We start from the raw sequence: 141,215 nt of genomic DNA on the forward strand, positions 1-141,215 counted from the left end.
ACAGCAACGCCGGATCCTCAACCCACTAAGCAAGGCCAGGGGTTGAACCCACATCCTCATGGATACCAGTCAGATTCATTACTGCTGAGCTACAACAGGAACTCCCCATGTGTCACTTTAAAAATTTCTAAAAAAAAAAAGAAAAAAAAGGGAAAGAAAGTGGGAGTTCCCATTGTGGCTTAGTGGAAACAAACCTAATATCCGTGAAGATGCAGGTTCGATCCCTGGCTTTGCTCAGTGGGTTAAGGATCCAGCATTGTTGTGAGCTGTGGTGTAGGTCACAGATGTGGCTCGGATCTTGTGTTGCTGTGGCTGTGGTGTAGACTGGCAGCTGCATCTCTAATTCAACCCCTAGCCTCCTGGGAACTTCCATATGCTGCACCGGCAACCCTAAAAAGTGAAGGAAAAAAAAAATCTATTAGCCCTAGTACGAAAAGTAAAATGAAACAGGTGAATTGCAAGTTGATAATATATGCAACTGAACCAAGACATAGCATTCTTTTAACATGCCATCCAGATTTCAAAAATTCTCAATGAGATACTTTCCATTCTTCGAAAAAAATTTAGTTCTGGGTGTTCCCTGGTGGCTCAGCAACTTAAGGATCCAGTGTTGTCACTGCCATGGCTCCAGTCGCTGCTGTGGCTCGGGTTTGATCCCTGGTCTGGGAAATTCCTCATGCTGCCATCGTGGTCAAAAATAAAATTTAGTTTGACAACACCTCTCGAGTTGGACTAGCCACATTTCAGGCACTCAAGAGCCAAGTGACAAGTGGCAACCTCATTGGGAAAGCACAGATCTAGACAGGACCTGCTTTTGCCCTCATATGATTCACCTCACTAGTATCTCCATAATCCCAGCCCTATAGAATCCTGTCTGTATTATTCGATTTCCCACACAAAAACTCGTACATGAATTGTTCAGAGCAGCTTTATTCATGTTAGCTGAAGAGTGAAAAACACCCAAGTGTCCATTAACTGATGAATGGATTTGAAAAAATGTGGCATATCCGTACCATGTACGATTTGGCAATAAAAAGGAATGAAGTAGTGAGACGTGCCATAACATGTATGCATCTTGAAAAGTGAATGAAGCCAGTCACAAGTCGCATTGTACCAGTCCCTTCACACATGGAGACAGAAAGTAGTTGAAAGGTACCAGGGACTAGGGGAGGATGGGGGAGTGACCGCTTATGGCTACTGAATTTCTTTCTTTCTTTCTTTCTTTTTTTTTCTTTTGTCTTTTTGCTATTTCTTTGGGCCGCTCCCGCGGCATATGGAGGTTCCCAGGCTAGGGGTCCAATCGGAGCTGTAGCCACTAGCCTACGCCAGAGCCACAGCAACGCGGGATCCGAGCCGTGGCTGCAACCTACACCACAGCTCACGGCAACGCCTGATCGTTAACCCACTGAGCAAGGCCAGGGACCGAACCCGCAACCTCATGGTTCCTAGTCGGATTCGTTAACCACTGCGCCACGACGGGAACTCCTGAATTTTTTTTTTAACTTACTTTTACATTATATTGGAGTCTCTCTCTCTCTCTCTCTTTTTTTTTTTTTTTTCTTTTTTTCTTTTTTTTTTAGGGCCATTCCCACGGCATATGGAGGTTCTCAGGCTAGGGGTCGAATTGGAGCTACAGCCGCCGGCCTATGCCACAGCTCACAGCAATGCTGGATCCTTTAGCCCACTGAGCGAGGCTAGGGATGGAGCCCACATCCTCACGGATCCTACTCAGGTTTGTTAACCGCTGAGCCACAAAGGGAACTCCCATATTGGAGTATCTTAACTTAAATGTTATGTTAGGTTCAGGTGTACAACAAAGTGATTCAGCTGTACATCTAAGTACTCAATTTCTTTCTTTTTCTTCTTTTTTTTTAGACCTATTTTATTTTATTTTATTTTTTGTCTTTTTGCCATTTCTTGGGCCGCTCCCGCGGCATATGGAGGTTCCCAAGCTAGGGGTCTAATTGGAGCTGTAGCTGCCAGCCTACTCCAGAGCCACAGCAACGCAGGATCCGAGCCACGTCTGCGACCTACACCACAGCTCACGGCAACGCCAGATGCTTAACCCACTGAGCAAGGGCAGGGATCGAACCCGCAACCTCATGGTTCCTAGTCGGATTCATTAACCACTGCGCCACGACGGGAACTCCTAAGTGCTCGATTTCTTTAGGGGATAGTGAAAATGTTCTGAAATTGATTGTGGTGATGGCTACACAACTGTGAATATTTTAAAGACATTGAATTTTCTTTCCTTTTTGGCCACACCCATGGCATATGGAAGTTCCCAGGCCAGGGACTGAATCTGAGCTGCAGCTATGATTTACCTTGCAGCTATGGCAATGCTGGATCCTTAACCCACTGCTCCACAGCAGGAACTCTCAAGTATTTAAATAGGTCAATTGTATGGTTCGTGAATTTTATCTCTTTTATAAAGAGATAAAATTTATCTTTTATCTCTTTTTTTATAAAGCTGTTATAAAAAAATATTTAGGAGTTCCCGTTGTGGCTCAGCAGGTTAAGAACCCAACTAGAATCCTTGAGGATTTGGGTTAGATCCCTGGCCTTGCTCAGTGGGTTAAGTAAGGATCTGGCATTGTTGTGAATTGTGGTGTAGGTTGCAGATGCAGCTCAGATCTGGCGTTGCTGTGGTGTAGGCGGGCAGCTACAGCTCCAATTGGACCCCTAGTTTGGGAACTTCCATATGCTGTGGGTGTGGCCCTAAAAAGAAAAAAAAATTTTAACTTGGCTACTGAGTGTTTTAGTGCACCCTTATATTTTGCCTCCCAGTGGAGCGCCTCTCTCTTCTCAGCCTGGTCCAGGCCCTGCTGCCCTCCCACACTAAGGTTAAGAGGGACGGCTATGGGAGTTCCCACTGTGGTGCAATGGGATCGGTGGCTGGGATGCAGGTTCTATCCCTGGCCCACACAGTGGGTTAAGGATCTGGCGTTGCCACAGCTGTGGATTAGGTCGCAACTGTGGCTCCAATCTGATTCCTGGCCTGGGAATGCCATAGGCTGTGGGGCAGCCAAAAAAAGAAAACAACAACCACAACAAAACAGAGGGTCAGCAATGGTGAGGAGAAGCCCTTAGGGTAGGCAAGGAGGGGAGGCCTGGGTGGAGAGGCAGTACAGCCAGGGAAATGTGGCCACATGTGTCCCCAGCTTCCTTGTTTCCTGCCAAAAGTCATGGGCTTCCCTGAGTTGCAGCCTCTCTGGGGTGGGAAGGATGATGGTTCCAAAGCCTGATTCCAAGGCCCCTGCCTACCCTCGCAACCAGACAGCCTGACTCAATTTGCCCGCCCTATGCATGTGACCCTCCACTGTCCCCCAAGTGACTCAGGCAGCCTGGAAGCCCCCTCCCTGGGGACGCCCGACTGCCCACGGTGACTTTTCACAGACATTGCGGAAGCAGCGTGGCGCCTCCCTGGCCGGGGATAGGCTCCTGGGGGCAGCCCACCAAGGCCTTGGTTCCACAGCCCACCTCCCCCAGAGGGCCTAGGGGCTGGGGGAGGAGGGTGGGGAATCCTTCTCAAAGGGCCTTTGTAGGAGACGCTGGGACGGTGGGGGAGGGGGTCTGCCTGGGGACCACGCCCTTTGTGACTCACTCCTCATTGCTGAGCAGTGACTCACGTCCAGGCCCCCCCTCTGCTTGCTTGCAGCAGGTGCCAGCACCAGCTTTGGGATGGGGGCCTCTGCAGCCAGGTTTATGCCACCCTACCCTGGGCCTGTGGCGGGCAATAATTTCTGGGGGTTCTCGCCCTGCCCTGGCCTCCTTGTCCTATAGGGCTTGGACCAGAGAAAACTTCCCACACTCCCTCTCTTCTTTGGAGAGGGGAGCGGGGAGTTCAGACGCCTGTACTGAGATGTGCCAGCTACTGTCTTACTGTTGATTCATGGAATCCCTAAACCACAGGAGAAGCAAGGCATTCTTGCTACCTCCTTTAACAGATGGGGAAACTGAAGATGGGTGAGATTATGAAGTTTGCCCAAAGACACAAGAAGAAGAATAAACCCAGTGCTGGTGCTGGGACATACCAAAGTCATCCCGGTGTAAAGGGGTAAAGATCCCAACTGCCTTGTGCACCAGTAACGGGTTACTGCATCCTGCAATGTCGCTTCCATTTTACTCGTTAGCACTCTGAGGCAACCAGCGTGTGAGTCACACCTGAGTGTGAGAGGCTGGGCCGGGATTCGAACAGAGTCCGGGAGTCCGGGCTTGCTCCCGCCGTTTCCCAAACGGCCTTGGGCGCCCACATGGGGGGGCTGGGGCGCCCCCGCCGCCGGGCCCCTCCAGCCGCCGGGGCCAGCCCGGGCCGGGCCGCCCGCCAGGCTGCCGGGCGCCTCGCCCGTCCGCATCACGCCGCTCTGAGTCACTGCGCTCTCGGGCCCCGCCCCCCCGCGCCAACAAACAGCGCGTTGCCTGGCAACTGCCCCCCCCCCCCGATCCCTCCCCCAACCCCACGCCCCGCCCGCTCCTGAGGGCCCGGGTTCGATCCTCCAGCAGGGTGGCAGCCGAGGTTCCGGGACACGATGGTTTGATTCAGATTGTGGACCCAGATCAGGCCTGCAGGACTGGTTAGCACTGAGACGAGGGCTAAGGAGACAGCAGTGCTTCAATGGGGTGGGGGTGGGGTGGGGTGGTACAGAGGGTCCCCCTGTCATACCCACCCCTGGTTTTCAGGAGGCCAGTGCAAGGGTCAGGGGATGGCACTGGGGACCTGCTGTGGGGTGAAACGTGCCCTGGAGAACTGGGCTAGAGCTGTGATCTGTCGGTCAAAGCCATTTTCCCAGAAGGATTTGGGGAGCTGGCCTGGGGGTGGGGTGGGGTTCAGGAGGGCTATGGTGGGGGATTTTGGCTTTCCCCCTTCCCTGCACTCTCAAAAGAACTAGCACTTAATAAGCACTTTCTGTGTTTTAAGCTCTGATGTACACACACATGTATCAATGGACATGAACTGATGTTCATAAGCGCTGACATTGCACTGGTATTATTCACATGAGGAAACCGAATCACCAAGAGGCAAAATCCTTTGCCAGAGGAGACAGAGTGTCAAGATTGAAACCAGACAGCGTGATTTGGGGCTCCTGTGCCCCTCTCTGTGGGGTGAATCCCCCCTCCTTGCAGTAGTCATATATGTGGGAGTCTGTGAATATGTGTGACAGGTCCACATGGAGGCTTGGGTGGGACATGTCAGGGTGTGATAGGGGCCAGGTGGGCTCCTCGGGAGTCACTGACACAGGTTGTGTTCTCCAGATGCTGGGCCAGGCCCCCTTCCAGGCTGCCAGGCTATTTGAGGGCTGGGAGAGGGTTCCCCAAGAGCCAGCGTTAGTTCACTCTAGAGTCCCCCAGATCCATACTGGCCAAGATCAAGCTGCCCACAGGACCTCTGAGGGGGCTGCATGAGGGGCTTGCCAGGGCCCCAGACCCTGTGGGGTAAGGAAAAGAGCAGGTACTAATGGTGGGCAGAGAGGGCAGGGACATCCTCTCCCCACGCCTGCCTCTGTCAGGAAAGCTACTTGGGGTGTGTGTGACCATCTTATTCAAATGATTGAGTAAATCACTTAAATGGTTGAGGGCAGAGACCAGAGTAGGGTCCCTGGAGAGTCAAAAGTCAGAAGGTCGGGAGTTCCGTTGCAGAACGATGGGTTAAGAACCTGACTAGAATCCATGAGGATGTGGGTTTGATCCCTGGCCTCGCTCAGCGGGTTAAGGGCCTGGCATTGCCTCAAGCTGTGGTGTAGGTCACAAACTCAGCTTGGATCTGGCTTTGCTGTGGCTATGGTGTAGGCCTCAGCTGCAGCTCTAATTAGATCCCTAGCCTGGGAACCTCCATATGCTGCAGGTGCAAGCCTAAAAAGGAAAAAAAAAAAAAGTTGGAGGATCATGGTGGGAGGTGAGAGAAGCTTCTTAGAGGAGGTGATGGCCTATGACCTGAAGGATCTCATCAGAAAGGCTGCTTGGAGAGAAGGTGCGAACTTGAACAGCAGGGCCTTGTGGGTGACAAGGAAGCTCATGGAGGAACTTTACTCCGTGGATGGTGGAAGGGAGATGTGATTGGATTTAATGGATTTCCATCTGGAGAATGGATGGAAAGAGTAAGGCCGGAAGCTAGGCGATCAGGGAGACCAGACTGTTGGAGTGTTTTCAGGCTAGAAATGATGGTGGTTCAGAAATACAGTTAGTTGCCAGATTTAGCAAATAAAAATACAGGAGACCCAGTTAAATTTGATTTTCAGATCTAGAGCAAGTTAAAAAAATTTTCTTTTCCTTTAGTAAAATTATGTCCCAAATATTGCTTGGGACATACTGATACTAAATGATTCATTGTTTATCTGAAAATCAAATTTAACTGAGTGTTCTGTATTTTTTTTTTTTTCTTGCTTTTTAGGGCCGCACCCGCTGTATATGGAGGTTCCCAGGCTAGGAGTCTAATTGGAGCTACAGCTGCCAGCCACAGCCACAGCAACACAGGATCCGAGCTGTGTCTGTGACTCACACCACAGCTCACCACAACGCACGTGGGATCCACGGAGCTGAGTGAGGCCAAGGATCAAACCTTCAACCTCATGGTTCCTAGTCCTATTCATTTCAGCTGGCCATGAGGGCTACTCGGAATGTTCTGTATTTTTAACTGGCAGTACTTGAGGGTCTCCAGGATGTGTGTGTGGGGGGGGGGGCTTGGGATGGGAAAATGATAATAGATAAAATGATGGAGCAAACATACTTTGAAGTGGCTACTACTATTATCTCTATTCTACAGATAGGTAAACTGAGACCCAGAGAGGGTTTTTTTGGTTTTGCTTTGTTTTGGTGTCTTGTTTATAGTTAGTGAGTGACAAACCCCCATTGGAACCTAGGCATGTTGGTTACAGTTCACTAGACATTAGAGCTGGCACCCCACTCCCTCCACGGCGGAACTTGGACGCCAGGGTTCCCTTGGTTTCTGGTGGCCCAGGTAAAGCCCTTCCTAATGCAGTAGATTCCCCAGCATCCCCCCCTTGCAGCCTGGGATCTGTACCACCCCACTTGCGCCCCTCCTCCCAGGACACCGAGGCAGTGGGCGGGACGGGAGTCTGCCTGGGGGGGGGGGGCGGCGGCGGGAGGGGGTGCTCCTCTCCCAGGAGGCGGCTCGACCTCTCCCTCCTCCAAGCCGGGAGGATCCGCCGTCTGCTCCCGCCGGCAGGGGGAGGGGGAGGGTTATTTTTACCTCCCTCCAGGCAGCCGGGGCGACAGGAAGTGAGTGCGCGGCCCGCCAGATGTGGGGAGCCAGGCAGCTGGGAGCAGCCACAGCTGGACTGGCGGCCGGCCGGGGGCGGGGCGGGGGAGGCAGGGTGTGCAGAAGGAGGATCCCAGGCCTCAGGTCCCCCCTTTGTTCTCCGCCAACCCAGCCTCCCTTCTGAGGTCCCCCTCACCCCCATGGCTCCCCCAATCTCGGCGGTGGCCTCGCTGTCCCCCATCTGCGCACCAGGTCCCCTGTTGCTCACGAGCTCTCGGGGCCGGGCGTGGAGGGGACCAAGTTCCTCGCCCTGGGGACCCCCGGGTCCCAGCAGACTGAGGGGTGGGAGGGGGAGACTGCCCCTCGCCGGCCCCGCCTGCCACCGCCATTGTTTACCCGTCGGCTGCCTCCTAGGAAACTTAACCCGCCCGCGGTAATTTTATTTGGGAACTTCGGCCAGTTGCCATAGCAACCCCCAGTGACGTCAGAGGGGCTGGGGCCCGAAATCCCCGAGAAAAGGGGGAGATGGGATTGGGGGGAGACCCCCAGGAGGGCCCCTCCTTAACCCTGCGCCTGCCGGGTCCCGATCAGAGGGGAGAGGGCAGCCAGATGTGACACCTCTTGGGCGCCCCCATTCTGGCCCAGTGCCAAGTGAGGGTGGCCGGCCAGGCTCTGATGTCATCCGGTTCTGGGTGGGTGGTGAGTCAGTCCCCAGGTGGGGGCTGGGCCAGGCCTGGGGGCTATTCCTATCTGACTCACCCCACCAGTGCCCAGGAGCAACACCTGGACAGACCCTGCCCTGGGGATTTCAGGCACCTGACTGGGGGTCCCCACTGATCCCCTAGAACCTCTAGGTCCTTCTGAACGGTAGGTGGGTAGGCAAGGGCTTTCCTGGTGCTCCCAGCCCCAGTTTGGGGCAGTGAAATGAAAGAGTTAGTGGCAGTGAACTGGGGCTACCGCATAATGTCCTTTGCGGGATGTGGGGAGTGGCTGGTGCCCTCCCGAGGAGGCAGGTGGTGGGATCTCTGCTCAGTCCATAACACAGCATGTCACCAGGGTGATGGGAGGCAGGGGCCCTGACTGGCAAGGAAGAGCACAGCGCCAGCCGGGGGCTGGGCTGGGAGGAGCCACCCTAACCACAGTGACGTGGGACTTCCTCGGCAGGGCCTGTTTGATGTCTCTGTGTGCAGTGTTGCCATGGGGCCCGGCGGGCGCCCGGCCTATGAGCCCTGGTGACCTACAGGGCAACTGGGTCTGTCAGGGTCCCTTAACCTAGCTTCCCCACCCCAGGTCTGTGTGGTGATAAACCTGCTGTACCCACATGTACATGCTTATCCAGCCTCTACTCGGCCTCAGGCCCTGGGCCAGGACATTGCACATCTCATCTCAGAATCTCGTAATAGCTACACAAGGCACATTTTCAGGTCCATTTTACAGAGAAAGAAACCGAAGCTCAGAGGGGTGTGACCATTTAGCCAAAGACATCCAGCAAGAAGTTGGGGAGCAAAAATTTGAAACTCGGTTCTTCCATGCTGCTCCTTCCCCCCTCCATCGTATTGGTCTCCTTGATGCTTCTCAGATATTCCAGAAATGTCCTGCCTCAGGGCCTTTGCACTGGCCGTTCCCTCTCCACCTGGAACTCCTTCCTCCAGAAGAAGATGTGGCTTGGTTTCTCCTTCATCTCCTATAAGTCTATGTTCAAATGTCACCCCTTCCTCAGGGTAGCCTTTCTTGACCTGGCCCCTACCCCATTACCCCTCATCTCCTTGGCCTCTTTCTATTCTATTCCCACAACACGTACCACTCAACAAGCTCTATAGGCTATATATCTTTATAGCTGTTTACTGTGTGTATTTCCCCCATTGATGTGGGCCCCATGAGGGCTTTTTTTTTTCTGGCTTGTTCTCTGCTGCATCTCCAGTGTCCAGAACAGCACCTGGCACACAGCAGGCACTCGATGAACATTTGAAGAATGAACAAATGGGTGTGTGTGTGTGTGTGTGTGTGTGTGTGTGTGTATGGCCTGTGCCACTTGACCGCTTGGCCTGGCTTCACCCTGGCCCTGTCTTCTCACCCCTCCCCGCCATTACAAAGAATCAGTTGGCCAGTTTGGAGAGCTCTGATCCCTCTTGGCTGCTGTCCCTGGGTATATTGGCCAGCTCAGGACCAGGGTGTGTGGGGGCAAATTTTGGGGATCCAGATGGAGGGCCAAGAGCACCAGGAGGACCCTCCAGGCTTGGGCTGAGGAATGCTAAGTGAACTGAGGTGGTCCAAGCTACATGCAGGGAAATAGCAGAATGGCTTACAGGGGTGGGCTCAGGGCGCGAGGCACAGGTATCCCTGGAGGTCAGCTTGGAGGAGGCACTTTCCTCTAAACATATGCCTGATTGGACTAATAACAAGAGGAGGGTGATTCCAGATAGGAGACTTTGTCCTGGGATATGAAGGGGGTTTTCTAGAGGGGTGATGCGGAAGGGGTGTCCCATTGTAATTTGGTCACTTTATACTTCTGGAATGATGTGTGTGTGTGTCGACATAGGAAGACCCTGGACTCTGGGAACTTCATTCCCCTGTTTGTAGCTGCTCAGAAGGACTTGTGGCGAGTGCCCCACCCCCTCTGAGCCCCGCCCTGAGTCGGGGAATTCTGTGCCACCCCAAATCTTCCCCTGGGGCCCCACAGGCAGCTCTGCCCCCTCCTGCCCCAACCTGCCAGATCCTGCTGCCTGGGCCAGCCTGCCCCTTGGGCCCCACAGAGAAGAAAGACCCAAGAGCCCCCAGGGCTGGGCCCCATGGGATAGTAGCTAGGTGCGGCTTCCGCCCCCCTCCAATCCCACTAAGATCCAAAGTGGGGGCCTATTGAGCTGAACTGAGGAAACGGGGGACTCTGGAGGAATTCTGGAGTGCCCGGTGACCTGGAGACATCTAAGCAGCCCTCCAGTCTTCTACCTGGGCCTGCTGTGAGTACCCTCTCCCCCCAGCCTTATTCTTACTGCCTGAGAGGTGAATGGTGAAGAAAATGACCCCCTGTCCCAATTATAGGACTTCAGAAATGTTGGGGGTGGGTGGGAAAAAAACTATACCCCCAAGCAATGCCCACACAGGTAGAGAAATTGTCCTTAGGCTGCAGAACCTTGCTGTGGCCTAATGGTGGTGGTGGTAGTGGTCTGGGGGCCACTGGCCCTGGTCCCATCTTGGAGAGGGCAAAGTGGCATCCGGGCATGCCCAAGGAGGCTGGCTTGGCGGCAGAGGGCACCCCGCCCCTCCTTTGCTGAGTTTTGTTCCCGGCCCCCCACCTGGGCACAGGGCCAGGCCCCAAGGCAGGGCCCCGTCCTGGGGAACAATGCAGCCGTGTTCCTCCCGGTGGAGGGGAGGTCGGCAGAGGATGAGGTGGGACAGACACGCATGCAGGGAAGGAGGGAGGGATCCAGGGAGGGCCTCTCTCCCAGGGATACGCCAGGAGCTGGGGAGTTTCCCAGAGGCCCTGGGTGGTTGGGGGATGGGGATGCCGGGAAGCCCGTGGCGGGAGGGGACCTAGACGCAGAGAGCCCCCCTGGACTGGGGTCAGAAAGTCTTCAACGGCAGCAGGAGTGGGCTGGGTGGGATAAAAGGAGGGACTTCCCAAGGCTAAAGAATGCACGGCGGAACTGGAGAGTGGAGATTCGTGTTCGGCCGCATCCCAGAGGACCCAGGCCCATGCCCTCCCAGGGAAGGGAGGGGTCCGCAGTGACAGTGTGGCATCTTTCCCCCTCCCTCTCCCCTCCCCTTGTCCACGGTCTCCTGGGTTTCTCTTACCGCTCAGGGGCAGGACTTAGGCCGGGAGGGGTTTCGTGGATGAGATGGGGATTAGGACCCCTGCTCCCGTCCTATCCCGCCGGGAAGAGCCTTGGCTTAAAAACTGGGTCAGGACCCCGAGTCCAGGACCCACAGAGGGAAGCTGGGCTGAGTCTGGGGCCCAGGAAGAGTTGGGACAAGGGAGGAGAAAGTTGGGGCTGAACTGGGGACGGATCTGAGTTGGGGGACCAGAGTGAAAAAGTGGGGGCGGACCGGCTCCGGGGGCACATGACGGCGGCGCCCGCCCCGCCCCGCGCCCGCCCCCTGCCCGGCCCGGGGGGAGGAGACGGGGGAGGTTTTAAAAGCGATTCGGCCCCGCGGCGGGCCGGTCAGTGAGTGGGATGGAGCGCGGCCGGCGACCGACCCCGGCCCGTCTCGGGCCCGCCGCCCGCCCGCCTGAGTCTCCGCGGGCCTGGCCGGGGCGGCGGCCGGAGCCCCGAGTGCCGGCTCCCCTCCCCCGCGGGTGAGTCGGGGAGGGAACCGGGAGGGAGGCGGCGGCGGCGGCGCCGTGGCGGCGGCGGCGGTGGCGGCAACTTTTCCGCGCCCGACTCGTGAGAGGAGTGGGGGTGCGCCCGGCGGGTCCCCCGGTCCTCGACCAGGGGGAGGGTGCCGCCCGCCCGCGCCCCACCGCTGGGAGTTGAGGGGACAGCAGGGGTCGGTGCATCTGGCGGTGGTGGCGGCTGAGTCCCGGGGCGCCCCCTACGGAGCGGGGGAAGGGCGGCCCACCTCTACCCCGTCCCCAGGGCCCCGCCGCGGTCCCCCCTCAACCACTCCTCCCTGGGAGACTCAAGGGAGCGTGGTGGGGAGGGCGAGTCTCAACGCGATCGCGATCCGGGCAGGTTAAGGTGGGCCGGAATTGGCCGCAGGGTGGGAGGGTGTGTGCCCGCCTTGGGGTTGGGGTGGGGGTAAGGATATGCGATGCCCTGGCTCCTGGAGGTAACTGTCTGGGCTTTGTGGTCGGGGGTCTCCCAGAGTTCTGTGGATGGGGGCCAGGGACAGTGGTTCCAGTTCTTGACAAGTCAGCTAGTGAGTGAGGGAAAGGCCTTTCACAGAGGAGAAGGGTGGGGGCCCAGTGGTACAGTCTGGACTTTGAAAAACTTGGAGGACCCCTCTCCTCCCTTCTCGCTCCTTCTGGCCCAGTTGAGAAGGGTTCAATTCACATAGGAAGGGGGCCAGGTGTGAGAGATTCCTAAAGGGCTGACTCCCCAGCCCTGTCAGTAGTTTGGGGTCCCCGTGCCCTTGGGCTGCAAGAGGAGGGTGAAAGGGCCCAGACTGAACCCGCACCCCAACATCTTAGCTCCAGACTACCCTCTGACCTTAGCATTGGACCTGACTGCTACCAAAAGCCCCCAGCCTTACACTGACTTTCCTAGGCAACCCAGCCAGGCCCGGACCCAGGGGCCTCCTGAATGCCTCGGAGGTGCACTTGATTCCCTGTCACCTGTCCCCTCTGCCCTGGCCTCAACCATCTGTCTGCTCGTGACGGGTCGTGCTTGAGGGAGAGGCTGGGATGTGTGGGACCCTTGGCATTGAGGGGTGTCCTCTGGCAGCCCTGCCCATGCCAGCTCGAGCTGGAGGGCAGTACCCAACAGGTGCCTGGGCTTAGAGGCGAGGTGACGTGGGACACACCCTGTCCGCTCACCCACGCACCCTGCCCGGGCCGGCCCGTGTGCATGTGTTCACACGCCGCCGTCCTGGGAAGGTGTAGGCCCTAGGGCCTGGTGCCAGCTCCGTCCTAGAGCCCAGTGGGCACCCACAGCCCTCCGTCCTTGCGAGATGTCCTCTGGGAGTTCCCTCAAGACCCCAATGAGCAAGCCTCATCTGTGGGCCTGGAGAGGGCTCTAAAATAGCTGCTGGCCTGGCTCAGGGCTGGCACGCGGAACACATGCGTGACAGGGCGTGTCTTGGGGGGGTCGGGCCTGTCTGTGCTAGCCCGGCCCCAAGCTTCTGAGGACCCTTGCTCACTGGAAAGAAAAGGCAGACAGAGGCAGATGCTCCAGGGGTCCTCCCAGGGACCCCTGCCCCAACCGCTGCCCTTTGCAAGTAGAGGCCAGATGTTCTGTATAGGCCACCGCTGGCCCCATGGGTACAATGGGATGACCTGCTTTCCATGGGCCCAGGTGATACCTTGATAAATGTAAGGCATTTTTCAGAGTTTGCCCTTCACCTAGGGAGGCTGGGTGGTGGCGTCTGTTCGAAGTGAAGAACGCAGCCAGGAACCCTGGGCGGTCTGAAGAAAACTTCTTCCGGCTCCTCTCTGAGCTGGCTGGCTGGCCTTTTCCCACTTTGGATGCACTATACGCCAGGATCAGGCCTGACTTTTCCTTAGACTTCCTGCATGACCTTCAGCCTGGCTCTGAATCCTCTGGGCCTCAGTGTCTCCATCTGTGTATGGGAAGCATTGGGCAGGCGAGCCAAGAGGTGTGCACTTCCCCTCCCTGTCCCAGGCCCTGGGCTTCAGATCCTTTTGCAGACACTCTGGCCACCTTTTCTCCCACCATCGAGTGTCCTGGGTGAACGTGGAGGTGTGTCCGGGGCAGGCTGGTCCCCTGGGAAGGACGTACTCAGAGCCCATTGGGTGTGGGTGTGAGAATCCTTGGGCAGAGAAGGACGCCGCCATGCTGGGCACGGATGAGTCATGCTCCAGCGGTGCCTTGCCCCAGGGTGCTGGAGCTGGCGCCACCCTGGGTGTGGTCACTGAGCTGTGGCCCTGGGCAGAGCAGGCCTGGGTGGTCTGGGATGGGGTCCCGGGTGGTGAGGGGCCAGGGAACTGACTTCTGAGACACTCAGCTCTCCAGCCTTCTCCCGGCCTTGGGCATCACCATCCAGAACCAGGGTCACATGCACCCCTGAGAATGCCTTGGGGAGCCCAGCGTGAACTTCAGGCTTGGGAATTGCCAGGGTGCCGAAGAAGGAGGACAAGGCCTTGAAGCCAGCAACTGCCCTTGAGGCTAGTTGCCCCCAGAAGGCAGGCTGGGAGGGCCAGGACATGGACCTATCTGAGGATAAGGCCAAGGTGGACGTGGCGGTAGAGGGTACCCCTCAGGACTCACAGTGGGGATGTCAGGGGGTCCCCTGGGAATTCTGTGACTGGTCTGAAGGGGATCAAAGTTGAAGGCAGGGATTGGAGTGCGCTGTGGTGTGGCTGGGCACAATGGGGGCTGGGATGTGACTTGCATGATTCCCCTATTTATAACAAGTGATTCAGTCCTCACTTACTCACCCCTTCCTGAGCCTGCTCCCCTCCCCCCCAGCCCTGGGTGGGCAGCCGGGCCCATCTATTTGCCAGTGCCCTGTCTTCCTCCACCCTGGTGCCAACCTCTGAGGGCTGCCCATCAGGCTGGTTGTTCCAGTGGCAGTGTTGGGATTGGAGTGAGGGGTGGGAGGCCTGGTGGTCAGGAGGCACTTGGCTGGGCAGTCCAGGTTAGAGGCTGGCTCAGGGCCCGGCCTAAGGGAGCCTCTGTGGAGAGTCTGGGCCCATTAGGCAAAGCGTTAGTGACAGGCTGGGAGGGCGGGCAGCAGCGGCGGGCAGGGCGGGGCCTGCAGCCCTTGGTATTTTCCGATCCCAGCTGCTCTGAGAGGGTGGAAAGTATTTGGGGACCAGGCTTGGGGGCGGTGGTGGTGGTGGCGCCCCCAGCGGAAGCTGCCCCTGATTCATTCTTGGAGCATGGGGTGGGGGGGGTAGCATTACCGACCCGAGTGTGTCTCACGAGTCCACGCCCTGTCTGCAGAACATACTCAGACACACACACATCCATCTATCCGTGCATCCATCGGTGTGGCCTGAGTCCCGCTGTGATCCCTTGGCCCAGGGGCCTGCCCTCCCACCCCACGCCTCTAGCTGCCGGGAGCTTGGCTCTCCCTGGACACCATCTCCCCTGAGCCGAAGAGGCATACCGCATACCGATGCTAACGGGGGCCCCCGCTCCTGGGCACCTGCATAGCCATGCCCCCTCCACTTGAGACCCAAGCCTTTTGCGCCTGCGGGGATGGGGAGTGGCCTTGGCCCTGGCCCGGGGCTCTGTGCAGGGGAAACCCCACAGGAAACGGGCCTGGCCAAATGGCCGCCCTTCCCGTTCTCGTCCCTGGGACATGAATGTGCTGTCTCACTTCCGGAGGCGGCCCAGGGAGGCCGGCCGCCCTGCGGGGCCTTGTCTGCTCCCGGTCGGTGCCCCCAGACCTTGAGGGGACAGGGCTGGGCTGGTTGTGCGATCATAAAGTGGGTGGCCTGTGCGTGTGCGTGTGTGTGGACGGGGGGGGGGGAACAGAGCAGGACACCTCACTCCACCTGTCTCCCAGTGGTGGGCACTGCCCACGAGATTGGGGTCCTGTCCTTGTGCGGAATTCTCAATGCCATCATCCTTCCTGTTTCTGCCCGTCCAACGATGACAGATCAGCCCCGTCCTAAATCCTTACCAGGCATCATCCCTGCTCTGCTGATGGGGAAACGGAGGCCCAGAGAGGTTGAATAACTTGCCCAGGGTCACCCAGCTGGGAAGCTGCAGAGCCAGCGTTCAAATGTGGCTGGACTGGCTCTGGAGTTGGGGTCTTCTAGCCACTAGGCTCTCATCATATGGGTGGTCTCTGGTTACTGAACCCAGGGCCAGCTTCATGGGCTTGTGACCTGTGCCATTCACAGGGTCTCCCCTTCTTCCTCATTCAGAAGGACTGGAGCTTGGTCGATGCTCTGTTGTCACTGTCTCAAAATTCGTAATTTATGAAGAGAGGGCACCGAGTTTTCATTCCACACTGAGCCGCACAATTTCTCTACGTGGTCCGGGTGCCAGGCACGTGCTAGGTGATGCTCTTGGGGAAACCTATACATGGTAGAGACTCTTGGTTCCATTTTGCAGATGGGGAAACTGAGGCTTAAAGGGCATTTGGGAAGCTGCCAAGCTGGGATCTGCACCTTGAGTCTGGGTCTGGGGCTCGGGGGGCGTGCGTGCCTGGGATTGCTCGCTGCCGGCATCCGCTCTGGTGGGTGAGGCGCGTGCTGAGGCCTGGCCTCCGAGGAGACGGGGCCACGGGGGGCGGGGAGGGGGGAGGCCCTGGTGGTTTCCTCCTGCCCTTCAGGCTTCTAGGAAGTGGCGCCAGCTGGGGTGAGATCACTTCCTCACCCGCCTGCCTGCCACCCCCTCAGCTTCCTCTCCCCATGGCCCCATTTAGCCTGCCCAGGGCTCAGTGGTGGTGGGGAAGGGAGGTGAAAAGAGGGAGGGGGGGGTCCCTGGCTTTGGGAGTTGCTGCAGCCTCGCTGACTGAAAGTGGCCCGCTGGGTTTCTCTGCCTCTCTGGGCCTGGGAGGCATGGCTGGGGCTGGAGCTGGGAGCGTCCAGCCTGGTGGTCCAGCTTCTCTCTATAGCAGCCGCTGTGCATGGGCAAAAGAGCTCTCCTGCAAGACCTCAAAGGATGGCAGCAAGTGGGAACCTGGAGGGCAGATGTCTTCAAATCTCATTACCTCCTTTTGTCTCTCCTAGGTGCCAGCTGCTGGCTCTGCTCAGTGCCCCCCGACCCCTGTGCCATGGTCGGCTGGGGTTCCTGGGGATGGGATTTGCTGCCTGTCACAAATCACATTGCCAGGGATTTCCAATCGACCCTGAGCCCTGCCTCTGGGGCCACCGCTGTCACTGTCACTGTCACTGCTGAGGACACTGACCCGGGGGATGAGGATGGGGTGGCAGAGAGGCCCCTCTCGCCTACACCTGGCCTGGGGAGCAGGGCTTAGCTGCTTGTGAGCAGGTCCACAGCAAGTCGTGTTCACAGTGGCTAAGTTCCGCCCCCTGGAGCCCTGCCTCCTCCGGCCCTGCCACCTCTCCCCTCCTGCCTGCCTATCCTACCACTGGGGAGGGGGGCCTCCCTGGGCTCTGCCTCCCGTGCCTACTGAGCTGAAACACAGTTGATTTGTGCAGACTGGCTCAGTTCAGCAGGAACAGGAGTCAAGCCCCCTTGGAGTCTGCTGCCCCCGCCTTCCTTGGGTTGGCCAATCACTGCCTGGGGGAAGAGATGAGGACCTGGCCCCAGACCTGGGCCTAGAGGAGGAACTTGGGGATGGGTGGGGCCTGGGATGGGGTGGGTAGAACCAGCTGTCTGCTGCAGGCTTGGTCCTCCTCCAATTCTGCACTTGCTGACCCCCACACAGTCCCACCTCAGGCTGGACTATGTTCCTAGGGAGGATGGGCAGGTGGGTGGATGGGTGGGTGCTCCTTCCATGAAAAAAGGAAGCTGGCTGTGTCTTGTCTGGCTGATCCTTGGCCCCTCCTCTCCCAAGCCTGGTGGGGGCATTGCTTGCCTGCACTTTCCCAGAAGCCAGTTACCCAAGAGGAAGCTGCCTTGGGCCCCCAGACCGTTAAATGTCATCTCTGGGCTTCCGGAACCAGGCTGGCCTGACCTGAATGTGACTGGCCCCTTCTCCTTGGGCCCTGAAGCTTCCTAACTTGGGGGGAGGAGCCATGACACCCTCTTGGCACTTGGGGCAGGGAGCAAGGTCCTTGTGGGCCTAGAAAGGACTCAAGCAGGCCTTGGTGGTCCCAAGGCATGGAAGAATTGACTGTCATCAGATGGAATGGGGCTCTTTTGGGAGGTGAGACGGGGAGATAAGGGGAAGCCCCCTAGGCTGTCAGTGTTGATTCAGTGTACCCCTTCCCCACCACGGATAGCAATCTGGGGCAGAGTGTATGCTGTGTTGAGCCTGTCGTCCAATTAAATAAAAGCTGCCCCCTGCCTCATTCCTAAAGATCTGGTGGTTTGTGATTTATTCCTGCCTCCATCCCTGGAGTTCTGGCTTTTTGGGTGGGGAGGATTTTTTAGCCTGAATTTATTATCCTGGCATCCTGGTGACCCTGAGAGAAATACTGACCTTTTGGACAAAACTGAGACCAGAGGGTCTTGAGCTAGTGACATTTGGGGATGACCAAGACATAAGGGATATTTCGGGCTGGGGGTAAATTGCCGGTGTCTGGTATCAGAATGCTGGTGGGGAACTTGGACTTGAGGTGTTGTGGGCCCAAGGGTGACATTTGGCTGTGATGGAACCTGGGTGGCACCCCAGGTCTGTGGGAAACATCTGTACTTGACTTTGAGAGGTGAAGGGCACAAAAAGGGGCGCCATAGGTCTGAAGCCCCTTGGAGGCAGCTTGAGACTCCAAAGGCCAAAGCTGCTGTGGAGCGCTCAGGACTGCCACCCTTACCCTCCCAAGTCTCCAGGTGGCGCTAAGGAGCTCGCAGGTAAGCAGTGGTCTTCCCGCACATACCTGAGGAACGCGCGAGGCAGGGCAGTAGGTGGGGCCGCACCCACTGGTTCCCTTCAGGTGGCAGTGCCACGAGCCAATCGCCGAGCCCAGTGCCTCCAAGGCCCCGCCCGCGGCCGCATGCGGGCCCTCGGCGCCCCCTAGCGGCGGGTCCAGTCCAGCCTCGCCCTGAGCCCCGCCCTCCAGGAAGCCACTGTCCTCGCCTGCCCCCGCCCTGACAGTGATCCAGGATGTCCCTATGTCTGTCCCTTAGTCTCTAAAGGCAGGAAGACCCCAGGGGAGGGTCCTGACTTCTTGGGGAGCCAGTAAAGGAAGGCAACCGAGGACCTTCCTGCCGTCCCGCAGATTCCCTCACTATATTTGGAGACTGGAACCTTCACCCGCACTATTGGAGCCCAGACACATCCTAGCCGCTCCCCCATTGACCACGCCCACCTCGGCCGGAACATCACCCACCAAGGCTTAATCTAAGCCCTGTCCCCACCTTGAAGGGTATGTCTTCCCCACCCAGCTGCACCCAGGACCTGACACGCACCCCCACTCTCCCTTCCGGGTGCTCAGAAACTGGCACACAAGTGACCCCAATAACGAGTGTCTGGAGCCGGGGCACCCCCTAGTGGCCATTCCCAGCACTTCATGGGCCATGCAGCCTGGGGTGGGTAATCAGTGCCCCACCAAGGAACTAAAATCTAGCCAAAACAACTGCCCTTTCCTTAAACTTTAGAGTCTCAGTTTCCTCGTCTGCAAAATGGGAATGATAATACTGATTCGTAGGGCTGTTAAGACAGGTGTTGTAAAAGATGACAGGTGTAAAGTACAGGTGTCAACACACAGGGGTTGCGCATCATGAGCTCACCATCCCTGTCTGCTATCATCATCCATACTACTTTTTTTTTTTTTGTCTTTTTAGCGCCACACCTACGGCATATGGAGGTTACAAGGCTAGGGGTCGAATTGGAGCTGTAGTTGCTGGCCTACACCACAGCCACAGCAACACCAGATACAAGATGCATCTGTGACCCACACCACAGCTCATGGCAATGCTGGATCCTTAACCCCCTGAGTGAGGGCAGGGATCGAACCTGCGTCCTCACGGATACTAGTCAGATTCCTTTCCACTGATCCACAACAGGAACTCCTATCATCCATACTATTACCACTGGATGAAATCAGCAGTCACTTCCACTGTACCCCTCGCTTGAAGCTGTGCCCAGAGATTTTCCTCTGGATATTTTTCTGGAGGAGACTCTGGCAGGAGTTTGCAATGGGGGGGGGGGGAAACACACCTTAGTTTCAAAGTAAAATTAAAAAGAACAAGCTGTGTTCAATCTTTAAAAAAAAAAAAAAAAGGAAAAAGGAAATACAATATATGGTTCAATAAATAGAAAAACAGTTACAAAATATGATGATCTTTGTCCTTAATTATAAGAGGAGAAAAGACAGAGGAGGGTCATTGGGGTGGGACCCTTTCCTCCCTGAACCAAGGTGGGGGAAGGGAGGCCAAAGAGACAACCAGCTGCGACTTGGGATGCAAACAAAAAGGCTAGCTGGAGAGAAATAAGAGAAGGGAGAATAAGATGAAGGGCAGAGCAGGGAGGCAGAGGAGGAGAAAGGGAGAGACAGAGAGCCAGAAAATGCTAAGATGTTGGCCTCTTTCTAGATCGGGGGCAGGGGTCCTTGGCTTGCCTGTGCTTGTCTCCCCCGACACACTGGGTTTGGAGGACAGTGTGAGCCTGGCTCAGTTCCTGAGTTGTATGTCCAGTGACTAGCAGGTGTGGGAGGAAGGGGCAGTAACGATCCCCCAGCCTGCCTTGGGACCCCGGCACCCAAGGGAATGGGAGTCCTGACGGGTTGGGGGTGAGGTATGTGGACGAGGCCTGAAGCCTCTTCAAATCCTTCAGTGGGGGTGAGCCATTGGTCCCAGCTGGGCCGCCTGGGGGGAGATGGCGCAGGGCTATGGGTGGGGCCCCTGAAGCTGTGAAGGAAGGGTACAGGGGAGTTTAGATGCCCTAACACAAGCCTTTCGGCCACCCGGAGTTGGGTGCAGGTAGGGTCTGCTACACTGACTTTGAGAGCCAGTTTCTGGAAAGTCCTGCCTCCCAGCCCCTCCACCCCAGCCCAAGTGGGTTTGCGAAGGGAGAGCTTTTGCCTATTGCTTCTGGGGTGCCCAAGGTTGGGGGGGGTCATACCAGCTGCACAAGCACACACCCCGTTCCAGGCCTCTGGGTGGTGGTATGGCTTCCGATCCTCACGTCTCGCACACTCACTCGCACGCTCCCAGGCACGCATGTGGCAGGATGCCACCCCCTGCCTCCCACCTCCTTCCAGGTGTGGGGGGATGGCAGGCAAGACCACCCAGCTCCAGGTGGGCTCCTTCCCTGACTTAATACTGAAATGCCACAAAGGCCTCCAGTGTCAAGGCCCCTGATGGACAGCAGGTGCCACAGAGGCAGGGGTGAAGGGGGAGCCCCCCCCGCACCTGCCTGCTGTCCCTCAGCCGAAACGCTCCCTCACCAGGAGCATGAGCTTCTTCTTTCCCTTGTAGGTCTGTTTGAGGTTCTCCAAGAACTGGGCGAACTGGAGGTGTCCATCGGGTGCCAGCAAGAAGGTCTCACGGGCCTTGCCTAGGAACTCAATAAAGTCGCCATAATGCCGCGGGCTGATGTGCGTCAGGCGGGAGTGGCTGGTGGTGATGTAGGCGGCCACTGCTGCATCCAGCAGCTGGCAGAGCGGTGCCCGGTCGGCGCCCAGTGGCTTGGCAGCCCGGCGGGCCCCAAGGGGACCCAAGCCGGGCGCTGAGAGGGTCCAGCGGCGCAGGATGTCGGAGAGCATGGGGGCGCAGTGGATGCTCCGGATGATGAGAGGGACGATGGCAGAGAGCTCGTGCCGGCCCAGCGAGTGGCTGAGTGAGCAGGCCCAGAGCACATCATTGACGGCAGGGTGGCTGTCCTGGTTGAAGGCGATGCTGAGCTGTGCCAGGGCCAGTGTCGCCAGCTTGTAGGCCCGCAGCGGCAGCCCACGGTGCTCCATGTAGCGGGCCACAGTGAAGAGGTGAGCGTGGCCCAGGCCGCCGGCTGCGGCATCCAGCACAATCTGGTAGGCTGCCTCAAAGGCTGCGTGGTTCTTCTCGCACAGGGTGAGGGCGGGCAAGGCGCAGTTCTGCGGGTCTTTCATGGCGCACTGCAAGGCCAGGGTGCGGGCGCAGGCCCAGAGCTCCTCTCGCCGGGATGCATCCAGCTGCAGCCTCAGCAGCGTGGCATGAGTGGTGCCCGTCACGGCCACGATGGTGGCCGCCTCCACAGGTGTGAATAAAGAGTACCAGTTTTGCATGATGTTCATCAGGGCTTGTGGGCCTAGGGGAGATGACAGGGTGACACTGGTCAGGAAGGGGGCAGAGACATACCCTGACATACCATCTCCACCTGTCAGGGCTAAAGCCACACTCCTTCTGCCTCCACTCTAGGCTTGACAGAAACTTCTTTTTTTTTTTTTTTTCTGTTTTTTTTTTTAGGGCTGCACCCTCATCATATGGAAGTTCCCAGGCTAGGGGTCAAATTGGATCAGTGGCTGCCAGCTTACAGCAATGCCAGATCCAAGCTGCATCTGTGACCTACACCACAGCTCACAGCAACGCCAGATCCTTAAACCACTGAGTGGGGCCAGGGATCGAACCCACATCCTCATGGATACTAGTTGGGTTACTGCTGAGCCATAATAGGAACTCCAGAGCCTTCACCTTATCTTTCCAAAGGTTCAGAGGGCAGCTGGGCTGGGTGGGAACTGAAGGGTGGGCAAAAGGCTAAGCTTTGGAGCCACTCTGAGCCACTTTAGCCTAACCAGCTTCCAATCTCTGTCCAGCTTGGTCTCCCCGCCTGACATTCCTTCCTGGCCTAGCCCTGAGCACAGGCTGGAGTCAGGGAAATGGCTCAGCTTCTTCCTTGGGCCTGCCCAGTTCCACAGGGAGATGGGTGGAGGGTGCCCTTGGAGACTCACCGATTTCGGTGGCACAGCTGACCAGCCAGCGCACCATCTCCCTCCGACGCCAGGTCATGGTGTTCAGGGTCATCCGCATCACCTGCAGAATGGGATGGAGAGAGGAGAGGAAAGGGGTCATCCAACCCAGGCTGGCCCTGGAAAGGGGCTGGGGATCCTGAGGGGCCCTGGGAGACTCGGAAGTTAAGGGTGGAATTGATGAGCCATACAACCTGGACAAAGGTTTCACATCTCTGGAGCTCAGTTTCCTCATCTGTAAAATGGAGATAAAAATAGGAGCTACCTCATAGAGTTGTGAGAAGTAAGTAAAAGCATGGAGGTAAAGCTCTTTGCATAGGGTCTACTGCTTCAAAGTGCTCAACTGATGCTGAGCTTTTTTTTTTTTTTTGCTTTTTAGGGCTGCACCCACAGGATATAGAAGTTCCCAGGCTAGGGGTCAAATCAGAGCTACAGCTGCCAGCCACAGCCACAGCCACACAAGATCTGAGCCGCATCTGTGACCTACACCACAGCTCAAGGCAGCTCCGGCTCCTTAACCCACTGAGCCAGGCCAGGGATCGAAGCTGCATCCTCATGGATCCTAGTCTTTGAGTTCGTTAACTGCTGAGCCACAAAGGGAACTCAATGCTGAGCATTTATTGTTATTGTTATTGTTTGTGTTATTCCGAGGCCCCATGGCTCCTACTTGGGAGGACAAACCAATGTCCCTTCTCTCTGGAAAGTTCCAGGCTTCCCATCAACAGATTTCCCACTGTAGCCCCAAACAAAGCACCTGCCCTACAGGCCCCACCTCCTTCAGGTCCTACCCCTAATAAGCACCTTCCTTGGTAGCCTTTCCCCTGAGGCCCCATACCCAGCTCTTTTCTGGAAGCTTCTAAATACTGGGTCACTTCTCTAAAGCACCACCCTTAGCTCAAGCCCCACCATTCCCCCACAATGGCTCCACCCCCCTTTGGAGGGGTTGTTCAGAGGCCAAGTCCACCTCCTGCCAGCCCTCTGCTTGCCAATTCAACCTAGGAAGGTGTCAAATGAATCTGTTCCTTATTCTGTTATTTTACTTTGGCCACTTTCTGAGGTGCTGCCCCCACGATCCCCATACCTGTCTATCACCCCAGGCCCTGCACCTTCAAGTCCACAGGTGGCACCCATGCCTCTGCCTTGCCCTTACAGCATCATCCCTTGTCTGGCCTGAGGATGGCTGGACACTCACCCGCAGGCCCCGCCTCCATGACTTTCAAACACAGGCTCCACCCCCTTCACTCACAGGACACTCCCCAGGCTCCCTCCTCAGTGGTGACCCTTCTAGGCCGCAGTCCCTAAAAGGAGGCCCTTTCCCCAAGGAAACTCCTTAGAGGGGAAATGCTCTGCCCTCTCAGCTTCAGCTCCGCCCACCACGGTCCTTATCCTCAAGTACAGCAGCCCCAGGCTCCACCCCCAAGGCCACCCTTAGGTTCTTCTGCTCCCTCTTGTGGCCGACCCATTCACTTGCAGGCTCTGTGACCCCCAGAAGTAGATTCTCACCTTGAGTCACTCATTCATGGGCCCCACCCTCACTGGTGACTGCCTTCCCTCACTTCCAAGGCTCTCCATCACAGACTCCCTCCTCTGTAGCCCCACCCTAGAGGAGCCTTTCACATCCAGGTTCCCGCCCCCAGAGGCGAGGCTTACACTCAGGCCCCGCCCCCCAGAGGCAGACCTCACACTTCAGGCCCTCCCCCAAGAGACCCCGCCCAGGACCCAACTAGGCCAGTAGTCCCTGCCCCCACATCCTCCAGGTGGCGCTCACCTGCAGGCCCAGCTCCAGAGCAATGCCCAGCAATGTGGTGTCAGGGGGCGCACTGGCTGGGGTGGCTGTCTTGCAGGCGTCCTGTGCCAGCTTGAAGAGCAGGGCTGGAGAGTGGATGTTCTGCTGGATGGAGCCCAATACTGCGTGCAGCCACTTGGGGTCTCCTGGGGTAGGGAGAGGGACAGAGGGCACTATTGGCATACTGGGCACCAGCCACCGCTGCTTGCTGCCTGACCTGCTTACACAAGTTCCTCCACACAGGCGCAAATGTTTGAGTGTGGATGGTGTGCACCCGGCAATGGTTCTAAAAACACCTAAACCACTCTTGGAACTCCCCCTTTTCTCTTCTCTGCCCCTTCCCTTCCAGGAAGAGGAAGCCATTCAAGGACGCACTGGACCCCTAACTGTCAAAGGTACTGATTTTGGATCCAGATGCTAGGGTTCAAATCTCTGCCACTCACCATCTGTGTGACGCTGAGCAAGTCACCTCACCTCTCTGTGCATGGGCTGCCCCATCTATATATACAATGGGTAATACTAATGCAATGGCACCTGCCTCACAGGGCTGCCATGAGCCCATACTTGTACGGGTCTTAACATGGCAAGTGCTATGCAAATGTGACCTTCTATTATTATTATTAGTAGTAGTAGTAGTAGTCTTTTTGTCCTTTAGGGCCACACCTGGGGCATACGGGGCATACGGAGGTTCCCAGGCTAGGAGTCTAATCAGAGCTGTAGCCACTGGCCTACGCCAGAGCCACAGCAACGCCGGATCTGAGCCGCACCTGCGATGTATACCACAGCTCACGGCAATGCTGGATCCTTAACCCACTGAGTGAGGCCAGGGATCAAACCCACAACCTCATGGTTCCTAGTCGGATTCGTTAACCACTGAACCATGATGGGAACACCTGACCTTTTATTATTATTATCATTAGCCTAGATCCTATAATTCTGTTACTCTACTCCAGCCACATCAGCCTCCTTTCTGTTCCTCAAACATAACAGACATAATCCAACCTCAGGTTCCTTGCCCTGGCTCTTCCCTCTGCCTGGACTGCTCTTCCCAGATGCTACAGACTGAACTGTGTCCTCCCAAAATTCATATACTGAAGCTCTAACCCCACAGCATAATGGTATTTGGAGGTGGGGCCTTTGGGAGGTAATCTGGTTTAGATGAGGTCATGAGGCTACCCCTAAGATGGGATTCACATCCTTAAAAGAAGAGGAGGAGGAGTTCCTGTTGTGTCTCAGTGGTAATGAAACTGACTAGTACCCATAAGGATACAGGGTTCTATCCCTGGCCTCCCTCAGTGGGTGAAGGATCTGGCGTTGCTGTAAGTTGTGGTATAGGTCGCACACCAGAGCTCTCCTTCTGCCATGTGAGGACACAGTGAGAAGGCAGCCCTGTAGAAGCCTGGAAGAGAGCCCTCACCGGAACTGATCATGCCAGCATCCTGATCTTGGACTTCCAGCCTCTAGAACTGTGAGAAAATAAATTTTGGTTGTTTAAAACTCTGAGTCTATGGTATTTTTTTTTTTTTTTTGTCTTTTTTGCTTTTTCTAGGGCCGCTCCCGCGGCATATGGAGGGTCCCAGGCTAGGGGTCGAATCGGAGCTGTAGCCACCAGCCTACACCAGAGCCACAGCAACGCGGGATCCGAGCCGCGTCTGCAACCTACACCACAGCTCACGGCAACGCCTGATCGTTAACCCACTGAGCAAGGCCAGGGACCGAACCCGCAACCTCATGGTTCCTAGTTGGATTCGTTAACCACTGCGCCACGACGGGAACTCCAGTCTATGGTATTTTATTATGGCAGCTGAGCTAAGACACCAAAAATTGGCATGGTTCCACCTTCACCTTTATGTCTAGGCTTAAATGTCAATCTGCTTTAATCCCCTCCATAGCATTTACTACCTCTTCCTCCATAACTCTCTCTCTCTCTCTTTTTTTTTTTTGGTCTTTTTAGGGCTGCACTTGCAGCACATGGAAACTCTCAGGCTAGGGGTTGAATTGGAGTTGCAACTGCCAGCCTACACCACAGCCACAGCAACTGGGGATCCAAGTGGCGACTGTGACCTATGCTGTAGCTTACAACAACACTGGATCCTTAACCCACTGAGCGAGGCCAGGGATGGAACCCACATCCTCATGGATACTAGTCAGGTTCTTAACCCACTGATCCACAGTGGGACCTCCAATAACTATCTTCTTTATCTCGTTTATTGTCTGTCTGCCCTCACTAGATCTACCGCCATAGAGCATGGGGTTTAGGACCGATCACTGCTGGGACAGTTTTGTTCACTCAGCACTTGGGACAGTGCCTGGTACATATAAAAAATGCCCAAGGAAAGCTGTGGGAAGAAGTAAAAGGATAAAAAGTAGGGGAGAAGGAATGAGGGAAAGGAGGGAGGAGAGAAATGGAGAGGAGGGGGACAGGGGGACAGGTGCCATCCTCACCCTTGGCAGCTGTCAGCATGGTGGAGGCCAGCTCACACTGGCGGGTCTCCAGGTGGCCAAGGATGAACCAGCGGGGGAAGCGGTTGCTCATGATGGAGTCCAGTGGGTTGCCGTGAGTTTCTCCAGCTGGAAACGCTGTCTCCAGTACAGGCAGCCTAGGGTGCAAAGAGAAGCAAGCTGATGGTGAGACAAGGCTGGAGCCTCCATCTTCTCTAGGAGAGGTTTCTGTCACAGCCAGACCCCACCCCTTCGGGCCAGCAAAGTCCTGGGGACCCAGGGAGATGGAGGATGTGTGTTCAAGATGCTCACTGCAAGGTCATGTGGGGTTCATGCACCAAGGGATGATAAAGAGGTGAGGGGTTGGAGTTCCCGTCATGGCTCAGTGGTTAATGAATCCGACTAGGAACCATGAGGTTTCGGGTTGGATCCCTGGCCTTGCTCAGTGGATTAAAGATCTGGCGTTGCCATGAGCTGTGGTGTAGGTTGCAGACGTGGCTCGGATTCCGTGTTGCTGTGGCTCTGGTGTAGGCCAGCGGCTAGAGCTCCCATTAGACCCCTAGCCTGGGAACCTCCATATGCCGAGGGAAGTGGCCCTAGAAAAGGCAAAAAGACAAAAAAAAAAAAAAAAAAAAAGAGGTGAGGGGATTATCTGTGTCCTGATGTGTGCCCCACCCCCACCCCCTTGCTCACCCTGCTCTGGATGCTCCTTCCCTTGACACTCCTCATACAACACCAGGCACAGCCCTACCTCAGGACCTTTGCACAAGCTGTTCCCTCTGCCTGGAACACTCCCCTAGACTTCCTCGTATATCCCCATTACCTCTTGCAGGTCTTTGCTCAAATATTTTTCAGTGAACTCTTCCCTGACACTCCCAACACATGGGTGAGTGTAATTTCTCACTCCTTTCACTCCTTCCTTGCATGTCACCATCTGACATACAACAGTCTACCTATAAATCTATTTACTTATTTTCATTTTATGGCTGTACGCTCAGCGTATGGAAATTCCTGAAATCCGAGCAGCAGCTATGACCTATGCCACAGCTTCAGCAAAGTTGGATCCTTAACCCACTGTGCCGGGCTGGGAATTGACAATGCCAGACCTTTAACCCACTGGGCCATAGCGGGAACTTTCCTATAAATTTATTTAGTATTTTCTCCTTTACTACAATGTCAGGTTCACCAGACAGGAATTTTTTACTATTTGGTTCACTGCTGTAAATCCAGCATCAGAATAATGCCTGGCACACAGCAAGTGAACAATAAATGTTTGTTGAATGACTCAGTGTTCCCTCCCCAAGATATTTTGTTAAGCAGCTCACTGTTGTCATGCATTTTGTGCTTAGAAAGTTCTTCAGGAGGAGTTCCCGTTCTGGCTCAGTGGAAACTAATCTGACCAGTATTCATGAGGACACAGGTTTGATCCCTGGCCTTGCTCAGTGGGTTAAGGATCTGGTGTTGCTGTGAGCTGTGGTGTAGGTCTCAGATGCGGCTCAGATCCTGCACTGCTGTGGCTGTGGTGTAGGCTGGCAGCTCCAATTGGACCCCCAGCCTGGGACCCTCCATATACTACAATGCAGCCCTAAAAAGACACACACACACAGAAACAGAAACAAACAAACAAACAAAAAAAGAAAATTCACCAAAGCTATTAGATATAATCAACAGCATGGAATAGGCTATTCTGGTTCCAAACATGTAAATAATTTTGCAAAGCTCCATGGTGGTTCAATGGGCTAAGGATCCAATGTTGTCACTGCTATGGTTCTATTTACTGCAGTGGTTCAGGTTCAATCCCTCACCTGGGAACTTCCCCAAGCACAGCCAAAAAAACCAACAACAGCAACAAAAACCTTTGCTACGTGACTGGGGACACACTGTAAGCCTGTTCATATGTAAAATGGGGATAAATATACTTATTTCACTGGGTTGTTTAGAAGATTATATGCGGTAATGTGAGTCTCGGGCTTAGGTCAGGAGTTGGCACTTTTCTTCTGCATGGAGCTGGACAGCCAATATTTTCAGTTTTGTGGGCCTTTTGATTTCTGTCACAACCATCGCTGTTGTGGAAAAGTGGCCACAGACAATAAGTAAATGAATCAGTGGTGCTGTGTGCCAATAAAACTTTATTTCTGGACACTGAAATTTGAGTTTCACATATTTTTTTTCCTGTGTCACAGAATATTGTTTTGATTTTTTTCCCAACCATCTAAAAATATAAAAACCATTCTTATCTCATGGACTGTATAAAAACAGGCAGCAGGCCAAATTTGGTCCAAGGGCTGTAATTTGCTGGTCCGGGCTTAGACAAAAATCTAACACATAAAAGGGTGTTTTCTAAATCATAGCTCTTAACAGGTTATTCTTTTCAAATATTGTGGGAACTGGCCTAGGAACTTCCGCATGCTGTGGGTACAGCTAAAAATAAATAAATAAACAAACAAAATAAAATTTTGCCTCTCTTCTGCTGGTGCATATAATTACCCAGTTATTCACTGCAACATCTTTTTGGAAACAGGTCTATCAGCTCCAGATTGTTTTTTTCTGTGGTGCATCCCTATACTGGTTCACATACTATGTGATAGGACAAAGCCTTGAAGATGTAAATGTTTAGTGAGAAGAGGGGCAAAAAATAGGTACAGAATGTGTCATAGGTGTAAAAGGAGAAGCAACTTTTTAAATTTTTTTTTTTTTTTTTTTTTTTTTTTTTTTTTTTTTGTCTTTTGTTGTTGTTGCTATTTCTTGGGCCGCTCCCGCGGCATATGGAGATTCCCAGGCTAGGGGTTGAATCGGAGCTGTTGCCACCGGCCTACGCCAGAGCCACAGCAACGCGGGATCCGAGCCGCGTCTGCAACCTACACCACAGCTCACGGCAACGCCAGATCGTTAACCCACTGAGCAAGGGCAGGGACCGAACCCGCAACCTCATGGTTCCTAGTCGGATTCGTTAACCACTGCGCCACGACGGGAACTCCAGGAGAAGCAACTTTTAATTTTCAGATTCCAAGTCTGCAGAAATCTGGACTCTTGCAGTACAGATAAGAAAGTAGTAACACTGCTTGCCTCCAGAGAGATTTGGGTAGGGTGGGACAAACCTGCCTAGAAAAGGACTCTGAATTCTGCATCATGTGGATATTTCTCACATTCAAAATAGTATGGCACACTTTTTTCTTTTTCCTTTTTAGGGCCGCACCTGTGGCATATGGAGGTCCCAGGCTAGGGGTCGAATCAGAGCTGTAAGCTGCCGGCCTACACCACAGCCACAGCAATGCGGGATCCGAGCTACGTCTGCAACCTACACCACAGCTCATGGCCATGCTGAATCCTTAACCCACTGAGCGAGGCCAGGGATAGAACCCGAAACCTCATGGTTCCTAGTAGGATTCGTTTCTGCTGCGCCACAAAGGGACCTCCTACGGCACATTTATATGTAATAATCAAGAGCACAGGAATGCCAGCATGAGGGAAACTGAATGAACCTGGCTGTTAGTTCCGACAGAATGATGGGGATCCCAGCAGCCTCCCATCCCCCAGTCCTGCCCGCCACCTCTCCTCACCTCATGGCTCGCAGCGAGAGTCGGTAGGCCAGGTCAGGATCGTGGGGCAGCAGTGCAGTGAACAAGTAGCGGGCACAGGTGTGCATGGGCACGCTCTCCCGGAAAAGCACTTCTCCAAAGCCGCTGAAGGGGCCCCCTGTAGGGGTAGCCGGAGTTCAGCCTGAGTTCAGCTTGCATCCACCCCTCCCCAGGTCTCTCCACTCCCCATGTTCTGAGTAGGGAAGGGGCAGACCCAGGATAGAGTGACTGGGCTAGAGCGGTCCTGGGGGTGGGGGCGCAGGCCTGAGACTGAGACAGGTACTGGAAAATCCAAAAAAGAAACTCTGGGCACACTTGGACTCGGTGTGCAGGGTGGGGTCAGAGGGTGGAGGTGAGGCCTATACGTGCTCTGGGGGCGGGGCCAAGCCAGCTTTCCTGTCCCATGGGGGGCGGAGCCTCACAAGGCAGGACCAAGGGCAGAGCTAATCAAAGTCCAGCTGGTCATTAGCAACTAGGCTCATTGGCTCCAAGGTGTGCAGAGGGTGGGGCATCATCAGTAGCAGCAGTTATTGGCTGCCAGCACTGATGAGGGCGGGGCCAATAGCCAGTGCTTATTTTTATTTATTTATTTTTGTCTTTTTTTTTTTTTTTCTTTTTTTTTGAGGTCCGCACCCGCGGGCACATGGAGGTTCCCAGGCTAAGGGATGAATTGGAGCTGTAGTTGCTGGCCTGCCACAGCTACAGCAACGTGGGGCCGCGTCTGCGACCTACACCACAGCTCACCACAATGCTGGATCCTTAACCCACTGAGCAACGCCAGGGATTCAACCCTCGTCCCCATGGATACTAGTCGGGTTCCTTAACCATTGAGTCACCATGGGAACTCCCTGTGCTCCTTTTTAAAGAATTGCCAGGGTATGCACAGAGAGTAAGGTCAAAGAGGTGTGGCTATGGGTGGGGTCTCCCGATCCAGCAGCAACCAGGCTACTACAGTACTGAGGCAGGACCCTACATTTCAGGCACAGCCAGGCCTAGGAATGGGGCCTCTCTCACCTTCCAGCAGCTGTCCTGCTTGCTTGCGCAGCACCTGCACCAGCCGCTCATCTAGTTCTACCTCCTCCAGGAGGGCGAGCAGCTGCTCTTCGTTGCGCACCACTTTGTCCTGGGCGTACAGCCCCTCGGGCAGGGCCCGCTGCTGTCCCAAGCCCAGCAGTGCCACCTCTAGCGCCATCGCCAAGTAGGACTCCCCAGGGCTCCCGGGCACCGGGACGTGCTGGTAGGCCACCTTTCGCTTCTCAGGGCCTGAGTCTGTGGGAGAAGAGCATCAGGACTGCTGGAGGGATACCCCCTTTCTGAGACCTCAGTGGTCCTTGACTTCAATCGCAGGCACTTGGGGTGGTGGGGGTTGAGGTTTGGGGAGAGCCCAACAATTTCTGCACGCACACCTATCTTCTAGCAGCAGATAGGCCCACAGTGGACTAACTTTCAGGAGAAGCTAAGCCAGAGGGTCCTGGCACTGACCAGAGGATGTGACCAAGTGTAGGGTGTGTGGCCTTCCTTTCTAGCAATACTGGAGGGGGGGAGGGCACGGCCAAAGGGTGGTGATTCTCCTACCTCCTCCAGGGGTCCCCAGTGCGGGTACCTGGGTAAAGGGCGAGGGTCTCCTCCTCTAGGCGAGAGGCCTCCAGAAGTGCCCTGCAGAGGCAGCCAATAGGGTCCAGGGGGTGGCCTACCCATCCTTCCATGTTGGTGATGCAGGTGGAGCCTTTCTGCAGTAGCTCTGCAGGTAGGAAGGAGGGGGTGTCAATGCCCCCCCAAGCCCAACCTCTCAGTGCCTGCCTACCACCTGCCCACCCAGCACCCTCTTCTTTGCTTCATGAGCTCTGCAGCAGCCCTCACCTCCACTGTCCCACTGTCCTGGCCTCCTGTCCTGCACCCAGACCCAGGCTTGGCAGGACAAAGGGATGACGCTGGGCACTTTCTTTTTCTTTTATTTTTTTTTTTTAGGGCCGCATCTGCGGCATATGGAAGTTTCCAAGCCAGGGGTCAAGTCGGATCTACAGTCGCCAGGCTACACCACAGCCACAATGCCAGATCTGAGCTGCGTCTGAGATCTGCGCAGGAACTTGCAGCAACACCAGATTCTTAACCCTCTGAGTGAGGCCAATGATTGAACCCACATCCTCATGAACACTATGTCAGGCTCCTAACCCACTGAGCCAAAATAGGAACTCCTGGGCACTTTCTAAAGCATCCAACCAGTACCATTTCCCTCCTTGCAATGCTTAATCTTCCTTTTCTCAGGTCCAGCCAGCTTTCAGGACTCCCCAGCACCATATGATACCTTAGTTTCCACATGGTGGTCACCCACTCCCTCTGGAACCCTATTCTCCAATCTTCTCCCCCAAGTTAAGGTCTCCCTTGCTGCTGGGCTCCTGCTAATGCTGTTCCTTCTGCCTGGAACATTGGTTGTTTGGTTTTTTTTCCCCCTTTTCTTTTTAGGGCTGCACCTGAAGCATACGGAGGTTACCTGAAGCAATCGGAGCTGCAGCTGCCAGCCTACACCACAGCCACAGCAATGCCAGATCTGAGCTGCATCTGTGACCTACACCACAGCTTTCGGCAACATTGGATCCTTAACCCACTGAGTGAGGCCAGGGATCGAGCTCGCATCCTCATGGTTCCTAGTCAATTGTCAACCCACTGAGCCAGGACAGGAACTCTTGACCTGGAACATTGTTGCTCCCTCCTCCTCTTCTGGGAGACTCCTATCCATCCTTAAGATCTCAGCTTAGCTCTCACTTGTTTGGGGGCTTTCTCTCTGCCTCCAGGCTGGGTCAAAGCTCTGCTCGGATCCCTGAAGCCTCATTTCTTCCCCATTATCCCCAATGTTCAATTCCTGGTAAATGTCCCACCAACCCAACCCCATCACCCAGAGAGTGCAACTGATGGCCCTCCTATCCCCCATTTCTAGTCCACAAACATGTTCTTTTTTGGGGCTCATAAAGTGTGGATTTTTGTTTTTGCTAATACAATTTTGAATGTGTTGCCCATATTGAAAAAAAAAAAATCAGTAAATTCCACATCAAATAATCCAGATTTCTGGCCTCTCTTGAAAATTCTGACAATCTGGCCATACTGGGTCGTGTTGCTGAAAGGCGGTGGCCCGATGCACATAAACTACATTTCCCAGACTCCTTTGTGTGAAAGTGTGGAAGGTGGGAGAGAATGAGACCATCCCTTTCCTGCAGCAGCTGTGAACAGGTGTGTGGCTGTCTGCGGGGCACAGACCTGAGGTTTGCCAGCAGGTTCTGGGTTGTCCCCTGGAGAACTGTCCCCTGTGAGAGTTATAAGCTGCTGAACTTCCTGTGCTTCTGAAGTTCAAATCTGTGAACCAAGCAGTGGTTTCCCTGACTTTCAGTCCTGCAGCCCTTCCAGTGGTTTTGTGAACCTTCAATTCCCTGTATTAAATTCCTTTCTGCTCAAGACAACTCAAGTGGTCTATTTTTACCCACAGACCCTCCAGGTTGTCATAGCCCCCAGCAGTTGACCTTTGTGTCTGCAGCTGCTGGTCTACGGTAATATTGGGTGCCCACCTTTTTTCTGCTGCTTGTAGCTCTCAAGCTGATGTCGCCGCTGTAACCGGAGTGTGTTCACTATGGCGCCTGCCAACCGCAGGGCCTGGCGGGGGTATCCGTGGGCCCTCAGGGTGTCCACACGAGCACAGGCGGTGGGGAAGGGCTCACCCAGCCAGAGTGGGCGGCCCTGGGGGTCGAAGGCTGGCTTGTCGCTGCCCATGTTGCCTGTGAGGCTGGGGCTGTAGGAGTCACCGGCCAGGATCCTCTGCAGGTGGGCGTCACTCCAGTGCAGGGACCCAGCCTGCAGGGCGCGGCCAAACACAGTGTGGCGGGAACCTGTAGCCACCACCTCCTCTTCCTCCTCTGGGCCTGTTTGGGAGGTGCCCAAATGCAGCCTTGTGAGCAGCAGGTCGAGGTCAGGTCCCCCAACTGCATGCCAGCTTGGGGCTAGATTCTGGGTTCACTGTGCGTCATCTCCTCAAATCCTTCCAACAGCCTTTCAAAGGTGTGTGTGTGTGTGTGTGTGTGTTTGTGTGTGTGTGTGTGTGTGTGTTGGGGAGCTATCATAGCCCCTCATACGAATGGACAACTGAGGTCGAATAACTGTGTCTGTCTGTCCTTCCATCTCCCCCCGACTTCCGCAGGCCATTCCTTTTTCTCTCTCGAGTTCTCTCTCCCTCTCTCCTTCCATCTCTGCCTCTCCTCACTTGTGTCTCTCTTCTCAATACCTGCTTCCTTTTCTCTCTGCTCCGCCCTGACTCCCACCTCCATGGTCAGGAGGAGGTTGGGTCAGGAGACCAGCCCAGAACTACAGGCATCTTAGCTATTTCACATCATGTCCCTCAGGCTACCTGCTACCCCTGCCCTGGGCACTCACACACTGTAGGAGGAGGACAGGTAAGAGCTGGTGCCACCACTCCCACATTCCCCCCCAGAGTGCCATGATGGGGTGGCTAGGCCACAGGCAGAGGTGGATGTTTGCTGGGGGAGTGGCGGAGACCCCTCTCCTACCTGGGCTGAGGGCCGATGTGGGCTGCAGGCTGGGCCCATCGAAAGAGTAGTTGCCTTCTTCCAGCGGGCACACATCCAGCTTGTCCCACTTGCCAAGCAGCTGGAGCCAGCTCGTCCGCTCCTCTGGTTTGCAGTGGGGACTCAGGACGACGCACACCCACAAGGCCCCTGGAGTGGGAGAATGGCGAACATGGGCATGGGGGAGCCTCAACATTCATGCCAACAGGAGCAGCACACGCTTATGGAGTGTCTGTTGTGTGCTCTCTGCTGAACCTTCGCTTTGGGCCTCTGAGGTTGCAACTCATCGTCTCTTCACTTTAACGCACAGAGAGGCTAAATCAAGGTCACAGAGCTGGAAAGTTAGAACTCAGGACTCAAACCCAGGCTGCCAGACCCCTCTTGCATTATTTTTTTTTCTATAGCACTTATCATCACCTATCACAATGGTCAACAAACTACTGCCTGCGGAGAAAACTGAACCGATCATTTGTTTTTTGTTTTTGTTTTTGTCTTTTTAGGGGCATGTCCACAGCATGTGGAAGTTCCCAGGCTAGGGGTCACATTGGAGCTGCAGCTGCTGGTCTACACCACAGCCACAGCAATGCCAGATCTGAGCCGCATCTGCGAACTACACCACAGCTTGAGGCAACGCTGGATCCTTTAACCCACTGATCGAGGCCAGGGATCAAGCCTGCATATGCTGCAGGAGCAGCCTAAGAAACGGCAAAAAGACAAAAAAAAAAAAAAAGAAAATGATGACATTCAAATAATTAGAGTCCGTAAATACAGTTTTATCAGAATTCTGCCATGCCCATTTGGTTATGTGTGGCTTTGGCTGCTTTTCTGCTACGACAGAAAATTGGGTAGTTGCGACAAAAAACAGATGACTGAAAAGCCAAACCTATTAACTATTTGGCCGTATGGAAAACATTTGTTGATCCCTGGCCTAACAGGTTTGTAGGATTTTCTCCTCTGTCTCCCCTAGTAGGTGTCAGCTCTCTGAGGGCAGGTATTTAATCTTGTTTAATCTCTCTTGTTTCTTTTTTTTTTTTTTTTGTCTTTTTGCCATTTCTTGGGCCGCTCCCGCAGCATATGGAGTTTCCCAGGCTAGGGGTCTAATCGGAGCTGTAGCTGCCAGCCTATGCCAGAGCCACAGCAACGCGGGATACGAGCCACGTCTGCAACCTACACCACAGCTCACGGCAACGCCAGATCGTTAACCCACTGAGCAAGGGCAGGGATCGAACCCGCAACCTCATGGTTCCTAGTCTGATTCGTTAACCACTGCACCACGATGGGAACTCCAATCTCTCTTGTTTCTTGCTGTAGTCCCAGTGCTCAGTACATGCTAATGAGTGGAGGAAGCATTCAGGGGCCAGACCCTAATATCAGGGTGGGCAAGCCCAGGTGCCTGGCGTGCTCAAGGGTCTAGACCTTACCCAGCTCGTCCCACAGCTGGCGGCACTTGTCTGTCATGCCAGCACCCTGTTGTCGCCACAGGGCCAGGCGCGGGTCCTGCAGGAACTGCTCAGTCATGAGGATCAGCATGCGTGCCCCGTTGGAATCCCGCATCCGCAGCATCTCCCGCACCTGCACCAGGGACAGGAGTGGTGAGGAGGGGCGGGGCTCCGGCGCCAGGGCTGTCTAGCCCCGCCCACCACGCGTGCACGCAGCACCTTGCAGAACATGGAACGCAGTTGCTGGCTGGCGCCATAGTAGCCGCCGTTGGACAGTAGCTGCTTCACCTGCTCCTGGATCTGCTCCTCGTCCAGGTGCCAGCAGTTGGCGTCCTCGATGCCCGCACCCGCTGTGGGGTCTGGGGCACCTGTGGGGAGGAAGGGACAGTTGAGGCTGGGACTGGGGAGAGGGAACACTTGTCATTGTCCTGCAAATCACTCGACCTATCCCAAAGTTCCATCCATCCCGCTTGAAAAACCATCCATCGACAAAAAAAAAAAAAAAGGTCAAAGGAGTTCCCGTCGTGGCGCAGCGGGAAACGAATCTGCAACCATGAGGTTGCAGGTCCGATCCCTGGCCTCTCCCAGTGGGTTAAGGATTTAGCATTGTCCTGAGCTGTGGTGTAGGTTGCAGACGCGGCTCGGATCTGGTGTGGCTGTGGCTGTGGCTGTGGCGTAGGCCGGCAGCTATAGCTCCGATTAGACCCCTCACCTGGGAACCTCCATATGCCACGGGTGCAGCCCTAAAATGACCAAAAAAAAAAAAAAAAAAAGGGAAAGAAAAACCATCCATCCATCTTACCTGAAACATTACCTATCAATCAATTCAAACCACTCAACCATTTATCCATACCTTCCTCATGCCATGCATCTTTCCACCCACACATCCATAACTCTTAGCATTATCTACCTACCCCATTAGTCTATCATCCACCCTACCCATAACTGCCACCTACTCACCCATCTATATACCCATCCCACCAGTTCACTCATCCAGCCATCTACACACCCTGGATTTGTCTTTCCAACTCATCTGTACCAACCACTCAAAATATCCACTGACCTATTCACCCACTGATGCACACAACCATGCTATCCATCCATCCAACTAACTGCAAATTTCCATCTATTCTTTCCTCATCAACTATCCACTCATATGTATCTCCCAAAACACCCACCAGCCCATTAGTTCATCCAGCCATTCTATCCATCTGTCCTACATAAACATGCACCCACTCCATCCATCCAACATGTGAGTTCACACAGAAGAACATTCATGCACACATCAACTCACTCACACAGTGCACACCTTGGTCCTTCCAATCTTCCACCAACCTCCTCTGCCACTACCTCAAACTCCCCAATCAAAACCCATTTTATCCACCCCACCACCAATTGCCACCATCTCCACATTCACCTACCATCCTAGTAAATCACTCATCCACTCATTCCAATCATTTTTCCACACCATCAGTTCACCCCCAAACCCCATCATGAACACCTTCTGCCTCCAGCCGTCACCACCCTCAATCTATCCATGCCTCCACCCACTAATCCATCTACCCACCCTCCATCCAACTCTATTTTCCCACCGTTATAGTTAAGCAACACAGCCACTTGTAGCTCCAAACCACCCCAGAACTCATAATACCTCCTGGCCTATCTCCCACCTCTAATGCCCACTTACATCCACACACACTCCTCATGCCCTCCACCCACCCACACTCAGGCCTGTTCCTGAGATCTTGGAACACCCCTACTCTGGGGCTGGATTTTCCACTGAAAATGATTTCTGACCATGCATTTGCCCAAGGCCAGATCAAATCCAGGATCTGCCACTAACTAGGTTTGTGACCTTGACCTCAGGCAGTGGTTCTCCCTTCACCCCTGCTCATGAATCAAGGGCACCTGTGGACGCTGTGACAAATGCAAGTCCCACAGCAATAGACATGGCTGTGAGCTGGAGCCTGGCCACCCCCCTGAGACCCTGGGGCATTCTTACCATGCACCAGGTTGATCTCGGAGCCCAGGAGAAGGATCTCGTCTGCCAAGCGCTGGGCAGTGGGCAGCACCTCAGTGTGGTGGGCGCTGATAAGGTACTGTACAAATTTCTGTAGCTGGTCCCGGTTCATCTGGGAGAGCGTCTCGGAGATGGGCAGTCGCAGCTCTACCTGGCGGGCATGCCGAATGCGGTACAGCGACAGGGCCACCACATGGGCACAGTAGAAGAGGTCGCGGTTGTCGCAGCCGCAGCTCACAGATGTGATCTTACAGCGGTCAAAGCTGATGGAGACGTGGTACAGGCGCTCAGGTTCTCCAGGGCCCCCCAGCTCCCGGATGTTTCCGCTCAGGTGGAACCCTAAGACCCAAACCAAACTGTCACTGCTGTGTCACCCCAGAGATGGGTGGTGCTTGTCCACAATGCACAGCAAGACCAGGTGCAAATATCAGCTGAATAACCTACCACGAGTCACTTAACCTTGCTCTGCTTCCGTTTCCACATCTGTGAAATGGGAATAAACAGCAATGTCCTCTGCGCATTTGGGTGTTTTTAAATGATTTTTATTTTTCCCATTATAGTTGATTTACAGTGTTCTGTCAATTTCTACTGTACAGCAAAGTGGCTCAGTCATACATATGTATATGTTCTTTTTCTCACATTACCCTCCATCACGTTCCACCACAAGTAACTAGATATAGTTCCCTGTGCCATACAGCAGGATCTTATTGCTTATCCCTCCATGCATTTTTTTTGGGGGGGGGGTCTTTTTGTCTTTTTAGGGCCACATCTGCAGCATATGGAAGTTCCCAGGCTAGGGGTCTAATCAGAGCTGTAGCTGCCGGCCTACACTGCAGCCACAGCAACACAGGATCCAAGCCACGTCTGCAACTTACACCACAGTTTATGGCAACGCCGGATCCTTAACCCACTGAGGGAGGCCAGGGATTGAAACCGCAACCTATGAGGATTCATTTCCACTGCGCCACAATGGGAACGCGCCCTCCATGCATTTGTAATGAGGATTAAATGAGTTAATATTTGGCAAGTGATTACAGCATGGCTGGCATACAGTAGGTTGTAAATAAATGCATGTTCTTGTTCTAATTCTGAATAACATTATGGCAATGCTGTTGAAGATTTTTTTTTTAGCCCTTGGGTAATCATGGGTACAGCCCAGGCTCCAGGCTCCCTGTCACTTCCTGAGAAGATACCAAAGGGCTGTAACACTTGGGGGCGAAGGGTTGATGTGGCAGGCCAGGGACCAGGTCGCCCCATCACCCCCTGCCCCTCCCTGGCCCCTGGGGAGCTCAGATGCCAGGCTCATCTGACTGGTTGGGCAGCTCAGGCCCCAGCCGGCCCTGTCTGCGTCATGCAGGGAGACGGCGGCTTCCTCATACCAGCTGGAGGTGGCTGAGCCTGTGGCTGGCTGGGTCATGTCCAGGCAAGGGGGCCCCCAGGCTGACAGGGTTCAGAGAGGGTCATCTTGGCTGAGCCCCTGCCTCCAGCTGGGGGACGTGACCTGCCCCCATGTGCGCTGTGGCATTCCAGGGCTCACCTGCCTTCTGGCTCAATCTCTCCTGGTTTCCTTCTCAGCCCTGCTGCCTGAGGTCTAGAACCATCTTTCATGTCTAGCTCTAAAACTCTGCCCTTCCTTTCACGTGGACCTGCTGCCTGGGTCTAGGACCACTCCTCACAGATAAGCCTCAACTTTCACCCTACATCCCACCGGAGCCTTACTGCCTTAGGTGCAAGCTCTTCCTGAAACCTCTGAACCCAACTTCCAACTGAGTATCTCCGCCTGAGGTCCAAAATTCTCTCTCACCACTGGCTCTAAAACTTTGCTGCCAACTCTCACCTAGGACCCTGCTGCCTGAGGTCTAGGATCATTCTTTCTAACCTCTGGCTCTGAACCTTGGCCCCAGAACGTCCCTGGCTCCCTCCATCTGAAGTCTGGAATTTCCTCTCACTTCCAGTTTACTTCCTCCAAACTACTGCCTCCTCCCTGCCCCCCCACCTCTACTCTCACCCCCTAACTCAGCTGTCTGACGTTGAGGCAGATCCCTGATCTCCAGCTCACAGTATCTTCTTTTCTCCCACTTTTTAGGGGCTGCAGGGGCTAAGGGTGGAAGGAGAGCTGCAGCTATTGGCCCACACCATAGCCACAGCCACAGCCACGCCGTATCTGAACCATAACTGCAACCTACACTGCAGCTTGAGGCAACATGGGATCTTTAACCCACTGAGTGAGGCCAGAGATGGAACTGCATCCTCATCCTCATGGATGCTAGTCGGGTTCTTTTTTTTTTTTTTTTTTGCTTTTCAGGGCCACACCCACGGCATGTGGAGGTTCCCAAGCTAGGGGTCCAATTGGAGTTACAGCTGCCAGCCTACACCACAGGCACAGCAACGCCAGATCGGAGCTGCGTCTGCGACCTACACCACAGCTCATGGCAATGCCAGATCCTTAACCTGCTGGGTGAGGCCAGGCATCGAACCCACAAACTCATGGTTCCTAGTCGGATTCATTTCTGCTGTGCCACAAGAACTCCACTAGTCGGGTTCTTAACCTGCTGAGCCACAAGAGGAACTCCAGCTCACAACCCTCCCTAGGCATCCAAGTCTGCCTTTGGACCCTCCCCTCCCTCTGGCCCCTGCCTCCAACTCCCCCCTCCTCCACGCCTGCTCTGGCCCCTCCTGGCCTCCCTGGCAGGGCTATGCGGGCAGGTACTCACCCACTTGCAGCACCCGATCTACCGCCCCGCTCTGCAGTAGGTGTAGCCCACGGGTGAAAGGCACCCGTGCATCGTGCTCGCCTTCTGGGGGCTGGTAGCCTAGTGATGAGTACATACATATCTCCCGTTCACTGCGTGGAAATGACCAGAACACGATGCGCTTCTGGACTGGCTCCGGCACCCGGGAGAACCGCTCCTCGACCTGTGGGAAGGGCGGGTATGTTAGAAACCCCCAGCCCCTGAGTCTGCTTTTGCCACCTATAGTAGTGTGACCTTGGGCAAGTCACTGTGCCTCTCCAAGCTTCAGGTTTTCTCAAGCGTAAGAAGGAGATGTTGCGAGTTCCTGTTGTGGCTCAGCAGTAACAACCTGACTAGTATTCATGAGGACGCAGGTTTGATCCCTGGTCCTGATCAGTGGGTTAAGGATTCAGTGTTGCCATGGGCTGTGGTGTAGGTTGGCTTGGATCCTTACTGCTGTGGCTGTAGCACAGGCCAGCAGCTGCACCTCCGATTCGACTCCTAACCTGGGAACTTCCACAAAACCGCGACTATGGTCCTAAAAACACCAAAACAAAAAACAGAACAAAGACAAACAAACAAAAAGATGTTAAGAGCACCTGCTTCCTGGTATTGTGAGCATTAAACATACATTAATATATGTACAGTGCTTACAATAACACCTGGCCCATAGTTAGTGTTCTAGAACTTTCTGCTACTTCCCTCAGGGATGTCAGGCCCCAGGTCCTAGGAGCCTAATGTAAGGTAGTCTCAATTCTCAGGCTTTGGGGTGGGGGTGGGGTACAGGAGGAAGGAAGACAAAAGTGATAAGAAGACTAGGGATCAGGCCTAGGAATTCTTTCTTTCTTTCTTTTTTTTTTTTGTCTTTTTGCCTCTTCCAGGGCCGCTCCTGCGGCTACAGCCACAGCAACGCCAGATCGGAGCTGTATCTGCGACCGACACCACAGCCCACAGCAATGCCGGATCTTCAACCCACTGAGCAAGGCCAGGGATTGAACCCAAAACCTCATGGCTCCCAGGTGTATTAACCACTGACCCGCGATGGAAACTCCAGGCCTAGGAATCCTTAGCCTACACGTGCGTGCTAAATGTGCGTGCTAAATGCTTTACGTATGCGATTTCCCTTAATCCTCGTAGCAACAACCCAGTGATACTTTTGCAGCCTGGGGAATCTGAGGCTCAGAGGTGGGGTGAATTTACCTGTTCAGGGTCCCACAGCTAGGGAGCTGCAGTTCCCAAGACCAGCTCTCAGTTCCAGCTTCTAAGGGGCCCCAGGAAGGGAGGGGTATCCTGCTCCCCCGGGGGACTCTGAGCAATGAATTGAGCAGGTTGAGCCTGTGTTCCAATCCGGGTTTGCTACTCACTGGCTGAGTGTCCTTGGGCAAGTTTCTCAACCTCTCTGTGCCCCAGTTTCCTCAAATAAGAAGCAGAACTCCCAAAGGGTGGCAAAGGATTCCATGAGCTTCTGTGGGGCAAGAGTTTTCCTAGGGCCAGACCTGCCCTGGGCAGGCCCATGGGAGCCCTGGAGAAGGTTTCAGGATTATTCGGGGTGGGGGGTGGGGTCTCACACACAATGAGGGGCAGGGACCTTTCAGAATCCCCCAGTCCTGGGTTTCAGGGGGAAGTGGGAGGACCAATGACCAGCCCAGGCCTCGGGGACAGTTGGCAGATGACTAAGGAGGGATTTTCCAGGCTGTGAATCAGAGCCTGCCCCATCCACACTTGGCCCAGAACCATCAGTCCCGGCAGACTTCCTAACTCTGGAGGGGCCAGGGAGCAAAGAAGGCCCCCACGAAAGCCAAAGAGAGGACAGAGCTTCTGGGTACCGAGGAAGGCTTGGTCACATCCTGGCCACAACTCCAGATCCTTGGGGCCCACACTGAGGCTTGGAAAGGTGTCTTTAACTGCCTCAGCCCTGGGGCATCCTGGTAAGGGCCCCCAGAAGCTATAGGGGCAGGGTTCCAGGTGCACCTGTCCAGGTACTAGCACCTGCTGCCCAGCCCTGGAAAGACTGAGATGGCTGTGGAGGGAGGGAGGGGAAGGTGAGCATGGGGTAATGGGGAGGGGGGACTCTGACAATGGAGTAATCTCTGCAGGCAGCTAGGAGGGGGCTGGGCAGCCCCAAGTGGGAAGTGATCTCAGAATTACTGAGGGGGTATATTTATCAGGGCCTGAGGGTAGGTTCTGCAAGAGAAGGGGGTCTCCATGGGACAGGGGGGTCATGGAGGTTGAAGGCAGGGATGGGGACAGATAGGAGTATCTTGAGGATGAGATCCATATAAATGAGGGAGTTCTCTACTGGGGGTGTAGGACAGAGATCTGGAGTCTCTAGGGATTGAGATCTGGTCTGTTCACAAATGGGGTTGGTGGTGGAGGTGTAGCAGTTGGAGAGAAGAACGAGGATTGAATGTGGTGCCCTAATTGAATTGAGCTGGGAAAAGAGAGATACTCAGGCTTATGAGACGACCACTAAGCTTGTGAGAGGAGGAGAGAAACTGTCCCCGGATGGGATCAGCGCACTGAGGGCACCACTGGGTCTTGTGGGCTGAAGGGCAGGGCTGTGGGGGAAGGGATGGGAGTGGGTCATAGAGTTTGAAGGAATGAAATGGGAGGATGAGGGGGTGTCTTGGGATCAGGGTTAAGGATCTTGGAGATCTCTGGGGGTGTCTGCGATGGGGGCAGGTCCGGAGTCTGGGGTCTGGAGAGGGAGAGAAGGCACGTCGTAGAAGAGGCTGGGGGTGGGTTTCTGGGTCCCTCCCCACCCCCCTCCTCAGTCACCTGCTCGAAGGCCCAACTCTCGGCTACTCGCTTGGCGCTGAGGTCCAGCAGCGCCTCGGGTCGGCCCCGGCCGCGCACGGTCGCGACCCCGGCGTTGCGCTCCTCCGGTCCTGCGGGGCAGCCCCGGCTCCGCTTGGCCGCTGGGGGGTCCATCCGGCCGGGCCGGGGCCGGGGCGGGGCCTGTTCGAGGGGGTCGGTCTGATGCTTGCTCCTCTTCGCCCGCTCCCGCGACCCCTGCCTCTCTTCTTGTCCTTCGTCCGCGCTCTGCTGACCCCGGACTCCCGCCGCACCCACCCCCGCCCCCGCACCGGGCCGGCGGGGTGCTGCGGCCCCTTTAAGACTCTTCACAACAATGAAGCTGCCTCGGCCGCCGCTTTATGCTCCGCCATCGTCCCGCCTCCGTCGCCAGTCCCCATTGGCACTCCCTTCGGCCTCCGAGGCTCTCATCCACCATTGGCTGCACCTCCATACCCGTCTCCAACTCCTCGCTCATCATTCGTTTCATGAGCTGCCTGTCTTTTCGGAACAACCCATTCAGAGCGCTCAGCGAGCGGCGCTGTCAATCACCGGGCACCGAAGACCAATCACAGTGGGAGGACCCCCTGCAGGGCCGGCCTGAAGCGGAGTTTCGGGGCGGGTCCTGGGTTCATTCACAACATTCTTTCCCCGCCCCCCCGGGGCTGGACAGCGCTCCCCGGGCAGCTGGGGCTGAGCCCACACACGGCTTTGTTTACTGAGGGTCGCTTCCGGGCCCCGCGAGGGGACAATCAACACGGCTCGGCCCGGGAGCGAGACAGAGCGGCGGGATCCCCGGGACAGCGGCTCAGCCCCTCCTCCCTCTGGACTGTGTGAGGTTAAAAACTCAGGCTCTCTGGGCGCCAGGTCAAGTTTTGAGGCTTTGCGAGACTTGAGGGATCACATGCCCTTTGGCGGAGCTCTTGGAGGCCATAGATCCCTTCTCTAGAAATAGAGCCCAATTCAAGCCCGTCCTTGAGCCCCAAGTTAAGAATCCCCAATCCATTCTTTGCCCTAAATATTACGTTGAGTCATATGAAATTACTGATTTTTCAATCATTTTTGATACACTAAATGGCATTTTCATTAGGTTTAACGTAATAAATGTCAAAGCTGACCACTTCTAATTGCTTTTTTCTGATTCACCTTGTCTGGGTCATATCTCTGACCATGACATGGGTGGTGGTCATCATACCTTATCCCCAGCGCACTCCCCCTACAGTTCTCCCTCTCCAGGTCCTTAGAGAACCCAAAGTTTCCTTGCCACTCTTCTCTCCATTACCGTTATTTTTCTTTATTTTAGAAGTTGTTTATTTTCTGTCTCTCCCCTCTCCATGGTGAGCTTCAAGATGCCGTAGTTTGTCTAACTGGTGCACTGCTTTACCGCTATCACCTGATCAGCTCCGGCCATAGAGCAGTCAATCTATATATAAATTATTGACTGAACCAACTCCAGCTTTGCTCCCATTCCACTGAAATGTCTACAGAGCAGGAAAAACTCAAGTGGCCTGATTGCCACCCCCTGCCCCACCCCATATGGAAAATCTGGCTTTTTCCTTCCAGGAATTTCCAGTTTCACAGCTGCACTTTCTGGCCAGTTCCCAACTCCCTCCCACCTGCACTGTCCAGTATGGTCACCACTGGCTACAAGTGGTCTTTGAGTCCTTGAAATGGGGCTGACCTGAATTGGGCTCTGCTATAAATGTAAAACACATTGGATTTTGGAGACATAGTAGGCACAAAAGAAGGCAAAATATCTCATTAAGAATTTTTATTTTTTGGAGTTCCCGTCGTGGCGCAGTGGTTAACGAATCCGACTAGGAACCATGAGGTTGCAGGTTCGGTCCCTGCCCTTGCTCAGTGGGTTAACGATCCGGCGTTGCCGCGAGCTGTGGTATAGGTTGCAGAGGGGCCTCGGATCCCGTGTTGCTGTGGCTCTGGCGTAGGCCAGTGGCTACAGCTCCGATTTGACCCCTAGCCTGGGAACCTCCTTATGCCGTGAGAGCGGCCCAAAGAAATAGCAAAAAGGCAAAAAAAAAAAAAAAAAAAAAGAATTTTTATTTTGGGAGTTCCCATTGTGGCACAGCGGAAACAAATCCAACTAGGAGACATGAGGTTTCTGGTTCGATCCCTGGCCTTGCTCAGTGGGTTAAGGATCCGGTGTTGCTGTGAGCTGTGTGTAGGTCGAAGATGCAGCTGGGATCTGGTGTTGCTGTGACTGTGGCGTCGGCCGGTGGCAACAGCTCTGATTAGACGGAGCTCTTGGAGGCCATAGAGAACCTCCATATGTCGCGGGTGCAGCCCTAGAAAAGACAAAGAGAAAGAAAGAAAAATGGGGATGGTTGTCTCCATTTCTCAGATGAGGAAACTGAGGCTTAGAGAGGTGGAGTCTTTGCCTAAGCTCACCCAGACTGGGAAACTTGAGACCTATTAGAACTTGTCCTTTCTTTACTTTTCTTTCTTTGTTTTTTAGGGCCACATCTGCGGCATGTGGAAGTTCCTGTTAGGGGTTGAATTGGAGCAGCGGCAGCTGAGGACCTACACTACAGCCACAGCAACACGAGCCAGGATCTGAGCTGCATTTGCAAACTACACACCAGCTTGCAGCAACGCAGGATCCTTAACCCACTGAGTGAGGCCAGAGATGGAACCCTCATCCTCATGGATACTAGTCAGGTTCTTAACCAGCTGAGCCACAACAGGAACTCCCTAGAGTGTGCCTTTCTTGCAAGGATTTGAAGCAAAGATAAACTTATGGGGAAGGAGGGATGGGTGGAGGGAGAATTTCAGCAAAACAAGTCTTGCAGGTGTTTCTCTGGCAAACAGGACCCAGGGTCTGGCTTTTCCAGGTGGGCTCCTTGAGCATCTAGTATGTGCCTGGTCCTTATCCCTGAGGATGCTTCAGTGGGTGTCCTGAAATGGTGAAGCAGAGAAGGCACTCCAGGCTGGTGGAACAGAGGGTGTTTAGGAGAAACAGAGAATGGATCATCACATAGTGAGGCTGTTTTCTTTTATTCTCTAACAGTAGATACTAATATTGTCATCATCCTCATATCATGGATGAGAAAACTGAGGCACAGAAAAGTCAGATGACTTTACCAAGGTCCAGGGCAGGAGAGGGTAGGGCCGGCATTCAAGCCCTGGTGGGCAGGCTGGTCTTGTCACCTTGGCTGGGGATCAAATGTGAAGTTTGGGAAATACCAAGATTCTATTCAGAGCCCCAGATTTTACAGAGGAGGGGAATGAGGTCCAGAGAGGGTCAGAGAGTTGCCCAAGGCCACACAGTGATCTCTGGAGAATGTGAGAAGTCAGCCCCCTGGGAAAATGGGGGTGCCTCCAGGATGAAGCCTCCAGGCCTATTTCAAGTCTGCCCTCCTCATAACAGTCCTTTTAAGAAAGAGAGGTTGAGAGGGAGATTCCAGCTACCCCACAAGTCCTCGCTGCTCAGTGCAGCCAGTTTGAGCTTCAGGGAAATGGAACCACATTTATCCGGCCCGCCGCCGTGAGCTCACTGTCTAGGCATCCACAGCTCCTGACCCCAAACCCACGTGTCCTTGAGACCCACGGGAAACGGGGAGACCCTGGAGACTCACATGATGGAGGACACAGCCCTCGGCTCTGTGGCCACCCTCTGCTAGCCCCCTGCAGCACCTCAATGCCCCTGTTGACTCAGGCAGGAAACCAGCCGGGGCAGTTTCGCTTCCTGGTCCCAACACAGCCCCTCTGGCCTGCCCAGCTGGCGAGATTTGTTTCTTATGTTTCTTTTCTTCCCTTCTGGAACACAAGTTCATGGGCAGAGTGTCAGGACCCTGCCAGGAAAAATGGGCATTCCGGGCAGAGGGGGAAGGAGAGGAAAAGGCTTGAGCAGGAATAATTGTGTCTGAAAAGCCACATTTAATGAATGTCCTAGCCCTGGCGGGGCGTGGGGAACAGGCTGGGGGGGAGGCCAGCCAGCCGAGTGGCTGGAACTGGGCTTCCCTCCTCACCCAGAACACAAAGGCAGCTGTCACAGCCTTCGGGCTGCCCAGCTTTCCACACTGAGGGAGGGGCATGAAGGTCCCCATTTAACAGATGGGGAAACTGAGGCTCAGAGAGGGCGTGGCTAAAGAGAACAAGAGATGGAGTGATTTCCCAAAGTCTGCAGCATAAGGGGAGATTTGTGGGCAGGTGGAAGGCCCCAACCTGGGAGGGAAAAGTCACCCAGGGCAGTGACAGGGGTAAAAACGAAGCTGTTTAGGGAGGCTGAAGGAGTGGGGTGAGGAAGGAACAGGTGAGTTGACATTCCAGATCTCATACCTGTCATGCCTGAATGCCGTTCCTCACCCCTGGGGTCCCCCTCAAAGGGACTGGCCTCAGAGGGACAAAGGGAGCCAGTTTACAGTTTACAGGAGTCCTTGGCCCGCCCCGGGGTGCCGACCTCTGCAGTGGGCTTGGCCTGGGTTTGAGGCGCCTCCTGGTGGTGGAGTGAAGCACCAGCTGGCACCCAGAGCCCAGCTGGTCCTAGCCCTCCCCCTGTGGAAATTGCAGATAGAAAGGTTAAAAGATAATTTTCAAAAGCGGGTGCAGTCAGGACTCTCACAGACAAATACAGAAGAACGCGTGTTAAGATGTTTTAATTGAACTCCTGTGGGAACCAGGCAGGTGTTATCCGAGGTTCAAAAGAGAGTCTGGAAAACGAGCACTTTTACAACAGATGAGACTATTCGAGTAAATAAGAGTAAATAAATGTGCGAATGGAGGCAAATTGGTTTTTCCACAGGGGAGGAGGGTTGTCAACGGAACCTTTCTAGATGGGCCGGAAGGATCCGATAAGAGTGGTTTTGTGTTGCTATCAGTTGCTTACAATTCAGGGGGCTGTAAAATAGTTCAAAGACGAAGTTATGAATCAGCTAACCGGAAGGGTGTGTTGTTAGAGATGATGTTTGAGTGGTCAGAACTGATTCACTGAGACGCAGAATGTTCCATGAAGAAAGAAGAAACAATTCCTTCCTTGAACAAACACCTGCTCATGGAGCAACTACTGCTTGCTGTTTCAGGTGCTGGAGAGGCAACAAAGATGCAAAGCAAAAAACGGACCAGAGTGGCACAGAGTGACCACTTCCAGGAGCAGGGGCTAGAGAGGAGTTCTCCGAGGTGACATCTGAGAGGGGGGAGGAACAGGAGGTGCAAAAGGCCAGGAGCAGGACAGGGGGGAGGGGAGGGTCTGGAGCGGGTGTCCTGGGGCTGATGTTTTCTGTTCTCCCCACTAGAATGTCAGTTCTTGGCTCTACCTAGCCCTGAGGTTGGCAGGCAGCAGGCACACAATAAATGCCCACTGTGCGAAGTGACTCCACATCAACGGGCAGAAGTCACTCGCTGCCTGTTTAGGGGAGAAATGGCTGTGAGGTGGGCAGAAAGCAGCAGGGCCCAGGAGGTTCCAGGTCCCAAAGGTGAGGCTCAAGGAAGGGTGTACAGGGGTGGGGGTGTGTGTCACAGAACCAAGGGGCAGCCAAGCTGTGCCGCTCCCCCCAGCCCCCTCCTCCCCCACAGAAACCCTGAGTGCTGGGCCCCAGGCAACTTCAAACTGTGAAGTCTGGCTGTCAAATTAGGGCTCTGCTGCCACAATTCCTGATTTTTTGAGATGTAAATGAGCATTTGTGTGTGTGTGTGTGTGTGTGAAATTACCCTGCCCGCCTTTTTTCCGGTGGTTAAAACTCACAGGGAAAATTCATCATTTAGAAGAAACGTATGATTTAGTGGCATTTAGTACATTCATGTTTGCAACCATCACCTCTATCTAGCTGTGAAACCTTATCACCCCCAAAGACAACCCCATACCCATTAGCTGTCACTCCCCATTCCCCTCCCCCCCAGTCCCTGGCACCCCATAGAGAACCAGTCTCTAAGGATTCGCCTCTTCCAGACATTTCACGTAAATGGAATCACACATTGTGTGGCCTTTTGCGTCTGGCTTCTTTTGGAATGTTTTCGAGGTTTGCCCATGATATAGCCTGTATCAGGGCTTCCTTTTGTTTTATGGCCGAATTATATTCCGCTGTGTAGATAAACTACATTTTGTTTATCTAGTCACATTTTGGATGTGTGGGTTGTTGCTATCAGTGGAAGACTGTGACCAGCACCAGGGGAAACGTGTGGGTGTTGAGTCTGCGTTTGATCCCGGGCCTGTGTGCCTGGGAGGGGATGGTTGGGTCACATGGTAGCTCCAGGCTGAACTCACTGAGTTCCCACAATAGCTGGGCCCTGCTTTTCAGGAAAGTGTTGGTGGTTCAAAAATTTTTGAACACCACTGTGTGGGACCAGGCCAAGGAAGGATGGGCCACCTGGGGATCAGTCACCTGCCTCGGGGGAGCAGCCACCACACACCCACCTCCCCTCAGGCAGAGGCTTAGCATCACTCAGACTCTAGCCTGCTTGGTCCCTTGAGCTGTGACCTGCTCCCCGCCCCCAATCAGAGGCAGGTTCTCAGACCAGAGCTCTCAGCAGACTCCACAGGCACAGCAGATGACTCACGGGAGGTGGAGCCCAGGATGGAACAGGACAGAAGCTTGGTCTGTTAAGACAGGCAGCGGATGGGAGCTTCCACTGAGGCTCGGTAGTAACAAATCCAACCATATCCATGTGGACATGGGTTCCATCCCTAGCCTCGCTCAGTGGGTTAAGGATCCGGCATTGCCATGAGCTGTGATGTGGGTTGCTGATGTGGCTTGGATCCCACGTTGCTGTGGCTGTGGTGTAGGCAGGCAGCTGTAGCTCCAATTAGACCCCTAGTCTGGGAACCTCTATATGCCCATAAAAGCCCTTAAAAAAAAAAAAAAAAAAAAAAGGATGGTGGTGGTGGGGGCAGAGAGGCAGCTGAGAGCACATGCTCAGGACTTGATGGTTCAAGTCCCTGTTCTGGAATTTTTTTCTTTTCTAGGGCCACATTTGCTGCATATGGAGGTTCCTAGGCTAGAGGTCTAATCAGAGCTGTAGCCACGGGCCTACGCCACCGCCACAACTCGAAATCCGAGCTGCACCTGCGACCTACACCACAGCTTACGGCAACGCCGGATCGTTAACCCACCGAGCAAGGGCAGGGACCAAACCCGCAACCTCATGGTTCCTAGTCGGATTCGTTAACCACTGAACAACGACAGGAACTCCTATTCTGGAATGTTAATGATGTGATCTGACCTGGGCGTCCAGAGGAGTGAGGTGATGTGTGGAAAACACCAGAGCAGAGCTGGGGCCATAGGCCGAGCTATGTAAATACTTGCTGTTAAGACTTTTTTCAAGATCAAGACGGCACTGAGAAGTTTATAAGCACATTCCGGTTTAATCAGCGTTCTGACTCTACTAAGTGGTGTCAATACCCATCCTGCGGATGGGACAGTGGCTCCTTAGGCTGCCTGGCTTGTCCTCGGCAGAGGGGGTGACCTGGGCATATCCATGAAGGGTGTGCAGATGAGTCACCCAAGGAGAGAGGGAAGAAAAGACTCTCCCAGCTTCCAGGCTGGAGGTGCAGAAGCCCATTTGTCCTTCCCTGGGGCAAGAGGCTCATCTCCCTTAGAAACTGCTGGGGCTGACCTGGTTGGTTGGTGGGGCACCCCGGCCCCAGTGCAGCCAGCTCACAGGAGCATGTGACCCAGGAGGAATGACAAAGTCAGGTTTATTACTCCAGGTTAAACCAGTGGAGACAGGACATGGGGGGCGGGTACGCAGGAAGTTGGTGGGGGCCCTCTTGCAGCCTTGGCCTTCAGTGAGTTCTCAGCACCCTGGGAGGCGTACTTTGGACCTGATGATCACCTGCTCATGGGCGAGACCCACTGTAAGTTCACGGTGCTACCCAAGGCTCTGGGGAGCATGGCCCCTCTTCCTCATGGTGTCATCTGCCCAGGTCTGAGCCTGGAGTGGGTGGCTGAAGTGATGGCCTCTGTTGAGCTGTGTGCTAGCTAGGAAGGCGTCTTGGTGGAGGAGGCGGCTGCTGCCTTCTTCTTGGTGGGGGCCTTCAACAGCGCCAGCTTCTTGGGCAGACTGGTGCTGGCTTTCATCACCACGTCATGTTCAATCTTCTTCCGGATCCCGACTTCCAGGTTCTGAGGGAGGAACCATAGTGCCATCAGACTGGGACCTGAAGTGGGGGTGGGGGGGGAGGGCCTGGCCTGCCTGCTGCAGGGGGCTGGATCAGCAACTCCCCCGACACAGCACCGGAGAGTCTGGTGGCTTGGGGTTAAGTCCTGCTTCTGCCCTGTACTCCCTGGGAACACTGCACACAGAAAAACTTCTCACTTCTGGACCTCAGCTTCTTAAACCTCTGCCCATGCCCATTTTACAGATGGTGAAACTGAGGCACCTGCAGCGAGGAGGCCCTTGCCTAGGGTTCCCAAACCATGTGAATGATGGCAGATTGGAATCCAGCATGCCTCAGCCTCCAGGTCAGCAGCCCTCTCTTGTCCTGTCATCTCTGCTTTACAAATGGTGAACTGGGGCTCTGAGAGACTGGGGCGTGAGCAGGTAAAAGCGCAGGAATCAGCATCCAAGTCATTGGTTCCAAAACTGGTAGTTTATAATCATATTACCTCAACTGCTCCTTTGCCCTGCCAATGAATTCCAATGACTATGACTGCCTTGACTGTCACCACATGCCTAGGTGCAGGGAACGCAACAGAAAAGACACAGAAACATCTCTGCCCTCATAGAAGTAACATTCAGTGTGTGTGTGGGGAACCACATAAATGTCAGTGACACACTCTGGTAAACTGTTAAATGATGACAGATGGTAGTGCTGTTCTGGAGAAATGAAAGCACAGGATAATGACTGAAGGGTGGAGCTGTGGGGCTGCCATCAGGGGCAGCAGCTCAGATGTGACTTGGAATAAGCCGTATGGATTTCTGGAAGAACCTGGGTAGAGAAAACAGCTGGTGCATAAGTTCTGAGGTGGGACAAGGAGCAGTTACAGGGCTAGTGAGGCTGGAGGGAGGGAGCAAGGGAGAGATAGAGAGGAGGTGAGGGCAAGGAAAAGACAGGAGTAGAGCGTGCCCAGTTCTGTGGGTCTCAGGGAGAAGAACTTGGGCTCTTCCTGCATGAGGTGGGAGCCATGGAGTGTTGTGAGCAGAGGGGAGAGCACTTTCCGGTTTCAGGTTGTCACAGGCGCCCTCTGGCAGCTATGGGGAGTGGCAGGGGCAGGAGATCTGGAAGGATGTAACTGCCCTGGTCTAGGTGGGACTACCTGGGTGGGTGGGTGGGGTCAGGGAGGTGGGAAGTAGGTGGATTCTAGATTAATCCTGGAGGCAAAAAGGATGAGATCCAACCTGGATGTGAGAGAAAGGGAGGAAGCCCAAGTATCTCTAAGGGGAGACTGTAGCAGGATCAGTGTGCGTAGGGAGCAGAGGTGGGGGAGGGGGGGTAGGATCAGGAGCCTGTTTTTTGTTGTTTTTTTCCCCCATGTGATTGCCTTTATTTTTGTGATACTCTTTTAAATTTTTTATATATGCTTTTTATTTTTTCCATTATAGCTGATTTACAGTATTCTGTCAATTTCTACAATACAGCAAAGTGACCCAGTCATACATATGTACACACATTTTTTTTTTCACATTATCTTTGGTCATGTTCCATCACAAGTGACTAGATATAGTTGCCTGTGATATAGAGCAGATCTCATTGCTTATCCATTCCAAATGCAACAGTTTGCATCTATTAACCCCAGACTCCCAGTCCATCCCACTCCCTCCCTCTACCCAGGAGCCTGGTTTTGATATACTGAATTTCGAGATGCCCAAGAGACACCTCCCCCCACTGGCTGCCAGATGGAGGTGAGCAGGGTGCTGGGTACCAGGTCTAAGAAAACTGAGGCTCTGGGGACTATTTCACAAATATAAACAATTTTCTCAAGACTATTGCACTAGTGTGTGGAGTGTGATTCAAATTCAGATCTGATTCCACCAGATCTCTATGTAACTTCTCTTTGTAACTTTACAAGATCAACCCTATCCACCTATAAACAAACAAACAAAAACATTTAAAGACAACCAGGGGGGAGTTCCCTTTGCGGCTCAGAGGTTAATGAACCCACCTAGGATCCGTGAGGATGCAGGTTCGATCCCTGACCTCGCTCAGTGGGTTAGGGTTCCAGTGCTGCCCTGAGCCACGGTGTAGGTTGCAGATGCGGCTCTGATTGTGTATTGCTGTGGCTGAGGCTGGCAGCTGTAGCTCTGATTAGACCTCTAGCCTGGGAACTTCCTAAAAAGAAAAAAAAAAAAAGAGAGAGAGAGAGAGAGAGAAAACAATCACAAAAATGATGTTCATTGGGAGTTCCCATTGTGGCTCAATGGAAATGAACCCAACTAGGATCCATGAAGACTGGGGTTTGATCCCTGGCCTCATTCAGTGGCTTAAGGATCGGGCATTGCCTGCGCTGTGGTATACGTTCAGATGCCGGTGGGATCTTCTGCTGCTGTGGTTGTGGTGTAGGCTGCAGTGGCAGCTCAGATTCTACCCCTAGTCTGGGAACTTCCATATGCTGCAAAAAAACAAAACAAAACAAACAAAAAACACTCCCCAAAACAGCCCTGTGCTCTTCTCAGAGGTTTACTGGTATCCTATGGCAATGAATCCCTACAAGAAAAGTGCTACCACTATGACCATTTCACAGGTAAGAGGCTCAAGGTAAAGAAATAATGGCTGTCAAAGGACCCTCGATGTGCACCCAGCACTGCCTTCCTGCAAAGCTGGGTTTTTTTTTTTCCAACTCGTGTCCCAGGCTGCCTTTCCTCTCGATATCTGTTAAAGAGGACAGTAACAGTGAACGAACGAAAGAAATCAAACTGCGAAAGCAGCTAACCTAAGTTGAACAGTTTTTGCGCGACAGTCCTTACTTTAGAAGGCCCGTTGATTGGTAGATAATTTTTCCGTACGTACTGCACCTAGAAGGAAACTGAGGCTCACAGCACTGGGTATTCTCCACCCTCAGCCCCTCGCAAGCCCGCGCTCACCTTCTTAAGCTTCTGCTGCTGCACGATGCGTGCCTTCTTGGGTGCGATTACGCGACCTGGGGAAGGATGCGCTTTCATAAGGCTGGAGATTCCGGGATCCACCTCCCCCCTCAGCCCCCAGCCCGTTCCTCACCGCCCTTCCTTGGCCCCCGGTTCCGCTCCGAGGCCGCCGCAGCCGTCTTGCTCTTCCCCGGCTTCTGCGCTTGGAATTTGGGCTGCCCCTGCGCCATGATCAGTCACGAACCGGAATAGGCGGGGCCGTGAGCAGTCGCAGCCGGAAGGCGCTGGGCACGATGGGATACAGTGGGATCGGAGGCGCAATAGCTCATGGGACATTATGTGGCAAAGAATTAAAGGGACAGCTACCCAGATTGGTTAAGTAGATGATCATAGCCCGGGCTTTGCAAAAAAGTAAAGGTTATAGTGATAAGCTAACACTTACTGGGTACTTATTTGTTTTGCAAAACTTACACTATTTTATGCTCTTTATACATAAAATTAAATCTAGGTCCTAAGGGGAGACAAGTGAAGCACTCTGGTGCAAAATTTAAGGTTTCCCAAACTTCAGTAATCGAGATTAAAAAAAAAATTATATATATTTTTGCTTTTCTTTTTTTTTTTAGGGCTGCACCCACCGCACACGGAGGTTCCCAGGCTAGGGTCAAATGGGAGCTACAGTTGCTGGCCTATGCCAGAGCCACAGCAACGCAGGATCCGAGCCCCCTCTGTCACCTATACACCACAGCTCACGGCAATGCCGGATCCTTAACCCACTGAGCAAGGCCAGGGATTGAACCTGCAACCTCGTGGTTCCTACTCAGGTTCGTTAACCACTGCGCCATGACAGGAACTCCAAAATATATATATTTTAAAATTTTATAATGATTTTTATTTTTTCCATTATAGTTGGTTTACAGTGTTCTGTCAATTTTCTACTGTACAGCAAAGTGAGCCAGTCACACATATATGTATACATTCTTTTTTCTCGCATCATCATGCTCCATCCTAAGTGACTAAAAACATTTTTAACATTAAAATATATATATTTTTAAAAGATAAAAAAAAATATATTTTCTTCCTAGGGCTGCACCTGCAGCACATGGAAGTTCCCAGGCTAGGTGTCAAATCAGAGCTGCAGCTGCCGGCCTAAGCCATGGCAAAGCAGAAATCAAGCTGCGTCTGTGACCTACACCACAGCCTGAGGCAATGCCAGATCCTTAACCCACTGAGCAAGGCCAGGGATCAAACCCACATCCTCGATACTAGTCGGGTATCCACTGAGCCACAATGGGGACTCCTAAAAATATACATTTTTTTGTCTTTTTGCTATTTCTTGGGCTGCTCCCATGGCATATGGAGGTTCCCAGGCTAGGGGTTGAATCGGAGCTGTAGCTGCCAGCCTACGCCAGAACCACAGCAACGCGGGATCCGAGCCGCATCTGCGACCTACACCACAGCTCACGGCCACTCCGGATCGTTAGCCCACTGAGCAAGGCCAGGGATCGAACCCGCAACCTCATGGTTCCTAGTCGGATTCATTAACCACTGCGCCATGACGGGAACTCCCCCTAAAAATATTTTAATATTAAAAAAAATCAGGGATTCCTGCCATGGGGCAGTGGGTTAATGATGTGGCTTGTCTCTGTGGAGGCCCCGGTTCCATCCCTGGCCTGGACACAGTGAGTTAAGGATCCTGAGTTGCTGCAGCTGTGGGATAGGTCTTAGTTCGAGCTCGGATTGGATCCCTGGCCTGGGAACTTCCATATGCTGCAAGGGTGGCAAAAAAATATACATAGATAAATAGATAAATAAAATAATCCAACTACAACCTGTGGACTGGCTGCCTCATGTTGTAAATAAAGTTTCACTGGAATGAGGACTGGTATAGGGAATGAGGGGATTAAGGTCGGGATATGCAAAGTCACTTTCATTCTGTTCAATATCTTGGTATTTTGTTCATATGCTTTTTTTTTTTTTTTTTTTTTGGCCATACCATGTGGAAGTCCCTGAGCCAGGGATTGAACCCATGTCACAGCAGTGATGAAAGTCTTTGCAGGGACAATGCTGGATCCTTAACCTACTGGGCCAATAGAGAACTCCAGCATCATGGATTTATTTTGCATTAATTTTGATTTTTCAAAAATAATGCATGAAAGCTCTTATTTGTCTTGATTAATGAGCCTCCTTGAGATTTTGCACCTGAGGTATCACCCTGATTCCAGTCCTGAGAGCAACATAGGAGTATTGTCTCCATTTTATAAATGAGGAAAACAAAGCATGGAGTGGTGAAGTGACTTGGCCAACATCACACAGCAGAAAAAGTGAAACTGGTATATGACCTCAGGCAGCCTTGTTCCGGCTGCTAGGCTCTTAAGAGCTATGCAAAGGCCCTGTCTGCTTTCCCTTCTCTGGGAAGAATTGTGGCCGCGGGGAAGAAGGTCAGCTTTTGGGCAAGCCATTCAGTTCAGTTTATTATAAAAATAATGGGGGCAGGATATGGAGAGCTAGGTTGGTTACTTCTGGGGTCCATCTAGGGTCTTTCACTTAGGGGACCGTGGCACTTAGGGCTGCCCGGAGCTCCTTGGGGGCAAAGACGCCTAGTTCTGTGATGATGCCGCCAGTGATGAGGTCATGTGGGGTGACATCGAAGGCAGGGTTCCAAACTCCTATTCCTGCAGGGGAGAGGGGAGGCAAGAAGGCAGGTGTTCGGTTCAGTAAACATTCTCAAAGTATGTCACCTGTTTTTCCCACAGTGGTTCTTGGGATTGGGGAATACTGGAGAATCTGGGGATCCCCACTCAGAACTGCACAAAGGTGAGAGTTTTGGCACCCAGAAATGAGTTGAGCTCCCCGGCCCTGCAACTATTCCTGGATTGGTCCTGTTTAAGAAGGCTTTATTAAATTTTTTTTTTTTTTTTAATTTTTGTGGAGGTTCCCAGGCTAGGGGTCCAATCGGAGCTGTAGCCGCCAACCTACACTACAGCTCATGGCAATGCCGGATCTTGAACCCACTGAGCGAGGCCAGGGATCAAACCTGAGTCCTCATGGATACTAGTTGGGTTTGTTAACCACTGAGCCATGACAGGAACTCCCCAAGAAGGCTTTAAAGGCTTATATACATCCACCCCACTTGTGCCACCCCAGGGCCTTTGGAAGAGCGGTGCCCTCTGCCTGGATGCCTTCCCTCAGATACACGCCACTTGATGTTTCATTTCCTTCAGGTCTTTGCTCAAATGTCACCTTCTCAGTGAGAACTTCTCTGGTCATCCTGTCTGACCCAAGCCCTGCACAGACACTTCCCATACCCTCCCTTGTCTTGTTTATTTCTCCTCACACTTTACCCTCTTCTAACATACACTGTAATTTTGGTGTTTATCGTGTTTGCTGTCTGTCTCCCCATTGAACTGTCAGCTCCCTGAGGGCAGGGACTTTTGTGTCTTTTTTCATTCCTGTATCCCTGGCACCTAGCATGGCATTTGGCATTGGTCAGGTGCTCATTTGCTGAATGAATAACAACACTGCACATAAAAGGCGGCAAACTGGTGGCTTGTAACTGTCCTCTCTGACTCATGATCTTTTTAAATTAATTTCTCTTTTTCTTTTTATCTGCGCACCCGTGGCATATGGAAGTTCCCAGGCTAGGGATCAAATCGAAGCTGCAGCTGCAGCCTACACCACAGCCTGCGTAACACCAAAACTGAGCCACATCTGCAACCTATGCCACAACTTGTGGCAAAGCCAGATTCTTAACCCACTGAGCAAGGCAAGGGATCAAACCCACATCCTCACAGAGACATCAGATCCTTAATCCTCTGAGCCACAGTGGAAACTCCTAGCTCATGGTTTTTAAAGACAACTGAATTACCTGCCAGCTTTCAAAATATGGGAGTTTTCATATATTTTAAAAAAGTAAGGCTTCTTTTGGAAAAATCAGAAGAGGTATTCCTTTAGGGTTTGCATTCCTGTGACCACCGGCCAGAGTATCAGGGTCTCCATGTTAGGTAGCTTTATTTCTGGGGGTGAGGTGGGGAGGGGGGCAGAAGAGCTTATCAACTCTGCTTTCTATGGTCTTATGGATTTCGACTAGTGCTAATTAGGCCTCCAGGAAAGCAGGGGCACCAAGAAAATGATGACAAAAAAAACTCTTTTTTTTTTTTTCTAGCATGAATGAATCTGTTTTTAAAAACCTGGAAGGAGTTCCTGTTGTGGCTCAGTGGCAATAAACCCAACTAGTATCCATAAGTATGTGGGTTTGATCCCTGGCTTCGATCAGTGGGTCAGGGATCCAGCATTGCTGTGAACTTTGGTATAGACTGCAGATGTGGCTCAGATCCCATATTGCTGTGGCTGTGGTGCAGGCCGGCAGCTGCAGCTCCGATTGGACCCTTAGCTTGGGAACTTCCATATGCCCCAGATGCTTCCCTAAAAAAACAATAGAACATTAGGCCTTCCTTCTGCTTAGTTGTAAATTATTATTTTTATTCCATATTTGGACTGTGGGGTAGCAGTTTTGTAGTATTTGCAGTGCTTAGGGGTTTTAACTGGCCCTTTTATAAAAAGCTTTTCCATCATACTTGTTAATATTTAATGAGCACTAACTAAGGGCCAGACACTGTTCTCTTTATCATGTGGGTTAATTCACTGGATGCCCTGGGGAGTGTGAGGTAGGTCATATAACACCAGCTCACTTACAGACAAGAACACTGAGACTCTTAGTGATGAGAGAATTTTAGGCAACCTAGCTGCTTGGGTGGGGAAGCTGAGAAATATCTGTCTATTCATATGCACTTAACTAGGGAATATTATTCTTTTTTTTGGCCAGGCCTGGTGGCATATGGAAAATTCCTAAGTCGGGGATGGAACCCATACCACAGCAGCGATCTGAGCCACTGCAGTGACAATACCAGATCCTTTACCCAATGTACCACAAGGTAACTCCGGCCAGGTGATACTATTTCCTCTTCAAGTTAGAAAACATAGGTGGAGAATAGCAAAACAATTCACTCTAGGTTTTCCAACTTTTTTTTTCTTTATACACTCTCGTTCTTGGGCTAGTGGGTTGAATTGGAGGTGCAGCTGCCAGCCTACACCACAGCCACACGGGATCCTTAACCCACTGAGTGGAGCCAGGGATCGAACCCACATTTTCATGGACACTAGTTGGGTTCTTAACTATCTGAGTCATAACAGGAACACTTATTAGTTGTACCTTCTGACCTTGAATCTGACCTCCAAGATGATTTTGCTCTAAAAATTGGCTTGGAGGATAAGCTTAAGCTCCAAAAGGCTCCAAATGCCATCTGCCACCTGTGAAGGGGTCAGGGTGCCTAAACAGAGGTGCCAAGGCACTGTGGTATCTCCCCTGCGAGTGGATGACTTACCTGGTGCTGCAATCCTGACTCCATTGACATCTGTCAGCTCCTGGCCAGGACGCTCCTCAATGATGATCTCTTGGCCTGACTCCAGACGGAGGTCACAAGAAGAGCTGGGGGCAGCCACATAGAAGGGGATGCCATGGTGCTTGGCGGCGATGGCTAGCTGGTAGGTGCCCACCTTGTTGGCTGTGTCGCCATTGGCAACCACACGGTCTGCTCCCACAACGACGGCTGGGGAATGAGATGTGGGGAATCAGGACCTGGTCCTGGACCCTAGGAGCTCTGCCCCTGCCTCCCCCCCATCCCATGCCCCAACCTGCTGACCTGACACGCCCTTGTGGGCCATGGCAGCTGCCGCCATGCTATCTGTGATGAGGGTGGCAGGGATGTGCTCATAGACCAGTTCGAAGGCCGTCAGCCGGGCTCCCTGGTTGTAGGGCCGGGTCTCTGTGCAGAAGGCATGCTCCAGACGGCCTAGGCTGTGCAGTGAGCGGATAACACCTGGGGGTCCCACCCACCAGGAGGTCAGAATGAGATGCCAAGGGATGGTGGGCAGGGTGGTCATTGTTAGGAGCTTGGTTCTCCAAAGGCTGGCCCATCAGTCCCACCCCTGGGTCCTTGCAGTGGCTGGTACAGTTCACACTGCCTGGTACACGTGTGCTCAGAGAACACCTTCTCCATGAGGTCTTCCCGGATTCCTCCATCTCATGTAGTGACCCCTACACCGCCAACCCCTGCTTTCTCTTTAGCACTTACCACCTCTGAAAACATCATACATACAAATTGAGTTACTGATTGTTTTTTCAATTTTGCATTTTTTCATTGTAAAGTGACCCAGTCATACATATACATATATATATATGCTTTTTCTCATATCTCCCTCATGTTCTATCTCAAGAGATTAGGCACAGTTCCCTGCGCTGTACAGTTGGATATCACTGCCCATCCATACATATTTACTGACCTGCTTGTTGTGCCTGTTCTTCCTACTTTACTGCTCCTGACAGCAGAAATTTTATCTACTTAGATAGACCTGTGTTTGGCACATAGTAGGTGACTGATAAATGTTTGAGTGAATGCAGGAATACATGCATGAGTGAATGATGGTGCACACAGTAAGTGCTTAATAAATGTTGTGTGACTGAAGGAATGGATCTGTGCATGAATGATGGGGTACACAGTAGATGAGCCTTCCTTAAGCAGAAATATTTGTTGAATGAATGAACGAATGTCTTGCCATCAGGGCCTCAGTCCCCAGGCACAAGAGAGGGATGTAGGCAGGTAGGGAAACCTGTAGAATTTAGGATCAAGTGGTATCTGCCGCCTTGAACTCTAGGACCCATTCCCCCCAGTCCTGGTCACAGCTACCCTAATCTTTCTTTAGGGTGCTATGCCCTTCCCCTTAGTCCTCTTGGACATACCACCCACTTTCTAGGCACATGGCTCTGGTTAGGCCTATGGAGTGATTGATCCTGGATGGGCAAATGACTCCATCAGGGCCCTTGAGATACAAGGAGACTTTTCTGATACTGTGAGAATAGAAACCCTTGCCCCTTTTCCTCATGATCTGAATCCTGGCCTGCCAGCGGAGTGAGGATGATGCCACCATGGAGGAGGGCAGACCTTAGGGACAGATGGATCCTGATGCTATTATTTGAGCCCCTGGATCCAGCTATACCTGAAGCCAACCCCCTGACAATTTCTGTACAAGAACTAATAAATTCACATTTCTAGGGGTATATAAAGTGGTTTGGGTTTCTTTCTTTTACACCCCAAAAGTGCCCTCCCCCATCCCTGTGGATGCCCACTCACCTAGGGCTGTGCCATAGCCAGCAGTGGCCAGTGCACCGGTGTTGCAGTGGGTCAGCACGATCACCTTGCCACCCTGAGGCGCAGCCCGCTCTAGGAGGTGGCGGGCTCCCAGGTCCCCAATGCTCCGATTGTCGCTGAGGTCTTTTTCCAACATGTCCTCGGCCCAGCTGATCACTCTGGGACCGACAAGGGGCTCTCAGCATCAGGCTTCAGGGCCCACACCAGTCTTACCTCCCTGCCCAACACTGCTCTAAGGGAGCTCTCCTGCTGAAAGCCTCTCACAGCCGTGGGGCTGAACCCTTTTGTCAGCCACCCAACTGTCACTCCATTTGCTCTCATGACACATGTTTACAAAGTACCTTCTGTGTGTCAGGTGTCGAGGGACACAGTAGTGAACAAGACAAAAATCTCTGCTCCTGTGGAGCTGACACAGGGGTGGGGGAGGCAGACATTGAGCAGACAATAAAGCAAGCACAGGAAAAGGCAGCAGAATCAGGAGACAGAGAGCAGGAGGGTAAGAGCTGTATTATGTGGGGGTGGGGAAGGCAGAAACCTGAAACCTCAAGGAGAGATTAGCTAGGGGGACAGCTGGCTTGCAGGAACAGTGTCTGTGAAAAGGCCCTGAGTTAGGAGCCAGCCTGGAGGGGATTAAGGAACTTGGAGAGTATCTGTGTAGCAGATGCGGAGGGAAAGAGTGGGAAGAGGGCAAGGAGAGGACCAGGGCTGGAAGTAAAATTCCTCAAAAGCAAAAACCAGGAAAACGAAGTGGCGCTTGAAAGGGCCACTAAGAGCAGTTAGGGCTGGGCCAGTTCAGGGAAAGCAGACAAGGACCTTGGAGCCAGGCTGCCAGGTGTTGAGTTCCAGCCCTGCTTGTGTGACTTTGGACTAAGAAATCTGCCGCCTCAACTTCTCCAACTGTAAAACGGGTCGCTGGGGAGGGAAGGAAAAAAAAAAAAAAATAGCCCACAGTCAGTGCAATGCCTGGCACACAGGGCCCCTCTACCTCTCCCGGACCGCCTCCTCGGTGGCACCCTCCCGCTCCGCCTCCTGGGCTGCAACATCGGTCAGGTCACGGGCGGCACGGGCCATGTTGACGGCGGTGGGCCGGGCGGTGACAAGAAAGCTCAGCGCGTCGCGCACGAAGGCTACGAGCGAGGAGAGTCCGGGTCCCCCAGCGCCCGCCTGTAGCTCCACGGCGAGGCTGAGACAGCCCACGAGCGCAATCGCTGGGGCGCCGCGCACCTGGTGGTATGAATGGGGGGTGTCAGGGACCGCAGGCACGCCCCCCCCAATCGGATCCCCGCCGCGCGGCCCCACCTTCATAGCGCGGATGGCCTCCCAGGCCTGGCGAACCGAGCCCACCGCCTCATAGCGGCTCTGCTGGGGCAACAGCAGTTGGTCAAGGATCTGTAGTGAGCCCCGCGAGTAGCGGATCGCCTCCAAAGTCATGGCGAAGCTGCCGCGCTCACAGTAGCTCGGGGGATCTGGAAGCCTGGGCGCACCAGGGGCGGGACCGGAACACGCGGTGGGGGCGAGGCCTCTCCGGAAGAAGGCGCGTGCGCGCATCAATCCCGTAGGTTCCCGGGACCCGCCCTCCACATGGGGGATCCTACTCCACCTTCCCCGCCAAGCCCGGGTAGTTAACTGCCCCCTTGGAATCCCAAAGGTCCCGCTACTTATGGGACAACTATTACATGCCAGGTTCTGTGTTAGTGTTTGGCTATACCAAGACCTCCAAGTCCCAGGTAGGCACCGTTAGGCGCCTGACTCCTCCAGCCAGGCTCAACCTAGAGCAAGATCCTAACTCGGGGTTACAAGATCGAATGGACTCTTACTGCTGCCCTCAGACCTTCCCATACCTGCGGGCTTGGGGCAGCTATCACCTCTGGAAAGACAGGGCGCATTACTAGTTCAACTGGAACTTCAGCCCCAAGAAGGCTGTGTGTCTGGTTTGTTCACCGCTGTAGCTCCGGTAATGCCTGGAGCACTGCAAGTGCTCTATCAATACTTGTGAAACGATCCTCCTCGGGGTGTAGGGGGAGGTGGTGAGCCACGACTCTTCTGGTGGATGCTCAGCTGTTTCCCAGCTGTTTTCTGTTTTTTCGGTCTTTTCTAGGGCCGCACCCACGGCATATGGAGGTTTACAAGCTACGGGTCTAATCGGAGCTGTAGCCGATGGCCTACACCACAGCCACAGCAATGCAGGATCCAAGCTGCATCTGTGACCTACACCACAGCTTACAGCAATACCAGATCCTTAACCCACTGAGCGAGGCCAGGGATCAAACCCTCAACCTCATGATTCCTAGTCAGATTTGTTAACCACTGAGCCACGACGGGATCTCCCCTATTTTCATTCTTGAGACTCAAGCTGTGCCACCTCCTCCAGGAAGTCTGCCTAGATTGCCAGCCGACCTTGGCTACCACCTTGAAACCCTCATCAAGTGGGGGTGGGGACTGTGTCTATGGTCACAGCATCAGCCCTGGCTGATGAGATGTTGGGTGAGCTTGGTTGGGTGGGGAGTGGGGGGCACAGTCCCTGGGCCCATCTAGTAACCTGAGGCAGGGGCAAAGAAGCAGGGTTTTAATGCTGGGAGGTCGGGGGTCCCACAAGGCACAAACACCCTCTCCAGGACCAAATAAATAGACAACAGCATCACTTCGAGGTGAGGTCTGGGGAGGGGGCGGTGACTGAGCTCTCTGTGGGCTGGTGGGCCAGCGGGCCTGCAGCCAGTGAGGCACCTCCTCTGTGTCTTGGCCTCTGGGGCGGGCTGGGTCCAGTCCTGGGAATCACTCACTCTCAGAACCGGAGTAGTCAGCTACGAGGGAGGAGCTGAGGCCACAGGGCTGTGCTTTGTCCTGGGGGTTGGCTGCTTCCTGGGAAGTGCCTGGTGGGGTCTGGGGCCTGTCCCCACAGCTCCCCTCCTGCCCCGGTGGCCCACTGTTTTTGGGGAGCTCAGTCGTCTCCTGAGAGCAGTCTTGGGGGGATGTGGGTCTGTCCTGGGCCATCCCCGCTGGCACCCGTGGCTCCCCAGACTTGAGGGTCTCAGCCATGTGCTGGGGGCTTTCTGGAACCTCCCGGGACCGCCGCCGCACAATGCCCAGGTGCCCCACGGTGATGGGGGAGCTGGCGGCGGGAACAGATCTGCGGTTCTGGGCCAGCTTCTTCAGGACACTGCTGGCTTTGCTGGTGCTGCTGGTGCTGGTGGAAGTGGAGGGGAACCAGGAGCGGCTGATGATCTCGGTCCGTTTGAGTTTCTGCTTGTCCTCATATGCTGGGGGGAGAGGGAGGGGGAGGAAGGAGGTCCAGAGCCGCCCTCTGCCCGGGCACCCACATCTTCCCCTACCTCAAGCCACCCCCTGCTCCCCACGCACAGTCTAGGGTATGGAACTTGAGCAAGGCGGCCAGCTTGCGGTCGTCCTCCGTCTCTGGCACCAGGGGGATGGCCAGGCTGGCCTTGGCCTGCAGTGCCTGGTCCCTCTCTTCCTCCTCCAGCATGGCTTTTTTCTTTTCCTGTGTGGGGGAGAAAGGGGGTGGGGAGGGGTGGTGAGTGTCAAAACTGTGCCTCTTCATGCCCTCTGACCCTGGGGGGAGGACGTCCCTTCAGCTCTCAGGGTCTTGGTTTCTTCCTCTTTAAGCTGGTGTGAGGAAGGGGCCTCACGCTGTGCTTGGTCAATAAACCAGAGACACAATCAATGGTCATTAATATGTGTGCCACTGGGGTCCTTCACTTATTCATTCTTTCCACAAATATTTACAAAACCCCTTCTGGTGCCAGGCCTTGTTCTAGACACTGGGGACACAGGAGTGAGCAGACAAAAACATTTGTCCTAGGAGTTCCCATCGTGGCACAGTGGAAACGAATCCAACTAGGAACCATGAGGTTACGGGTTCGATCCCTGGCCTCGCTCAGTGGGTTAAGGATCCGGTGCTGCCTTGAGCTGTGGTGTAGGTTGCAGATGCAGCTTGGATCTGGTATTGCTGTGGCTGTGGTGTAGGCCGGCAGCTGCAGTTCCAATTAGACCCCTAGCCTGGGAACCTCCACATGCCACTGGTGCAGCCCTAAAAAGACAAAATACAAAAAACCAAAACCAAAACAAAACAAAAAACACTTGTCTTTGTGGAGCTCACATTCTAGTGGGTGAGCGACAAAGTGATAAGGAAAAAAATGGGAAGGAGATAGGGGCTGGGCAGAAGTGGCACGTAGGGCAGAGGGTTCAACTTTAAATGTGGTGCGTGCAGTGGAGGGGAGGGTCAGGGACAGCCCCCTGAGAAGATCATGTTTGGGAGAAGATGTCTGAGTAAGGGAGCCTGTGGGCATCAGGTGGAAAAGTGTTCCAAGGCAGAGGGAACAGCCTGTGCAAAGGCCCTGAGGCAGATGTGTGCTTGACAATGAGGTGGCCAATGTGGCTAGAGAAAAATGAACAAAGGGGAAGGTGGAGATGGGGGCAAGGAGGGAAAGGGGCAGATTATTTGGGCCTGGTGGGCCATGGGGAGGACTTTGACTTCTATTTTATCTTTTTGGCCATGGAGTGCAGCAGTGTGACGTGGGATCTCAGTTCCCAGATCAGGGATTGAACCTGGGCTGCGGCAGTGAAAGCAATGAGTCCTAACCACTAGATCACCAGAGAACTCCCTCTGACTTGTATTTTAGGTAAATGGGAGCCATGGAGGGTTCTGAGCATAAAAGGGGTGAGTTGTTTGACTCAGGTGCTTACAGGTGCCCCCTGGTGGATGTGAGGGGAACAGGCTGTGGTGGGCATGAGCCTGGGGACCAGGGTGGAGGGACTGTGCTGATCCAAGTGGAAACTGATGGATGCTGTGGAATTGGTCAGAGCCTGACAGAATCTGCTGACAGCTGGGGAGGGGAAAGTGGTGGTTATAACAGGAAGAACCAAAGCAGGGTGCTTGGAAGGACAGAGGTGCTTACGTTACTGAGAGGGGGAGGATGTGGGCAGGGCGGGTTAGAGACTAATGGGGAATGTTACGTTTGAGGGGCTTTAGACCCCAGGCAGGGATGCCCAGAAGGCAGGGAACACACAGCTCAGGGCACAGGTCTGGCCAGAGGGATATGCTTTTAGTAACAAAGTATTAGTAAGAAAACCAGCAATTTTACTCCTAATAATAACCACCACAGATGATCAGAAAAGGAGATGAGAAGAGATGGGAACAGCAGGATGAGGAAACTGGAGTTTGTGTCCCGTGGGGTTGCTGGGGATGCTGCTGCCCAGGCTCTCTGCAGGGTCTTGGGGTGCCAGCCTACCTCACGGAGTGAGGGAAGAGGCAAAGGTTCTCATGTCCCAAAGGACTTCCCAGTGCCCCGTCGGATGCTTGGGAGGGTGAAAAACTTGTTTCCATTATGTTCATCTGACCCTGGACCCCCACGCCGTTGTGACTTAGCTCCACCAGGTATTTTTGGCACAGGTGTAGTAGCCACTGCATCAGTGACAGCAATGTCCTGGGTGTCCTGGACATTGGGGTCTGGGAGTCTGACTTTGTACTTGCGGCCTCAGTAGCTCCACAAGGAGGCACAGGTGTCTGGCCCAAGCTTTTTTGTCTTTTAGGGCTGTACCAACAGCATATGAAAGTTCCCAGGCTAGGGGTCAAATCAGAGCTACAGCTGCCAGCCTACACCACAGCCACAGCAACACAGTGGGATCTGAGCTGCATCTGGGACCTGCACCACAGCTCGTATCAATGCCAGATCCTTAACCCACTGAGCAAGGCCATGGATCGAACCCATGTCTTCATGGATACTAGTTGAGTTTGTTACCGCTGAGCCATAATGGGAACTTCTGGCTCAAGGATTTACATACTGAGATTAAAACCAATTTGTGTGTGTGTGTGGGGGGGCTATGCCCATGGCATTCGGAAGTTCCTGGGCCAGTGATCAAACCCAAGCCACAGCAGTTACAACGGAGCCAAAGCAGTGACAACATTGAAACCTTAATCACTAGGCCACTAGGGAAATTTGAGATATGTCTTATACATTTTATCATTGACGACTTTCCCTTTTTTCCTTTACTTTTTTCTTTTAGGAGCTGCAAGTTACGCCACAGCTGCAACAACACCAGATCCTAAACCTGTTGCACTGGATCAGGGATCAAACTCATGCCTCCACAGAGACAAGCTGGATCATAAACTCACTGTGCCAGAGCGGGAGCTCTTTTTTTTTTCTTTCTTTCTTTAAAGACTGACTCTACGAATGACTCTGGAAATTATATAGGGGTGGATTGTCCATCCGCAGATTTTGTTTCAGGACAGCTGAGTGGGGCCATGAAATGTGTTAGTGCCCCGGTGGGCCTCTGCCTGCCCTCTTCGGCAGGGTTGGGTCTCACTTGTGCCTCAGCTTGTGGCTTTCTTTCCCTTTGAGAGTCAGCTAAAAGTCAAGGGCAGACTCCCCAGGGAAAGGGGCCATGTGCTTAATAACTGGTGCTGGGCTAGATGCCTACCATGTGCACTGTGATGTGGGGACACAGTCCCCACGTGGTAGATGGGAAGCTTACGGTGAAATGGCCCGCCTGTAGCTGGGATGTGGTGGGGTGTGGCCTGAACCTGAGTCTCAGCCTGCCTTGCGTTCTCTCAGCTCCACCACTGGCAATGCCAGGCCCCCGCTGCCTGCCCATGGTCCTGACCCAGGCTGGAGCCCTGCTTACCCGGAACCTTTTCCGCAGCATGCTGTTGAGGGCAAAGTCGTCCTTCCAGGCATTCTGGGCCTCCTGGATGTGGCTCAGGGTGGGGAGGGCCTTCTTGAGCGTGCTCCGGTCGGCCTCGCCGTGCTCCAGGCGGTACATGGCATCTGTCTCCAGCTTCTGCTTCTTCTCGTGCTCTGCAAGGCAAGAATGTGGCTAGGCCTTCGGTGCCCTGGCTAAGGGCTGGGGTTGGGGGTCAGAGCCTAGCTGCGGTGCTCACCTGTCGTCAGCACCTGCTCATTGTCTGCCATATCCCAGCGTTCCTCCTTGCGCTGGGCGCCGCTCACAATCACATAGTCACAGTTGGCGGGGTCTGTCTGCATCTCGATGTAGTTGACACAGAGGTGGCATTTCATCCGGAATCTGGGAGGGTGGAGAGTGGTGGGCATGAGTCAGGACACTGTCCGTCCCAGAACGCCCTGTGACCCCTGCCTGCTCCCATCCATGCATGTCATCAACAAGCATTTAAGGAACACCTACTACACACTGGGCACTGCATCTGGGGCTATAGTCATGGGTGAGATAGATATGGTTCTGTCACCCCAGAATTGACTTTTTTTTCCCCTTTTCTGGCCATCCTATGACATATGGAGTTCCCAGGCCAGGAATTAAATCCAAGCTGGAGTCGTGACCTATGCCACAGCTACAGCAATGCTGGATCCTTAACCCACTGGGCCGGGCTGAGGATCGAACCCTGTCCCTGCTGCTGCAGAGGCACCACTGATCCCGTTGAGCCACAGCGGGAACTCTCCAGCACTGACTTTTTGTATGGACCTTGTTCATTTGTTCATTCATGCACTCGTTTGTTCGTTCATTCATTCATTCAATAAATCCTCCCGACCTAGGCTCCTCTATGGTAGGCTTGGTACCAGCTGCTGGGGACACAGCAGTGAGCTAAGCCAACCTGCTCTCAGAGGGGCTGACATTCCTTCTGTGGGGGCCACATGGGCAGCAAGTGCATAAGCAACCACAGTGTTGGGCAGTGAGTGCCACTTTAGCCAAGTCATCTCTGAAGAGTGTTGCTGAAGCAGAAACAAAAGGAGGGAGAGGGGGCCCTGGAGATGTCCGGGGTAGATGTTCCAGGCAGAGGGCTCCAGGATGGGAGCCTTCCTGGGTTGTGTGGGAGGAGGTGAGGAAGGAGGGGATGGAGCAGAGCCTGCGGGGCCTTGTGGATCACAAGGAGGACTGAGACTTTTGTTTTTGCTTTTTATGACCACATCTGTGGCACATGGAAGTTCCCAGGCTAGGGGCTGAATGGGAGCTGCAGCTGCCAGCCTACGCTACAGCCATGGCAACTTGTGATCCTAGCCCCGTCCTACAAACTATACCATAGTTCATGGCAATGCCAGATCCTTAATCCACTGAGTGAGGCCCAGGACTGAACCCACATCTCCATGGATACTAGTCGGGTTCGTTACCGCTGAGCCACAATGGGAACTCCTGGACTTAGGCTTTTACTCTATGGAAGGTGGGAGCCATGGATGGTTCTAGGTAGGATGTGCCCTAATTGACAGACCATGATGGTTTCCAGGAGATACCCAAAGCGAATGACCTGTGGCAGAGGAAACAAGCTTCCCTCCCGCCCAGGCTCCTTTGTAGCCCCCTCACCCTGCTGCCCACCAGGCCGTGTCTACCTGTAGATTGGGGTCGTGTAGTAATTGCCAACCTTCTTTTTTTCTGCGTTGTAACGAACACCTGAGAGGAGAGGGAGAGAGTGAGACCAGAGCTCAGGCCACCTGGCATTTTTTCTGGGGGTGGAAGCCAGACAGGGGTGGTATTCCACTCCCTTGCGGGGGAGACACCTCTGGGGGCCACTGAATGTCGAGTTGGAAAAGAGCCATGTTTTGGCTGCATGACAGGTGCTCAAGACACAGAGGGGGCTGGCTGCATCCCACCAGCTGCATGACCTTAGGCCACCTGCCCCTGCCCTCTCTGGGACAGGGATGGCTGTGATACCTGGTGCACAGGGCTGATATGAGAGAGAACTGCACGAGCTGATAATATACATGGATCACTTCATACAAGGCTGGGTGCTCGGCGGGCATTTGAGAAGGGCTGGCTTTTTATATTTTTCTGGAGAACATGCAGGTTTTGTTTCTTTTTTTTGTGAATTGGTATATATTTATTTATTTATTTATTTATTGGCTGCCTCTGCAGCATATGCAAGTTCCTGGGCCAGGGATTGAATCCAAGTCACAGCTGTGAACTTTGCCGGATCCTTAACACACTGCTGGGCTGGGGATTGAACCAGCACCTCCCCAGAGACAACATCAGAATCTTAATCTGCTGCACCACAGCAGGAACTCCCGTTTATATATTCTCGACTCTCTTTGATCTTGCTTACTGGGTGGCAAAAGCTTCAGTTAGAAAAAAACAGAGCTTGAGATGGCAGTTGGTGGGGCCTGGCTGGGTTTTCCTTTTGTAGGGGGCTGCTTTGGTTCATGGTCCTGAGGTTGACCCACGTGTGGTGTCAGGCTGAGCCCTGCTCTTTTGTCCCGTGAACAACTGGTAGCCTTTGGGACAGACGCCCCCCTGGATGGGTCTGATCAGGAGGTGTGCTCGGGGGTGGTCACTTAGCCTCAGCAGTGGGGTGGCCTGGTGCCTCCTTTTTGCACTGGTTCCTCTCACTGAGAGCCAACGGCTCCTGTTTCCAGCGCAAGCTATTCCCTGGGCTGGCTGCCGTGGGAAGGGCTGAGGATCCCTATACTACAGAGGAGGAAACAGAAGCCAGGAAGGTTGAGTCACTGGCCCAAGGCCTCAAAGCTGCTGAGCAGGGATGCAAACCCATGTCTGTCTGTTTGTCTGTGGGAAGGCCAGGGGTCTGAATGCTAAAGGGAACAGTAAGGGCAGTGGTGGCGGGAGTTCACATTTATCAGCTCTCGCATGTGCCAAGAGCTGTGCGCTTAGTACTTTATAGGTCATGCGGGCCGGCACTCATACCATCTGAATTTCACAGATGGGGTGAACCAAGGCGCACGGAGGCTTAGTCACCTGCTGAGGGTCACTCAGGCTAGGGAGTGGCAGAGAAGGGATTTGAACCCAGAGTCTCCTAACTGCTCTGGTGTGAGGCGGCCACAGCCCACCAGTGACATAAGGGGGTCTGACTCCTCCTTGATTGCTGACTGGGGACCCGGCAGAGATGGTCTCTCAAGGTACCTGGCAGTTAAGGGGCTTGCTGGCTGTGCGGCTAAATAGTGAGGGGTGGGGGGTGGCAGGCAGGAGCTCACCCATGCCGATGTGGTTCTTGCAGCCGTCACACCAGATATTATATGGCATTTCAAACCTGCACAAAGAGAAAACAGCTTGTTTGTCCCTATCCACGTGGGCTCTCCCTGTGGGTCGCCACACCTGTGACTGTGGCGCCAGTCACACTGCAGAGGGCGTGCACACAGGAGGGGAAAGAACGGTGACCACTCCTGCAGCCAGGCCAGGCCCACCACATGGCTCTCTGACCAGCTGACCCAGGCTGGGCAAGCACCTCCACTGGCAGATGCCCTGTCTTCTACACCCCACTGTGTCAGCTATACCAGCTCCACAGCAGAGGGGGAAGTGGGCTGCAGGGAGCACTGGTGTCTGATTCCAGTTTAGCTAAGTTGTACTGTTATTAGTTTTTTTTGGGGGGGGGGGGGCGCACCCATGGCATATGCAAGTTTCCAGGCTAGGGGTTGAATTGGAGCTGCAGCTGCCAGCCTATGCCACAGCCACGGCAACATGGGATCCGAGCCACATCTATGACCTATGATGCAGCTGGTGGTGATGCCAGATCCTTAACCCACTGAGCAAGGCCAGGGATTGAACTGGTATCCTCATGGATACTAGTTGGGTTCTTTACTGGCTGAGTCACAACGGGAACTCCTTTTTTTACAGTTCTATTTGTGACATGCAGTTCCGCTTTTCCATTAACAGTAGTGACGGAGCTTTTAAGCTCCATTAAGGAGTTCCCTGATGGCTCAGTGGGTTAGGGATCTGGCACTGTCACTGATGTGGCTGGGGTTTGATCCCCGGCCCTGGGCCTTCTGCATGCCACAGGTGTGGCGGGGGGGGAGGGGGGAGAAAAGAAAAAAGAAAAAAACCCATTAATTAATGAATAATGAGGTGAATTAAAGACACTGTACAGAGTTCCCATTGTGGCTCAGTGGTAACAAGCCTGATTAGTATCCATGAGGATGCAGGTTCAATTCCTTGCCCTTCTGCAGGGATTGATAGGCCAGCAGCTGCAGCTCTGATTTGACTCCTATCCCAGGAACTTCCAAATGCTGTAGGTGTGGATCTAAAAAAACCCAAAAACCAAACCAAACCAAAACCAAACAAAAAAAGGACACTGTACAGATGAGATGTGGGTTCAGCAAACACAGTGGATGAGGGATGGGTGCAGGCCCAAGGCAAGCAAGCTTGGTCAGCTCTGGAGCATGGAGGCGTGGCAGGAGTTTGGAGGTGCTCTTCGACTCTGTGCCTCCTCCTCCTGGGGCCACTGCTGGGATTTGCATTTTGACTCATTTTCTGCCTCTAATGGTCTTGTCATTGGATGCTCTGCCCAGGCCTAGAAGGTGAGAGACTGAGGGCAGAGTCCCTGCGGCAAAGAAGGAGGCAGGGAGGGGCTCACCCTTCTGGGGCCACACATTTTTAGCTTCTGCTTCCTGTCACAGCTGACTCACAGAGTGCTGGGCAGAAACAAGAGAACCCTGTGGGAAGAGCTATCTGCCTGGCTTGACTGTTTATCCCCTCCATATCCCTGCCCCTTCAAGGTGATTCTGCAGCAATTCCTGTCAAGAGGTGGAGTGCACTGCCCCAGCCCCTGCACCATGACTTCCTTTGGGCAATCGATGACACAGAAGTGACAGGGCACTGGCTCAAGGTCTCCACCTCAAGAAGCCTTGCAGGCCTCTGCTGGTTCTCTTCTGAAATCCTGATGCTGCATGTGCACAAGCCCAGGCCAGCCAGCTGGGGATGAGAGACGCTTAAGCAGAGCCCAGTCACACCAACCAAGATGCCATGCTGGACCAGCCAGTCCCCAAGCAGGCAATCCTCAAACACGTGAGATAGCCCAGCCCAGGTCAGCTAAGCCCAGCCAGGGCCAGAAGAAGCATCCAGCTGAGCTGAAGACTCATGAGCAACACATAATACATGCTTATCGTTTTGTTACACAGCAACAGCTGATTGATAACAGCAATTTTTGCTTTATGGGATTAAGACACTACAGCACTGGACAAAATCAGGGGATGCTGAATTCTCCTTGAGGTTGATGCCAGGTGACATAATTGTCAAGGGTCCTCAGGGCCTTACCTGATGATGAGGATGCCCTGGGACAGTTTCCGAGCCCGCTCCCGCAGTGGGTGGCTGTTGTGGTATCGGTTGAGCGAGCCATGCTGTGTGGGAACAACAAGGGAGCAGGTTAGCTCTGATGAGCTGGAGGAACTCCTGTCTTCTCATAGGCCGAGAGAGGCCTCATTCTCCTGTCCTGCTGAGAGTGTTAACAGCAAAACAGGAGGCACCAAAGCTGTGGTGAAGCAAGTGGGGTTGGAATCTTAAACACGAGCCTGAATCTTTCTGCTCCCACTTAAGAGCTAAAAGAGCTGTGTGATCCTAGGTAGTGACTTCATTTTCTGCTTTTTTTTGGCCTTTTAGGGCCGTACCCACAGAATATGTAAGTTCCCAGGCTAGGGGTCTAATCAGAGCTACAGCTGCCGGCCTATGCCACAGCTACAGCCACAGCAACTCGGGATCTGAGCCGCATCTGCAACCTACACCACAGCTCATGGCAACGCCGGATCCTTAACCCACTGAACAAGGACAGGAATCGAACCTGCAACCTCATGGTTCCTAGTCAGATTCGTTTCTTCTGCACCACAATGGGAACTCCACTTTCTGCCTTTCTGTGCCAGTGTTTCCCCTAGCAGTCAGTTGGGGACAAGGATCATTAACTGCCTCCAGGTGTCATGGGGAGGATCAGGTGAGATGACAAGACTGCCCAGGAGGCCTAATCTCATCTTACTATTTTTTTTCTTTTTTGGCCACCCCATGGCATATGAGGTTACTGCCAGGGATCAGATCTGAGAGGCAGTTGTGACCTACATAGCGGCTGCAGCAATGTCGGACTATTTAACCCACTGTACCAGGTCAGGGATTGAGCCTGCACCCTGGTGCTGCCAAGATGCTGCTGATCCTATGGCCCCACAGTGGAAACTCCCTGTTATAGCATTTTAATCCCTCAATGTTTCTGGGAGGTCAGGTTGTTTTGTTTCCCCTTTTGACCTATGGAAAAATTGTGTATGTAGAGAGCCTGAGTCAGGTGCTGGGGACCACGAAGCTGGGACTCACTGATTCATTCACTGGGGCCTTACTGAGCACCCACAGTGTGGGTGCACAGCAGTGAATGATATAGATGCATGTCTCTGCCCTTAAGGAGTGGATGCTCTAGAGGGGAAGACAGACAACATGCAAACGAATGGACCATGCCTCAGGAGTTATGAGAGCAATGGAGAGAAATAAAACATTAGGTCACTGATAGAGGATGAAATGGTGGTCAGGGAGGGCCCCCACCCCCCACCCCTCACGGGGAGAGGCATAAAGGAGCCTTGTGGTTAAAAGGAGGGAACAACAAAGAGGCCAGAGGAGCTGGAGCTGGGAAGGCAAGGGGAATGTGACCCAGAGCCCGAGTGTGGGACCTTATCCTGGGCTCCGCTGGAAACATGCCACAATGGGTGGGCTGGCGTTTACATGGGTCACTGACGAGAGCCACTCCTGCCACCCAGGAGGGAAGACCACCTCGAGACTCAGGTGACAAACGCAAAGCAGGGAGACCCCGGGGGCTGCCCGGCCCTCGGCAACCGGGTGTCACTAACCCCAGGAAGGGACCCCACCTGCCTGGTGGGGTCACTTTGCTATTGTGGACAAGGAGAGAAGGAAGCCTGCCCCTTACCTTTTCAGGGTTGAAATCCGGAGGGTAGTACTTGTTCACACCTTTCCTTTCACCCTGGAAAGCAGGAGAGAGACATGACTCAGAGAGAAGCAAGACCCGGACAAAGGTGACAAGGACATCCTGGAGGACAGCCCTGGGCTCTGTGTCTGACTGGGGACTGGCAACTTGGGGGAAGAAACCCACTGTTGTCACTGTGGAAAATTCTATGAGGGTCAGGCTCTCCTAGAGCAAAGGCTTTCACAGTTATTTTGGGACCATGACTTACAGTAAGACATATTTAACACTGCAACCTCCCAAATACACAGGGAATGAGGCATGGTTTTTAGGAAAGAACGCTTACCCAGCTGTGAGCATCTTTTATTTTATTTTATTGATTAATCAATTAATTTTTATGGCCACACCTGTGGCATATGGAAGTTCCCAGGCTAGGGGTTGAATCAGAGATACAGCTGCCGGCCTACACCACAGCCACAGCAACTTGGGATCCAAGCCACATCTGTGACCTACACCACAGTTCATGGCAATGCCGGATCCTTAACCCACTGAACAAGGCCAAGGATCAAACCTGAATCCTCACGGAAATTGTGTTGGGTTTGTAACTTGCTGAGCCACAATGGGAACTCCAAGAATCTCTCTTTTAAATGCTGGCAGCCACCTGCTGAACTGACTTAACGATCCACCAAAGCAGTGGGTCTTAAACTTGGCTGTGTGTTACGACCAAGAGTTTCTAAACTACGGATGCCAGGAACCCATCCTCAGGGGTTCTCCTGACAGAGGACCTGCTCTGGGACCTGGTGCCTGGGCACAGGGCTTTTCAAAGGCAACATGGAAGACACGTGTTTAGACGCATCCTTGTCTGAGCATGTTCATTCACAACAGCCAAATGGTGGAAAAAACCTAAGTGTCCATCAATGGGTGACTGGATAAACAAAACATGGTCCATCCATATAGTGGGATATTATTCAGGCATCAAAAGGAATGAATCTCTGACATGTGCTACCATGTGGACATCATGCTAAGTGCGAGAAGCTGGACACAAAAGGACACATGGTACATGACTCCATTGATGTGAAATGCCCAGAACAGGCAAATCCACAGAGACAGAAAGCAGACTGGTGGTTGCCAAGGGCTGAGGGTTGGGGGAGTGACTGCTATTGGTTCTATGGTTTTCTTCCGGGTGACAAAAAAGGTTTTAGAACTAGATAGAGGTAGTTGCACAATGTGGTGAATGTTACTAAATGCCACTGAATTGTACACTTTGTTTTTTTTTTTATTTTTTTAGGGCCGCACCTGTAGCTCATGGAAGTTCCTGGGCTAGGGGGATTGAATTGGAGCTGCAGCTGCCAGCCTGCGCCACGGCCACAGTGGATTTGAGCCTCGTCTGTGACCTGTGCCACAGCTTGTGGCAATGCCAGATCCTTAACCCACTCAGCAGGGGCAGGGATCAAACCTGCATCTTCATGGATACTAGTCATGTTCTTAACTCTCTGAGCCATAATAGGAACTCCCCAATCATACACTTTATTTAAAAAAAATATATATATATTTTTTGTTTTGCTTTTTAGGGCCTCACCTGCAGCACATGGAAGTTCCCAGGCTAGGGGTTGAATCGGAGCTACAGCTGCTGGCCTATGCCACAGCCACAGCAACATGGGATCTGAGCTGTGTCTGTGACCTACACCCCAGCTCATGGCAATGCCAGATCCTTAATCCACTGAGCAAGGCCAGGGATCAAACCCGCATCCTCATGGACACTAGCTGGGTTTGTTACCGTTAAACCACAACGGGAACTCCCCCAATCATATACTTTAATTTGTTAATTTTATGTTAGGTGAATTTCACGTCATTTTTTAAAGAAAGAAAGAAAGGGAAAAGCAACAGCTCCCTGGGTGATTTTCAGCAGAGTTTGAGACCCACTGTACTAAAAGAACAGGATCCGGAGTTGGAAAATACCTTAGAGCTTGGAGTTGGGGGAAGGATGGAGAGTAGACTTTCAGGAGGTAGAAGGAGCTGCTCTGGGGACCTCTGCCCTTCACCTAAAGACCACAAGAGAAACCCGATGGGCACAGCCTGTCTACTCACCATCCTGGGAACTGCCTACTTGCTCCTTGCCTTCGACACGGCCAATGTGAAAAGACGATGTGACACTGATGGTGCAGTGTTGATCCTGGAGGGCCTGGCAGGTGGTCCACAGCTTCCCTGTGAAGATGGGGTGGGCTGTGTGTGGTGGTGGAGGCTTGGCGCACCCTCCCCCCAGGCGTAGGAGGCACCCAAGGAGCAGCGTTTGGAAAGGGAGTGTCCTGTCCACCAACATATATTTCCCAGCTGACACTTCACGCCCCTCCAAGGCCGCCATCATTACTCTCCTGGACTGGTATGGGTCATCTCCTCCCTGGGCTCTTGGCTCTGCCCTTGACTCTCAAGGTCTGGTCTTCTCATAGGGTCCGGAAGGATCTCTTAATATAAATCAGAAATATCAGCTCCTGCTTAAAGCCCTCCAGTGATTCCTATGGTTTTGAGAATCAAACCAAATCCTTCCCATGGTCTGTGGGGCCCCTGCTTGCCTCTCCAAGCCCACCTCTTACCCCTCTCCCTCGTTCACTCTGTTCCAGTCATGCTGACTTACTGGCTACCTTCAAAGGCTCAGCAGGTGCAGGCCCACTACCTCAGAATTGTCTCAGCTCAAACATCACCTTTATGAGAAGCTTCAACTGACCAACTGATCTGAAGTCATATCACCCTGTCTTCTTACTTGTCTGTAGTCTATAGACTGTGACCAGACAGATAAGCCCTCCACCAGGTCACACTGCTTCATCTCCGGCACCCAAGACATCTCCTAATAAATGCTGTCTTCAAGAACCACTGCTAACTGACTGAGGTTCCCTAAGAATCAGTGTGGGTGACACAGTTACCAAGTGCAGGCCTCCTTTAACTGGGGGTGGGGAGACATCCACCCTCCCTGCCCATTTGGAGGGGAGACTTTCAGGTCAAATAAAAAGAAGTTCAATTGACACTAAAGAAAGACACTGAGGGACTCAAGTGTATTCCAGAATAGGGATTGGCACATATTCTCCATCAAGGGCCAGAATATCTGTTCCAACGACTCAACTCTGGTCATAGCTAGAAAATAGCCATGGATGATATGCAAATGAATGGGTGTGGCCACATCCCCACAAAAACTATGGACACTGAAATTTGAATTTTACATGATTGTCACAAAATATTACTCTCTTTTTGATTTTTTTTTTTTTTTTTTTTTTTTGGCTTTCCAGGGCTGCACTTGTGGCACATGGAGGTTCCCAGACTAGGGGTCAAATTAGAGCAGCTGCAGCTGCTGGCCTACACCACAGTCACAGCAACACCAGATCCAGGCCACATCTTCGACATACACTATGACTCATGGTAGTGCTGAATGAGGCCAGATGGAAGCTGCATCCTCCTGGATACTAGTTGGGTTCGTAACCCACTGAGCCATAATGGGAACTCCTTTATTTTTTTCCCCAACCATAACAAGTTAAAACCATTCTTTGGTGGGAGGCTGCACAAAATCAGGCAGTGTCCTGACTTTGGCCTGTGGGTATAGTTTGCTGCCTAATGCACTGGAGTCAGGAAGTATCTACTTGTTTCTGCCAATTCAGCTGTGGGCTCTCTAACAGTTTCTGTGGGACACATGCTGCACTGAGTCTGACATCACTGCCTTGTTTACTCTGTATTATGTTACTATTTTCTCCAGTTGATGAATGAGGATGTGGGAGCTTGCCCAGAGTCAGAAGCTGATGGGAAACCAGCGAGCGCCAGGGTGCAAAGCCCCGGTTATAAAGTGTTCCACCATCCCCTGGAAACTCTCTCCACCTTGGACCCTCTATCTGGAAAGTGTGCCCCTGTACCAGATTTTCCTAAAGTCACTCCCAAACTGAAAATGCATTTTTTTTTTTTTTTTTGTCTTTTTTAGGGCCTCACCCATGGCATATGGGAGTTCCCAGGCTAGGGGTCAAATTGGAGCTGCATCTGGTGGCCAATGCTATAGTTACAGCAACTTGGCATCAGAGCCATGTCTGTGACGTACACCACAGCTCACGGCAATGCCAGGTCCTTTAGCCCACCAAGCAAGGGCAAGGATCAAACCTGTGTCTTCATGGATACTAATCAGGATTGTTACTGCTGAGCCATGATGGCAACTCCACAAACTAAAACTGTTTTTGCCAACAAAAGAGCTAAGTGCCCACCCAGGTTCTGGGGGCACAATTCCCTGGGCTTAAATCCCAGCTCCACTCCTCACTGGCTGGGTAACCTCAGCCCAAGTCTGAGCCTCCCTGAGCTTGTATTTCCTCACCTGCAAAGAGGGATAACAGCAAGAGGACTGACTTTCTGGAGTTGCTGTAAATGAAATAACAACGGGTAGTGATTGCACAGATAAGTTCTCCATTTCAGGAGTTTTCGATGGTTTTATTACCCCAGCGAGTGGTACAAGTGGGACCATTGCCTGGATGTATAGAAATCTCTGGTCCTTGGTGAAAGAATAAGCCCAATAAGCCCATTGGCTCAGGGCATAGTGTTTGGGCTTGGATGCTGACTCTGCTGCTTGCTAGGGGCTTAACTTGGGGCAAATTGCTTCTCTCTCTCTGAGCCTCAGTTTTCTCATTTGCAAAATGGGGTTTATAAAAATATCAACTTGATAAGGCTGCCGTCAAGACTCAGTAAGTTAAATAAAGTACTTAAAAGAGCTCCTCACGCCAAATTAAACGTTGGTAGTTTTGATTATTTCTCACACCAAATCGTTTAACAAGCATCATTTTACAAAATCTTCATCATGGCCCAGGGAGGTAGGGGCTTACTGTCCCATTTTCCCGATGAGGAAAACCTGACTAGGTATAATACGGGCCAGGCTCGGATTTGGGTCTGGGGTCGCGGCCAGGGCCCAGGGTCAGGGGTCGAGTCTGGGACGCGGGCCGGTTTCGAGTACTGGGTCCACGTTCGCAGAGCCCCTCTGCTCCCCGCAGGATGGCCCCAACTCCGCTGCTCCGAGACCGAATGAAAGGACAGACCCCCGGCCCTTACCGGGCCTGCCCGCCCCTCCGTCCTACCGCACTTACCTGCCCTCCTCCTGACGTCACGCCGCGCCCGTCCCGGAAGTCCCTGCTCAGTGCATAAGGGGGAGTGGTGAACTCCTCGCGCGACAGGGACGCCTGCGCGAGGCGGGGCGAGGCGGCAGGTCCTCGCTGATTGGCTAAGTGTTGAACAGCCTCTCCCTTTCAGCCGCCGGAGTGGACCAATCCGGGGCCTGCCCTTCCCAAATTCGCGCCCTACACGAAGCCCCACCTTCGGCCCCGCCCACTTTCCCTGACGCAATCCAAGGCCCGCCTTTCTGACAGCGCTCTCCCGGGCGCGCGGTTCGCAATAGAAGAGGCGGTGGAGTTGGAGTGGGTGAACTCCAGCTTCCCTCTAAATCAATCCAGCCCTTAGTTTTTTTTTTTTTTTTTTTTTTTTTTTTTTTTTTTTTTTTTTTTTGTCTTTTTGCTATTTCTTTGGGGCCGCTCCCACGGCATATGGAAGTTCCCAGGCTAGGGGTCGAATCGGAGCTGTAGCCACCGGCCTGCGCCAGAGCCACAGCAACGCGGGATCCGAGCCGCGTCTGCAACCTACACCACAGCTCACGGCAATGCCAGATCCTTAACCCACCCAGCAAGGGCAGGGACCGAACCCGCAACCTCATGGTTCCTAGTCGGATTCGTTAACCACTGCGCCACGACGGGAACTCCTGGCCCTTAGTTTTTTAGTGACTAGCGAGTTAAGACTTGTTTTCCCATTTTTAAATGGTTTGGGGGAAAACGAAAAGAATAACATGAGTTTGTGAAAATGATAAGTTCAAATTTTAGTGCCTGTATTAAGATTTTATTGAAATACACCTGTGCCAATTGTTTATGTCTATGGCTGCTTTTCCACTCAATGACAGAGTTGAATGGTTGCAACAGAGAGCCTATGTCCCATGGAGCCTAAAAATATACTATCTGTCCTTTTTCAGAAGTGGATCACCTCTTGCCTTAGAGCCTTCAGACCAGCTTGGTTGTGAACAGGGCAGTGGCTTTTGATTCTGTGCTTTGTAGAATCAAACAGAATCTGTTTCATCATTTGTTCTTCAACAGCTGTTTACTAGGTGCCTGCTATATGTTAGGCCACAGAAATTCAAGAGCAAAGGATATACTCTTTTTTTCACTGATGAGGCAGGCGGTGAACTGGCAATTTATCAAGGACAGTGTGAGAAATGATGACAATACTACTACTGTTGTTACTATTACTATATTATTCGGTGCCAGGCCCTAATAAGATTGTCAGTTCTCCTGTAATCATGGTGCTGCATATGGAGTGCTCACTACTCACCAGGCATCATTAACCAGTGCTCACTACTCACATGCATTGTCTCACAGAACGCTGTTCCTAGGAGAAGGATATACTCCAGCATTCCATTTTACTGATGAGATAGGCTCAGAGAGGTCAAGCAAATGATCCAAGGTCACACAGCTATTGAGAGTGGAGGATTTGACCTCCATCCACTGATGCAAAACTTTGTTCCCGTAACATCTGATCTACGCTGCTTTGGGTTGTATGCATTAAACATAAGGGCTGTGGGAACCAGGAAGAATCTTTTTTTTTTTTTGGTCTTTTCTAGGGCCACTCCCACAGCATATGGAGGTTCCCAGGTTAGGGGTCTAATCAGAGCTGTTGCCGCCAGGCTACACCAGAGCCACAGCAACGCGGGATCCGAGCCGCATCTGCAACCTACACCACAGCTCACGGCAACACCAGATCTTTAACCCACTGAGAAAGTCCAGGGATCGAACCCGTAACCACTGTGCCACAATGGGAACTCCTTTTTTTTTTTTTTTTTTTTTTTTTTTGGTAAGAATCTTTAACAAGGGTGGTGTTTTGGGGAGTGGTCAAGGAGTGAGGGTCAGCAAGACCCTTGTGAGGGGTGACTCTTGGGCTGGATGAGGCAGAGCAAGGCAGGGGTGGGAGGCAAGCCAGAGGAATGCCCACAGGTTCTGAGGAACAAGCTGGGATCTGCACTCACCCTCATTCATCTTGCTTGCTTCATCTGGGTTTTGCTCGAGTCCTTATCCTGCAACTGAAAGAAGAGCTAGTGACTGAAGAACTACAAAATACCACCTTGTGAGTAATGTTTTGGGGAGGAGAAGTCTGAGAACCCTTGGCTTTCAAGGGACAAGTAGTAAGAGCCTCACTCTTATTACTCACAGGGCAGGTGATGGGAACAAACATCAGCCTGAGCTATGAAGAGACCATCTATGAAGATGCCAAGAGCAAGCCAGTTCCTGTGGGGAATTAGCCAGGAGGGCAATGAACCAGGCTGGGCAGAGTGGCAGGAAGGGACCTGGACTCTATCTCTGGAGACACTGACCAAATCACCTCACCTCTGTTTGCTCATCTGTAAAGAGGGATATCTTTCTTTTGCCCATGGGAATGAAAACATGCCTACAAATGTATTTGTAAAACAGATGGAATGGGAAGAGAGAAACCTTGGGCCAGGAAGGGCGTTCCAAGATCATGGTGTGGCTTTTGGGGATAGGAGAAGAATGACTGAAGAGGAAGTAAACTCTAAAACTGAAACCCAGATGTCCCCAGGTGGCACAGTGGGTTAAGGATCTGGCATTCCTGCAGTTATGGCTGCAGGTTGCAACTGTGGCGTGGGTTCAGCCTCTGGCCTGGGAACGCTCACATGCTGCGAGTGTGGACTTCGAGAGCCACGGAGAATGGACCCCTCTTCCACATGCCAGCCCTCCAGCTCCCTCCCACCTCTAAGAGTCTGTGGTTTGATCCTACCTCTGTCTTCATTCCCCAATCACCGACCAGCTCAGAAAGCAGGCCCAATAAGTTACACATTTTATATTTAACCTGTGGCTGTGACCAAAACCATTTGGGGTACCTGCCTAGATCCCACCCCTCCCTTTGTGTGAAAATATCCAACCTCCAGGGGGCGCTGAAGCATTTGTATTTATGGCCCAACCTTGTCTGCAACTGATTGGATCTGGCTATAGATTTAACCCAAACCGGCCCAATGAGGTTTGCTCCTGGAAATTTAGAGTTGCGATCAAGACAGGCACGGGAATCTGCTTGAGGACCGATCTGAGGTCTTCGAACTTTGGGAGGCCATCTTTAGCCATGTGCAGAGAGAAGCAGAGATAAGCAACCATATGGTTAGAGAGTAGGGTGGGGGGTGGGGGGGTGAGAAACTTTCTTTATCCCTGAAGAACTTTCAGTACTTAAGTGCCTTGGTATACCCTTGTATCCCTATGATAAACTCTCCTTTTTGCCTAAGCTAATTTGAACAAGTTTCTCTTTCTTGCTAGCAAAAGAATTTTAACTAAGTGCCTAAGAGAAGGAGTTGGTATCTGGAATTTATAAACTTTGCCTCATTCACCTCATTCTGTGAAAACATGGGACTCTGACACCAAGGCTGGGGGCCTCAAACAATTCACTTTCTAGGTAGAACTGCCAAGTATGAAATAGCTATTGAACGGTAATAATTAAAGGCAAACCAGAAAAACCAAGTTAATCATTTTTTGCAAGTGAGCGCCAAGGCTGGCTAATGACACAAGCTCTTTGCTTATGGAAAACAAGGTAAAAGGATTTGAAACTCAGGGGGCTACAAAACCAGAACAGTGGATCATTGTGCAATCCTATTGTCCCTCAACATGAAGTTGTACATGCAGGTTACTTACATTTTCCAGGTATATCAGAGTTCAAGATTTGGGCGTTGATGGGGTCTGAGTCCAGTGAGAAAAAATGAAAGTTGGAATCAAACTCAAGAAAAAGGAGTTCCTGTTGTGGTTCAGTGGGCTAAGGATCTGACACTGTCTCTGTGAGGGTGCAGTTTCAACGCCTGGCCTCACTCAGTGCATTAAGGATCTGGCATTGCTGCAAGCTGCAGTGTATGTTGCAGATGCGGGTGTTAGATCGGGTGTTGCCATGGCTGGGGTGTGGGTCACAGCTGTGGCTGAGATTCAGTCCCTGGCCTGGGAACTTCCATATGCCACAGGAGCAGCTGTTAAAAACCAAACAATCGGAGTTCCTGTCGTGGCTTAGCGATTAACAAACCCGATTAGCATCCATGAGGACTTGGGTTCGATCCCTGGCCTCTCTCAGTGGGTTAAGGATCTGGCATTGTCGTGAGCTGTGATGTAGGTTGCAGATGTGGCTCAGATCCCGTGCTGCTGTGGCTCTGGCGTAGGCTGGCAGCTGCAGCTCCAAATGAACCCCTGGCCCAGGAACCTCCATATCTTGCAAGTGTGGCCCTAAAAGACCAAAAAACAAAAAAACAAACAAACAAAAAAAACCCCAAACCAAAAACAAAACAATACAAACAAACAAACTCAAGAAAAGGAAGCTTGGAGTTCTGGTCGTGGCTCAGTGGTTAACGAATCCGACTAGGAACCATGAGGTTGCGGGTTCGATCCCTGGCCTTGCTTAGTGGGTTAGGGATCTGGCGTTGCCGTGAGCTGTGGTGTAGGTTGCAGACGCGGCTCAGATCCCAACGTTGCTGTGGCTCTGGCGTAGGCTGGCAGCTACAGCTCTGATTAGACCCCTAGCCTGGGAACATTCATATGCCACGAGAGCGGCCCAAGAAATGGCAAGAAGATTAAAAAAAAAAAAGAAGAAAGAAAAGAAAAGGAAGCTTGACATGTTTTCAAATTGACTACAGACAAAATGGAAAGCTCAAGGACAGACCTAGATATTTGCCCCTGATCCTGATGCGATCAGGACAGCACTGGGGGTTCTCAGATATGCATCCAATTCTGGAAAATCCTCTTCCTGGTGCAAGCTAAAAGGTAGAGAGGACAGGGCCAGCTGCCTCCTGAGGCCAGGCTCTGAGCACCTGTGGCACCCAGGGAGACTTTGTGCCCTTGCCATGACCTTGAAACTCCAGAGGAGAGGGGCAAATTCAGTGCCATACCTCCAATCCTTAGGTGCTGCCCTGGCTTATTCTATAGCTAAAGTCTGGGGTGAAACAAAAATCTTGAAAAGGAACATTTGTTTAGAAATATACATTTTGGAGTTCTTGTGTGGCTCAGCGGATTAAGAACCTGACTAGTATCCATGAGAATGTGGGTTTGATCCCTGGCCTTGTTCAGTGGGTTAAGGATTGGGCATTGCTACAAGCTGTGGTGTAGGCCACAGATGTGGCTCGGATCTGGCATTGCTGTGGCTGTGGTGTAGGCCGGCAGCTGCAGCTCCGATTCAATCCCTAGCATGGTAACTTCCATATGCCGTGGATGTGACCCTAAAAAAAAAAGACACATTTTGCAGAATTCCCTGGTGGCCCAGCAGTTAAGGATCTGGCGTTGTCATTGCAGCATCTCCGGTCTCTACTGCGGTGTTTGATTCCTGGTCCTGGAACTTCTGCATGCTAAGGGCGTGGCCAAAAATAAAGAAAAGAATTATATGTTTTGTGTATGGAAAGTGGAGGGTGGTGATACAAAGAGCTTTAAATTCAAGCAGGGTAGCGAGAACTACTTAATTGGGCTGTGTCTCTAAAGAGGAAGAAAGCAGGACTGGATGAAATGAGAGAGGGAGCCTCCCTTCCCAGTGGTGGAAATGGAAGGGCATCTTGAAGCCAAGAGGATCTGTCATGATTTGTGGCTCTGTCACAGCCAAAGAGAACATGGAGGAGGTTTGGACCTTGAAGCGTTCAATGCCATCTTTGAACTATCTCCAAACAGCAAGAATAACACACTTAACTGAGGCATTGCTTTTACTGTACCAAGTTCAGAGGACTTTTATAAGAGACTTGCGTCTTTATGGGTTTAGGAAGACTGGATTCTTGGGAGCAGTGGGTTCTATTCTTGGCCCTGATGCTTGCTATTTTAGTTGACCTGGTGTGCCTTGGGAAGGGTTTGACAATCTCTTGGAGTCTACTGTTCTTGAAATTTGAGGAGCAAGCAAGGAACCAAGACACAGACACAGGCAGGGCATTTCTGGTTTTCTAAAAACCTTTGAAGGAATAACTCAGTGCACATTTATTTGTTTATATTTATATTTATTTATTTGGTTTTTTAGGGCTGCACCCACAGCATATGAAGTTTCCTAGGCTAAGGGTCCAATCAGAGCTACAGCTGCTGGCTCACGCCACAGGCACAGCAACGCAGGATATGAGTCCAGTCTGAGAACTACACCACAGGTCACGGCAATGCCAGATCCTTAACCCATTGCGTGAGGCCAGATATTGAACCCACAACCCCATGGTTCCTAGTCAGATTTGTTTCCACTTTGCCACGATGCGAACTCCTCAGTGCACATTTTTTTGCTTATGGCTGGGAGGAGGAGGCCAGAAATGATCAGTGGTGCCAACACAGAGTGCAGGAGGAAGGCATTTGCTGTTCTTTTTTTTTCTTTTCATGGCTGCACCTGCAGCATATGGAAGTTCCTGTGCTAGGTGTTGAATTGGAGCTGCAGCTGCCAGCCTACGCCACAGCTGCAGGAATGTGGGCTCCAAGCTGCATCTGCAGCCTACACCGAAGCTTGTGGCAATGCTGGATTCTTAACGCACTGAGTGAGGCCAGGGATGGAAACTGCAGCCTCACGGACACTGTGTCGGGTTCTTAAAACCTGCTGAGCCACTCAGAAACTCTGACATTTCCTGTTCTCTTGGTGGCTCTGTTGCAGTGGTACTTTATTCATTCACCATGAAATGCCCACAAATGCAAACCCATTTGCAGGGCGAGGCCAGGGATCAAACCCACAACCTCATGGTTCCTAGTCGTATTGGTTTCTGCTGCACCACGACGGGAACTCCTACTTCATAGTTCTTGCTCTTTGAAGACAGGACATGGAATCTTTGGACCCATGACCCCAATCTGGCAACTGTAGAGTGTGTGGAAAGGAAGGTGGGTGCTGGAGTTCCTTGGCAGTGCAGTGGGTTTATTCTACAGCTAAAGCTTTGGGTGAAACAAAAACATTGAAAAGGAACATCTGTTTAGAAATATGTTTTGTGGAGTTCCCTGGTGGCTTAGCGGTTAGGGATCTGGTGTTGTCACTGCTGTGGTGCAGGTTCGACTCCCGGCTGGGAATTTCTGCATGCTTTGGGTGCAGGGGAAAAAAAAAAAAAAAAAAAAAAGGCAGGTGATTGCTGTAGAGAACTAATTAAAGGGATGATTTATGCCTTTTTGTATGAAGACCAGTCAGGTCAGAATCATTTATGTGGATGCTTGGGACATTCCTATAATTTAAGCACCACATCACAGGGGCATTTTAAAAGGCCAGTTTAAATTTTATTTTTCCTCACGCAAACATCAGGGTGTCTTGTGCTTAAACACCATAATTTCCTACAAACAAGCCCCTGCCACTGCTGTGTTAAACACCACCGTAATTTACTTGTTAGAATCAGGAATAATAATGAGTGCGTCTGAGTGGTAACAACAGCCTGGAAGAACTAACTCTGTGAGATTTGCTTGAGGGACTCAAGCCAGGAGGCTGAGAGAAGTAACAAAAGACATTTGGAGGTGAAGAGGGCATTGGGGGGAGGCTGGGCGGCTTAAATAACTTCAAGGTCGGGGGAGGGATCCTGTTAGAATCTGAGTATCTCCAGGTCCTTAGAAGTCATCTTACTACCCTCATGTGACAGAGGGGAAAATTAATCCAGAGAGGTTAAGTGACAAGGCCACAAAGCTTGTCATGGCAGAACTTGGTACAAAACCCAGGTCTCCTGATACTTGGCCAATACTTGTTCCACGGTTAATTTGTCCATCACAGTCATCCATTGTGTTTCATATAATTCAATTGGGATAACTGGTTTCCTGAAAACTGGGCTATTTTAAGGATCTCCAAAGAAAGAGAATGAATACAATATATACTTTTTTTTTTTTCTTTTTTTGGCTGCCCCGTGGCACATGCTATTTCCAGGCCAGGGATCAGATCTGGACTGTGGCAACGCTCGATCCTCAAGCCACTGTGCTGGTCAGAGATCAGACCTGCATCCCAGGGCTCCAGAGACACCACTGATCCCTTTGTGCCACAGCAGGAGCTTATGGTATATACTTTGGAGCACAGAACATGGTTGAAGAATTCAAAATATTATTAGTGAAAATGAATAGATTTATCTGTCTCTTAATTTTTGGCTCTGGTCAGTGGTTGCCAACTGGGGCTATCTTGTCCCCCAGGGGATATCTGGCGATGTCTGAAGACATTTTTGGTTGTGACACTGGGGAGTTGTTGTCACATAGGTGATCATATTCATGGCATTTGGTGAGGCTGAGTATGCTGCCAGACAGAAATATCTTACTGTGAACAGGGAAGACCCCACCACAAAGAATGATCTGGCCCCAAATGCCAGTAGTTCTGATGTTGAGAAACCCTATGCTAGAGGCATAGGAACCAAAATGGGAGCTCAGGTTGGAATCTGGTGGGCTCTCGGGACCAGGGTGGAGATGCCAAGCAGGCTGAAGAATGTGCCAGCAAAGGTTTTGTTTCAAAGGTAAGGCTCTTTGGACTTCCAAATCCAACACTTTTCTCATCCTGTTTACAGTCTGGATGGCATTCAGGGTATTCTGGACTGCTATATCTTGCCCTCACTCCTTCTCTCCACCCCCAACATTTAAACACAACCCGCTCACTTCTGCCAGCACACAAGGCTCACTGCAACCCCAGACCCTCCAGTAGGTGTTACCCCATGGTGAGCACCTTCCCCTCCTCATCCCACCAGGCACTAGCTTAACCCCTTGAGTGGGTCTCACTTCACTTTCTTTTTTTCATTTTTTAAAATTTTATTTGTTTTGTAATTGTTATTTCCCCAATACAATTTTTTTTCTACTGTACAGCATGGTGACCCAGTTACGCATACATGTACACATTCTATTTTCACATACTATCATGCTCCATCATAAGTGACTAGACAGAGTTCCCAGTGCTATACAGCAGGATCTCATTGCTAACCCATTCTAAAGGCAATAGTTTGCATCTATTAACTTCAAACTCCCAATCCACCCTACTCCCTCCCCCACCCCCTTGGCAACCACAAGTCTGTTCTCCAAGTCCATGACTTTCTTTTCTGTGGAAAGATTCACTTGTGCTGTATGTGAGATTCCAGATATAAGTAATATCATATGGTATTTGTCTTTCTCTTTCTGACTTCACTCAGTATGAGAGTCTCTAGTTCCATCCATGTTTCTGCAAATGGCATTATTTTGTTCTTTTTTATGGCTGAATAGTATTTCATTGTGTATATATACCACATCTTCCTAATCCAATACTCTGTCAATGGACATTTGGGTTGTTTCCATGTCTTGGCTATTGTGAATAGTGCTGCAGTGAACATGCAGGTGCATGTGTGTTTTTTAAGGAAAGTTTTGTCTGGATATATGCCCAAGAGTGGGGTTGCTGGGTCATATGGTAGTAATATGTATAGTTTTCTAAGGTACCTCCATACTGTTCTCCATAGTGGTTGTACTAGCTTACATTCCCACCAACAGTGCAGGAGGGTTTTCTTTTCTCCACACCCCCACCAGCATTTGTTATTTGTGGACTTATTAATGATGGCCATTCTGACTGGTGTGAGGTGGTGTCTCATGGTAGTTTTGATTTGCATTTCTCTAATAATCAGTGATGTTGAGCATTTTTTCATGTGCTTGCTGGCCATCTGTATATCTTCTTTGGAGAAATGTCTATTCACGTCTTTTGCCAATTTTTCAGTTGGGTTGTTGGTTTTTTTGCTGTTGAGTGGTATAAGTTGCTTGTGTATTTAGAGATTAAGCCCTTGTCAGTTGCATCATTTGAGACTATTTTCTCCCATTCTGTACGTTGTCTTTTTGGTTTCCTTTGCTGTGCAAAAGCTTGTCAGTTTGATTAGGTTCACTTCACTTTCCTGACCTCAGTTTCCTTCCCAGTAAAGTGAGAATAATATATCCATCTCCTTGGGCTGCTAAGGAGCCCTTTACCCCATCACTCCTACCCACGACGCCCTCCGGAGCGCTCACCATGGAGCTTGCCCCATTCTCAGGTTTACGAATCTTCTTTGGCCTCTGAAATAGGAGCTGTGAACCCCTACTCTTCAAAAGGGGAAACTGAGGCTAGCCACGGACCTGGAGCTCTGTAGGAAGCTGCCGGTCTGTAACGGGGGTGGGGTGGGGAGGGTGGTCAATCTTCTCTAGAGCACCCTCGGGCCCAGGGCTTTCAGCACTAAGGGGGCACCCAGAGGAGATTCTTAACCTTCCTGGGTCCCTGCGATCCCGTTTCCTTGCCAAAGCGTGTCAGGTCCAGCCCTCGCAGCGCGAAGCGTGTCCCAAGGCGCAAGCGCAAGCGTGCGGGGGCCTGTGGGAGGCTGGCTCTTCTGCAAGCAGTGCAGCCCCCGACGCCCGCTCGGTTGTCAGGGCAACCGGGGCGGGGCGGGGCAAGAACTAGATCACTACGGCTTCATTTATTTGTTCGCTGCAGTTTACCTCAACTTGGTGGCGTTTCTTCAGCTTTTCTTTATTGTCATTTCTTTGTTGTTCACTTTCCGATGGAACAGAAGCTGATTTTCTATCTCCAGGACCATGTATTAATTAAGTGACAGCTATGGGCGGGCGGATCTCGGCCATTATTAGGTCCTGGTGAGGACCACATTAAAGATCTCCCAGTGTCAATACGTTTCACATCCACATGTCATTTCTTCTTTTCAGTACTTTATAATTTATTAACATCTATAATTTATATGACTTCTCCGGCCAGATCCTGCTAAGACCAAATCACGAACCTGAATTTTGCAGAGATGACTCAGTGATGACTAATTCCATTAGGAAAGGATCTGCTGCAAAGGAATTCACAGCAGGATTTCTTTAAATAGAAAAGTTTCTCAGTGCACTGAAAACGATTCACTTTATATAAAGTTCATTTAGATAAAAGATTCCACTCCTTTTTCCTGCATATATATATAAACTGCTGTGTATGGCTGTTCATATTGCATCTGGCTGAGGGGCTGGAAATGGGGTTTGAAATCCAGCCTGGGCTGTGTCCCTGAAGTTGGAGGACAGTACACCTTTTTTTAAATTCTATTAGAGTAGATGCTTTTTTTCTATTTGCCTGAAGATTCTCTATGTGCCACCTACTGTCTTGTATATAATATTAGTAACAAGTTGCATGACTTTAAGCTTTATGAATGTTTATAACAAGCTTTTATAGTGCATCATTCCATTTCTTTCATGCCACAGACTTTGTGTGGACTCAGGTCTTTGATTAAACTTAAACATGGTGCAAAAAAGGTCATGTAGGGTTGGGTATTATTTCTTTTCTCTGCTCCATCAATTCATCCAGGAACCCAGATTCCTTTCACCTTGTTGCTTCTCCATCTCCTAGGGTCTGTCTCAGATACGCAACAGGAGCTGGCTTGCCTCCATATCCTAGCAGAAAGAGGGAGGAGGAAGTTTAGGGCAAGCAGTTTTGTATTTAAGGAAATGACCTCCAAATTGCTTTGATATTTGCTCACATCTGACTGGGATTCAACTGTAGTCACATGGTCACAAGTGGCTGCAAGGGTTCCTGGGAAATATGGCTTCTAGCTGGGGGCTATGTGTCCCTGTGAAATTCAGGAGGTTCTACTGGTAAAAGAAATAAAGATCCTGTAACCTCTCAAGGGTGAGGACAGGCTCATCCAATTTTTTGAGTTAACAAGCAGATATATGGTAAGTGCTTTGGGTTGATGAGGGTCTGGTTATATTTGATAAGCAGCATTGCGCAGCAGAGAAGCAGAGATTCCAATCCTGCCTGTGCCACTTACTGATTGTATGACCTTGACCAAGTTATACAATCATCTGGCCTCAGTTATTCTAAGTATAAAACATATTCTTTATAATATCCTTTATAATAAAACCAGTAATAGCAACTAAAATATTTTCCTGAGTTATGGAGCTTATCTAGCGATTTCTTGAACCCAGGGAGGGGATCATGGGAATCCCTGATTTACAGATGGCTGGTCATAAGTTCAGGAGGCCCAGTATATATATATATATTTTTCTTTTTAGGGCTGCACCCACAGCATATGGAAGTTCCCAGGCTAGGGGTAGAATAGGAGCTACAGCTGCCAGCCACAGCCACAGCCACAGCCACAGCCATGCCAGATCTGAACCGCACCTGCAACCTACACTATAGCTCCTTAACCCACTGAGCAAGGCCAGGTATCAAACCCGCAACCTCATGGTTCCTAGTCAGATTCATTTCTGCTGTGCCACGCCTGGAAGTCCTTTTATTATTTATTTATTTATTTATAGGAGGCCCAATATTTGTGATTGTCCTCTGAAGTGTGGGGCGATTTTGTGGAACTGAGCCCTTAACCTTTGGAAAATGGCATGAACTCTGGGTAGTTAGTATCAGAACTGAATTGAATTGTTGGACACCAATTTGGTGTCTACAGAGTTGGAAAACTGGTTATTTGGTGTCAGAGTGTGAATAAAAACATCTCAGTAGTGACCTTATTCAGAAATAAAGTTTTTACAGATAAAATCACATCAAGATGAGATCATTAAGGGGACTCTAATCCAGTATGACTGGTGTCCTTATAAGAAGAAGACACTGCAGAGATACAGACAGAAGAAAGCCATGTGAAAACGGAGGCAGAGATGGAAGTGATGCTGTCACAGGCCAAGGAAGCATGGCCCTGCCAACACTTTGATTTTGGATTCTTGGCCACCAGAACTATGAGAGAATAAATGGTGCTTTAAGCCACCCAGTTTGTGGTACTTTGTTACATAGCCCTAGCAGAGCAAGGAAATATAAAGTACCTGGGTCCTGAGCTATCAAACAAAGAGCAGCAGCCACACACAACCAGACCACTTACCTAAGGACAGTTGCCTGGGTAAAGTTCATACTTCTCCTTTCTTTAAATTGGTACATTTTTGGATGTCTGTTACAGCAACTTAGTTTTTTAACCATATTAATGATCTTTATAGCATGGAACACTGATGTTTCATTTTCCCAGAAGATGCTCTTTCACTTTCCTCCTTCCTTTTTTTTTTTTTTTTGGTTCGTTCCATCTGTTTTAGAAAGCTTGCTTTCTTCTGTCTTGGGATAGCCCTTGTTTACTACTCTAGTTTTGTGACTGACTGCTTTTGAGTGTTGCTTTTGAGGGAGAATTGTAGAAGTTGTAAGAGAGGCATGTGACAAATTTGGCATTCTGTAACACCAACAAGATTACCAGTTTTTTGGGGGAAGGTTTGGAGAAAACAGCATGAATCAACTTCAATTATTTGTAAGTAAAATTAGAGTAGTTGCAAGCTGTCACTTTTCTCTGTCCTACACACGTTATTCAAACAAGTTGGCAGAAGCACAGTATTTGGGTTTGCATTAGAGAATCATGGGAACACAAACCTGTGTTTAAATTAGTGAAATTTAAAATGGAAAATCCTTGGGAGTTCCCTGGTGGCCTAGCAGTTAAGGATTTGGCATTGTCACTGCTGTGGCTCAGGTTCCATCCCTGGCCTGGGAACTTCTGCATGCTGTAAGTGTGGCTAAAGTAAAATAAAATAAAATAGAAAATTATTTAATTCTTAGAAGCAGTATAGTGTAGTCATCAAGAGGGCAGACTCTGGTGCTAGGCTGTCTGGCTGATATGTTATCTCTACCATTTCCTGGCTGTGTGACCTCAAGAGAATGTCTTAACTTCTCTGTGCCTTGTTTTCCTCATCTGTTGAGATTGTCCTAGTTTGGGTGCCTTTGAGACAAGGACTTGAATTCAGCTTGTGTATTTGGGAGATGTCAAAGAAAAATTGCACTGGACAATGTTAAACAGGCAAGGCATAAGATTTTATTTAAGATTATGGCAAAAGGGGAGAGAGTCTGACCTCAACTCCTAATATAATATAGTCAATGCGCAGGGTGGGGGAAATCAGTGGATGGACAATTACTAAGAAAAACTTGGTTAGGTGTCAAGAGTGGGGAGATTCTTACTCAGCTGGGCTAGCAGGTCAAGGGCAAGGGCTGGCCAGAAAGAGCTCAGAGAAGCCTGCCTAAAGTTTGGTCAAGGAGAGGGGTCCTTGTCAGAGGTGACCCCAGGGGGCAGGAGTGAGAGAGCTTGGAGAATATGTCTGAGAAGGGGGATAAGCCAAGATAGGATGTGTTATTATGGTCACTGCTGTGGGCCACAGGGTAAACATTTCTCCCAACAATATATATTTGAAAGCTGGAGGCAGGGACATTTATCCATTGGATCATGTTTCAACTGGTTGAAGGTTAAAACCTAAAGTCTTTCTTTTTAAACTTTTTATTTTGAAATAATTTTAGGTTTATAGGAAAGTTGCAAGGATTATATAGAGAGTTCTTATATACTTAACCCAGCTTCCCCAAATGTTAATTTCTTATATGATCAGAGATTTATCAAAACTAAGAAATTAACATTAGTGGACACTATTAACTAAATTACAGACCTTCTTAAGAATTCACCAGGTTTTCCACCAGTGAAAACTATACCTGTACCCAGCCAGGACAGCACATTTTATTTAGTGTCAAGCCTCCTTTGTCCCCTTACAGTCTGTGACATTTCCACAGTCTTTCCTTATCTCTCGTGATCTCTTAATATATTTGAGGTGTCCCACACAGGTATTTTGTACAATGTCTCTCCTGATGTTTTCTCAATTAGAATGAGGTTATGCTTTTTTAAAAAAAAATGCTTGTAGAAAAAGAAACATAGTCCTATACTCAGATAATCAGTTAAAAACTTTGTGGTAAAGAATGGCCATCATTAGAAAGTCTACTACAAATAATAAATGCTGGAGAGGGTGTAGGGAAAAGGGAACTTCCTACACTGTTGGTGGGAATGACATTGGTACAACCGCTGTGGAGAACAGTACGGAGTTTCCTTAAAAAACTAAAACTAGAGCTACCATATGATCCAGCAATCCCACTCCTGGGCATATATCCCGAAAAGATGAAAACTCTAATTTGAAAAGATACATGCACCCCAATGTTCATAGCAGCGCTGTTTACAATAGCCATAGAAGCAATCTAAATGTCCATCAACAGAAATAGATAAAGAAGATGTGGATATTACTCAGCCATAAAAAAGAATGAAGTCATCCCATTTGCAGCAACATGGATGGACCTAGAGATTATCATACTAAGTGAGGTAAGTCAGACAGAGAGATAAATATCATATGATCATATTTATACGTGGAATCTAAAAAATGATACATATGAACTTATTTACAACATAGAAATAGACTCACAGACAAAGAAAACAAACTTACAGTTATCAAAGGGGAAGTGGGGTGGGAGGGATAAATTAGGAGTTTAGGATTAACAGATATGCACATATTTATTTTATAAAATAAATAAACAATAAGGACCTACTGTATAGCACAGGGAACAACATTCAGTATCTTGTAATAACATATAATGGAAAAGAATCTAAAAAAGAATACATATACACACACACACACACACACAAACTTTCAGTTTATAACAGTCCTTTTGAATGTGTATTTTTTTCTTTTTAGGCCTGCACCCATGGGATATGGATTTTTTTTTTGTCTTTTCCCCTTAGGGGCGAACGTGTGGCATATGGAGGTTCCCAGGCTAGGAGTCTAATGGGAGCTACAGCTGCAGGCCTACACCACAGCCACAGCAAAGCCGGATCTGAGCTGCCTTCGTGACCTACACCACAGCTCACAGCTATGCTGGATCCTTAACCCACTGAAAAAGGCCAGGGATTGAACCCGAAACCTCTAGGTTCCTAGTCGGATTCATTTCTGCTGCACTGTGATGGGAACTCCCAAGGGTAGGGATTGAATCAGAGCTATAGCTGCCCACCTACACCACAGCCACAGCAACTTTGGGATCTGAGCCGTGTCTGTGACCTACACCACAGCTCATGGCAAGGCCAGATCCCCAACCCACTGAGTTAGGCCAAGGATTGAACCTGCATCCTCATAAATACTAGTCTGATTTGTTTCTGATGCACCACAATGGGAACTCCCTTGAGTATATCCTGTTAGGGAACACATGATATTGCTGTGTTGATATTAAAATGTGACCAATTGCACGCGGGGGTCTTTTACCTCACACTTTCCTCCAACCTGTTGGAGCTGAAGAAAGTGGAAAATTGTATGGTGCAGTCTTCAGATGGGACAGTCAGCAAGAGGTGATTTGGAGCTTGTAGGACCTGTTCCTCCTGCTGTTGAAAGCAGAAGGCGCTGAGGGGAGGGAACATGAGGCACTAGAGGGTGTACTGCAGAAATTACGGTAAAACAGCCCATCAGCTCAGAAGAGTGTGCTCAAGATTAAGTAGATTAATATGGCACTTGGCACATGGCAAGCACTCTGAGGGTGTCAGCGAAACTGAGTAGGACCCTATGGGGCTCCTGGGCACAAAAGCTTTTCTGCGGCCCCCATTTCTTGTTTGTAGGAAATAGGCTTCATTCAGCTTCCACGACCTTCCCTGAGTTTCCAAGATCAGGTTCAAAGTGTCGCTAATCAGGGAAGGGAGGGGATGCAGAGATGAGGGAGGGAAGAAACAGTAGTGGAGTTCTTGCTGTGGCTCAGCAGGTTAAGGACCCAACATTGTCTCTGTGAGGATTTGGGTTCGATCCCTGGCCTTGCTGAGGGGGTTAAAGATCTGGCATTGCCACAAGCTGTGGCTTGGATCTGGTGTTGCTGTGGCTGTGCTGTAGGCCTCAGCCGTAGCTCTGATTCTACCCCTAGCCTGGGAACTTCCCTATGCTGCAGGTGCAGCCATAAAAATAAAAAGCCAAAAAGCCCCAAAAATGATAATAGAGCCTTGGGGCAGGTCCTGGTTCCTTCTCAAGTGATACACAAAACGATATCTTTGAGCTCTTCTGCAGAACTAAAATCACCAGCAAATGGAAGATGTTAACTACTGGATGAAGCATTCTTCATTCTAGAAAGAAGATCGTGGGTATGATAGCCTCTAGGACCACCAGGATGTGTCCTGGGACCTCGTAACACCAGCTCGGAAGGAGAATGCAAGCTTGCATCTACCCTGATCCTTATCTGTGGCCCTATTTTCCATTCCTAAACTGTAAGATGCCTTCCTATTCTCTCTCAAGAGAGGACATAGTCTTTAGCGCATTAGCCTGCTGTGGCCTGCGTTGCCTGGCAAAGCAGTAAAAGCTACTCTTTTTCACTTCACCCAAAACTCTAGTCTCCAAGTTTCTATTTGGCATTGGTGAATGGAGTTTGGGTAACATTAGCTATTGCTACAGAGGCCAGCACTAGAGTGGTATCTGTCTGAGACTGTCGGATTGTGGACCCCACCAGTGTGCCCAATGGCAGCACCTTTATTTCTTGGCATTTCCTAAGACCAAGAAGCGAAACAGTTCTGATAGCATTGAGACCCAAACATTTTGGGTCTCTCAAGAAATATTTCAGGAGTGCCTGCTGTGGCTCAGTGGGTTAAGCTTGTTTGTGGCGTTGCCAGTTCAATCCCCGGCCTGGGGCAGTGGGTGTTGCCACAGCTGTGGTGTAGGTTGAAGATGGGGCTCAGATTCAATCCCTGGCCCATGAACTCCATATGCTGCAGGTGTGGCCAAAAACGGAAAAAAAGAAAAGAAATATTTCAGAAATAATAGAACTAACCAAAGTAAAATGACTGAAGATGGAGGATACAGGCAACTTCAGCTTCTGGTACTGCCAGGAAGTAAGTCTATTCTCCATACAGCAGCCAGAGGGAGCCTTTGCCTTTCCTTTTTAGCAAAGTTTTCACATTTGTGTATCACTTTTTTTTCTTTTTAAAATCAAAGCGAAGTTCCCAGAACATAAAATTAACATTAAAAAAATGAACAACTCAGGGAGTTCCGTTGGTGGTGCAGCGAGTTAAGGATCTGGCATTGTCACTGCTGTGGCTCGGGTTTGACCCCTGGCCCTGGAAATTCTGCATTTCAGTGGTAGTTAGTACATTCACAGAGTTGTGCAACTGTAAGTAGATAGGGTAGGTGGGGTCCTCAGAGAAAGAGAACCAGGCATGGCTTTCTTTCTTTTTTAAAAAAAATTAAAGTTGTTGCACCCACTGCATATGGAAGTTCCCAGGCCAGAGATTGAATCCAAGCCGCAGCTTTGGCCTACGTCATGGCTGCAGCAATAGCCAGATCCTCTAATCTACTGTTCTGGCCTGGAGATCAAACCTGCAACTCTTCAGGGTTCTGAGCTGCTGCAGTTGGATTCTTAACCCACCGAAGCACAGTGGGAACTCCCAAGTATGGCTTTCTTGACATAAGAAATAGCTGGGAGTTCCTATTGTTGCTCAATGGGTTAAGAACCTGAATAGGAGTTCCCATTGTGGATCAGTGGTTAATGAATCCGACTAGGAACCATGAGGTCTCGGGTTTGATCTGTGGCCTCGCTCAGTGGGTTAAGGATCCGGTGTTGCTGTGAGCTGTAGTGTAGGCTAGTGGCTACAGCTCCGATTCTACCCCTAGCCTGGGAACCTCCATATGCCTCAGGTGTGGCCCTAGAAAAGACAAAAAAAAAAAAAAAAAAAAGAACCTGAATGGAATCCATGAGGATGCGGGTTTTGATTCCTGGCCTTGCTCAGTGAGTTAAGGATCTAGCATGGCTGCGAGCTGCCCTGTAGTTCACAGATGAGGCTTCGATTTGGTGTTGCTGTGGCTGTGGCTCTGATTCGACCCCTAGCTTGGGAACTTCCCTATGCTGTGGGTGTGGCCCCAAAAAGACAAAAAAAAAAAAAAAAAAAAAGAAGGAAGAAGAAAAAAGAAATAGCTTAAGCCATTTTGTGATCTAAGCCTGGCCACAATGCTTGTCCTTGAACAGGTCTCAGTAATTCATGATCTTAGGGGAGCAAAGGAATGCAGGGAAAGAAAAGACAGTCAGACAATAGTGAAGTGATGATGCAGAGTCCTAGTTCCTCCTCAAGGAAGACACAGACTAATCTATCTTGAGTTCTGCAGGATGTAAGGCAGAGACCCCCACCCAGGTGGAGGATGGAGTGGTCCTGTTGACCCTCCTGACTTCAATCAACTAAAGTTTGGACTTTGTTACGCTTTGCCCCAGTTCTATGCTGAGTTCTCTTCTGCTCAAGGCCCTCCATGAATATGCATGTACCCTCAGCTTAAAACTTCCCGTGTTTTGCTATCTGGAAAGATACTACTTTCAGAAAGATTTCCTGTGTTCTCCCTACTGGCTGCAAATAATAAATCCTTTCCTCTCCTGACCTTTGGCATAGATGTGTCTTTTGCTAAAGCCCAAGAGGCAAACCCAGTTTCAGGGTAACCAAACGATCACTTCTATCTCATTCCAGAATGTTTTCATCACTCCAAAAGGAATCCCTGAACTCGATAAACACAAAGTGAATGCAATAGCCAGAACCCCCATAGTATGGGGGCTACTTGGAAGGTTTTCTACGCCTCTTGTGGAAGCTGTATCCTTTGCCATGCCCTTATATTACTCAACGTTGCTTTTCTCCCTCTTCCCATTCTAGGTGTGAGCTGAGTAAACAATGATCTCAATTACTCATTCACTGATTTGTTTGTGGACAATCATTTATTTTGTGTCAGGCACTGGACCAGATGGTGAAGCTACAGGGGTGGAAAAACTTGCCTTTGCTCAAGGTAGTTACACTTGATAGAGGAGACAGATGAAGCAATTCAGACACGGTGAAGGTCAGAGGCTGGCAAACTATGGCCCCAGGGTCAAATCCAGCCCTCCACTTGTGTTTGTAAATAATTTTTTTTTTTTGGTCTTTTTGTCTTTTTAGGGCTGTGCCTGTGGCACATGGAGGTTCCCAGGCTAGGGGTCGAATTGGAGCTGTAGCCGCTGGCCTACTCCAGAGCCACTGCCACGCCAGATCTGAGCTGCATCCTCATGGTTCCTAGTCAGATTCGTTTCTGCTGTGCCTCGACGGGAACTCGCCATCCTTTTTTAATTGTTGAGAAATATTCCATTTTACACACACACACACACACACACACAACTCCATATCTTCTTTATCCATTCATCTATTAGCAAGATCTTTCTTGATCAGGACTGTACTGGCTCTTCAACATCATTTCCTGGGGTCACACACCCTTACCCTACAGCCAGCCACACTGTAATTTGTGCTGTGTTCTTCGTGCTTGCGGGCCGTCATGTAAGTTTTTCTTCAGTCTTGACTTTCTCTTAATCATCTAGGTAATTCCTTTTGTACTCAATGCTCAGTTCAAGCATCACTTCTTTCCAGAAATTTTTTTTTACCTTCTGAGTTAGGTGCTCCCACTTCTGTGAATTAACAGCACTTATCACAATGTTGTAATTACTAGCTTGCTTCTCTAGCAGTAGCACCATGGCCAAGAACCTAGACTCTGTAGTTAGTCTGCCTGAATTTCAATCCTGCTTCTGTTTCTTTTTTTCTTTCTTTCTTTTGTTTTGGTATTTTTAGGGCATATGGAAGTTCCCAGGCTAAGGGTCCAATCGAGCTGTAGCCACTGGCCTAAGCCACAGCCACAGCAATGCGGATCCTTAACACACTGAGTGAGGCCAGGGATCGAACCCTCATCCTCATGGAAGTTAGTCGGGTTCATTAACCACTGAGCCATGACTAACCACTGAGCCACGATGGCCTGCTTCTGTTTCTTATTAGCTATTTCACATAACCTCTGTGACTCTGTTTACATAGATCTAAAAATAGGAAAATAATCTTATCTTCTTCCTTTCGTCCTTATAAGATAATGAATTTGTATAAATTTGTAAACATGTTTGTGTATGTAACATAAATATATATGAATATATTATTTATAAGGTTTTTAGAACACAATGTAGAGGCAACAGTCAGCTATTGCTGCATAAGTAATATGCAATACTCAGTGTCTTAAAATAATATTTTATTATTTCTTAATAAATTAAAATTTCAATAATATTTTATTATTATATTTTTATCTTATTATAATATTTTATTATAATAATATTTCCAATACTCAGTGTCTTTTTTTTTTTTTTTTGGTCTTTTTGGTTTTTCTAGGGCCGCTCCTGTGGCATATGGAAGTTCCCAGGCTAGGGGTCTAATCAGAGCTGTAGCTGCTGGCCTACACCACAGCTCACGGCAATGCTGGATCCTTTAACCAACTGAGCAAGGGCAGGGATCGAACCCGCGACCTCATGGTTCCTAGTCGGATTCGTTAACCACTGTGCCACGACGGGAACTCCCAATACTCAGTGTCTTGAAATAATATTTTAAACTTTTTCCTTTTGAAATATAGGTATACAAAGCTATGCATTTCTGGAGTTCTGCTGTGGTGCAATGGGTTAAGGATCTGGCACTGTCATTGCGGCACCATGGGTTAGATCCCCAGCCCAGTGCAGTGGGTTAAGGATCTGGCATTGCCATGGCTGTGGCATAGGTTGTGGCAATGGCTCGGATTCAGTCCCTGGCCTGAGAACTTACACATGCTGTGTGTGTACCTGAAAAAGAAAAACATAAAAGCTATGCATTTCTCTCTAACCACAGCTTTAGCTGCATCCCACAACTTTTTACATGTTGCATTTTCATTATCATTCAGTTAAAACCATTTTCTTTCTTCCTTCCTTCCTTCCTTCCTTCCTTCCTTTCTTTCTTTCCTTCTTTCTTTCTTTCTTTCCTTCCTTCCTTCCTTCCTTCTTTCTTTCTTTCTTTCTTTCCTTCCTTCCTTCCTTCCTACCTTCTTTCCTTCCTTCCTTCCTTCCTTCCTTCCTTCCTTCTTTCTTTCTTTCTTTCTTTCTTTCTTTCTTTCTTTCTTTCTTTCTTTCTTTCTTTCTTTCTTTCTGTCTTTTTTAGGGCCACACCCATGGCATAATGGTAGTTCCCAGGCTAGAGGTCCAATTGGAGCTGTTGCTGCTGGTCTACACCACAGTCACAGCAACGCCAGATCCGAGCCGCATCTGCAACCTATACCACAGGTCACGGCAATGCCAGATCCTTAACCCACTGAGAGAGGTCAGGGATCGAACCTGCAACCTCATGGTTCCTAGTCGGATTCGTTTTTGCTGTGCCACAATGGGAACTCCTAAAACCATTTTCTAGTTTCCACTGTGATTTCTTTTCTCTGACCTATGTTTATTTAAAGGTATGTGGCTAAATTTCCAAACAATTGGGGCTTTTGTAGTTGAGTTTCTGTTGTTGATTTCTAGTTTAGTTTCACTGTAGTCATACTCTGTATGACTTCATTCTTTCAAAATTTATTGAGCCTTGCTTTCCAGCCTCCCATATGGGCTATTTTGGCCAATGTTCCCCAAGTAAAAATCATTTATTCTTGCCTACACTTCTGAGGGTTGATGGGTCTTGGCCTATGCAGGCGGGGATCAGCTGGCCTGCTTTGATTCATGCATGAGCTTCTCTCTACAGACTGGGTCCAGGTCTACTTCTACTGTATGTGTTGATTCTGGGGCCTGATCCAAAGGAATAGCTATTCCCAGGGGGAAGCTCTCCTCTAGGTGCTGATAGAGACAAGGGGGCAAGTGGAAATACATGAGGTCTCCGTGGGTCTTCCACTACATTCCATTGACCAAAGTCAGTCATATGACCCAATATATTAACCATATCTTTTCTGTATTCTGATACTTTGACATCTGGAGTCTTGCTGACTCTATAGGGACTGCCCCACCTTGGGTTAGCCAGTTCCTAGAGATAATTAACAACTTGCCCATTGATAGGTTCCCAGGAGGATGGAAGAAGCCCCCTCCCTTGGAATAGCCATTTGAGCTGGACAGCAAGAGACAATGGTCTATGGGAAACAACTACCTGCAAAGATCAACCACCCGTAATGACTAACTGTCCCCTGTAGTTCAATTCCTATTGCTGCACTTACCCGGTCATGAGACTCTGACCCCAACCATCTTCTCACATTGTGTAATTTTTCTCTTCCCCTGTAATTATCCCTGCCACAATCACTCAGCTGTGGGACTCTACCCCTTCCCCAAATTCTGTAACCTTCCTTTCATTGTTCTTGCCACAAGTTCCCACCATAGACCCTCCCCACAGATTCTCACCATGACCCTTTGTAAGACTAATTTCTCCTTGAAGTCAGGGCTGGTGCCATCTTGAGCTCAGCCCATCTATTTCAGATGCCTTAATAAATCTCTCTTGCCTTACTGACTTGTCCTCCTGCATTCCTCCTTCTAAAAACCTAACACCCATGAATGTACCTTTCCTATGCAAACCAACCAATCCTGAATTCACATTTCAGCCACCTCCTTTTTTTTCTTAAATGGTCACACTCGGAGTTCCCATCATGGCTCAGTGGTTAACAAATCCGACTAGGGACCATGGGGTTGCGGGTTCCATTCCTGGCATTGCTCAGTAGGTTAAGGATCCAGCGTTGCCATGAGCTGTGGTGTAGGTCACAGAAGTGGCTTGGATCTGGCATTGCTGTGGCGTAGGCCGGTGGCTATAGCTTGGATTAGACCCCTAGCCTGGGAACCTCCATATGTCACTGGTGTGGCCCTAGAAAAGACAAAAACAAACAAACAAAAAAAAAACCCCCACAAAAAACAAAAAAACCACAAAGATCACACCCACAGTGTATGGAAGTTCCCAAGCCAGGGATTTAATACCCATGGCTCAGCTGTGGTAATGCTAGATCCCTTAACCCACTGAGCTGGGCTGGGGATTGAACCTGTGACTCCACAGCAATGAGAGCTGCTGCAGTCAGATTCCTAACCCACTGTGCCATTGTGGGAATCCTTCCAACCACCTCTTTTATTGAGCTCTCACACTCAGGGCCACCATCCTCCTGCCCTAATCAACCCAGGGCCAGGTATCAGACAACTAGGGGCAGATCTATGCCCCTGAGACTACAGAAATTACCTGAACTACCCAATCCCATGTGTTCACCCTGCCTCAACTGTTTCTTCCCAAGGAAACCACAATAATGCTTCCTGCCCACACTTCCCCCCTCCCTCTGCCTCTGGTTGAACCTGATACATCCGTGTGTGTTCTTGCATGGCTTAGGGTACCTCCGCTCCTCCTGGGAACTTTGAGTTGGGAATAGGATCAACAGCATCTCTAGACCGCTAGGACACAGGTTCAATCCCCCGCCCAGCACAGTGCATTAAGGATCCGGCATTACCTCAGCTGCAGTGTGGGTCACAACTGTGTTTCAGATCTCTGATCCCTGGCCGGGGAACTCTATATGTCTTGGGGTGGCCAAAAAAGGAAAGGAACGGAAAGGAAAGAAAAGAGAAGAAAAGAAAAAAAACCCACAAGGGTCAGGGACTCTTCCTCTGGTGAGAGTGACAATAAAGTCCCATGGTGCAGAATGTGGGTTGGGGGAAGGGGGAAGTGGGACCAATAATCCAATCTACTACACTTGTCACTACTTTTCTCATCTTCACTGAACTGTAAGTTTCCTAGAGCAGGAACTTGGAGAATCCACTGTGTTTTCTAAAGCTTAGCATAGCACCTGGAACACCAGGGCTCCATGAATGTCTATAAAACAAATCAATTATATCAGGAAGGCTGACTATTTCGGGATGCTGATAGACTCGGAGAAGATGGTGTTGCTTCCCAGCCAGCTGAGGAAGAGTCCTGGTTCCCCAGCTGGGCATTCTGACCCAGATTTGGAAAGAGAGGAAAAGGGTATGTTTTCAGGCATAGCTTCTGCCCTCTTTTTTTCTCAAAATCTCCACTTGACATGCAATCACTCTGGGATGTCGAGGTCCCCACGAGGCAATTGTCTGGCATGCTGTGAAAGGGTGTTTTGAACATCTTTATATCGGGATTTTGACAGCATCGCTTTCCCATCCATCAACTCCCTCCCCTCAATCTGTTCCCACAAGGGTAGAGAAGTTTCTGTGTGTTGACCAGAGGTGTTAAAATGCCTATTGTAGAGTTCCCGTCGTGGCGCAGTGGTTAATGAATCCGACTAGGAACCATGAGGTTGTGGGTTCGATCCCTGCCCTTGCTCAGTGGGTTAAGGATCCGGCGTTGCCGTGAGCTGTGGTGTAGGTTGCAGACGCGGCTCGGATCCTGAGTTGCTGTGGCTCTGGCATAGGCTGGCAGCTACAGCTCCGATTAGACCCCTAGCCTGGGAACCTCCATATGCCGCGGGAGCGGCCCAAGAAATGGCAAAAAGACCAAAAAAAAAAAAAAAAATGCCTATTGTGTCTTGCAGATATTTTGTCTTTTTTTTTTTTTTTCCTCACCAGCTTCAAAATATTCTAACAAGCCATATTTCCAAGACTTGCATCGATCCTAAAGTTCCTGGCCTGGCCCTGAAATGGTTGATGTGAATCTTGAAGTCATTCCTGCTTTCAGAGGAGGAAAACAGCTCTCTAATCTCAACCACACAACATTGTTGAATAAATGCTTCTGGGTAGAGATGGAAAATGTAGATCATCTGTGGCTGATGTACAGCGATGACCAAATGTTTTCTGAGACTCTCCAATGTTCTTCCTCTATTTCCCTTTTTTTTTTTTTTTTTTTTTTTTTGCTTTTTAGGGCCGCACTCAAGATCATTTGGAAGTTCCCAGGCTAGGGGTCAAATCGGAGCTGTAGCTGCAGGCCTATGCCACAGCCACAGCAACACAGGATCCAAGCTGCATCTTAGACCTATACCACAGTTCATGGCAACTCTGGATCCGTAACCCACTGAGTGAGGCCAGGGATCGAACCTGCATCCTCATGGATGCTAGTCAGATTCGCTAACTGCTGAATCATGACAGGAACTCCTTTCTTCTATTTCCTTTATTTAGCTTTAACTAGGGGGGCATTTTGAAATCCAGACCCCTTACTTGAAATAATTAAAATTCTTTTATTTATTTATTTATTTATTTATTTATTGTCTTTTGTCTTTTTAGGGCCGCACCCGAGGCATATGGAGGTTCCCAGGCTAGGGATCCATTTGGAGCTGTAGCTGCCGGCCTACACCACAGAGCAAGGCCAGGGATTGAACCCGCAACCTCATGGTTCCTAGTCAGATTCGTTAACCACTGCGGAAACTCCTAAAATTCTGATAGTAGACTAGGTGACCTGTTTTTCTAACATTTTGAAAATGTTCAAACCTACAGAAAAAGAACAGTGCAATGAGCATCCACAAACTCTTCACCTAGATTCTCCGATCATTAACATTTCCATGTTATTTTCATCTCTTTTCATCATATACATATACACACGTGTCATTTTTTCCAGTTTTATTGACATATAACAGTGTATAAATTTCAGGTGTGCAGTATGATGATTTGATATATGTATACATATTAAATTTTTTTTCTTTTTCAGTCACACCCAGGCCAGAAGTTACCAGGCCAGGGATTGAATCTGAGCCAGAGCTGCAACCCATGCCACAGCTGCAGCAATACCAGATCCTTAACCCACTGTGCTCGCCTGGGGTTCGAACCTGCACCTCCACAGAGACAAGCCAGATTATTAACCCACTGTGCCACAGCAGGTACTCTCTCTCTCTGTATGTGTGTATATATATATATGTGTGTGTGTGTGTGTGTGTGTGTGTGTGTATTTTTATTGAAGTATATTTCATTTACAATGTGTTAATTTCAGGTATAGCATAATGATTCAGTTATACACACACACATTCTATATATATATGTTACACATATATAAGAATATATATATGCATTATTTTTCAGATTTTTTTCCTTTATAAGTTATTACAATATATTGATCATATTGGAGTTCCTGTCGTGGCTCAGCAGAAATGATTCCAACTAGTATCCATGAGGATTCGAGTTTGATCCCTGGCCTTTCTCAGTGGGTTGGGGATCCGGTGTGGCCGTGAGCTGTGGTGTAGGTGGCAGACACAGCTCAGATCCTGCGTTGCTGTGGCTGTGGCGTAGGCTGGCAGCTGTAGCTCTGATTTCAACCCCTAGCCTAGGAACCTCCATATGCTGCCGGTGTGGCCCTAAAAAGAAAAAGAAATTGAATAGTTTCCTGTGCTATACAGTAGGTCCTTGTTTGTTGATATATGTATATACTGTGAAATGATTACCATAGTAAGTTTAGTTAACATCCATCCTTGTACATAGTTCAAAATCTTTTTCTTGTGAAGAGAAGTTTTAAGATCTACCCTCTTAGGTTTTACTTTCAAATGTTTGGTCAATATTATTAACTTTAGTCATGATGCTGTAGGTTACACTCTCAGGACTTTTTTTTTTTTTCTTTTCTTTTTAGGGCCGCACCCGAGGCATATGGAGTTTCCCAGGCTAGGGATTGAATTGGAGCGGTAGTTGCAGGCCTACACCACAGCCACAACACCACAGGATCTGAGCCGCATTTGCCACCTACACCACAGCTCACGGCAACACTGGATACTTAACCCACTGACAGAGGCCAGGGATCAAACCCGCATCCTCATGGGTCCTAGTCGGGAACTCCACTCAGGACTTATTTACCATATAACTGGAAGTTTATATCTTTTGATCACCTTCATCCTCTTGCCCATCTCCCTTCCTGCCTCTGGCAGCTACCAATCTGTTCTCTGTATCTATGATTTAATTTTTTAGATTCCACATGTAAGTGAGCGCGTACAGTATTTGTCCTTCTCTGCCTGACTTTTTACACTTAGCATAATGCCCTTGAGGTCCATCTGTGTAGTTGCAAATGGCAACATTTCATTTTTTAATGGCTGAGTAGTATTCCATTGTGTGTATATATGTCTGTATACTACGTGTATACATATATATGTATATATGTCTGTATACACCACATTTTCTTTATCCATTCATCTGCTGATGGACTCTTAGATTTGTCCAAGTATTGGTTGTTTTACATATGCTGCAGTGAACATAAGGGTACATATACCTTTTTGAGAGAGTGATTTTGTTTCCTTTGGCTATATACCCAGAAGTGGAATTGTTGGATCATATGGTAGTTCTATTTTTTTTTAACATTCTTTTTCTCATATTATCTTCCATCATGTTCTATCCCAAGAGATTGGATATAGTTCCCTGTGCTATACAGTAGGACCTCTTTGCTTATCTGTTCTACGTGTAATAGTTTGCATCTACTAAGCCCAAACTTCCAGTCCATCCCACTCCCTCCCCCTTGGCAACCACAAGTCTATTCTCCATGTCTGTGAATCTGTTTCTGTTCTGTAGATAGGTTCATTTGCACCACATTTTATATTCCACATATAAGTGATATCATATGGTATCCGTATTTCTCTTTCTGACTTACTTCACTTAGTATGAGAATCTCTAGTTGCATTCATGTTGCTGCAAATTGCATCGTTTTATTCTTTTTTATGGATGAGTAGTATTCCATTGTGTATCTTAATCCATTCATCTGTAGATGGACGTTTAGGTTGTTTCCATGTCTTTGCATGAATAATGCTGCTATGGATATATGGGTGCATGTATATTTTTGAAGGTAGTTCTATTTTTAATCTTTTTTTGGCCCTGTCTGCAGCATGTGGAAGTTCCCAGGCCAGGGATTAAACCTGTGCCACAGCTGCAACCTGCACCACAGCTGTGGCAACACCGGATCCTTAACCTGCTGTGCCACAAGAGAACTCCCTAGTTTTAACTGTTTTCCATAGTGCCTGCACCAACATACAGTCCCACCAACAATGCACAAGAGTTCCCTTTTCTCTACATCCTTGTCAACTTGTCTTTTTAAAAACTTTATTATTTTATTACACATATTTATATGAACATATAAGACTTAACAAACACACATATATGATTCTTTTTGCTTTTTTTTTTTTAAGGGCCACACCAGCAGCATATGGAGTTTCCCAGGCTAGGGGTGGAATCAGAGCTACAGCTGCCAGCCTACACCACGGCCACAGCCACAGCAACTCAGGATCCAAGCCAAATCTGTGACCTACACCACAGCCCACTGAACGAGGCCAGGGATCGAACCCGCATCCTGAGGATGTTGGTTGGATTTGTTTCCACTGCAACATGAGCGAAATTCCACCAAACTGTCTTTTCGATAATAGCTATTCTCACTGTGGGTTTTTTTTTTTTGAGATTTATTAAGATTATAATTGACATGTAGCACACTATAAGCTTAAGGTATACAACGTGATGTCTTACATATACCATGAGACAATTACCACAGCAGGCTTAGAACATCCATCATGTCATACAGATACAACATCAAAGAGACAGAAAAATTTTTTTTTTCCTTGTGATGAGGACTCAGGATTTACTGTGGTTTTGATTTGCTTTTCTCTGATGTTTAATGATACTGAACACCTTTTCATGTATTTGTTGGCCAGTTAGATATCTTCTTTGGAAAAACATCTATTCAGTTCCTCTGCCCCTATTTGAATTGATAGCCTTTTTTTTTTTTTTTGGCTATTGGGTTGTATGAGTCTCTCTCTCTCTCTCTCTGTGTATATACACACACACACATATATATTTCTTATTTTTTTTTGCTGCACCCATAGCATGCAGAAGTTTCGGGGCCAGCGATCAGACACAAACCACAGCAGGGACAGCACCCGATCCTTATCCAGTTGAGCCACTAGGAAACTCTGTATATTTTGGATATTATTATTACTTTTTTCTTGAACCTGAGAGTTAGTTGCAGATGTCCTGACCCTTGGTTGGAAAACATGTTACTATGTATCTCCTAAGGACAAGGACATTACATAACTACAATATAATCATCAACTTCAAGAAATTTGATAGGTAGAATTCTATTATTTGAATACATAGTCCATGTTTAAATTTTTCTGAGTGACTTGGTGATTAAAAGTTCTGGGAGTTCCCGTTGTGGCGCAGTGGTTAACGAATCCGACTAGGAACCATGAGGTTGTGGGTTCGGTCCCTGCCCTTGCTCAGTGGGTTAACGATCCAGCATTGCCATGAGCTGTGGTGTAGGTTGCAGACGCGGCTCGGATCCAGCGTTGCTGTGGCCCTGGTGTAGGCCAGCGGCTTCAGCTCTGATTAGACCCCTAGCCTGGGAACTTCCACATGCCGAGGGAGCGGCCCAAGAAATGGCAAAAAGACAAAAAAACAAAACAAAACAAAACAAAACTTCTAATAAAGATAGTTTTGGAGTTCCTGTTGTTGCTCAGCGGGTTGAGAACCCGACATAGCGTCTGTGAGGATGCGAGTTCGATCCCTGACCTCACACAGTGGGTTAAGGATTCTGCGTTGCTGCAGCTGTAGCTTAGGTTGCAACTGTGCCTCAGATCTGATCCCTGGCCTGGAAATTCCATATGCCATGGGGCAGCCAAAAAAGAAAAAAAGTTTTAAATTTTACATAAAAATGCAGAAGCAGTACACGGAACACATTATTTCCTTGACCTCCCTTCCCCAATGATCAACATTCTGAACTGTCTGAGAGTCCGTGGCAGACATGATGCCTGTTACCCTTTAACACTTGAAGAGTACATTTCCTAAGCCCAAGAAGGCTCTTTGCCAAACCCTTGCATGACTGTCAAACCAGGAGAGCAAGTTTGCTCCGATGTGGCTATCTAATGCCCAGACCCCATTTATGTTACACCAGTGGTCCCAATGATGTACTTTAGGGCACAAGGGTCCAATTCAAAGTTGTGCGTTGTTGTATTTAGTCATCGTGTCCCTTCCCTCTCTTTCAGACTGGGACAGTTCCCCAGTCTCTCCTTGTCTTCTATAACCTTGATTCTTTTGAACTGTCCAGGTTGCGTATTTTGTAGAATCTCCCTTGGTTTGGGTTTGTCTGATGTTTCCTCTTGATTAATGCAATTTTGGCCAGAATGTTTTGCTGCGCTCACCTCTGGGCATGGCTGGGGGACTTTTTGGCTAGACTGTGCACTTGGATTTTATCTAAAATAGATAAAAAGAAGATGGCACTAATTTAACAATGAATCCAAAGAGCCCTATCTGGGACGGTTACAAGCTTGTGGGCTTGGTAATCTGTAAGGAAACTTTAACCCAGTAGTTCTCAAGCTGGGGTGGCTTTTCTCCCTGGAGAGTTTGGCAAAGCTAGAGACTTTTTTAATTGTCAGGAATGGGAACAGAGGGGGCTACTGCCATCTAGTGGGTGGAGGCCAGGGATGCTGTGAACATCCTGTAACACACAGGATATATCCCACCACAAAGAAGGGTCTGGACCCAACAGTGCAGAAGTTGGCAATCCCTGCTCTCTGCTTACTTGAAACCTCCAGAACTGTCATGCCCCCAGAAAGGCTCAGGTGTTGGTACTATTCCATGTGGTTCGGGATTAGTAAAAATACTAATCCCGAAGTTTGGAACATGCGCACTGTATGCCTGTGGTTGGAGAGAATTCTGGAGGACTGAGGATGGGATTTGAACCAAATAGGATACAATACGGAGTAAGAAGAAAAAGAAAACCTATAAAAATTCAATGTTGAGATATTCCAACGTTAGATATTTTCAGAATTCCATAAATCAGATATTGTAAAGCAAAACATTCATTTGTTCATTCATCCATTCCTTCAATCATATTTACCATGTCCCTACAGTATATACATATGTACTTTCTAGATATCTGAGCCACAGGAGTAAGTAAACAAAGCTCCTATCCTCATGGGGCTTCAATTCAGGTTGGGGTGGTGGTGGATGATAATAAACTCGAGACATAAAGTGTGTTAAAAGGTGATAAATAGGGAGTTCCCATCGTGGCACAGTGGAAATGAATCCGACTAGTATCCATGAGGATTCGGGTTCAATCTTAGGCCTCGTTCAGTGGGTTGGGGATATGGCATTGCCATGAGCTGTGGTGTAGGTTGCAGACATGGCTCGGATCCCAAGTTGTTGTGGCTGTGGCGTAGGCCAGCAGCTGTAGCTCTGATTCGACCCCTAGCCTGGGTGCTTCCATCTGCCACAGGTATGGCCCTAGAAAAAAAAAAAAAAAAAAGGCGGTAAATACTACAGAAAAAAATCTAGAACAGTTTATATTGATTGGGTGTGCTAGGGAGTGAGTTGCAGTTTCAGGTTGATTGGTCACAGGTGGGCTTCATCCAGAATGTGAGAACTCAGGGAGTTCCTCTGTGGCTCAGTGGAAATGAACCCTACTATTATCCATGAGGATGTGGGTTTGATCCCTGGCCTCACTCCCTGTTTTAAAGGATCCAGCATTGCTGCAAGCTGTGGTGTAGGTTGTGGATGAGGCTTGGATCTGGCGTTGCTGTGGCTGTGGCATAGGCTGGCAGCTGTAGCTCTGATTTGACCCCAAGACTGGAAACTTCCATATACTGCAGGTTCGGCCCTAAAAAGCAAAAAAAAAAAAAAAAAAAGGTGAGAACTCAGACATAGAGAATAGACCTGTGGTTGCCAAGGAGAAGGGGAGGTGGAGGAAGGATGATGGATGAGGATTTTGGGATTAGTTGATGCAAACTATTACATATAGAATGAATAAGCAACAAGGTCCTATTGTATGGCAGAAGGAACTCTATTCAATATCTTGTGATAGACCATATAGGAAAAGAATCTGAGAAAGAATACATATATTTTACATAATTTAAAACTACAGTATATATATGTATAAACAGTATATACATATGTACACATATATAAGAATATGGTATATATATATATATACATGGAGCATATATGTATACATATAGTATATATGTTTATATGTATACAAAACTGAATTGCTTTGCTGTGCAACAGAAACTAACACAACATTGTAAATCAACTATACTTCAACAAAATAAATTAAAAAAAAAGAATGTGAGAACTGAGTAAATTTCATGCAGGTGAAGGAGGGAGCAAGGAGGAAGGAGGTTTCTAGGCAGTGGGAACAGCAAGAGCAAAGGCCCTGAGGTGGAACAATGCCTAGTATGTTTGAGCAACAGCAAGGAGGCCAGGGTTCTTGGAGGGATCAGTGAAGGGGAGGTTGGGAGGAGGTGAGAGCAGGGAATATTTGGGGGGGACAGATGGTGCAGGGCCTTGTGGGACGTGGGGAGGACTTTGGCTTTTACCCCAGTAAAGTGGGAGCTGTGGAAAGTTCTGAGCAGAGGGGCCAAGTGACAAGACTTGGGTGCTCACTGGCACCCTCTGGCTGCTGCAAGGGGAACAGACCGTCAGACTGGAGGACAGGAGCTGGGAGACCTAGGTAGAAACAACAGCACTTTTCCAGGTGGGAGATGATGAGGCTCAGACCAGGGTGTTAACAATTTGTTTGGGTCATTTTATTTTATTTGCTTTTTTAGGGCCACACCCACGGCATATGGGGGTTCCCAGGCGAGGGGTCTAATCAGTGCCACAGCTGCCAGCCTATGCCACAGCCACAGCAATGCAGGATCTGAGTCATGTCTGTGACCTACACCACAGTTCACCGCAATGCCGGATCCTTAACTCAGTGAGCGAGGCCAGGGATTGAACTCGCAACCTCATGGTTCCTAGTTGGATTTGTTTCCGCTGCGCCATGACGGGAACTCCTGTTTGTGTCATTTTAGATCATCACTTTTCACCTTTTGCATTTTTGTATAGTGTCTGTATTATTATTATTATTTTTCTTTTTAGGGCCACACCTGTGGCATATGGAAGTTCCTAGGCTAGGGGTCCGATTGGTGCTGCGGCTGCCTGCCTATACCACAGCCACAGCAAAGCCAGATCCGAGCCACATCTGTGATCTTTGCTGCATCTTTTGGCCATGCTGGATCCTTAACCCACTGACCGAGGCCAGGGATCAAATCTGCATCTTCATGGATACTAGTTGTATTCTTAACCCGCTGAGCCACAATGGGAACACCAAGCTGAATTATTATACATTACAAATTTATTGGAATGGTTTGGGCAAAAGAAATTATATACTGCAAAGAAGATCAGATGGTTAAAAAAAAGTCCAACATTGCTAAATTTAATATATGTACAATTCTAGGACTGTGCCCCAGCTATTATTATTTTTCTTCTGCAAAAGTTTTTTTTTCCTTCTCCTGCCTCAGACATTCAGGCATTTACATGAAATGTCTGTGTGCCAGCCTCTCATATTCTAATTTGATGAACATGACCTTTCAAACTGAGGACAGGACACAACAGCAGAGAGGAGAGGAAAAACTGGAAGTAAATTTGGGTATAATCAGTTATGTGCACCGAAAACTGTTCCTGCACTGAGGACAGACCAAACATAAGCAAACAAGCCATTTGTTAATTTCAGTGAGTTTCTTGGCAGAAAGAGGCTGGAGGGTGTTGCCAAAATCTCTGCCAAGTTTAAATTTAAACAGCAGGTTCTATAGGAGTGGGGAAGTTTTAGAATCCTTGTTCCCATTCTCACTATAAACTTTTTGTGATCTTCAGGGGCTGTTACAAGGAGGGGAATTATTTCCAAAATTCATCTCTTCTCCCCTTCCCCAGGTTATCTGACTGAAATTAAAATCAAGGATTTTTTTCCCCCCTTTTTAGGACCACATCTGTGGCCTTTGGAAGTTCCTGGGCTAGGGGTCAAATTGGAGCTGCAGCTCAGCCTACCCCACAGCTACAGCAATGCCAGATCCGAGCTGCATCTGTGACCTACATCACAGCTCATGGCAATGCTGGATCCTTAACTCACTGAGTGAGACCAGGCATTCATCTGGTCTCCTCATGGATACCAGTCAGGTACTGAGGTAAAACTCCAAGATTGAAGAACTTTTTTTTTTTGCTTTATTTTTTGCTTTATTTATTATTATTTTTTTATTTATTTGCTTTATTTATGGAGGTCCCCAGGCTAGGGGTCGAATTGGAGTTACATCTGCCAGCCGCAGCCACAACCACAGCCACAGCAACACAGTAGGTCTGTGACCTACACCACAGCTCACGGCAACGTCGGATCCTTAACCCACTGAGTGAGGCCAGGGATCGAACCTAAAACCTCGTGGTTCCTAATCGGATTCGTTTCTGCTGTGCCATGATGGGAAGTCCAAGGTACTTTTTTAGGGTGAAAGAATGGATTGCAGAGACTTTCCCATCTGGCCTTCTAAATGAGGAAACTGAGGCCCTGATTGACAAAGTGACTTAGGTGAATCACTCCTAGGGGAGGCTCTTGGTTATATCACCTTTAAAGAGACTCTGTGGCATTCATGATGTAACAAATGATTTATCCTCTCTCATGAAAACAACATGGGGAGTTCCCATGGTGGCTCAATGGTTAACAAATCCGACAAGGAACCATGAGTTTGAGGGTTCGATCCCTGGCCTTGCTCAGTGGATTAAGGATCCAGTGTTGTGGTGAGCTGTGGTGTAGGTTGCGGACGCGGCTTGGATTCTGTGTTGCTGTGGCTGTGTAGCCCGGCAGCTACAGCTCCGATTAGACCCCTAGCCTGGGAACCTCCATGTGCTATGGGAGCAGCCCTAGAAATGACAAAAAGACAGAAAAAGAAAAGAAAAGAAAAGAAAAGAACGAGGATCAGCAAACTGCTACCTATCAATCTTAGTTTTTCACTATGTTCTGTGAGCTCTTCTTGGAAAATGAATCATGCATATGGTAGGTGAGGAAAATGACAGGTAATGACTGCAAAATTTCTCTGAGAATTCTTCCTTTGTCTAGAGAGTAGGTTCTCTAGTCAGTGTAAGGCTCTGGTCAGCAGTAATAACAAACAAACTGGGAACTTTTAGTGGCTGCACCCAGCAAATGTCTGTTTCTCCTTCCCACAACCTGGTTAGCAGGGCTTTCTTCCAAATGATCTCAGAGAGACAGGAGTGAGTGATGGTTTGGAGTGAGATCTTACTTCTCTTCTCAGGAATTGAACCTGGGCAGCTTGGTTGAAGACAGGAATCTTAGCCATTTGACCAGCTAGAGGCTAAAACCAGAATTGTTCTGATTCTTGCCCCTGTTGAAAGCAAGAATGTTTCAAGGTGGCAAAGATTCTAAAAACAGGTACAAAGATTACTGTTAGAGTCACAGTACAACATGCTGGAGGGTACACAGAGCACACAGAGAAGTAGTATATTAATTTAAGTCAGAAGCAAAGCAGTAACACACACCCTAAAGAGGAGTGCAGGTTCGGGCATCCCCATGAATGAAGAGCACCCCAGAGAGGTGATTTAAATCACTTAAATAGGACAGAGCTTCCAGGTCTTTGTTTCCTTTGGCCAAATATTTTCTTTGATTTCTCACACCTGATTGGACCCAGGGCCCTCCCTAATATTCCGGCACATCTTTTGGCCAAGGTGGATTCCAGAGCAAAGTGTTCTGGGACAGTTAGCAGGACTTATTATGGCCTGGTGTCCTCTCCCTTTTTGACCCCTAGGAGTCTTTCTGTGCATGTGTAACTGGGGAGATCTCCTGGACCCCAGGAGTGACTGAAATGGTCATTTTATCTTTTTACTCCTTCAGAGCTCAGCTCCTGCTATCAACTTTCTCCTTGAGGTGTCAGAGAGAAGCAAGGCCCAATTTACTCAGCCAGACAAGTCCCAGCTGTTCTCAGCCCGGGGGCCCATCTACCTCCTACCTTACAAGCAGTGACTCAGAGATCCAACCTTCCTCTGTTTTGTACCAGCACCATCTTTCACTTGGCTTCCAAAGCTACTTCGGGAGGGGAAGAGGACAGAGGGGGCACAGCAGCTCTTAACTGCCTCCACCAGGTTGTGATAACCAGTTGGCTAGAATGAGTCACATGGGTCCATTCTAGCTTCAAGGGAGGATGGGAAATGTAGAAGAAATTATGGATGAGCACCAAATACTGCTTATTGGTTTTATTAGAGAAAAGAGAGAGATTTGCCTTTCAGTACCTTGGCTATGACAAGAGAATCGTTTAAATACTACCAGGGTAATAAAAGGGGTCAAAACACTTTCCTCTTTCGAAGCAGACATGTAGACACAACACTGATTTTTTTTTTTTTTGGCTTCCCTGTGGCATATAGAGTTCCCATGCCAGGAATCAGATCTGAGCCGCAGTTGTCACTTATGCCATGTCTGAAGCAATGCCAGATCCTTGAACTCACTGTGCCAGGCTGGGGATCAAACCTGCATCCTGTGCTGCAGAGATGCTGCCAATCCCGTTGTGCCACAGGGGGGAATTCCATTGGTCAATTCTTGATGGGAGCAGTGGAAAAAATTGTGGTCTCATTAATCCACCGAGCCCGCAATTTTTAGGCGCCTCGATCCCCCCAAGATGAGAACCAGGTTTTGAACAGTTCAGCAATCATATTTTTCTTTCTTTCCTCCCAGTTTGACTTCCTCTCAAAGCCCATCCTAGGACAAGTATTTGAGGCCAAATAATTTATTTGGGAGGTGATCCCCAGAAACACCAGTGGAAGAAAGAGGAAGGGAAGGAGGACAAAATGTTTCAGGTATTTTTTCTGCTGGAGCAACTGGAGCTTACTGCTACTTTCTGCTGGGGACGTCTTTGAGATGGCATAGGACGTGCACTTTTCAGAGCAGTTCCACTGAAGGGCAAGGGAGCTGGGATATTTACCCACCAGCTCTTGTCAATTACTGGTTGAGGGCTGCTCTCTGGGGTATTAATTCTGTGGCTTGTGCATGGCAATGTATAATTCACCAGCAAATGAAAGCCCCTGTTTTGGCAGCTGGAAGACAAGCTGGTGTGCACTGAAGGGTAAGGGTAAGGGCAAGGGGAACATGGGCCAGAATTCCTGGGCCAAAAAAAAAAAAAAAAGAAAAAGAAACCAGAAGGGAAATGTGGCATGCTCATTGTGGCAGAGACTGCTTGCTTGTTGCATCCTCAGTATCAATCCTCTATTCTTTGTTCTAACAGAACCCTCCATATTTATTGGGGGTGATGATGTGCTCAGCTGAAAACACATTTTCTAAACGTTCATGCAGACAGCAGTGGCCTCATGAAGTAAGAATGAAAGCTACTAAGTGGAGTTTCTAGTAAACTCTTTCTCTCTCTCTTTCTTTGCTTTTTTAGGGCTGCACCTGTGGCATATGGAAGGTCCCAGGCTAGGGGGCTGATTGGAGCTGTATGATACAGCCACAGCAATGCCAGATCCTTAACCCACTGAGTGGGGCAAGGGTTAGAACCTGTATTCTCATGGATACTAGCCAGGTTTGTTAAAACTGAGCCACAACAGGACTCTTCTAGTACACTCTTAAATGTTTATGACTCATTTGGGGGGTATGCCCTGCCCCTTTACCTCTTAATATTTCATGGAGCATGGGTATGATGGCTGGAAGGGTAGCACCAATTTTGCGGCCATGAGGGTGGAAGACAAGGATGAGAGAGCAAAAAGTTAGAAGACCCTTAGTTCTCTGATAACTGTGGATCTGCTTCCCACTCTACACCTACATGGGAGGAAAAGACTGCCTCTTTCTTGTTTAAGTCACTGTTAATTTGTGTTTTCTGATCTGTGCGGCAGAATTGAATTCTAATTGATAAACGTATTCACATACGGAAAGGGAAAAAGACTACTACTAAATTACTTTCTCCTTCTCCTACTCCTCCTCCTTTGCTAAAATATGCTTTAGAGGGTCTGGATGCCCAACGGCCTTCTCTAGGAAGCATTAGTAATCAGAACCGAACTTGTTGGTTGTGGCCGGGATCATGGGAGATAATGTACCCGAAACACATAGAACAGTAACTGACTCCTGTTTGTTTGGCAGCCCCTACTAGTCCAAAGTAGAATAAATTAATTAGAAATGATGCTTCCTGATAGCAGAATACTTTTTAGGGCATCGTGCTCTATATGTGATTAATCTGTGGGTCACTATGACGATCCCAGAGGAAATAATGCACCATATTGCATTATCATCATCATCATCATTACTATTATTACATGTTACTATTTTCAAAATTCCTTGGCACTTGGCTATTTATTCTTTTTGTGCAAAACCTCCAGACAGCCTGTTTATTAAATTGTTCTAGTTGTCGATTTGACATCTGTAAGCAAGGTTTTTATGACATGGGATTTTGGCTAACAGAGTAGAATCTTATCCCAATTTTTTATTTCTTTATGGCAGCGCCTATGGCTTTTGGAAATTCCCGGGCTAGGCATCGAACTTGCGAACTTGCACTATAGCAGCGACATGAGCTGCTGCAGTGACAAAACTGGATCCTTAACCCGCTTTGCCACAAGATAACTCATCTCTCCCCCACCCAATTTTGACCAGTGGGAGCTTCTTCAAGCTAATTTGTGTGTTCTTTTGACAAAACCATTAGTCTTTTTTCTTTTTTGTGTGTGTGGGGGTCTTTTTGCCATTTCTTGGGCTGCTCCCGCGGCATATGGAAGTTCTCAGGGGTCAAATTGGAGCTGTAGCTGCTGGCCTACACCAGAGCCACAGCAACTCAGGATCCAAGCCGCATCTGCGACCTACACCACAGCTCATGGCAATGCCGGATCCTTAACCCACTGAGCAAGGTCAGGGATTGCACCGCAACCTCATGATTCCTACTCGGATTCGTTAACCACTGAGCCATGAAGGGAACTCCAAAACCATTAGTCTTTAAAAGCCCTTTCCTTGCTTTCTGAGACATGTAGATATTCTAAGCTCATCTTGTTTATTTCCAGGGCCCAGATTTTTGTCTGTTTTGTTCCTTACTATGTCCCTAGTACCCAGAACAAAGCCTAGCACTGAATGAATGAATGAACGAATGAATGAATTCTTGCATTTCACTCATTCTTCTGCTGCTTCCCCAGTAGGTCTTAATTCACACCATCTCCTAAATCAGACATTGGAACTTGCATGTTATAAGGATGCCTAAAAGCCTCTCTGAGGCGAGACCTTCCTATTCCTTAGCTGCAGCTAAGCCCAGACTGGTCACAGCCCAGATCCTAAATTTAAAAATAGCTCAGTGCAGTCTCAACAGCTTTCAGCATCTTGCTTATTTTTAGAACAGAGGAGGGGGTAAAGGAAAAATGTGACCAAGAGTCACCTCCAGGGAGGAGCGTCCCCTTCCACTGGCTCAGAACTGGGGGCCTCACCCACTGCCTAGAAATGCCCATTCCTGTGAAGAGTTCAAATCTGAGAAGTAGATGGTCACAGGATACCATTTCCTCCAATACTGGATTGTGAATGTTGGGCAAATTTCCTGCTCTACTAGGGATGTGAAGAGACACAGTGCTTGAGGGCAAATCATATAAACCACTAAGATTCTGTACAGGCTCTGGATTCTCGCTACCAACTGCTGAAGAGTAGTTGTTCCATAACTCATGAATTATATGGATCAGTTCATTCATTCAGTTCACTGTCACAGGTGCTGTCCCAGGTACTGAAGTTACAGCAGGAACTACTATAACGGATGTTTCAGCCTTCATGGGGCTGGCACATAGTCTGGGAGATAGTCAATGAAATAAAGAAGTAAACCACACAGTATGCCAGGGATTGTTACTTGTTAGGGAGAAAAACAATGCAGTAAGATGGGAACGGTCAGTGCTGGGGTGGAGTTTTGTACTAACCATGTTTCTGATGCTCTGATATCTGGAGCCTTGAAAGACTACCCCTCCCAGAGTTAGTCAATTATTTGAGCTAGGAAAGGACTCCAATCCATATTCCATACCCCAACCACCTCCTTTTTTTCTTTTTCCTTCTAGGGATGCACCCATGTCATATGGAAATTCCTAGGCTAGGGTTAAAAATCAGAGCCACAGCTGCCCACCTACACCATAGACACAGCAACACCAGATCCCAGCCGCATATTTGACCTACACCAAAGCTCATGGCAATGCTGGATCTTTAATTCACTGAGTGAGGCCAGGGATCAAACCTCTGTCTTCATGGATACTAGTCAGTTTTGTTACTGATGAGCCACTACGGGAACCCCCCAACCACCTCTTTTGTCAGTTCTAACACTCTGGGCCATTATCTACCTGTCCTAATCACCCCAAAGCCAGATACCACACATCTAGAGATTGTTCCTATGCTCAAAACTCATTAAAATTATCCAGACTGGTCACTCCTAAGCCTGCTCACCCTGCTTCACTCATTCCTTTTTGCAGAAACTATAAAAATAGCTCTTGCCTATGTTTTCCCCTCCCTCCCTCTCTCTGCCTTCTGGCCAACACTGGTGCTTCTCCATGGGGCTCTGCATGACATGGTGCCCCTTCCTCTTGGGAACTGTGAGTAATAAATTATCTTTTATATGACCATCCTCTCTTGATATGTTGGCCTCACCATATCTGAATGATAACAAAATCTACATCTTGATATATTTTTTTACAGCCACACCCAAGGCATGTGGCTAGGGGTCACATTGGAGCTGCAGCTGCCAGCCTATGCCACAGCCACAACAACACCATATCCAAGCTGCATCTGTTACCTATGCCAGCTTGCAGCAATGCCAGATCCTTAACCCACTGAGAGAGGCCAGGGATCAAACCCACATCCTCACAGAGACATCATTGGGTCCTTAACCCACTGAACCACAATGGGAATTTCAAAATCCACATTTTGAAACAAGAGTCATTTGAAATATTAGATCAGGTGGCTTGGATGGTCTCACTGACTTTGAAGGAATGAAAGGAAGTGAAGAAGCAGGCCCCATGGTTATCTGGAAAAGAGCATTCCAGGAAGAAGGAATAGAAAGCACAAAGCCCTCGAGGCTGGACCAGACATGGCATGTTTGTGGAATAGCGAGGAGCCTGAATAAGAGTGAAGAAGTGGAGCAACAGGAGGAGGTGATGGCAGGGAGGTTATGGGCAGATTGTGCAGGGCCTTGTGGGCTACAAGATGGTCTTTGCCTTTTGCTCTGAGTGAGGGGGGAGCCATGGAGGGTTCTGAGCAAAGAAGGGACATCATTTGACTTAAGTGCTCACAAGTGCCCTGCAGGTTCCATTCCTGTCCTCACTCAGTGGGTTAAGGATTCGGCATTGCTGCAAGCTGTGATGTTGGTTGTAGATGCGGCTCAGATCCCGTGTTGCTGTGGCTGTGGTGCAGCTCCAATACGACTCTGAGCCCAGAAACTTCCACATGCCACAGGTGGGGCCCCAAAAAGAAAAAGATTTAAAATATGAGTTTTATGGAAATAACATCAGAGGCTCACAGACTCTACTAAAAGCTGTAGAAATAGTCTTGGAGAAAGAAGAGAAATCGAGGGATCTCTGGGGGTCCAGTGGACACCATGCTGGTTATGAGCTGATGCTAATGATGAGTGGCTGTAACCTTCAGTACATACCTCTAGCTTCTGGTGTCTGCATCTTTTTGCCCAATGGTCTTCTCTAAACTTGCCAAAGGCTGCACAGCAGGTTGGAAGTGCCTGAGAATGAACAGATAACAGTACCTCCCCACCCCTGCTACCGCCAGCAGTCATCAACCAACTGATGGGAACTGGTAGATCAATACCCAGCTCCCTCTGTCCTCTGGTAGGATGACTCTGAGGGGAGTGCCCTATGCAGTTGCCCAGAGTTTCCTAGCAGGGATGGGCCACAATTGCCCACAGGGGTAACCTGCTCATCTCTGCACCTGTGGGGTACCTTCTCTTCTCTCTCCCACATCCCTCCTGGGATGTCTCTTCTGAGGTCACTTGGTGTCACCTGGTGTCTCCTGGGGTCACCTCCCACATGGATGACTTTCCCCTGAGTTCTTGGGTCAGTGTCAGTTCCTGGGGGAACACAAGCAAAGACAGTTGCATTGCATGGCAGAAACCCCCACATCCAGAAGTTTATAACCCATCTTGAGTGTGAAGGGTTGAGAAGTGGTGTCAATATCGGCATCTAGAAGTTTCCCTAAAACCTCCCAGGCTCCCGGCCCCAGAGACAGAAGCCGGACACAGAAGGTTTATCCAGGTCTGAAAGCACAGCTCTGCTCAGATTTCCTCTTCTTTCTACTGGGCTAACACTTCATGTTGTGGGGAGGGGTGGAGTTCCTGGCAGGGCTTAGTACATCCCTTTTCCTGGTCATTCTTGTATTTTCACAAGATGTCCATGAACTTTCATGCTGGGTAGAAAGCTCATGGGAGGAGTTCTTACTATGGTGCAATGGGATCAGTGGCATCTCTGCAGCACCAGTATGCAGGTTCGATCCCCAGGTGGGCATAGTGGGTTAAAGAATCCAGCGTTGCTGCAGCTGCAGTGAAGGTGGCAACAGCAGCTTGGATCTAATTCCTGGTTTAGGAATTCTATATGCTGTGGGACAACCAAAAAAGAAAAAAAAAAGTCCATAGGAAGTTCATTCTCAGTGTGAGTGTTAGATGAGCCTTCCTCTTTGGGGACCAGCAAGAAGATTCAGAGCCAAGGTCACAGTTTGGGCAGCTCTGGCCATGTGCTATCCCTGCCACTACCCACTCCCAAGTGACCATGGGCCACTCACCCAAGAGTCAAAACAAGGAGTCTTAAGTTGGCTGAGCATGCCCCAGGGGGTTCCATGCCTGCACCAGGAGTAGAGACTGGTGTTGGAACAGCCTTTATGCTAAGACTACTTCTAGTGGAGAATTTTCCCCCTAAAAGGTAGATCACATGATAATAGGAAAGTGGAAGGTTAAGTGCTGAGTAGCCAGATGTATAGCCGATGTCTGTTCACCAGGGGGAATGAGGAGCTGACACTGTTGTGATTTCTTGGTTGTATTTACAACAATTTTCCAGAGACAAAAAAAAAAAATAAAATAAAATAAAAATAGGAAGTTCCAGTGTGGAGCAGCAGGTTAAGGATCTGGTGTTGCTGCAGTTGTGTCACAGTTTCGATCCCTGCCCTGGGTACTTCCACATGCCCCAGGCGCAGCCAAAAAAAAAAAAAAAGGGGAGTTCCCATTGTAGCTCAGTGGTTAACAAATCCGACTAGGAACCATGAGGTTGCTGGTTCGATCCCTGGCCTTGCTCAGTGGGTTAAGAATCCGGTGTTGCCATGAGCTGTGGTATAGGCTCGGATCCCCCATTGCTGTGGCTCTGGCATAGGCCGGCGGCTACAGCTCCGACTAGACCCCTAGCCTGGGAACCTCCATATGCCATGGGTGTGGCCCTGAAAAGCAAAAAAAAAAAAAAAAAAAAAAAAAAAGATTCTAGGAGTTCCTGTTGTGGCGCAGTTGGTTAAGAATCTGACTACAGCGGCTTAGGTCTCTTCAGAGGCATGGATTCCAACCCCAGCCTGGATCAGGGTGTTAAAGATCCAGCATTGTTGCAGCTGTAGCTCAGATTCAGTCCCTGGCCTGGGAACTTCCATGTGCTGCAGGTGCCACCACTAAAACAAACAAACAAAAAATGATTCTACTATAGCAGATGCTCCTACTGCCTTGGCCTGGCTTGGAGGTCACTTGCAAGCAGTCCCCCCCTTTAATTTTGGTCTTTTTGGGGTCGCACCCAAGGCAGCCAGCCACAGGCACAGCCACAGCAATGCTGTGTGCTGTGGGGCAACCAAAAAAGAAAAAAAAAGCTGCGTCTGCAACCGCAATCAGATCCCAGCCTGCAACTATATCACAGCTTGCGGCAACACATTCTTAACCCACTGAATGAGGACAGGGATCGAACCCGAGTTCTTATGGATACTAGTCGGATTTTACCGCTGAACCACAACAGGTTCCTTTTTATACCAACAACTGCCTTCAGCTCTCTGACTGTATCAGTTTCTTAGGGCTGCTGTAACAACTGATTACAGTGGCTTAAAAAACAGACATTAGTAAGTTCTGGAGGCCGGGGTCCAAAATCAAGTGTCAGCGGTGTTGGTTCCTTCTGGAAGCTCCCATGGAGGATTCATGCCAGGCCTCTCTCAGCGCTTCTGGTGGGTCATAGCAATTGTTGGCATTTCTTTTCCTAAAAGTACATCATTCCGATCCCCTCCTCCATTGTCACATGGCCTCCTCTGTGTGTATCTCTCTGTGTTATCTCCTCTCTCTCTCTCTCTTTTTCATTTTTGGCTACCCTGCAACATATGGAGTTCCCAGGCCAGGAATCAGCTCTGAGCTACAGTTGTGATGCTGGATTGTTTAACCCACTGCACTGGGCTGAGGATTGAACCTGCATCCTGGCACTGCAGAGACACCACCTATCCTGTTGGGCCCCAGCAGGAACTCCTATCTCCTCTTCTTAGAAAGGGAAAAATCTTTGGATTTGGGGCTCACTTTAAATCTAGGGTGAGCTCATTTTTTTTTTTTTTTGTCTTTGCCTTTTCTAGGGCTGCCCCTGTGGCATGTGGAGATTCCCAGGCTAGGGGTCTAATCGGAGCTGTAGCCACCAGCCTACACCAGATCCAAGCCACTTCTGCGACCTACACCACACCTCACTGCAATGCCTAATCCTTAACCCACTAATCAAGGCCACTGATCGAACCCGCAACCTCACAGTTCCTAATCGGATTCATTAACCACTGAGCCACGACGGGAACTCCAAGAGTGAGCTCATCTTGGGGTCCTTAATTACATCTGAAAAAAAACCATTTTTTTCCAAAAAAGGTCATACTCACAAGTTCTGGGGTTAGGAAATATCTTTTGGGAGACCATCATTCAACCCACTACACAGCAGTAACCAGAGCCACAGCAGCGACAACAGCAGATCCTTAACCCATTGAGCCACAAGGGAACTCCAGGATGGAAAGTGTTTAGACTACAGGGCAGTTCTGAGAGATGTGGCCAGGCCACTGAGTTCATGTGCTTGTCCCAGAGGAGTTCCGCATCTCCAAGGACCTGGCCTGTCTCAGTGTCCTTGCCCAGCTCAGTCACTGGTGGGGGCAACCCATGGGAAATATGGCCTCATTACCTATGTGGTGCTGCACTTCAGAATCCCACCTGGGGATCCCCCCTGCAAAATGTGTTCCAGATATTCACAGCAGGATTATTCACAATTGCCAAGAGGTGGAAGTGACCCAAGTGTCCACTGATGGAAGAATGGATAAACAATATGTAGGATGTCCATACAATGGAATATTATTCAACCCCACAAAGCAATGAAACCCGCTACAGCATGGATGGACCTTGAGGACATTATGATAAGTGAAGTAAACCAGCCGCAAAAGGACAAAAGACCACATCACTCCACTTACATGAGGTCCCTAGAAGAGTCAAATTCAGACTTTGAAAAACTTATGGTTATCAAAGCTGGTGGAGTGGTAGGAGGGATGGACTAGGGGTTTGATATTGGCATATACACACAGAGGGACATGGAGTGATTGGCCAGTGGGCACCTGCTGTATAGCACAGGGATCTCCACCCAACATTCTGTGATAATCTATGTGGGAAACGAATCTGAAAGAGAATGGATGTGTGTATACCTATAACTGAATCAATTTGTTGTACAGCAGAAATAATCACAAGTTTTATATTTCAATAAAACTTAAAAAATACATATAACAACTTAAAACAAATGGAATGCTAAGTGCCAAGGGCTGGGTAGGCAGAATGATGAGTGAATGTGTAATGGGTATAGAGTTTCAGTTTTACAAGACGCAAAAGTTTCTGGAGTTGGATGGTAGTGATGGTTAACACAACATGTGACGGTACTTAATGTCATTGAATTATACACTTAAAGGTGGTCAAAATGGTAAATTTCATGTTATTCATCTTGTACCACAATTATCAAAAGAAGGGCTTTTTTTTCCCCCTGTAAATTAACCCAGGTTGGTCCATTGAACCTTTTGGTTTTACACTCATCATTCAATTGCTGGGTCATTAAAGCTTATTAGTGCTGCTTACACAGCAAGCTTCTCTTGCCTTGAAGTTTGAGGATTCCCCTCTCCCCTCTTTTTTTTTTTTTTTCTTTTTCGGCTGCACCTGTGGCATATGGAAGTTCCCAGGCTAGGTGTTGAATCAGAGCTGCAGCCGCTGACCTACACCACAGCCACAGCAATGTAGGAGCTGAACCGCCGTCTGTGATCTACACTTTAGCTCAGGGCTACACCGGATCCTTAACCTACTGAGTGAGGTCAGGGATCAAACCTTCATCCTCATGGATACTAGTCAGGTTTGTTTCCGCTGCGCCACAATGGGAACTCCTCTCCCTTGACACTCTAGAGAACACCAGCACCATTTCCAGCTGCCTGGACCGGCATTTCTTTGATCAGAGGCTTTCACTTGCAGCCAGAATCTGTTTTGCCTTCACTGTGGCAGCTGGAATTACTTGGTAATCAAAGTCTCCCCTGAGAACAGCCTTCTGCTAATGACGGATGGGACTTGGTGGATCAATACCCCAGCTCCCTCACCCCTCCAATGGAATGACTCTCAGGGGTGTGTTCTACCCTGGCTCCCAGACTTTCCCAGAGGGATTAAGCTCGAGTTACCCATGGCAGTATTGCCAATGCATGGTTTACCGGCTGCTTTTCTTTCCTTGTCTGACATCCTTCTTCTCTGCTGATGCTTCCTGAGGCTACTTGCTGAATTGTTGATTTATCCTCAAATCCTTGTTTTAGGATCATCCGCTGGGGGAAGGCAAATCAAGATGCTCTCAGAGTAGATTGAATATGTTAAGTTTATCTAACTTGAGCTTGGTTATGTGTGTGTGTAAAACACAATTTAAAAAAGCAAAACTTTTCAAGGAGTTGGCATTGCCCCAACACAAGACACTGTCTTGACATCTCCTCAAGCACGTAGACTAGGACTCCAGCACAGTTAGGTGTCCTGAAAAGATTGTGTCTTTTTGTGATTGGAAGCAGGGGAGGAAAACTAAAGAATTGTGTTCACCATCAACCCAGGACTGCTAATGCTTTTAACATTTTGAGGCGGGGCAGCTCTCCATCCGTCTTCTCTCTGCAACTGGACGGAACCCCAGACATTTTTTTTTCTTTTTAGGGCTGCACCTGCGGCATATGGGAGTTCCTGGGCTAGGGGTCGAATTGGAGCTGCAGCTGCCAGCCTACACCACAGCCACAGCAACGCCAGATCCAATCTGCATCTGTGAATTATGCCATAGTTTGCGGCAGTGCTGGATCCTTAACCCACTAAGCAAGGCCAAGGATCGTACTCACATCCTCATGGATACAATGTCAGGTCCTTAACCCACTGAGCCACAAGGAAGCTCATACCCCAGGCGTTTCTGAGGGCAAAGAGCAAATGGACAACTCTTATGTGTCCATGGATGTCACCCAAGGAGAATTTCCATTGTTTTGTGCCCACTTTGGAAATGACAAGGCTGTCAATATCCGTTAAAGGCTTAGTGATTTCTTTGCCAAACATGGCTACAACTGGAAGAAATCTGTCGGTCTTCCAGCTCAGGAGCACCTGTGATGCTTGGCACCACACCTGGCTGGCTGCTCAGGGGGATGATGGGGTGGCGAGTGCCCTCCTGAGTCACAGCCTCTCTGTAGGTAACGCCAGCATAGGCATCTCATTGCTCCTTTGCCAACCACTGACGTCCACAGAGTCCAGGACTTGAATCACTGCCTCTTCATAGGGATTAGTCAAGAAATAGAAGCAGAGAGTGGATTCTTTTCTTATTGCACTGAATTTGGCTGGATTTCAAGGCAAATGCTTTTAAGACAAATGCTTGATTGGGCTTTGGGCAGAAGTTTCTTTCTTCTTTCTTTTTTTTTCTCACTCACAGAGCAATCTGACTGGGAGATCAACCAGGCAGTATTTGCAACCATCTGAATGAAGGGGAAATGAAGGTCCTGTGGTCACCATTATGGATTTTGTGAAAAACCTGGGAACTCTTTTGGTCAAATTGCCAGGCCATGAGAGGAAATCAGAGGCTAACTCTGTGGAAATTTCCATTTCTAGCAAAAGACTTCTGCACTTAGTGTACAGTGATAGAAATCTACAGATATACAATGATAATTTACTTCCCCCATTAAAACAGAGAGTTCCCATCGTGGCTCAGTGGGTTAAGAACCTGACTAGTATCCAGGAGGATGCAGGTTCAATCCCTGGCTTCACTCAGTGGGTTAAGTATCCGGCATTGCAGTGAGCTGCTGCATAGGTCACAGATTTGGCTTGGATCTGGCATTGCTATGATTGTGGCGTAGGCTCTCAGCTGCAGCTCTGATATGACCCCTAGCCTGGAAACTTCCTTATGTTGCAGGTGCAGCCCTAAAAAGAAAAAAAAGAAAGAAAGAAGAAAGCCAGATTTATAAGCCATTTCTTACTGCTATAGCACTGGAGTAGCATAAAGTATTGTTGCCACCCAATCCTAGACCCTAGCTCTGTGTGCGCACCTCCAGCTTCTTCAAGATTACCTGCTACCTGGTGTTCCTGTTGTGGCTCAACGGTAATGAGCTGGACTAGTGTCCATGAGGATGTGGGTTCGATTCCTGGCCTGGCTGAGTGGGTTAAGGATCTGGTGTTGCCGTGAGCTACAGGTTGCAGACACAGCTTTTCTCTGGCATTGCTGTGGCTGTGGTGTAGGCCAGCAGCTGCAGCTCCGATTTGACCCCTAGCCTGGGAACTTCCATATGCCGCAGGTGCAGCCCCACACACACACACACACAAAACAAAAAACAAACAAACAAACAAAAAACCTGCTACCTGTTCACACCCTTGACCTTCAGAAGGGCTTTCATGGGCCCTGGAGCCAGCTGCCCGGCTCATAAGAAAGGCCAGAAGTATCTGGGAATTTATCTCACGCCCCCATCCTTGGTGACCAGTGCTGATGGATTTAGGAGTCTGTTGTGGACTGAAAATCTGTGTCCCCTCATCCCTTCCAATTTATATGTTGAAGCCCTAACCCCCCAGCGTGAAAGTGTTTAGAGATAGAGACCTTGTGAGATAATTAAGGTTAAATGAAGTCTTAAGTTTGGGGCCCTGATTAGATAGGATGCAGGACCTTACAAGAAAAGGAGGCGACACCAGAGAGCTCTCTCTCCACACGTGAACTGAGCAAAAAGCACACTGAGAAGGGTGCTGTCTGCAAACCCAAGGGAGAACCTTTATTTGCCATCCACCCTGCTAACACCTTGATCTTGGACTTTCAGCTTTCAGAATGGTGAGAAATAAATTTCTGTTAAGCCACTCAGTCTTTGGTACCAAAGGGTTAAAAACAAAACAAAACAGGCTCCTTTGCCTGGGGTATAGTTTGTCCCCCAGAACACTGATCCTTGCTGGATCATTCTGAGTTTGGCACTTCACCTGACATCGCATCCTTGTGTGTGGCTACTTCCTTTTCCCTGACCTATTTCTCCCATTCCCTTAATGGTTATCTTGGGAGTGCTTCTTAATAAGCCACTTGCACATTAATCTTTATTTCAGGTTCCGCTCCTGGGAAAATCTGACCTAAGAAATCAGTGGTGAAGAACTTTGCCAAAGGTTATCTCAGTTCTGAGTTGAGGACACAGAAACTGCTGGGACAAACTTGCAGAGCTTGGGTGGTTTCTATTAATGGGAGTTCTGGTTCTCCTTGGATATAGCTAGATTAAGCAATGCAGCTGCAACAATAGGCAAGTCCTGAAATTTCAGTGGCTTTACACGACAAAGGTTTATTTCACACCCGTGTGCAGTTGGAGTAGATTGGGCAGCCCTCTTCCATCTTGGAGCTGCACCCAGTGGAATCCATGGTTTCCAAGGTTGTTGGGCAGAGGAGAAACACCAGTCCTTAACTGCTTCAGTCTGGAAAGGGCATGCATCATTTTTGCTCACAGTTCATTGGCTAAAATGAGGCACATGACCCTAATCAAAGTTCAAGGGATATTGGGAAATGTAGAAGAGAACATGGGATATGTGGGGAACTACAGTTTGTTCTTACAGTGGAATTGCTTAGGTTCTGATGACAGTGGAAAAGGTAAAAAATTGCGTGTTACCTAGATTGCTTTTGAAAATCTTTTAGGAAGTCAGCATCAATATGAATTGTAGACTCTTCTATTGTCCTTTGTTACAGAGAAATAATTAATAACAGAAAAGTGTCTTCACATTTCAGGCAAAAATCAATAAACACTTCTCAAGTTTTTGAAATTTTACTAATAAAACAAAATTAAAATTGGAATGTACTTTTGCAAATTTCGATGAGAAGGCATATTATTTGGTGTGAATCAAAAGCTGAATTAGATTCCAACGGCACTAATCATAAAAGAAAATATTTACAGATTAGGAGTTCTCGCTGTGGCTCAGTGGTTAATGAACCCGACTAGGATCCGTGAGGACCAAGGTTCAATCCCCGGCCTTGCTCAGGGGGTTAAGGATCCAGTGTTGCCGTGAGCTGTGGTGTAGGTTGTAGATGTGTGTGGCTTGGATCCCGAATTGCTGTGGCTGTTGTAGGCCCACACCTGGAGCTGCCATTCGACCCCTAGCCTGGGAAACTCCACATGCTGTGGGTGCAGCCCTAAAAAGACAAAAGACAAAAAAAAAAAAAAAAAGAAAAAAGAAAAGAAAAAGAAAAAGAAAATATTTACAAACTAGACTTCATTAAGATTAAGAACTTTTCTTCATCAAAAAATTCCATTAAGAGAGTGAAAAATCAGAGTTCCCTGGTGGCCTGGTGGTTGGGGATCTGGCATTGTCACTGCTGTGGTGTGGGTTTGATCCCTGCAGGGGAACCAGGGAACTTCTGCATGCCATGGGCACAGCCAAAAAAAGAGGGTGAAAAATCAAATCATGGAATGGGGAGAGTATTTGTATTACATGTGGTCTCAAAGGACATGTATTCAGAATACATAAAGAACTTCCACAGTCAATAAGATAGATAACCAAATAATAAAATGGGTGAAGGACTTGAACAGGAACTTCAGAAAATAAAGCTGAGAGTTCTCGTCATGGCTCAGTGGAAGCAAATCTGACTAGCATCCATGAGAATGTAGGTCTGATCCCTGGCCTTGCTCAGTGGGTTGGATTCAGGGTTGCTGTGGGGTGTGGTGTAGGTTGCAGATGTAGCTCAGATCTCATGTTGCTGTGACTGTGGCATAGGCCTGTGGCTACAGCTCCGATTCCATCCCTAGCCTGGGAACCTCCATGTCACGGGTGCAGTCCTAAAAAAGGAAAGAAAAGAAAAGAAAGCTGAAAAAATGACCAATATACATACAATAAGGAACTCAACACCATTACTCATTAGAGAAATAAATATTAACTACATGTCCATTAGAATGGCTAAGATGAAAAGGACTGACAATGCTAAGTGTTGATGAGAATGTGAAGAACACGGATTGCTCAGACAACACTGGCAGAAGTGCACATTGGTACAACGCATTATGGGCTGAATTCTTTCCCTTCGACTTCATATGCTGAAGTCCTAACCCCATTACCTTACAATATGACTGTATTTGGAGATGGAGTCTTTAAAGATGTAATTAAGTTAAAATGAAAGCATTAGCATGGGGCCTAAGCCAATATGACTGGTGTTCTTATAAGAAGAGGAGATTAGGATACTGACATACACAGAGGGAAGACCACGTGATGACACAGAGACATGATGGTTTCATCCACCAGCCAACGAGAGAGGTCTCAGCAGAAACCAACTCTGCCAACATCTGGATCTCCGAGCCTTAGCTTCCAAATTTTTGTTGTTTAAGTCATCCAGTCTGTGGTATTTTGTTGTTTTTTTTTTTTCTTTAAAAATTTTTTTATTATAATTGATTTATAATGTTCTTTCAAGTTCTGCCGTACAGCAAAGTGACCCAGTTATACATATGTATATAAGTCTCTCGTACTTTGTTATGACAGCCCCACCAAATTCATATGAACCACTTGAGAAACTTGTTTGATAGTTAAACATACATGTACCCTATGATCTAGCAATTCTACTTATAGTTCTACTTGTGTATATATATCAACAGAAGTCAGTGATAATGTCCACCAAAACACATGTAGAAGAATGGCTTTATTTATAGGAGCCTAAGCTGGAAACTCAAAGTCCATCAATAGTAGGACAGGATAGTACTTTTTGATATATTTGTACAATGGAACATAAGACAGCAGTGAAAAAGAATGAACTCCTGCTAAACATGACATGGAATGAATTTCATAGAGAGAACATGGAATAAAAAACGAAAGAAGCCAGACGCAAAAACTACTCGATCTGATAAACGAATTCAGCAAAGTAGCAGGATATAGGATTAACATTCAGAAATCAGTTACATTTCTGTATACTAACAATGAAATATTAGAAAAGGAATATTAAAAAAACCTTTTAAAATTGCACCAAAAAAAAAAAAATATACCTAGGAATAAACCTGGCCAAGGAGGTGAGAGACCTACCTGCTGAGAATATAAAAACATTAATAAAGGAAATTAAAGAGGATTCAAAGAAATGAAAAGATATCCCATATTTCTGGATTGGAAGAATTCATACTGTTAAAATGGCCATATTACCCAAAGCAACCTACAGATTTAATGCAGTCCCTATAAAATTACCCATGACGTTTTCACAGAACTAGAAAAGATAATCCAAAAATTTATATGGGGGAATTCCCATTGTGGCTCAGCAGGTTAGGAACCCAACGTAATGTCTCTGAGGATGTAGGTTCAATCCCTGGCTTTGCTCAGTGGGTCAAGGATCTAGTGTTGCTGCAAGCTGTGGCGTAAGTCGAGGATGTGGTTCAGATCTGACATTGCTGTAGCTGAGGCTTAGGCTCCAGCTGCAACTCTCATTCAACCCCTAGCCTGAGAAATTCCATATGCTGCAGGAAATTCCATTTCCTAAAAGGAAAAAAGAATTATATGGAACCATAAAAGATCCGAATTACTAAAGCAATCCTGGGTCAGGGGAAGTGTTCATATTGTATGATTCTGTTTATATGAAGTCGAAAACAGGCAAAATTAATCTATGGTAGTAAAAGTTGGATTAATGATCAGAGTTTTCTGATGGCCTAACAGGTTAAGGATCTAGTGTTGTCATTGCTGTGGCATGAGTTCAATCCCTGGCCTGGGAAATATTGCATGCTGCAGGCACAGTCAAAAAAAAAAAACAAACAAAAAACAAAAAAAACCCCTGTTGGATGGTGAATTCCTTCTAGTTGGGGGTATTGATTGGAAGGTAATATGAAAGGGAATTTTGGGTGTCAGAAATTTCTACAACTTGATCTAAGGGGTTGTACGTAGTTGTACATAATACATATATAAATACATACATAAGGGTGTGTATATATACAATTCAGCAAGCTGTCTACATAAGAATTTTGCAATCTGTTCCATTCCAACTTTTAATTTGAGAGCAACATGTTGTGAAAACTCTGACTCAAAAGAGATGCATTAATGAACTGAAAACTCATTGTATGCCAGGTACTGTGATAAGCACTTTACTTGTTATTAATTCATTTATCACTCTCGACAACCCTGCAAGGCAGGTGCTATTAATAATCTCCATTTTATGGATGAATAAAGTGAAATTCTGGGAGGAAAAGTAATTCTTTAGTGGTTATACAGTCATTGTAGTGCTCAACTTGGAATTAATTTCAAAATATCCTAGGAAGCATTCATTAATTTTGCCTGTAAAAACAGACATAGGAAAGAAAATTATGGTTCCAAAGGGGAAAGGGTGGGAGTGTTAAATTAGGAGCTTGGGCTTAAAAGACACACTACTTTATAAAATAGATAAACATGCAACCAAAGACTCTCATACTAAGTGAAGTCAGAAAGAGAAAGACAAATACCATATGATATCACTTATATGCAGAATCTAAAATGTGGCAAAATGAACCTATCTACAAAACAGAAATAGACTCACGGACATGGAGAACAGACTTGTGGTTGCCAAGGGGGAGGAAGAGGGAGTGGGATGGACTGGGAGTTTGGGGTTAGGAGATGCAAACTATTATATTTAGAATGGATAAGAAATGAGGTCCTGCTGTTCAGCACAGGGAACATGATGATAGAACATGATGGAAGATAATATGAGAAAAAGGATGTATGTATATGTATGACTGGATCACTTTGCTGTACAGCTGAAATTGACAGAACATTTTAAATCAACTATAATTTAAAAAATTTAAAAAAAGATAAGCAATAAAGTCCTGCCACATAGTGCAGGGAACAATATCAATATCTCGTAATAACCTATAATGGAAAACAATCTGAAAATTAATATATACACATATGTGTATAACTGAATCACTTTGCTATAACCTAAAACTAACCCAACATTGTAAATCAACAATATGACAATAGGGAGTTCCCGTCGTGGCTCAGTGGTTAACGAATCCGACTAGGAACCATTGGGTTGAGGGTTCGATCCCTGGCTTTGCTCAGTGGGTTAAGGATTCGGCATTGCCGTGAGCTGTGGTGTAGGTCACAGACGCGGCTTGGATCTAGGGTTGCTGTGGCTCTGGCGTAGGCCGGCAGCTACAGATCCTATTCGACCCCTAGCCTGGGAACTTCCATATGCCGTGGGAGTGGCCCTAGAAATGGCAAAAAAAAAAAAAAAAAAAAAAGACAAAAACAAACAAACAAAAACAATATGACAATAAACAAAAAGTACTTTGGAGTTCCCATTGTGGCTCAGTGGTTAACGAACCCAACTGGTATCTATGAGGACAAGGGTTCGATCCCTGGCCTCCATCAGTGGGTTAAGGATCCGGTGTTGCCGTGAGCTATGGTGTAGGCCATAGATGCGCCTCAGATCCTGCAATGCTGTGGCTGTGGGGTAGGCCAACAGCAACAGCTCCAACTTGACCCCTAGCCTGGGAAGTTCCATATGCCTCGGATGTGGCCCTAAAAAGACAAAACAAACAAACAAACAAAAAACCATGCCTGTAAAACAGGCAAGGGAGACTTAGAGCTTTACACTAGTTGTTTTTTTATACCATGAAGGAAATTAATTTCCAGTGCATTGAAATAAACAGCATGTATGTGGAAAGACGTACTGGTTGGAAGGAAGGAGCCATGGCCCTCAGATTTCCAAAGGGGCTATGACACCACTGAAAAAAAAAGTTACAAACCACTGAATTATAGGAAGTAGCTTGCAAAAATGATGAGTTCCAAAACAAATCTGCAAAGTGAACTCAGGGCTACTGGTTATTAGTGGAACCATTTTTTTTTTTTTTTTTTTGGCTTTTTGGCTTTTAGGGCCGTACCTGCAGCATATGGAGGTTCCCAGGCTAGGGGTCCAATCAGAGCTGTAGCCGCCAGCCTCCACCACAGCCACAGCAACGTGGGATCTGAGCCATGCCTGCAACCTACACGGCAATGCCAGATCCTTAGCCCACCTAGCGAGGCCAGGGATGGAACCCTCGTCCTCATGGATGCTAGTTGGGTTCGTTAACCGCGCTGAGCCATGACAGGAACTCCTGTTTTTTAGTTTCTTTTTGGTGCATTTAAAAATAAGATTTGGGAGTTCCCATCGTGACTCATTGGTAACGACCCCAACTAGTATCCATGAGGCCAAGGGATTGATCCCTGGCCTCACTCAGTGGGTTAAACAACCTGGCGTTGCAGTGAGCAGTGGTGTAGGTTGCAGATGCAGCTTGGATCTGGCATTGCTGTGGCTGTAGACTAGGCCGGCAGCTACAGATCCATTTCAACCCCTAGCCTAGGAATGTCCATATGCCACAGGTGTGGCCTTAAAAAGATCAAAATAAATAAATAAATAATAAAAATAAATAAAACCAAGTTTTGGGAGTTCCTCTGTGGCTCAGTGGGTAAAGGATTTGGCATTGTTACTGCTGTGGCTCAGGTTGCTGCTGTGGCATGGGTTTGATCCCTGGTCCAGGAACTTCCACATGCTGTGGGCACATGAAATATGCTTGAAAGAGAATTTGCCTATTTCAAAAACCAGAATATATGAATCCGACTAATTTGCAAGAGAGGGGAACAGCACAGAAAGGGAAACTTTTTTTAGTAAGTTCTTCATTGTCATTTAGAGACCTGAGACAAGAACTTAGGAATCTAGAAATTTAGCTCCTAACTCTTAGGGGAGGGAGGGAAGTGGAGTGGTTGAAATCCTTGCTCCACAAATTGTGAGTCATGGCTCAGCAGCATCAGTACCACCTGGGAACCTTCTAGAAACTTGGAGTCTCCATCTCTGCTCAGGACCTACTGAATTAGAATCTTCTGCATGGGCTTTGGAGCATGATCATCCTGGCTTCCAATTGTGTTTGCATCATTTTTTGGTTTTAGGATCTTGGGCAAATTATTTAACTTTCTCTGAGGCTCGGTTTCCTTAATTGCAAAATGGGGCTGTTAGTAACTAACTCAATGGGTTGTTTGTTATGAGGATTAAATGAACTAGCCTCCTGTATTAGTTCAGATAAAGTTTAAGATGCTATAACAAAGAGGACACCCCAGTAGAGTGGCTTATAGAGCACAGACCAGTGTTCCTCTTTCCTGTAACGGTCTTTCACGATCATCTAAGTTGGCAGGGCAGAACTGTTCCACATGTTAGAGTTCATAGATCTGTTTCGTCCTTTTTTGCACCTCTGCCCTTCCTTAGGGTATTGTCCTCAGACTGTCTTACAAGCGCAACTATATTCCAACTCTTGGAGCAGCCCCTCATCACTTTGGCTCACATTCCATTGGCCAGACCTTACTCCTCTGGCCACACCCAGCCCCAAGGGAGGCAGGGAAATGTAGTCTCATCCCCATGCCTGCTCTAGACGTGTCCACTGCACCTGTGTCTGAGAGGCTTCCCACAGTGTCTGGCTTGATGAATTTCAGTCTCTGGTTATGCACCCTTTTTACCATGATGCTTCTCAGCTCAGAAGCATTTTCAAACTTTGATCCCACCACACAGTTTGGGATTCACCACAGGCTGTGATCTCTCGCTGCCTCTGCTATTTGGCCAAGGCAATTATCCAGCTCTTTCTAATTACCTGGTCAGGAAGGAAATGAATAGTACCGCAGTCACCACGGGATTTAGCAGCGGTGGTGTATTTAGAATACTTCCTCATGTGTGGGAGGCTGATTAGCTACATTGGCTAAGTACCTAACAGCTGCTATTAGCATTTAATGATCTTAATTCCCAAAGAAGCTTGGTGGCAGAAAAGCCATTCTCGGATTTTTCCTTGCCAGGGTTCCCAGGGGACAAATATTTGCTCTCAGAACCTGTATGTTAGGCGCCAGAAAGGAATGTTCTCTGGATCCTGAAGATTTCTAGCCAAGGGGCGTTTTGTAACAGAGCCCATATTTGGCAGAAATATTAAACCTTGAGATCAAAATTGCTCTGACTTCATCCCATGTGTGAATGAGTTATGTTCTCTCAAAGTATTTGCTTTTAGCGATGAGCCAGAGAAAGGGTTTTTCCCCACATATTCTATAGCAGTTTGCCTTCTTGGTATTAAACTGGAAATCAGTTGCTTTGCTAGCTTTCTTGTTCACAGTTCTAGGAATGCCCTTAGCATTTCCCCAAATAATTGCTTTGCAGGTAAATGCAAAATAATCTTTGGAAATAGATTTTCTTAAGACTTTCAGTTAGGAGTTACCACCGTGGTGCAGTGGGTTCAGGATCTGGCATTGCTTCAGCTGCAGCTAGGATTCGATCCCTGGCTGGGGAATTTCCAGATGCCATAGGTGCAGCCAAAAAAAATTTTTTTTTTCAGTTAGAGTTTTAAAACTTACTCACTGTGTGTCACTGGTCACATCACTTAGTCTTTCTAGATCTTTATTTTTTCATTTATAAAATGAGATTAACAATGGCAACTACCTCACAGAGTGGAGGATTAAATGGGTTAATACAAGTACTTAGGATGGTGCCTGGCATATCATATGTAAATGTTAGCTAGCATTATTATTACTATTAGTAAAAACAATTATAAGCACACCCCAGCAGGCCCTTGTGCCCTGCCTACCATGGCAGACACTGTCCTCTGTCCCAGAAATCTTTTATACTTTTGGTAGGACGCATGGTTACCTAGCTTCTCTTGCAGCTATATAAGGCCTTGTGGCCAAGGTCCTAGCAATAGACTGTGGGTGGAAACTACACATGCAAATTCTTTTTTTTTTTTTTTGTCCTTTTTGCTCCCGTGGCATATGGAGGTTCTCAGGCTAGGGGTCTAATCAGAGCTGTAGCCGCCGGCCTACGCCAGAGCCACAGCAATGTGGGATCTGAGCCACGTCTGCAACCTACACCACAGCTCATGGCAATGCCGGATCCTTAACCCACTGAGCGAGGCCAGGGATCGAACCTGCAACCTCACAGTTCCTAGTCGGATTCGTTAACCACTGTGCCACGATGGGAACTCCTCACATGCAAATTCTGTGTTGCTTCCTTCAAAGGAAATGCTTGGTCTCCTTTTCTCTTTCCCGCCTCATGAATGGCTGGAATAAGCCGGTATGAGCATGTGGATGGTGCAGCAATGAGACAGAAGGAACGAGGACCCTACATGACCTGTGCAGTGCAGCTTGTGTTGGACCACCTGCCTACTTTGGGATTTTTTTTCAGTTTTTATTATTTTTTTAAATTACTCAATGAATTTTATTACATTTATAGTTGTACAATAATCATCACAACCCAATTTGTAAAGTAATTCCATCCCAAACCCCCAGTGCATCCCCTCAACCCCCCTACCTGTCTCATTTGGAAACCACAAGTTTTTCAGTCTGTGAGTCAGTATCTGCTCTGCAAAGAAGTTCACCGTGTCTTTTTTTTTAGATTCCACATGTCAGTGATAGCATATGATGTTGGTTGTCTCACTGTCTGGATAACTTCACTTAGCATGATAATTTCTAGGTCCATCCATGTTCCTGCAAATGCCATTATTTCTTTCCTTTTAATGGCTGAGTAATATTCCATTGTGTATATGTACCACATCTTCTTGATCCACTCCTCTGTTGATGGACATTTAGGTTGTTTCCATGTCTTGGCTATTGCAAATAGTGCTGCAATGAACATTGGAGGACATGTGTCTTTTCGAGTTGTGGTTTTCTCTGGATAGACGCTCAGGAGTGGGATTTCTGGATCAAATGGTAATTCTATTTTTAGTACTTTTAGATTCTTAAGTGAGAGAGAATTAAACTTTTTTTTTTTTTGTCTTTTTGCCATTTCTAGGGCTGCTGCTGCTTTGAAGATCTTCTCTTGGTCTTTGGTGTTTTCAGTTAGGGTTGAGCTTAGTGTTAGGTATAAAAATATACAGATGCCTGGACTCCAGCCTTAGAGATTAAGATTTAATTGGCCTGGAGTGAGACCTGGGCATGGGTGTTTTCTTTTAAAACGCCCCAGGAGACTTCATGTACAGCTATGTTTATGACCCACTGTCCTATAGCATTGCTTTGTTCCTCTGATCAACACCAACTCACCATTACATCTCAGTTCCAACCAGCAGAAAGGAGAAAGAGAGTATGCAGGAAATGTATGTGTTGTCATAAGACTCAAACCAGGAAGTGGAACACGTCACTTCTTCTCCTTCCTCATTGGTGGGAACTCAGTCATATGACCCCACCTAGCAGCAAGGCTGAGAAATGTCTAGCTGGGCTGCCATGTTCCTGGCTGCCATTCTATAACTTTGGAAGAATAGGGAAATGGATTTGGAACAAAGGATGTGGTCCAGAGGGTCAGTAGGTCTGTAGAGGTGGCTCTAGCAGTGACTGGCACTGGCCAATGTATTAATTTACAAGGATTGCCCTAACAAAACACCATAAACTGGTGGCTTAAGACAACAGAATTTATTTCCTCAGAGTTCTGATGGCTAGAAGTCTGAAATCAAGATGTCAGCTGGGCCTTGGTCCCTCTAAAACCTGTAGGGGAGAATCTTTTCTTTGCCTTTTTCTAGCTTCTGGTGGATTGGCTGCAGCCCACCTTGGTAGTCCTTGATTTACTGCTGCAGCTCTTCAGTCTCTGCCTCCTTGTCACCTGATGTTCTCCTCTGACTCTCTGTGTCTCTCTTTTCCTCTTCTTAAAATGCTACCAGTCATACTGTGAATGACTAGACATGTCATGAAATTCCCCAGCTTACTTGGTGACCTCTTGCCTAGAGCTCCTCAGAAAGGCAGAGTGCCCACCTGAGATCCACCATTCTCCTTCTCTTGTTTTTTTGCTTTGTTTTGTTTTTGTCTTTTTAGGGCCCTCACGGCATATAGAAGTTCCCAGGCTGGGGTTCAAATCAGAGCCACAGCTGCTGGCTATACCATAGCTACAGCCATACCAGATCCAAGCCATGTCTGCAACCTAACCACAGCTCACAGCAACGCTGGATCCTTTAACCCACTGAGTGAAGCTGGGGATCGAACCTGCGTCCTCATGGATACTAGTTGGATTCTTAACCTGATGAGCCACAGTGGGAACTCTGGGAAGTCATATTGGATTAAAGTCCCACTTTACTCCATTATAGCCTCATCTTAACTAATTACATCTGCAATGATCCTAATGAGGTCCTATTCTGAGATATTAGA

At 49.5% G+C, this 141,215-nt stretch overlaps 4 protein-coding genes, 2 long non-coding RNA genes and 3 other non-coding genes across 15 annotated transcripts; 5 read left to right on the forward strand and 4 right to left on the reverse strand.

The window, feature by feature from the left end:
- The first annotated feature begins 11,374 nt into the window (after nt 1–11,374).
- LOC146405468 (uncharacterized) lies at nt 11,375–16,574 on the forward strand. Its single transcript, XR_014836631.1, has 2 exons — nt 11,375–11,510; nt 16,521–16,574. It is a non-coding gene; the product is annotated as an uncharacterized LOC146405468 (long non-coding RNA).
- On the forward strand, nt 16,570–16,639 carry MIR23A (microRNA mir-23a). The gene has a single exon (NR_038489.1). It is a non-coding gene; the product is annotated as a microRNA mir-23a (primary transcript).
- A 107-nt stretch (nt 16,640–16,746) lies between these two features.
- Nucleotides 16,747–16,828, forward strand: MIR27A (microRNA mir-27a). Its single transcript, NR_038498.1, has one exon. It is a non-coding gene; the product is annotated as a microRNA mir-27a (primary transcript).
- Nucleotides 16,829–16,905: 77 nt separating this feature from the next.
- MIR24-1 (microRNA mir-24-1) lies at nt 16,906–16,977 on the forward strand. The gene has a single exon (NR_038490.1). It is a non-coding gene; the product is annotated as a microRNA mir-24-1 (primary transcript).
- Nucleotides 16,978–19,589: 2,612 nt separating this feature from the next.
- Nucleotides 19,590–44,048, reverse strand: ZSWIM4 (zinc finger SWIM-type containing 4). The gene is made up of 14 exons (XM_005661247.4): nt 43,645–44,048; nt 40,849–41,050; nt 38,117–38,473; nt 36,334–36,482; nt 36,097–36,247; nt 34,658–34,825; nt 33,665–34,015; nt 31,711–31,848; nt 31,122–31,376; nt 30,090–30,225; nt 26,533–26,687; nt 24,070–24,233; nt 22,284–22,365; nt 19,590–21,643 (listed from the first exon to the last, which is right to left on the reverse strand). Exons 1-14 carry the CDS (start codon nt 43,795–43,797, stop codon nt 20,784–20,786), a joined length of 3,321 nt encoding a protein of 1,106 aa, XP_005661304.3. The 5' UTR covers nt 43,798–44,048; the 3' UTR covers nt 19,590–20,783.
- LOC110259336 (uncharacterized) lies at nt 42,591–70,624 on the forward strand. The gene is made up of 3 exons (XR_002341619.2): nt 42,591–42,794; nt 51,974–52,073; nt 67,860–70,624. It is a non-coding gene; the product is annotated as an uncharacterized LOC110259336 (long non-coding RNA).
- On the reverse strand, nt 50,955–54,878 carry C2H19orf53 (chromosome 2 C19orf53 homolog). Its single transcript, XM_003123347.5, has 3 exons — nt 54,767–54,878; nt 54,634–54,689; nt 50,955–51,734 (listed from the first exon to the last, which is right to left on the reverse strand). Exons 1-3 carry the CDS (start codon nt 54,861–54,863, stop codon nt 51,591–51,593), a joined length of 297 nt encoding a protein of 98 aa, XP_003123395.1. The 5' UTR covers nt 54,864–54,878; the 3' UTR covers nt 50,955–51,590.
- On the reverse strand, nt 57,078–63,340 carry MRI1 (methylthioribose-1-phosphate isomerase 1). Of its 2 annotated transcripts, none has more exons than XM_003123346.5 (6): nt 63,138–63,340; nt 62,824–63,062; nt 61,821–61,996; nt 60,333–60,509; nt 60,015–60,239; nt 57,078–57,305 (listed from the first exon to the last, which is right to left on the reverse strand). In XM_003123346.5, exons 1-6 carry the CDS (start codon nt 63,267–63,269, stop codon nt 57,178–57,180), a joined length of 1,077 nt encoding a protein of 358 aa, XP_003123394.3. In that variant the 5' UTR covers nt 63,270–63,340; the 3' UTR covers nt 57,078–57,177. The 2 variants fall into 2 exon arrangements, with proteins under 2 accessions (XP_003123394.3, XP_084866297.1); XM_085010171.1 differs by having other exon boundaries at nt 62,652–63,062.
- YJU2B (YJU2 splicing factor homolog B) lies at nt 64,390–80,567 on the reverse strand. 6 transcript variants are annotated; one of them, XM_013990727.3, is made up of 12 exons: nt 80,526–80,567; nt 79,766–79,809; nt 77,745–77,888; nt 77,515–77,631; nt 75,433–75,486; nt 73,797–73,879; nt 71,741–71,796; nt 70,148–70,208; nt 68,734–68,876; nt 68,478–68,650; nt 65,196–65,334; nt 64,390–65,095 (listed from the first exon to the last, which is right to left on the reverse strand). In XM_013990727.3, the coding sequence occupies exons 4-12, from the start codon at nt 77,515–77,517 to the stop codon at nt 64,611–64,613; spliced, it is 1,197 nt and encodes a 398-aa protein (XP_013846181.2). In that variant the 5' UTR covers nt 77,518–77,631; nt 77,745–77,888; nt 79,766–79,809; nt 80,526–80,567; the 3' UTR covers nt 64,390–64,610. The 6 variants fall into 6 exon arrangements, with proteins under 6 accessions (XP_013846181.2, XP_084866300.1, XP_084866299.1 ...); XM_085010174.1 differs by having other exon boundaries at nt 80,491–80,567; XM_085010173.1 differs by having other exon boundaries at nt 80,165–80,567.
- Between the last annotated feature and the right edge of the window lie 60,648 nt (nt 80,568–141,215).

The sequence above is a fragment of the Sus scrofa genome, chromosome 2 (assembly GCF_054392235.1).
Source record: "Sus scrofa isolate SSC_HxYL_T2T_F1_AM1 chromosome 2, Sscrofa_HxYL_maternal_Yorkshire_Landrace_v2.0, whole genome shotgun sequence".
NCBI classification, from domain to species: Eukaryota; Metazoa; Chordata; class Mammalia; order Artiodactyla; family Suidae; genus Sus; species Sus scrofa.

Coding starts and splice junctions, on each gene's coding strand:
- ZSWIM4 (XM_005661247.4), bottom strand. CDS start 43,797: ATGGACCCCCCAGCGGCCAAGCGGAGCCGGGGCTGCCCCGCAGGACCG. Junction 34,826..36,096: donor CCAGCTGTGGGACGAGCTGG/GTAAGGTCTAGA, acceptor CTCCCACTCCAG/GGGCCTTGTGGGTGTGCGTC. Junction 31,377..31,710: donor GACCCTCGCCCTTTACCCAG/GTACCCGCACTG, acceptor CTTCTCCCACAG/ACTCAGGCCCTGAGAAGCGA.
- C2H19orf53 (XM_003123347.5), bottom strand. CDS start 54,863: ATGGCGCAGGGGCAGCCCAAATTCCAAGCGCAGAAGCCGGGGAAGAGC. Junction 54,690..54,766: donor CCGGGGGCCAAGGAAGGGCG/GTGAGGAACGGG, acceptor ATCCTTCCCCAG/GTCGCGTAATCGCACCCAAG. Junction 51,735..54,633: donor AGCAGCAGAAGCTTAAGAAG/GTGAGCGCGGGC, acceptor TTCCTCCCTCAG/AACCTGGAAGTCGGGATCCG.
- MRI1 (XM_003123346.5), bottom strand. CDS start 63,269: ATGACTTTGGAGGCGATCCGCTACTCGCGGGGCTCACTACAGATCCTT. Junction 60,240..60,332: donor GGCCCACAAGGGCGTGTCAG/GTCAGCAGGTTG, acceptor CTCATTCCCCAG/CCGTCGTTGTGGGAGCAGAC. Junction 57,306..60,014: donor AGTCAGGATTGCAGCACCAG/GTAAGTCATCCA, acceptor TCTCCCCTGCAG/GAATAGGAGTTTGGAACCCT.
- YJU2B (XM_003123345.5), bottom strand. Junction 73,880..75,432: donor CGGATTTCAACCCTGAAAAG/GTAAGGGGCAGG, acceptor GTTCCCACACAG/CATGGCTCGCTCAACCGATA. Junction 68,877..70,147: donor TACACGACCCCAATCTACAG/GTAGACACGGCC, acceptor CCACCCTCCCAG/ATTCCGGATGAAATGCCACC.